General features: G+C 39.8%; 6 protein-coding genes across 9 annotated transcripts; 4 read left to right on the top strand and 2 right to left on the bottom strand.

The window, feature by feature from the left end:
• The first annotated feature begins 43,437 nt into the window (after window positions 1–43,437).
• On the top strand, window positions 43,438–54,308 carry dnajc11b (DnaJ (Hsp40) homolog, subfamily C, member 11b). The gene is made up of 16 exons (XM_088005498.1): window positions 43,438–43,558; window positions 45,921–46,050; window positions 46,184–46,257; window positions 46,343–46,444; window positions 46,642–46,770; window positions 46,847–46,969; window positions 47,054–47,127; window positions 47,211–47,400; window positions 48,616–48,701; window positions 49,870–49,986; window positions 50,110–50,265; window positions 50,554–50,623; window positions 50,837–50,894; window positions 52,015–52,157; window positions 52,239–52,368; window positions 52,490–54,308. Exons 1-16 carry the CDS (start codon window positions 43,484–43,486, stop codon window positions 52,513–52,515), a joined length of 1,683 nt encoding a protein of 560 aa, XP_087861624.1. The 5' UTR covers window positions 43,438–43,483; the 3' UTR covers window positions 52,516–54,308.
• Window positions 54,309–54,937: 629 nt separating this feature from the next.
• On the bottom strand, window positions 54,938–62,124 carry phf13 (PHD finger protein 13). The gene is made up of 5 exons (XM_014968205.2): window positions 61,674–62,124; window positions 60,766–60,867; window positions 58,186–58,365; window positions 57,688–58,108; window positions 54,938–57,599 (listed from the first exon to the last, which is right to left on the bottom strand). Exons 1-5 carry the CDS (start codon window positions 61,716–61,718, stop codon window positions 57,367–57,369), a joined length of 981 nt encoding a protein of 326 aa, XP_014823691.1. The 5' UTR covers window positions 61,719–62,124; the 3' UTR covers window positions 54,938–57,366.
• Window positions 62,125–62,979: 855 nt separating this feature from the next.
• LOC106904076 (uncharacterized) lies at window positions 62,980–66,283 on the top strand. Its single transcript, XM_014968207.2, has 4 exons — window positions 62,980–63,278; window positions 63,829–64,256; window positions 64,581–64,624; window positions 64,718–66,283. The coding sequence occupies exons 1-4, from the start codon at window positions 63,101–63,103 to the stop codon at window positions 65,679–65,681; spliced, it is 1,614 nt and encodes a 537-aa protein (XP_014823693.2). The 5' UTR covers window positions 62,980–63,100; the 3' UTR covers window positions 65,682–66,283.
• A 1,063-nt stretch (window positions 66,284–67,346) lies between these two features.
• Window positions 67,347–71,825, top strand: LOC106933386 (heme transporter hrg1-A-like). Its single transcript, XM_015012599.2, has 3 exons — window positions 67,347–67,877; window positions 69,663–69,830; window positions 70,809–71,825. Exons 1-3 carry the CDS (start codon window positions 67,748–67,750, stop codon window positions 70,943–70,945), a joined length of 435 nt encoding a protein of 144 aa, XP_014868085.1. The 5' UTR covers window positions 67,347–67,747; the 3' UTR covers window positions 70,946–71,825.
• A 13,449-nt stretch (window positions 71,826–85,274) lies between these two features.
• Window positions 85,275–92,379, top strand: LOC106933388 (twist-related protein 2-like). Its single transcript, XM_015012600.2, has 2 exons — window positions 85,275–86,516; window positions 90,768–92,379. The coding sequence occupies exon 1, from the start codon at window positions 85,629–85,631 to the stop codon at window positions 86,199–86,201; it is 573 nt and encodes a 190-aa protein (XP_014868086.1). The 5' UTR covers window positions 85,275–85,628; the 3' UTR covers window positions 86,202–86,516; window positions 90,768–92,379.
• A 556-nt stretch (window positions 92,380–92,935) lies between these two features.
• Window positions 92,936–140,547, bottom strand: LOC106933384 (histone deacetylase 7-like). 4 transcript variants are annotated; one of them, XM_015012596.2, is made up of 26 exons: window positions 140,095–140,547; window positions 125,017–125,207; window positions 118,431–118,611; window positions 117,830–117,914; window positions 117,380–117,494; window positions 116,444–116,523; window positions 115,583–115,696; window positions 114,701–114,798; window positions 114,265–114,363; window positions 113,276–113,411; window positions 112,349–112,593; window positions 111,982–112,188; window positions 111,314–111,521; window positions 111,054–111,187; window positions 110,872–110,959; window positions 109,755–109,795; window positions 108,845–108,952; window positions 108,182–108,237; window positions 107,012–107,099; window positions 106,320–106,439; window positions 103,231–103,328; window positions 98,971–99,089; window positions 98,584–98,717; window positions 98,419–98,503; window positions 96,449–96,596; window positions 92,936–95,746 (listed from the first exon to the last, which is right to left on the bottom strand). In XM_015012596.2, exons 3-26 carry the CDS (start codon window positions 118,560–118,562, stop codon window positions 95,725–95,727), a joined length of 2,760 nt encoding a protein of 919 aa, XP_014868082.2. In that variant the 5' UTR covers window positions 118,563–118,611; window positions 125,017–125,207; window positions 140,095–140,547; the 3' UTR covers window positions 92,936–95,724. The 4 variants fall into 4 exon arrangements, with proteins under 4 accessions (XP_014868082.2, XP_014868081.2, XP_014868083.2 ...); XM_015012595.2 differs by lacking the exon at window positions 140,095–140,547 and adding an exon at window positions 129,781–130,382; XM_015012597.2 differs by lacking the exon at window positions 125,017–125,207.
• Window positions 140,548–144,179: the final 3,632 nt, after the last annotated feature.

Here is a 144,179-nt window from a genome sequence, read left to right as displayed (position 1 = left end):
AACACTTCAGGCTGATGGGGCGGAGGTCGCCCTAAACACACATCCAGAGTGGATTGGCTTAAATCTCACATCCTTCTTCTGAAACTCACAGTTATGTCCGACTTTGTGTAAAATCCCTAAAAAGCACTTGAGTGTTTGCTTGTAATGTTACAACACGTGAAAAAGTTCAGTGGCGAGATTACTTTGGTGAGACTCTGTAGCCATAGGTTGGCATAATGACACACACACACACACACAAGCACACAAAGAGTGCCTCATTCATTTATGCATCTATTCATTAGCTGTGACAGGCAGCCACCTCTCCTCCTCCCAAACCACTCTGCAGCAAGTCAATATCCTATACAGCCTCCACGGCTCTGGCCAGGCACTCGGGCTCCCCTAGTGACTGTCAGCCAGCGGGAGGTGGGAGCAGAGAGGAGAGAGTGGGGAGGAGATGAGGAGCTGGAGGAGGTGGGTTGGACAGAACGATGGGAGGATTAAGACAGAGAGAGGGAAAGAGAGAGACTTACAATTAAAGGCCTGCCCCATAAGAGCCATTAAAAAACCAGAAACAGAGGAGTCAGCTGAAAAAGGCAGCCCGACACACACTGAGCAACACACCCACACACACATGCACAAGCACACACTGCTGCTGCTGCTGCTCTCTCCCCCTGGCAGCGCACACACACACACATGCCCATGTGAAGAGTGACAGAAGTGAGTTGGTGAAGGTCGATCCTCAGGAAGTCACAGTTATTGTCCCAGTGGAAGGAAGTGATGGAGCACTGTGAGCATGCCTGGTGACACGCTGACCCTACAGGAATACTGTGAGTGAAGGTGCGTGTGTGTGCACGCGTGTGCGTGCACGCGTGTGCGTGTGTTGGCTGTGAACCGGCACATGGGCTGGGAAAGACATCCTCCTCCAGGGATCTGCTGGAGAAACCCAGACGTTCTGCATATCTGTGTGCAACAATACATCAGCAATACATTACGACAGGCGCTCAGATGCACACTCGCTTTCCCCACCCAACACACACCCATTTCTGCTGTCTGGCTGCCGTGCATGTGAGAGCGTGAAAGAGAGTTACTTAAGAAATATCTAACAAAGCAGGGAGCATGAGTGGGAAGTTAGATTGGAGCGAGCACTGCAGTTGGGGAAATCAGCCTCCCACTCACGCTTCACTGAGACCATCTCCCTCCGAGAAACTGGTGGCATGTACAGAAAGGAAGCCACACAGACGCGCGTGTGTACATACAAACACACTTACAACGCCTTGGGGAGGTTTCCACTGGGAAAGGGACTTTATAGGTTCACCTACACACCCAACAGTCCCATCCAGGAGCTTCTCCCAGGGATAGTCACTTACCAGGGTCTATATATATATATATATATATATATATATATATATATATATATATATATATATATATATATATATACATACATACATACATATATATAGATGTATGCATGTGAGAGGGAACTGTGTGCACGTTTGAAGTCTAATGATGAGCATCACCCCGACAGAGATCTGGGGAAAACAGAGCTGTCTTCAAACTGGAACTGTCACATCCATTCGAAGTGCCTCAAATGAAAGCTGCCGCTGGCTCACAACAGAAATCATTTGGCATTGAACGGTTTATTTTGGCAGAACAGGAGGTAACAAACTGAAGTGTCCTTTCTAACTACACAATCCATACCTGCCTCTCCTCTTGGGCATGGCAAGTCCCGCATGTATAGATGTGTGTGTGTGTGTGTGTGTGCGCGTGTGCATGCGTGTGTGTGTGCATGTGGGTTTGGGGGTGGGGATGGTGGGGGAAGAACTGCATTAGCATTAAGACCAAGAGAGGTCTGCTGATGCGGTGATGTGCTCCAATAGCACCTTCGCTGGGTTTCTCCTTTCCACAGTGTCCCTGCTGATGTTTCATAATGACAGGCAATGTCTACAACGCTGCCATCCTATATAGCTTTATTGTTGTTATTATTATTCTGTGGATTTCCCTGTGGTGTTTATTCTGATCCAGTCTCACATTTAGACAGATTTTAATCTATTTTTTTAAATGATAGACTGGTGTAAAGTGATGCATAACTGTGAAGTGGAAGGAAAATAACCCAATGTGAAAGGTGTATTTGCATTTAGCCATTTTTACTCTGATGGTAATCCTAAATAACATCCAGAGGAACCAATGACCTTCAGAGATCTCCTAGTTAAAGGCTCACCAGAGACTTTGCACGTCTATGAGATTTGTTGAAGGACATCACTAAACACACAGCCTCATGAAAACCAAAAAAGTAGTCGTTCACTCTACAAATCTGGTCTATATGGAAGAAAGCCATTGTTGAAAGAAAACCATGAGAAGTCCTGTTTAAGGCTTTAAAGGACCAAAGAAAACAAGTGACAGAAGGTGCTCTGGTCAAATGAGACACACATTTTATTATTTGCCCTAACTGCAAAGACTGTACCAGAAAATCCTGAAATCACCATTTCCACTGTGAAACCTGGACATGGCAGCATCATGCTTTTCTTCAGAAAGAACAAGGAAGCAAATCAGAGTTCAACCAAAGGTTGGTGAAGATGAATACAGGACAATTATGGAAAACAACGGCCTGAAGCTGTAAAAAAAACTTCAGCAAAAGCAAAAGCCAGAATTACAATGGAATCATTAACATCAAGCTAGATCAATGTGGTAAAATGGCCCAGTCAAAGTCTAGCCCCAAACTCAGATGAGAGCTGTGATAAAATTCAGATAAGACAAAAGCTTTATTCTGTTACAAGCTGGAAAATCAGCACGGTTTTCCAGCCTGACTACTATCAGCAGTAAAAACTGAAAACAACATATTTCTTTGCGCCTTATGCATTCTAATATTGTGGCAACACATTCGCAAATAGAGCTTGAATTACTGAATTGCAAACTGTCCAAACATTTCATTACTTTTTGGGTTAGTGAAAAACCTCAAACTGTCCAAGTTGCCACTCTATTTTAAGGTCCATTACTCTTAAATGTTTTGAACAGGAAGTCAGACTTTGCCTAAAATGAATATCCTGGCTCAAACAGACTATGTTACACTTTAAAAACCAAGACGTTTTATTGTAAACCAGATCAATACTGAGTTTTGTACTGTGTGTCTTTAACCATACTAATTACGCCGTGCAGCTCTCAACGGAGAGAACAATGAATAATGACGAGATCGTTTTGCTCAGTTAAAGCCGCACAACATTTTATCAAGTCCATTGTAAACTATGGGAAATAAAGTGTAGCTTGTAGTGCTCTCCCAAACCGCCTTGCTCCCTGCTGTGTGACTTTCAAGAGCCCTTACATTACCTCTGCTGCCTAATACAACTGCTTAACGCTGTTTCCATAACAACTGTTGCAAAGCCCCTGATCAGAATTCCTCTCGAGCTCGACTTGTGTTTATCATATCAACACCTCATCACTCTCTAAGCAACATACATGCACTCAAACATGGCCGTAAGAGACTTCTGCACACAAGCACAAATGGATATGTGCGTAGAAAGTTGTCGGTCGCAGTGAAATAAATAACACCATCACTCGTCTGGGTTTTGTCTGTTTCCCCCTGTTTGGTCTGTCAGCAATGGACAAACACAGAGAACAGCTCACAGAGACACACGTGCTAAATGCTGGCCCGTCGGCGGCGGGTAGCTAACGTCTGACCTTCAGCGGTGACGAGTCTCTGTCGCCTAGTTAAGAAAGAGACGAGGATCACATTCATCTTCGTCACACACGATTAGACACACAGGTGCATGACATGACAGGCACAGATGTGACTAAGACGCGTTCATGTACACCACGGTAAAAGTGAACACACCAACTTTGACAACTCAAAGGGTCACTTCAAAATACGCTTACTGATCTACTGTAAGCCACGTTGTAATATGAATGTTTTTATGACTTTGTCAGGCTAATCGACTGAATAATCGCTTGTAGCTGCTGATAACGATGCGAAACATCACAATGTGTTTTATACACGGGAACGTTTATATGCTTGAAACCGTAAATGTGAAAACAAATGAGGGTTACAGAAACAGTTGTGGACATTTCTGGTCTCTGTCTATACAGACAGTGAAAAACACTTGTAATTCAACTGCTTTACTGGCTAAGGGTACATCCATATTCTCTGGTTACCCCAAGTCTGACTCTGATTGGTTAAACAGTCCTCCTTTATTTTCTTTCTTTCTTTCTTTCTTTCTTTCTTTCTTTCTTTCTTTCTTTCTTTCTTTCTTTCTTTCTTTCTTTCTTTCTTTTTTTTTTTTTTTTACAGGAAACACAGATGGCTAAGGAGCATGAATTTGGTCTCATTCAGGGAGAACCAGCAAAAAAAAAATTCTCCAGCTGGGGAGAGAGCTGATCAACCTTGAGATTCTGTTACAATAAATAGTTTTGCATGCATTGTACCCAACCTACATTTTTCTATTTCAAAAAGCACTCTTCTTTCAGAATAGGTCTCTCACAAAGGTTTTTTGTTTGTTTTAATCCTGTGATAGTGCCAGTCGTAAGTGACATATCACTCATGACACCTCAAGCTCGCCTGAAATTTGCTGATCAGCCAACCTGCCATCGCCGAGGAGCTTTAGTAGAAGGTTCGTTTAAGGACCCATCAAACCCATCAAGATGCACTAGCAGACCAGGTCACAAAGGACTGTTTTCCCTTTCAAGATTCATTTATGATCAATATTTTTGTAGCTATGCTGCCAAAGGTCTATTTTAATGCCCTGCTGTGTGAAATTCAATTTTTTTTTCATTCAACTTGTGTACTGGGTCATTTGGTTGCTTCCTTCACACCCAACATATTTCTGAATCCTAAGTAAGGAATCACCAAAACTCCACTGGACCTGAGCCAGAACCAGCATCTGCCACTTGCAGTTATCGTTTGGCCAAAACAACAACTATCTCTGCAGGGTTTTACCCGAGAACCAATCCACTGACAGTACCGAGGGAACTTCATGCACTGCGAGTCCAGTCGGTTTCACGCGGAGGAGAGAGCAGCCCAGTTTTGAAACCAGTAAAGCAGTCTTTTAATTCTTTATAATGGCGGTTCATTTGCTAAAAGCTGACATTTGATCTCTCTGCCCTATTTTGTTCTCTCTTTCAGACTGTTAGGTATTAGGAGTCATGGACTACTTTTTGCACACAGGTCAAGAGAGTCTTAGAGTTTGATTCAGTGTGGAGCCTGGTGCCTCCATGGGTGAATACTTTCCTTAAAAATTAACTCACTTTCACTCGTTCTCCTTATGGTTTGACCTTTTTACTTCCCCTTTTTCGCGCCTCTCGTCTGCTAACTTACACAGGTCCGCACGGCGAAGGTGGCAACACAAAGATACACCCTCAAAGTCCACGGAAAGTAGCACAAACTCTTTCAGTGGAGACTTGAGAGCAAGGAAGCGCTGGCCTCAATTCACCAGGGGGAAACATCAATCGCATTTTTCTAAAGACTTCTTTTTCTTGCGCGCCTGTACCTGTCCTCTTCTTCCTCCTGCCTCGGATTTGCATTTGAGGAGACGGCCCCCCGTCCCTCCTCTCTCTTGGTGGGGGAGGAGGCGGGCGGGGGGCACATCAAAGACGCCAACAGGTGTGTGGTGTCAAACACAATGCTGGGATCCCCCGCTGCGCTAGGGCGTAATGGATGAAACCTGTCAGAGTCCTCAAAAACTCCAGCAAAGTTAACTGGAAGAAGGTGTGTGCCACACACACGTTCAGGTTTGTATTGAAGACTGTGAGTTTCTGCCGGCGGGAGGTGGGAGAAGACAGAGAGAGAGGTAAGGTGGCGAGGGGAAGGTATCTCGGCGAGGGAGTCTCCAGTGGTTGCGTTAACCCCCGCCTCAGCTCACCGTGAGTCATTCCGCCCTCCGAGACTCATCTCTGCTCCGCGATTGTTGATGTTTTTGTGATTGAGGAGGTTTGCATGCTAAGAGACGGAGAGCCGCAGATACGAGACAGAGAGGGGGGAGTGAAAGAAAGTGTGTGCCACCTCTCATTGGCATAAATACTTGTTTACAACGAGACATAAATTGGCACCCTGTCAGTCAGCCTCTCCATTTCTCTTTGCTCTAACTCCTTTGCTCTGTTTCCTCTGCCTCTGTGCGGCTAAGTGTATTATAACACTCCCTGGTTCAGCCCTCTCTCATTACCATATTCTAATTACATTCGTTAAGGGGAGCATTTGGGAGTTTAATGAATAAATTTGAAAGATGGGTCTCTGTGGCGATCTTTAGGTTTGTCTCCTCCTCAGTCACCTAAGAGTGGGAGTCAGTGCTCCTGCACAGCTTTAAATGTAAAACCCCACGCTTTCCAGGACTCACATTTCCAGAGTTTTCACTTCTTTAGGCTAGTTTTAAACTACAAAAGTGCTTCTGCAGTGGTCATGTTTTAAACATGGAGCATGGAAAAGCTAGGAATTAAGGAAGGACGCAAGGAAGGAAGGGAGAAATGTCCCAAAGAGTGACAGAGAGAGAGAGGGAAGGAAAGAAGGAAGAACACAAGGAGGAATCAGAGGTTTGACAGGAAGATAGGAAAGAAATCAATCAAAAATCAATCAAATTTTATTTGTATAGCACATTTCAGCAGCAAGGCATTTCAAATTATGTGAAAGAAATCAAATTATGAGAGGGAGGATACACCAAAGGTAGAAAGCAGGACAGAACAAAAGAAAGGGAGATAGTAAGAACACACAGAATAAAAAATAAAGGATGGACGCATGGGAGGATGCAAAGGCGAAAGGAATGAACAACACAAAAAGGATGGAGGTAAGAACCAAGGAAATATAGATTAAAAAAAGTAGGAAGGAAAAAGGTAAAGACACAAGCGAGGTAGAGAGAAAACACGAGAAAGAAAGAAAGAAAGAAAGAAAGAAAGAAAGAAAGAAAGAAAGAAAGAAAGAAAGAAAGAAAGAAAGAAAGAAAGAAAGAAAGAAAGAAAGAAAGAAAGAAAGAAAGAAAGAAAGAAAGAAAGAAAAGAAAGGAACATTTTGCCTCAGTCTTTCACCACTGTACACTTGTATTAAAAAATAAAATAAAAAGATAGATTTTAACAAGACTTGCTTTAGCTTATGCCGTGTTTGGATCTATTCAATATGTAGGCAGCAGAAGCAGGCGGTTGAGAAATGCTGTTCAGTACGTGTGCTCTCTCTACAAATATCTCACAATAGCTCCATTTCAGTAGAAACAAACAAATCTAGTTAACTCCAGGAGCTTGTGTGGACTCCTGTCTCTTTATAAAAAAAAGAAAATCAATTCAGAATTCTGTTTGCTTCTGCCAAGTAAAGATTTCATGTCATTTGTTTGTTGTTTATGAAAATAAAAAAAAATAAAAAATAAAAAACTTGGAGCCAACCATGCTGAAGTCATGAATATTTAACCCATCTCAAACCTAAAAACAGAAACTGCCAAAGACAAGAGCACCAAATTACAGATGTACAAATCGTATACAATCTCCGATTTAACAGAGACAACAGACCCGGGGCTTTTAAGACAGGAGGTGGGTAAGTAGAGGTGAAACAATCTTAGGCAAGCGTTAGCGTTAAATCAACCCTGCCCCTGTGACAGGCTTCTTCCACTGTTGTGTGGTTTTTGATTTGTCTCTGCCTGGAACGGAGCCCTGGGCGCTAGACCTGCGCTCACTCTTTCAGGGTATTGCAAAAATGTGATATACCCTCCTCACATGGTTTAATAAAATACATTCTCCACTCTGATGATTGCCAGCTTGTGCTTCAAGGAGTTCAGCAGTGAATTTGCAACAATAACCCAAACAGTTTTTTTTTCTTCTTTTCTTTTTTTTTTTTTTCCTTAAAGCTTGGAAAGGGATGTGCTTTTACTTGGCCACTTGCCAATGATTACTGACAATTAAACAATGCCACAAGCAGAGGGACGAAGATGAAGAATTTAATTTAACCTCTTGCCCACAGAATTTAATTTCACCGTGACTGCAATTCACTTAAAATGAAAATATTTTCATCTTACTAAATAGATTGTTTTTTTAAAATCCCAGACCGACGTTTATTCATTTTGTCGCTCACGTAAATGCAAAAAACCCCAGACAAAAAAAAAAAAAAACAAAAAACAAAACCAGGCATTTGGAGGCAGCAGAAATTAGCTAATGCCTGGAATTTTTTTGTGTGTTTGTTTCATTCTCAATTCAAGCATCCTTAAATTTGCCTGGAAGCGGTGCATTAAAAACAGGCTGCACTCATCCATGGCTAACTATATACAACAGGCTCTGCAAGAGACCATTTTGGTTAAAAATGCGCTTGCCTTTAATTGTTTGTAAGTGTGTGGTATCTTCTTCACATAATGTTTGCAGTGATAATTCACTGTGCATGGAAGAGCCCTCTGTCATCACCTTCCCTTCAAGCACTGTGACTCATGCTGTGGGTGCTAGCTTTCATTTTAACCTCTATATAATGTACCATGCATGTATATAAATAAAAAAACAAGAGGATGAGAAACATTTTCACTCTTTAGACCAGACACCAGGCATGTGTGTATCAGGTTGCTTATGGAGGATGCTTTCTTTGCTTTAGTCCGGTTGTTTTCCATCCATTAACTGCATGCAGCACTAATAGAGCTGTTTAATAATTTCTAATTTAATGTGGCTTTATAGATCGAAAAAAAGAGACGGACATCAGTCATTGCCTTTTGGGCTGTTGTGGTAACTTTCCACCTCATAAAAACTGTAATTGACTGTGACTTTTCTGTTCAACATGCAGTGGCATATGCAGGTGGGAAGCGCCAGTAACTTAGAGCCTCACTGGAAAAGAGAAAATAATGCTGTCGTGCTTCACAGAGTGTTCATACCTTTTGAATTTTATCCCATTTTGTCAGGGATTTAGAAGTGTTATCTTATTAAACAATGTCCAAAGCCTTAAGCATGTCATGTACCAACTATACTGGGGCGAATGTTCACAGTCCAGCAGGACCAAATACAGCCTGAGCTGCAGTGGTTTCAGTCTGCAAGCTGCTGGCTTTGGCAAAAAAATAATAAAGAACCAACTAGTGTTTTTTTTTTAAAGAACACGTATAACAAATAAAGGTCTAAGCAATTTATGGAATAACTACATTGAAATTCTACAACTAGCACTAAAAGTGTCAATATTATTATTCTTTAAATCTATTGTTCTTGTCATTAGTTTGGAAAATATGGGTGTTTTTTTACTTAATTTTCCACAAATATAAACATCCCATAAAATAATAAGTATCAACTGTGTTATTAGCAAAAGTTAGGTTGTTTTATTTAGCTTAATGTAAAAAAAAGAAAGTACAAAATTAGTTCTTTAGAAATTACAACAAATTTCCTGAAGTAGATATTTTATCAAAATCATAAGTTGCCAATGCAATATTAGTGGCTTAATTAACTTTATTTAGCTGGAAAGTGGGCAGAAATGTCTCTTTGGATTGTAAAAGCGACCGAACGGGGTCAGTCGCTTTTACAATCCAAAGAGACAGACAGGCTTAGATCAAAGCCTGTCTGTGCGTTAGAAAGGTCCAGTCAAAGTCTGGAGCAAAATCAAGCTGAGAATCTGTGGGAGGACTTGAAGGTGGATGTTCACACATGCCTTTCGCAGTAACCTGACTTTTTGTTTGAGCTTTGAATATTTTCAAAGAGGAGTTGGGGAGGTATTTTCCCTTTAGATGTGCAAAGCTGGAGCACAACCCATCGAACGGTAGTTCTACAAAAAGTTGAAGCAGGGGGTCTAAATCCAAGTGGACGCCACACCTTTTTTTGAGTGAAAGTGATTTAGAAAGCAATAAATCCTTTCTAAACCACTTCAAAATTACAAACTATGTTTTGTTGATGCACCAAATACAGATATAAAACATGCTGAATGCTGTAATGTGACAAAGTGTGTAAATACGTTCTTTTCAAGGCACTGCAGACATTGCAACCTGGCAAGGTTCAGACAAACGTAGCGCCAGAAGATAAATGCTGCCAACAAGATGTAATTGTTTGGCTTAACAGTAATTAATACTCGTTTTAGGACTGGGAAATCCTATTGTTGTCATGTTTTACTGTTTGCTCAAACTGTGAGCAAACACTTCCACAGATTAATAGCCTAACTGCGATTTTGCTCAAAGTCTTTCAAAACCATTAAGACAGACTCTTCAATGATAGCATGAACTTTGAGAGACAAAGATTAAGCATCTTAAAAGGCAACTACTATCAGTTTCTGACACTTGGTAAAGGCACTGGTTGAAAAACGGAGACGTGCTGCGCTTAAGTTTTAATAGTTCCCCCTCCCACTGCTTCAGACTCTACGCAGACACAATTAAGCACACCGTATACTCTCCTGGTATGCAAATGCAGCATCAATATCCCATATATAGTTTCCTCCTCTGAGTCTTTAGATGATGGATGATATATTACAGCTGAGCTGGTCTAAGACTAATGACGCAGCTGCATTACAATACACAACCATGCACACAGCTAATATCGTATGTGCAGGAAGACAGAACACTTTCACACAGACACAGGCACACAAACGCCACCTTGTTTAATCCCCGGGAATCGGGGAAATTTGATTAGCATGACTTTTACAAACACACTCCATATGAGAGTAGACAATCCATGCATCAGGCGAGACGGAAAAGGGAGCGGGAGAAGATAGAGATGGTTGTGGGGGGGGGGGGGGTCGAGGAATGATCCTCTATCCTCAGTGCAGTTTGAACAGAGGAGAAAAAAAAGACCTGTGATGTAGGCTTCTGAATGGAAATGCTCAGTTTTCATAAGACACATAAATAAAGCAGCATCTTTACCAGTAAACCTATATATAATATATATGCCCTGTCCTGCATCTTGTCAATGTGTACATTTCCACAACAATATTTGTGGAAAATGCGCTGCACGGCATCAGGAGGCTCACGTATCTCTGAATTGTTGGGGATGGGATGTTTGCGGGCTTCTAATTTATCCCTGCACTCGCGTTATACCTGCCAATGGTAAAAATGATGTTTGCTAAGGCTTCGAGCATGCCGTCACATTTGATATTCATCACAGTGTGATTATTGCATGAAAATGGAGCCATGCTGAGGTAATTAGTTCAGTTGGAAAAGCTAATCTGCATCTGTGCTTGACTGTGACGAAGAAATGCATCCCTTGTTCCTTATAGCGGATAGCAGTATAATAAACTTAAATAAAAGCTCTTGTCTAAGATCATTTTCTTATGCAAAGTTACCAAATTACATTCACAAACATTGTTTTCAAATGCCAATAAAAACATATGAACACCTTCATACTGCAGAGCGCCCTCCATAACTAGGGGCCCTTAACATAAATGTGTAAGAAGCTTCATAAATACAACCATTACTGTAGCATAGGCTCACACTGAAATACTGAAATACTTACAAAAGTCTAACATTTCATTTTAGTCCGTTTCTTCAGCAAGAAAAAAATAACATAAAACGTACAATGTGAAATAAATATTTTAGATTGCATCTCCAGTGCTGTAAATATTATCATCCCTGCTGGTACGGCTGTGTAAGTGCTGAAAGAAAAGCACTTTTCTTTTTCTTTTCACAAGGCTGAAGCATGTTTTTTATTCCCATCCCATGATGCATTGCACACTAACAAAGACCCCAGGGACTTTGGAAGAGAAACCCGCAGAATCACAGATCATCCCTGATGCATAACTGTGGACATGAGCAGCTTTTCCACATATGTATCCTTCAAATTATGCAAAAAGGTGTGTCTCCACCTGTTTACGTTTGTGATAGTGGGGCAGAGAAAGTTTTTTTCTGGCATCACTCCTAAACTTGTGTCTAATGGTTGATATAGAGATGCTGACAGCAAGGCGCCTTTCTTTACTGTAGTTCTTTAACAGTGAGCTCCCTAAACGTCCTCCTCACTTTATGAAGTGGTAAAATAAATACAAGTCCCTGCTCAGTCCCTGATTGCATCACCCTGATTGAAGGTAAATACAGATTAGTAACAATTTGTCCTTACGCTTCACAACTGTGATGGTTTATCACATAAAATCTCAGTGACATACATTTTGTGGTTGAAATATGGTAAAATGTGGGAATGTTCAAGATATGTGAACTGTAATCTATTCATTTCATAAAGAAAGATTGTTTTTCTTTTGCCTGCTCTACCAAGCTGTTTATGAAAAAATTAAAAGGTTGGTTCCAGCAAAATATCAAATCTATGTGCAACTTCCGACCTGCAGCCTAAACGTTTTTCATAGCTGAAAAAAATCACAAACAAATTTCTGATTGAAATACACAATTTGTGCAGATATTTGATTTTTTTTTAAAGATGAGTGCACACTTGTGGATTTTTTACAGCTTTTTCTTTAGAATATGATTCGCAATATTTACTAGATTTACTCCTCCTGTTAAGAAAAACATACACACAAACATTTTATTTGAGCTCTCAAATCTCGTATGAGAACATGTTTTTATTTAAGTTGTATAAAGCTGCTTTGAGGTCAGATTGTTGGGTTTATTAATGTGAGCTATTGTGTATCTGATTCTATTGGTCTCATAAACTCTAACTCACCAAAGAGCACTTAAAGGCTTTAGCTCCATTTGGTAAGTGTCTTAAATGAAACATTCAGAGCATGATAGATGTTATTCATATCTGGGCAAAAAATAAATAGATAAAAACATGCCACAAAAAAGCTAAATTCCTGTGGTGATGGCTTTGAATTATTACCACTGGTCATGTGTTTGCTCATTCAGTAGTTTCATTTAAAGGTGCAGTATGAAATAACACAGAGCCCCATTTCTTTTAGCCGCCCTTCAAAAAAAGCAAAGACAAGAAAACATGACATTCAAGTCAGCTGGACATGTATTTATCTCTATAAGTACGGAAAATGGTACGAGAAAACCACTAAGTAACTAAATCAGAATGATAACTGAACAATTAAAACAACAGCAACTGAGGAACAACACCTTGCATGTTCGATGGAGCTCACTGTTGAAAAACTCTTGGGGTCACAGGGACTCCACTGCAACATGTTTGGGAGTGATGTCAGAAAAAGACTTTTCTGTCCTACCACTCCAAAAGTAAACATGTGGAGTCTGCTTAACTCTAATCGAGACTTTAACTGGAGACACACGATTTGGTCAGATTGAATTAAGCCTGACCTTTACGGTGTCTTCCTTGGCCTTCAAGATGATTTTACTGATGTTGAGAATAAATAATTCTGTGTTTTCCTTCTATCTCTTTTAGCTAGTTGCTAAGCTAAAGCTAAAGGAAATCATATGTTAGGAAATGCAAATGAGAGCCGAGGAAAGAGATGACATACTAGGTAACGTCCTCTTTGGGGCGCAGCTCCGAGAGACAAAGGGAATGGAAAACTTTTGTTTGATGCCATTTTGTCTGTTAGCTCTTAGAGGTAGCAGGTCATAATGGACCAGCTGTGTTTTGGTAATAATAAATGGAGTTCATGAATTTAACTCATTGACTCTTATTTAGCCTCATACATAAAGAACTAGGCATAGAGAACAGATGATTCTCCTCACTGACTAATCAAGTGACTTTTGAAGGCAGTTGATTGCACCGGTAATATTCCTGTCAGTCACCACGAGGTTAAGATCTGGATTTTATTTAGGGGCATCAGAGTAAGGAGGGTTGAATAGAAATGCACACAGGGCTTTTTAGATGTTTATTTGCAAACCCTTTTAAGAGTACTGTATCGTTTTTCTTTGCACATTTTATCATACTGGTCTGCCTCATAAAACACAATAACATGCATTCACGCTGTTGGTTGTAATGCAACAAAATCCGAAAAGGTTTAAATAATGTGAACACCTTCACGAGGCACAGCAAAATTCTCCATAGCCAGTGAGGAAGTGGTACAAAATGTCTGCATAAAACTTTTAAATGGCTTATGTGGATGTCACACAGATATACTCAGAGCATACTTGTCATTTACAATTACAGTAAACCATCTCTGAATAATAGCGCACACTGAGACTGCCACAGAGTGAGCAAATGAGTAAAAAAGTAGGCATCAGGGTTGTTTATTTTTTGTATTGCATTCATTTCCATTTTATGCATCGCATCCATTTGAATGCAGCATTATTTCTATCAAACCCAAAATTATGTTCGACTGGAACCAACCTTCAAAAACACGAGCATGAAATATGTAGCAGCCTCAGAAATCCTGAACTAGGCATATTACTTACAAGTCCCTCTGCTCCAGTTATTACTGAGTCAGAAAAAAAGAAAACGCTTAAGAAAAACCTCATCAGAAACTGAGGTTTTCAGCCTAAGTTGTGCTTGATTTGCAGTGTGATGTTTTGTTTAAAACTTGCATTTTTATGGGAATGTAAATGCACACAAATTGCCTTGCGGCGCTTTAAGATACTGTATATTTAACTTCTGAAGAAATGGCAAAGCAAAAAGTTATCAAAGTGAGATAGAGCTGTGCTGGTATCAGGACAAAGCTCTACACACTGAGAACAAGTTCTCAAAATAGAAGAACAAGGATTTTCTCTCACACACACATTTCAATGCTTTATCTGTCCCAAATGAATTAAATCTAATTCGCACAAGTCGCAGATATTACAGAGGTTCTATGCGGGGACATTTAGGGAAACAAAAAGTATTGTTTCCACAGAACACACTGGCTCCTTATTACATCGGACTTTGCTGGCCGTTAGCTTCTTTTTCCGGTCGGGCTCCGAATCCAACGGCAAATGAAAAGACAATCACACACATACACACAGGCATACAGAACGGAGCTCAGGCACTTACGCAACACCCCCGCACACTCTCAGTAACACATTTTCACTGTTTAATATATTTCTGTGTCTCCAGTTAACAATATTTTGTGTCAAATTATAGTGGGCAAGATAAATAGTGGGAGAAAATAGAGCAGGAGGAGGATGTGGCGCTTCCAGTTGGGTAGGAGGAATGTAGAGGAAAAGGAGAAGGGGAAGGAGGAAAGCGTCAACGTTAAGTCCTTCCTCAGACACCTGGCTTTCAGAGACTAGACCTGCAAAACCTGCTTAATCCCACCTGCTTGTGAACCTGCACTGACGCTTGAAACTTGCTGAAACCTTGGCATACGCTCAAGTTTCCGTGCAAAATCTTACTTAAAATAAGACTCGAGATGAGACTATTTTAACTCTTCATTAGCGTATTTTGAAATAATTTGGTTCCTTGTGGCTGGATGGTGAGGGAAAACAGTGTCTGTTTGGAATTTGGGTTGAATATTTAAGCCACAGCAGACACTAAAAGATGCCGGGTGCTAACTGGGCTACGCTTCCCTCAAAGAGACGGAGAGAAAGACAAAGAGGAGAATAAAAGATGCAGAGAAAGAGCCTGGAGGACTAATTAGTGATTATAACGCGGCGTTCTCCAAACATGAAATATTTCTCACCCCAAAATGCAGAGGAAAGATTAAAAATAAAAGAATAGGAATCAGACACACGGAGCTGTGAAACACCCCTCTGGTGCCTCGTGTGTGCACTCATGAACTGCTGCATGTATCTGCGTGCGAATGTGTGCGCCAGCTTCTTTGCCCCCTCATTAAACCATGCTTTACTCTGGTAAATGGCAACAGCACAGAGCTCAATGTCAGCTGAAGAGGTTACAGCCAAAGGCAGGCTCTGGGATACACACACATACACGAGCGCGCGCGCGCACACACACACAGGAAACGGATAAACTAAACCTTTTGCCATCATGTTATGTAGAAAATGCTTGAGAAGCACAGCCATGACTTGTCTAAAAGGAAACTTTCAGAGAGTTTCAAGAAAAAGTTTGTTGCTTTTTCACCTCTTGTGACAAGGCTAACCTAATGCAGAGCGCGTGCCTCTCCTGGCCCTGCGCCTGTGTGTGTGCTGGACGCTGAAAACTCACACACATCAGAGTCATAAATCAAGGGCGCCCTTCACCACAGTATAAATGAAACACAGAGGCCTGCAACTGGTTGTCTGCTAACTGCATCACTCTGGATTTCCTCATCGATTCAAAGCATTTTTATCTTTTTTCACACGGTTTAGTAAGTGACGGCTTCCCTCATGCAAAACTTCTTCTCAAGACTCGTAAAATCATAGCAGTATCCAAACTCCTTAAACATTTTAACGTTTAGTTGCGTTACAACCACAAGCACCAATGAAATGCTGCTTGCGGTGTGAAAGAAACATGCTACATTGTCTTCAAATAGTTTGGTACAATGTGGAAAGTCAGTGAACATCACTAATCAGCCCCCTTTACTCTGATACCAGCAACCAAATCCAATTACATCCCACTACCTCAAGAAATCCCCTGATGAGTAAGCAGAGCCTGTCTGTGTATAATTTAATCTTGGATTTGGATTTAATCCAACTATTCTCAGAGGTTTGGCTGAGAAAATTAAACAAACAGAATCGTGAAGGCTAAGGAACACAGCAGAGGTCCAAATCCAGATGAGGTCATAAACAAACAAAGTGCTGTTCAATTCATCATGCAGAACTGGAAAGTGTATGGCACAACTGCAAACGAACCAAAACGTGGCCGTCCACCTAAGCTAACAAGCAAGACAAGGAGAACATTAACCTTTGAAGCAGCCAAGAAGCCCACTGCAGCTGCAGGAGCCACAGAGATGCACGACAGGTGTTGGAGAATCCGTTGACAGGGCATCAAATACGGCCTGGAAATACCTGAAAGAACAGCATTTTTTTCCCCATCTCTCTCCCGCGACTGCTATAAAAGAATGGCATCTTTTACGATCTCCCAGTTTGTTCGCAACACGTAATCTCGGGAGAACATCTTTTTCTTGTGTGGTGATTGGCCAAAAACTTGACAGCGCCATGGTTACGGGGCTGAGACATACTACAGCAGGAGAGCCTTATGATGGCTTCATATGAAAACTACACTGGAGTTTCTGGTGAAGTATGAAATTTCTGGGACAGAGAGAACTTTGCTCTTATCACTTCAGGAAAGCAAACAAATTGTTCTATCCTTAAAGAGTTTCTACAGGTGTTTTATTTCACTCTCCATAAATCTGTCCTATATATAAGAAGAAAAACTTTGTTGAAAGAAAAACATGCTAGTTCTTGGGCAAACATGTAGAAGAAGGCGCTGTGGTCAGATGAGACCAAACTACATTTTTTTGGCCTATTTGTAAAATTACATGAGGTAGAGAAATAAACACTAGACATCACCCACATCAGGCCTCGCAAACTGGGAAACAAGGTGGTGGCAGGATCATACTGTGGGGAAGCTTTTGTTCAGGAAGAAAAGTGACGCTGATGAGAGCTGCTTAAAGATAACCTGGAGCAAAAAAATTTAAGATTGAGCTACGATGGAATGGCTTAGATTAAGACAAATAAAATGGCACTATTACAATTAATGAAAAAAAATAATCCACTTATCCTCTCCACCCAATCTTGTTGTTCTGGAGAATGAGAGAAAAGTTCATATTCCAGATATACAAAGCTGATCGAAATATGCCAAAGATGGATGGCAGTTCTAAAACCTTTGACTCAAGCAGGCTGAACAGAAATGCACACCACACTTTTTAGATTATTGGTAAAAACAAAAACAAAAAAAAAGTCTCATTTACTTTTACTCCACAGCATGGCAGTATTTCATGTTGATTTATCGCTTGAAATCTCCATCAGATACAGGTGAGTTTGTGATTTTAATGTGACAAGATGTGGGAAAGTTGAAGTGCTATAAATATTCCTGCAAAGGATTGTATCTCCAGACTGAAAATGGGACTACTTTGTATTCATATTCAGCTTAATCCATCTGTTTAATAGCTCACAACCAGCAGTATTGACACCGATAATAAATTAAGAGTTTTGTTTAGTGTTGGAATTGCAGCTCCCACAAGACGCGGCAGCACACAGAGCTGATTGTGAGCGCGTTCGTGACATTTTTACTTGTGATGCGGAGCTTTTGTCCTTCGCCGGTTGTTTGTCTCCACTGTCACGCATGATTGGCATCTCAAGCAGGTGCGCCGGTTTGTCAGGTCTCCCTATATTGCCTCCAGCTAACTTGCAAAAAATATATATATATAAATAAAAAATCATGAGTGGGGTTTGTGTCAAATATGTATCATCGATCATACTATCAGCCCAAGAATGCGTGCATATCTCACATAATCTGTTGCCATGGCAACACCGACCCCTCCATGCACACGCACAGACAAGAGTAGCCGCGCTGGTCCCAAAATGTATATGTGATGATTTCTGATCCGCTTCTCGTTCAGTCATGTTGGTGTCATCCATGCAAGCAGAGCCAGACACGAGCGTGTGTGAACTATCAACTAAGCCTGCCGTACAGCAGCCAACGCGGGGAGAACAATCGCTCTGAGGGAGCAGCACATTTTTCACAGCATATCATTACATGTCTCATTATTGCCAAAATAACAGCAGCTCCTTCATTTGTTTCTCGCCGTAGATCTGAGCAACATGTGGCGCGGAGACGGGCGTCTGTCTCCTGCATGTGTGATGTGCTGAAGTCTGTGCGTCGACCCGTTTGAGACTTGGATCATTTGCATCATAGTGGGAGACGCTCCGGAGTCGAAGCCTTTAAAGTGCACATTAGCCCACATGATGATATGCACATTTGTGCAGTGTCTGTTTTCATGTTTCTTCATGTTTCTTAATTTATTCTTTCAAAAAGAAAAAAAAAATCCTATTCATCTGCGTCTGGCTTCTGGAAATCAGGATGTCAAGTAACGCCACGAGGGTAATCACATATTTTCAGTGCCTTGTGTGACAAGAGAAGCGGGGAGAAAAAAAAGTTTATATTTGTGCAACATTTAAAGACGTTTGATTTACTTTTTATTGAAAGACTTGCACAAAAAGAGCAAAAAGAAATTCCAGATGCCTTCAAAGTATAGCGCCTCCATCATCAGTGTATCCACCTGAGTGTGGTTTGTTATCTAAAACTTGTCCGATGTCTATTACCATGGACAGATACACATACACCCCCAATCTATTATTGAACAAAAGGCTCACGCCTCCGCTCAGCCCTTCAGGGAGGAATCCATCCCTCCATCCCAGAATAATTTCACACATCAGTAGATACACAAAAGGCAGAGAGAGAGAGTAAAGGAATGAGAGGAAGGAGCAAAGGAAAGGGATGGAAGAGGGGAGAAGAAGTGGATGGAGAAAAAAGAAAAGAAGAAAAGAAATCTATGGGGTCACAGCTCAGCGCTCATAAGAGACCAAGGTGTCAGGGGGAGCCAAGCGTAACAAAACAGATATCAAAGAACCATATGTAATTGTACACACTTGCATGAAAACAGCAGTGCACACACAAACACATTCACACTGTTTTTTAATTTAAAAAACGGACAAAAATAACAACAAAGACATGCATACAGAGTTTGCCATAATCATTAGCTTTCTCATCTAAAAACAAATTGTTCTTAATATATTACATTCTTTTCTTCATACACACACATGCAGACACACACACACACACATGCACGCACACGCACACACACACAATGCTGTGAAAAAATATTTTCCCTCCTACTGATTTCTTCTATTTTTTTTCTTTTATATCACACTTTAATGTTTAAGATAGTGAAAGATTTTTTTTATTTGACATAGAGATAACCTGAGTAAATAACCTGAGTAAATAAAAATACAGTTTCTTTTTTCAAATGATGATTTTATTTAATAAAGGGAAAAGGTTTTCCAAGCAACCCAGCCCTAAGTGACGAAAGTAATTGCCCCCCAATAACTAGTTGAGCCACTCTTGGCGGCAACAATTGCCATCAATCATTTGCATTGCATGACTATGAGCAGTCATTTATATCACTATAAGGGGATTTTGATCCACTCTGCATTGCAGAATTGCTATAATTTAGCCACAGCAGAGGGTGTGAAACAACCTGCTTAAAGTGACATCATCTCAATCAGAATTAAGTCCAGACTTTGATTATGCCACTCCCAAACCCGTCTTTTGTAAAGAGTCATTCAGAAATGGCTCTGCTAGTGTCTTTGGGATTATTATCCTGCTGCATAAATCCAATATGTTAGCTTTTATAGTAACAAACTAACAACAGGAGATTCGCTCTCATTATTTGTTACTACAGCACCTCAACACCATCACACTAACACCACCATGCTTGTTGATAAGGGGAATTTGTAATACTTCAGCTTACTTCATGTTGTCAGACATGCTCCGTTGAAGGGATTTCCTGATTCTTTAGATCAGGCAGATATAAGGCCTGGGTGTAACTAATGAACCAGAACCAAAGGATTTTGTTATTCATGATTTCTTCTTATATTGGTGTTACTTTAAAAGAACAAAATCACAACAATGAGTTGATGTCCTCCACAATAATCACTTGAAAACTACGACAAACTTTAGAAGGTTTTTATTTTATATTTTTGCTTACTTCTAAGTGTCAGAGAAAAATCAATAAATAAATGTTAAATAGTTTAAATCAATCATAGTTATGTCCTTTTAATTAAAACAGTAGATGAGGTTATGCAGTTTTGTTTTAAATCGTTTGTTAATGCCATTATACTCCGGTATTTTGTATGAGAACTCACACGGCCTGCGCCTGATCTACACACAAAACAAGAATATTTCCACTTCTGTAGGGCACTTTAGGAAGAAAAAAAAACCAGCCTGTTCAAAACAAGATTTATAATTCCAATAATTCTTTAGAAAACCCAGAGGAGCAAACATGCTGGACACACAAACACCTGGAGGTTTCCGTGGACTGAGTAATTACTTGGTATTCTCAACGCGCCATTTGTCGCAGTCGCATTAACACACATGAGCATCATCTGGAGTCTGCACCAGAACTGTATCTTATTCAATCAGATACACACACATATGAAGACCCACAGACACTAACACACATGCGAGCACACACACGCACACACACCCACACACACGCACACACAGAGCGGATGTCACAGCTTAAATAAATTGAAAGCTTCAAATGTGACAGCAGACTTGGCAGCTGACAGCTGATTGGTGTGGACGTCCCACATCGTATGTCTACCATTGCAATTCATTGAGGGAACAAAATAAAAATACAGACTTCTGTAATAAAGATGTGTGATTTTTTTTTCTTTCCATCCCTGCTTAATAAAGTATTTTTATAGCAGGTAAATAACATCTCTGATACTATAAACAAACACAGAACACAAAGGTAACAGATGGAAATGCTATGATCAACAGTTCTACATCGCAGAAAGAGAAAGACTGAACCATATAGGCAAAACAAAAAAAAAAAAAACACACACAGACTGAAATGCATACATGCACTACACGCACAGCATAGATACATAAAACGCCCGCTGAAAAAGTACAGAAAAAAGAGAGGGAGGAAAAGAAAAGACAATTGAGTGTTTAAGTATGCAGGAAACTTTATCCCTGGTTGGAAGAAGAGCTTTGAAGGAATTCGCTCAGGGATCCCCAACCTCCCCCTGAACCGAGTGTGTATCTCCTCATCAGAGACAGAGAGAGAGAGACAGAGGGGTGGGTGGTGATTGTGAACTTGTGGTGGGGGAGGAATGGTTGAGAGACAAAGAGAGAGTTAACTTGGTGAGGAACTAGAGAATGCCAGGTTAAAGGAGAGCTCAAAGCAAGAGCGTTGTTAATTTCCTTGAGCAGCTTTTGCAACTGGACTTAGATGAGCTGCCAAGTGAAGATCTCGAAGCAACTGTGGTCTTGTTGCTCCCTATCATATGCTATCTATCCATGTGAACGCTCTGTTCAAAAGGCTCCATGCTTAACTCCCAGCATGACCTTCATTAAGATGGATAGCATGACAAATGTAATGACTTTTCCTGCAAGAAAAACCACAGGCCAAATAAGCTTTGCATTGCATAATAATGCCAGACCTGGTAATCAATAACACAAACACACATCCGTAACGGAGTGCAAAGCCGGCACATGAAGAAAATGCCTGAGCGGAGGCCGACCAACATCACAGCGCGCGGAGCAAACCACCGGCGGAGAGCGGCGCCACGCATAAACAAGGAGCTGTTGACAATGAATGCTCACATTCATTTCCACCCATCAAACATTTTTTCCTAAGCTAGCAGCTTAAGTCTGCAGAGACGTGCAACTCTTTGAAAGCTTTCAACACCTTGGTAGCTTAGCTCTGTGTCAGATGTGGGCAGTATGAAGGAGCTGTCCCAAGCTAATTTGTCCTTACTGTGTTTTCAGCAACTCAACTGGAGGGAGAACTTCAGTCATCTAATGTAATACTGACCTTGCCCCGGGACAGCCTAATAATAATGAGTGGTAGGCATATGTTTCTGAGAAAAATAAAGCACTACATTTTCGTTAACATTGACTTAACCTTAAATATGCCCTTAAGTTACATAGGCATTACCTAATTCATATGCATATTTCTGAGTAAGTTATGTTTTTAAATCAGATGCGAAAAGCATAACTTTCTCCTATTTTATGGGGATATCCTGTTACACTGCAGTATAAATGTCCTTCCAAATACAAAAAAAAAGGTGCATAAAGCCTTGGAACTAGTTAATTGCAGCTAGACAACCTTATTTATGTTAGATTTGTTACAAAATATCTCCACTTCCACTTCAGTCTGGCATTTCATCCCTTTTTAAGAGTGTATTTCATCAAATTTTAAAGCCAGAAAAACTTCAAAGATGAAGGATAAATAAATCACAATCAGCTTTTCCATTGTTTTTTTTTTTTAAAAGCAAATCAGTACTTTCAAAATTAACTTTCTCTCTGACATAAATAAACTTTTGAACCATGCCCTCGCTACAAATAAAGTCACAAATCGTCACAAACCACAGAACATGTAAGGTCGATACGTTCAGAAAACAGGAAAACAAATATACGTCTTTCTGACTGGAATATGTTGAATGGAAGTGTGGCTGCTTACTGGCAGCACAGAAAACGGATGGAGTGAAAACTCCTACTTTCCCTGAGATTCTATGTGAAGGTCAAGAAGTGAAGAGGGCAAATCCGTTCTTACCGACCATAAAAACTCTCTCTGTGTGAAACATTATAAAGAGATTATAAAAGTACTAAAATCTTGGCTTCAAGGGACGAAAACAACCCAAAGCTGCAGGAATAGGACACAATGCAGTTAATGCGACAGCTGCAATAAATGATTCTTGTGGGGGCTCAGCAGCCGGACCAGTGAGGTGACCCGAGATGTTGGTTGTGAGTATAAGGTTTCCCAGGTAAGAAAATGCATTGTTTTACTTTAGCCATTTGCTTTTCCTTTAACCTACTGTCTGTATGAAACATTTGCTGGAGTCTACGGATAGCAATACTAAACATCAGCTCTCTCCAAACGTTCATCTTTTACCCGTGATAATTAGCAGCAGCAATCACAGGTCATTTTGTGTCTGGCCAAGTGAAATTACAGGTTATAAATATATCAGTATTTTTGACTTCCATTCCCTCCACATTTATGGGCCAAATGGCATGTCGAGAAACTAAATGTCGATGGGATTTTAGAGTTTGCACAGTTCTGACAGCTACACAACTTGTGTAGCGAAATCCTTTATTTTTAAAAAAAAAAAAAAAAATGAGACAAACCGTTATGGAGGAGAAAAGGGAGAATTTCAGCTCCTTCCATTCAGTGGCGGTGTCGTATCCTGAGGGTGTTTGGGTTGTTTTGGTTTGTCTGTGTTTGCATTTTAACTTTCTTGTTTATCTGTGATCAGCCTTAGTTTCTGTTTGTTCTTTAGATCAGTCTTTTCTTTGTTGTCTATGTTAGATCTATTGTTCATTCCTTGTGTTTAGTTATTCTTTGTTAAGGTTAGATTTATGGTTTGCCAGCTCCTGTGCTAGCGCTCCTCCTCCTCTTCTCTTCCTCTGCCATTACTCTTTCTCTCTCCCTCAGCATGCCTGCCTGGTTCCCTCTCTCACCTGCACCCTGTTGCCAATCAGCCACCTGATCTTTGTCAGTAATCAAGCTCCTTTGTTTTTAGCTCCTTTGCTTCACTCACTCACTGCTGGATTTTTCCTGTTATCTGAATGTACCCGGTCCCCGTTCTGCTCCCCGCACTCGCTCCCCGTGTTCTCTTGTTTGTAAGTTCATGTTTTATTTTTTTTTTTCATTAAAACTTTCACTAACTCTCACTCACTGCCTCTGCCTGCAACCTCAATCTACAACCATGACAGGAGGTATGTTTTACATTACCACATCATCCTGATGACAGAGTTACTGCAACATTTCTCCTCCTGACTTTTTCCTCCTCCCTGGACAAGTTATCATTTTATAATCTCAAATTCAAACAGCACATTTTTGCTATCACTGCTTATCTTAGCCGGATACTGTGTTGTGCACTGATGCCCAAGATTAGTGTAGCCACCTAAATTTCTACTACCAGAGATGCAACGATCTAGCAACGTATCACCCTGAAAAGAGCTCTAGGAACAGAGTGCAGCTAAAGTAAGAACAGACCAGCATGTTTTATGATTCATGTATCAAAAACCAAAAAAGTGAGCAGTCCCCACTCGAACGTTAAAGAAAAGACCAGAAATAGCTGGATCATGATATTCGCTAAGCGTGATGCTGTCTGAGTAAAGCCATTTTCTTTTGCAATTCTTGACCTTTTATCAGAAAATGCAGTTTTAATTTTCAAATTAGGCGAATTAGGACAGAGGAAAGTGAACGATAGACTGTCAAAAAGGTTAAATGAAAATATTGAAATGTGGTCAACTTATTATGTAATTATTGAGACAATGTGTGAGATCACTGGAGGAGACTCTGAAAACTCACAGATCTAACATAGCTTTCATTTCACTGATTTAAATAGAGACACCAAACCGAACAATCTGTCAGTCTGAACAGACGGAAAGCGTTTTTAAAAATCTCACTTTCTTTTTTTTTTTTTTTTTACCAAACAACCAAAAACAGTGCACATGTGGATCAACAGGAGGTGCAGACCCAGCAGGGAATGTTAATTTAGGGGGAAAAAAAACACCTGTGCTAGTATGAGCAGAGTCTGACTCTGACTGTATCAAAAGTTCAGAGGCTTTAAACCTTCAGCTGTTCGGATTAACATTTTCAAACTTTATAACACAGGAATCCTCCTCTCCACTTTATTTCGTCTGCCACTGTCCCAGTTTTAGGATCTCGCACTGAAGAGCCACCACTGCGTTTGTTTACCTCCGCTTGGCTTCTTAATGCGCCATCATTTAGAGATGAGTCACCCACAAATAAAAAAAGAACCAGCTCATCTCATTGCCATGTCATGGATATTTTCCCGTTCAAGCGTGCCTCTTTCTCACCTCGTTGGTGTTCCAGCGATGGCGCTCCTTGGGCAGAGAGGAACATTTGGGTAGACACTCGAGCAGCTTCTTGGGAAGGTAGATCTTTAGCTGGCCTGGCTCATCTGGGGTCAAAGGGCGAGTGGGGGAGAAGAAGAATTAGGTGAATTAAATGAGGATATGCAAGAGAAATAAATATTAATCTGTGAGCTGACCGATTAAAATAACTATAAAATATTCATGTGTATTATTAATAACATCTTAACGTGACAATAAGAAGGAGCTTTACTGTTCCAAAAATAAAAAATAAAAAATCTGACTAATAAAGCAACAGTTTTAATGAGTTTTTTTTTTATTTTTTTTTTTTTTTAGCCTTTCTAATTTATTAGAGAATTTTTGGCATAACAGCAAATGAAAATGTCAGGCTAAGAGTTTGAATTCCCCTGAAAGCGTGTTATTACTAATTGTCTGTGTCGATTCTGAGTCATCCAGGTCATGGTAATCCAAGTTCTTGAGCCGGAGGCAGCTTTTCTGCTCTTGAAATCATGCTTCCTCAATAGACCAATGAGCTAAAGAGAAAATGACTCCTGCATGAAAAGATCAAACATAACAAAGAACCAAAAGAGAAGCCCAGCTGCTTTCTATTCATCAATTATGGTTATTTCTAATGCATAACTATTGCTAACACTATCTTAATCGTTATTATGACATCTCTCTGCGTGCCGTGAGTCAGCGCACAAAAACAGTTCATTCTGATCCAACGCTAAGTGTGCAGAGGGAAAGGCAATGCTTTTACTTTTGGACATCAGGTGGAGGTGTGCCATGAATCTACTCTCAAACAGATTTTGGATTAAGGCAGACCCATTAGCATACATTATCTGTGCATTAGGGGTTGGTAAATATAACACCCAGCCAATCACATGGGCATTTCTTATCCACTTTAAAAGCAGTTCTCTCCCCACAGTGTTGCACAGACAGTTTGGTAATGGAGTGGAGAATCCCAAAATAGCTGCTCCTGCGAGGAAACTATTCCTGTGCAAGAGTTGGATAGTCACAGGCTTAGGGCAGGTGATGTGTAATTCTGAGTTCAAATTATGTCTCTGGACACACTCCCAGTCTTCGGGGGCAGTGAAGCACAATCTAGAATAATAGGGATTGGGAACAAAAACACAGCTTGGTAAAATCAGTTTACCTCCACTTGTCTGGCTTAATTTAACCCTGGATGACTGAAAGTAAGACGTATTTGATCAAGAGATGCATAAATTGCTAGACCAATGACTAGGAACAACCAGACTTCAGCTGAACTGGTCTAATCTGTAATCCTACGTTCAAAAGTCTTTTTTTTTTTTTTTTGTTTTCCCTGGCCAAGGTATATAAGGTCATCTGGAAAAAGTAGGACAGTCTACTGAAACATGTGTACTTTCTAACATATTTGGACATATGAGTATTTTATATAACCGATTTAAGAAAAGATGTTGCAAATTTTCTGTTAAATGTAATAGGAATGCTGTTTCTGGTGAGGAATAAACTGGGCCAGCCACACAATTATTCGCAGTTAAAATGTCTAAAATGACATAGAGGTGCATCACACCTGGTAAACCTGATGAGAACATCATAATTCAGTAAGGGAGCGAAATCTAACCTGATGCTCATTTGGAGAAAATGCAACACCTTTTTTATTTTTTTATTTTTTTATTTTTATTACTTTAAACATTTTCTAAATAGAAGGGTACCAGTTTTCATCTCAGCAAGAAATGTATTTTTAATTACTCCCAAAAGTATTCCCAAAATCTGGAATCATAACCAAACTACAAAAACTAAATGACTCTGTACTTTTCTTTGTCTCAGCAAGTCAAGTATTGACAGAGCAAATGACTGATACGCTGTTGTCTTTGTAAATGAACCTTCCAGCACCTGCAGGAATAACAAGTACTGCAAAATCTGTGAGATAACTTCTACTGCGCCAGATTAAGTAAATAAAGGTGATTGTATAAGCGGGTACATCTGCACAAACACCGACCCCCTGGTGTACATGTGTCACCTTGTTTGTGTTCCCAAAAGGTGTGCTGCTCAAAGGGAGTGGGACCTCAAAGGTTTTTGATAAGCGTTTGAGTAGAGGGCATCCATTTATGAGTCTCCTAGGATGATAGGGCTTACAATCTATCTGGAGGGAGATGACAGAGCAAAAGCTGGTGAAGGTGTGGAGGGTCAGGAGAGACGTAGGGATGCTGGGAAGTCATGAGACACGGGGACACAGTCTGCCTACGACAAGAGAAACTTGAAAAGACAAGATGATCCTCAAATTGGGAAAACGACGAAAATGAAGTTTACAAATCGGAACCGGAGTTGTGTGTCGACGCGTGTCTGTGTCTCATGCTATGGGAGGTATCTGAGCACGCGCGCGCACGTGTGTGTGCGTGTGTGCGTGTGCTTGTGTTTGTGTCGGTAAGAAAGAGTGTTCAGGCACGTATGCTCCCCCTAATCAATTATGCATTTATTAATAGAAGGCCTGAGAAGACAGAATTTCAAACAGCTGAACTGTGCAGCAGCTTAGTTAAACAGCTGAATGGTGCAGCTTAGTTAAAGCCTAATTTCTTTTTTAGCAGCACTCCAGCCTCTCTGCTATGAATGCCAATCAGCGTTTAGACCCCACCTCTCCTGGCTGTAGCCCCCCCCCCTCCTCCCTTTACGCTGCTGTTCTGAAGAATTCTCATCACAGCCCTGCCTTTGAAATGTACCAGAACCACCACATCAAACAAGCCCGCTGCACATGCGGCGGCAAACACACGCACACAGAAGTGCATGCTCATACATACAAACAGACATACACATGCAGAAAAGACCGTCGATCAAAGGAAACGCGTCACCGAATTTGTCCCAGAGTGGCGTTTTTGTTTTCTCTCTCTCTCTCTCTCTCTCTCTTTCTTGCTCTCTCTCACTCTCTCTCTCTCTCTCTTTCCCTCCCCAACTAGTGACCTTGCTTCTGTAATCCCTTTCAAAGCAGCACTTTCAAGAATGCTATCATCGTCCTAACCTGTCCTTAAAATTAGTTCTCCCCCGCTGATCGGGACCAGCCTACACACGCGACGTTTGCAGATTTCTTGAATGCTGATGAGGATTTTTGCACCCAGAAGAGTTGCGTCTTGTGTTTCTAACAACCCTGAATCAGAGAATGGGTCCCAGTTTGAAACAAAACTAGCACAAGAGCAATCTTCCTTTCTGTTATGTGAGATGACTCTCTATGGAACTGGTGTGACAAAAGAAAAAAAGAAAAAAAAAAAAAAGCAACAAACTCTGTTGTTCCCTGACTCCTCAGTAAAACTGAACCAGCCGGAGACACAAGTAAAGCAGATCTGAATATTAAAGTGTGTTGTTTTTCATATTTCGATTTGTTTGCTGTAGGACAAATTTCTGCCTATATGCAGATGACTTTCTGAATTGCAAATCAGGTGGAAGGAGTCCAAAAAAGTGCGACAATGCCAGGATTCTGGAGTAAAAAGTGAAACTGCTGAACCAAATTAAACATTACACTGGTAACCTATCAAAAACCACAATTTAGACCGTAATCACACAGAAGAGGCGCCCGCATCTGATGAATATTTTACCTCATAAAACTGTCATCTCCATATTTAACACAGAAACAAGCCAATGCCCTTGTGAGATGGCTGTCAGTTAATTATAAAACTCTACTCAGCAAAGAGAGAGGAAAAAAATTGCTCCAAATGCAACTCTTAACTCTCCCCCCACCGATATTAGGAGGCGTCGGGGGAAATTTTCACATCCCCCCCCCACACACTTTTTTTTCACGATGAAATTAATGTGACAGAAAGAAAGGCTCATTGCACAGCAGCTTGATGGAGGGATGGAAGGGGAGGCAGAAGATACGAGAGAGATGGGGCAGAGGGAAGATTGAGAGAGGGGTGGGGGGGGTGAGAAACGGAGGGAGAGCAAGCAGAGGAGGGAAGGGATAGAAAGATGGGCGTGCATGCTAATTTTATCATTCTGCTGATAAACTTTTCCTCCAGTAATCCTCCGGCTGGGACGTGAGAACAGATAGGAGACGAGCATAGGCTCAGGAAGCCTCAGCTCGTGCCTTTCGGTCATCCCAAAGAGAACCATCTATTCTTTTTTGCTTCATTGTACATTAAATAACGATTTTGTCTTACACTTATTTCTTCCTCCCATCTTAACAAGGTCTAGTAAGGCCATCCGATTCTTTTGAAGGGAACATGACAGCATGGGAAGGTGCGATGGTTAGTTTCCTCTCTCTCTCTGTGTGTGTGTGTGTGTGTGTGAGCATGTGTGTCTCCACATCTGGTCCACGGCTGTTTGGTTCCCAGAACAAAACCTGACCCAGACCCTGTCTAAAAACCATCAAGGACAGTATTCAGTTAATGTCCCCTTTAAATAACCAACTTTTAAAAGTTCAAGCATAAACTAAGCTTAAGTTAGCCCATTTGCAGGTTTGTCAGCACTGACTGGTGACCATAGCAAACACAGAAATCCAGATTTTGGTAGAGGGCTTCCAGACTACGGTGATAACAACACTCTTTGACCCATTACGCGGCCGTCATGAGTTCAAGTCCCAACCCACTGACCTTTACTATATCTCTTCCTCTCACAACTTTCTGTCCTGTCAGTCTACTGTGAAATAAAGGCCGCAGAGCCAAAAAATCCTAAGAAAACAAATAAAAAAAAAAAACACTCTGGCTTGGAAGCTGTTCCTGACTGAAGAACATGCAAAGTAAGTTATTTTGGGGACCAATTAAGTGTCTAAAAATGAACAAAGAACAAATCTCTTTATTAAAAAGTACATTTTTATGGAGATTTCTCAACTGTTGGTTGGGCTGCTGCAACAGAAAGTAAAATGTTCAATGGGAGCTGGTCAATTCATAGCATATATAGTTTTCATCATTTCATTCCAACATTTAAGGAACAAAAATTCACCATTTTCCAAGACCTGTCAATATTTTTTTTCTTTTTTTTTGTACCTTATTTGGAGATGTTGTGTAGAATTGGACAATAGGCAAACTGACCAGGACGTCAATAGATGGATGAAGGTACAGCAGCGATGTTGCTCTTTTATTCTTTTCCTTTACTCTGGTTGGAAATGTTGGCAACCAGAGTTAAGGCAACGGTCCACATTCATTAACAATTACCACCATGAGTGATGTTAGTACTACTAAAAGCATTAACTGTGCTAATAAAATATGCCAGACTATCTTTGTTAAAATTGTTAAATTATCTTTTATACCCATGGCAGGAAGGGCAGAAAATTACTTTGAATGGTTTTACAATTGGTAGCAGGCAGTTCAGAGCTTTACAAAATCTATAAATGAAAAATCCTCCACAAATCTAAAACTTAGCCCAGATTGTTGTTTCTTCTGCACTTTAAGTGACTGTACTCTGTACAGATTATAAATATAAGCTGCACACTGACGCAGTTGTTAGCATCGATACCTTGCAGCAAGAAGGTCCTGGGTTCAAATCCCAGTCGGGGTCTTTCTGCATACAGTTTGCATGTTTACCACAAACCTGCACATGTTTTCCACACAGTCCAAAAACAAAACTGTTGGGTCAATTGTCCCTAGGTGTGAGTGTGTGTGTGTGCATGGTTGTCTGTACAGTGTGTCTGTGTTGATTTGTGATGGACTGGTTGCCTGTCCAGGGTGTACCCTGGACCACTAGATAGACACCATAACAGATGAAATTGTCTTTCTTTCCGTAAGCCAGCTATCAGGAAGCATGCAGAATCAAGTAGGGGAGGGGCTATGCTCCTTCCAGCCAAACAAAATTATGCATCTAATTAAAAGTTCTTAACATTTTGAGGCTATAACTTTTTTTAACCCTCAGTAAGCCTTCAGACCCAGCATGCTCGTCTTTAGCACCACAACCGTGACCAAATCTGGTTTTCTAACATGCAGCTACTGCACTACATGCTCAACCCAGACGTGACGTCAATCCCAGGTCCAAGACCTGCCGGCCGGCTCTGTGTTCTGTGTGTTTGCTCCTCTTTCCATCTCTTTATTTGCCTCCAATTTGTCCCCCCTAACAGACTTACATCTGCCCTGTGTCCTCTGAAATCGATAACCAATCAAAGCAATTATTGCCCTTATAGTCCCACTAACACAACAAGGCAACCGCACGCCACGTGGCCACTGCACCCTCCTGCACACACATGCACGGCCCCGGAGTACACACTCCATCTCACTTCTGGTTTAACAAGGACCATTGAGGATTATAGATACATAATGCCAAGTGTACAGATTAAATACGACAATAAACTACTGATAGCCAGAGTCGGGCCTGTCTGCTGTATCGACGAGTGTGTGCGCACATGCACTAATACTATAACGGCATGCATGAACAAACACGATTTGTGACAGAGCTGAATTAGAATGAAGTCTCAGAAGAGAGACACAGAGATCGTGCGTGTGTCTGTGGGTGTTGGTGTGTGATCTGTTACAGGGCAGATGAGAAGGAGTCCTCGGTTCACCCCACCCTCCCCCCATTCATACCCCAACCCCCCTCCTCCTCTTCACATCATTCTGCCAGAAGGCTTTTATACTTGCTCCCACAGTCACCCTGTGCTGCAGACAAACGCCTGTGTGGCACTTAAACACCCTCGCGCGCAGACGTGCGTGCAGAAGCTGTGTGAAGAGCATTTGTGTGTCTCTTACTGTTGGCGTCTGATTCGTCACTCTTAGGAGGGGTGTGTCCTGTGTAACCAACAGCAATCCTGACCATTCGCTCTGGGTTTCTTATCTTCTTCAGTCCTACAGAAAGAAAATGAAAAGAGGAAGAGAGAAAGAGAGACAGAGAGAGAAAGAGGGAGGGAGAGAGAGAGAGAGAGAGAAAAAGCAGAATACATTTTACAAACAATCAAGATTTCAGTTTCTTTGGCGGTCACTCACATCACTTAGTTCTAACGCCTCTAAACTTTATGAGCCGTGTGCATGGGAGGATCCACTAACTTGGACCTATTGTGTCCCCGGATCGATTGGCCACAGTAGATGCACTGCCTCCATGACTAACTTGTACCCAGGTTTAGTTTCTCCTTTCTCCCATCATTTCTCTGTTTCCCTGACCACTGTTGCTATGATACAAAGTAGTCCAACCAGTGCAGAAGGAGATGGTCTTCCCGGCTATATGGTGGATGCTGTTCTCATGCCCACTCCGGTGTTTGGCGCCACACGCACAAACACACACACACATACACACACACACATACACACACATCTGCCAGGGAATGGAAAAACTGAATGGCTGTCTCCTGGCTCCATGGCAAAGACTCATTTGGCTTTTAGTCAGCATGAGTGAGGCTTGTAAATCATTGCATCTATTCCCCACATCACAGGCCAAAAATGCCTCATACTGCAAATGTTTGAGTCTGCCTGTGTATGTATATAGGTAGCGTCTAGGCTCCAGGGCTTTTGGCTGAACTGCCCCTGGGCCTTCTGTCTCATCTACGTTTCTAGTCTTTACACGCAACGGGACTCTCAACTCACGGCCTTCCCTTTGCCTCTGGCAGCACGCTGCATGCTCGCTTGCATGCATGCACATATGCGCATCTTCTTTGAAGTCTAGAAATCCACAAATAAAACATTAGAAATATACCGTACTCTTTGTTCACGTTAACTTAAAAAAATATATTTTAAAAAATGCCCCCAGAAAATTCCTCTTCATGTTGCTTCCTAGTGGGGAGAGCATCGAAACCTCTCTCTATCTCAAACAGAAGTTCCATAAGTTAAAAAAGGGTCAAGTAACAAATTAGGTTGAAGTGATATGTAACAAGTTTCAGATGAGCTGGGCCACCTTTGGTGTCCATTTTGATGCCATGTTCAATGTCTTTATTTAGCTTTCACGAATCTTCAGTGAAGATACGGATAATATTCTGAACACAACACAAAAAAGCTGTCTGTGTGATATAACAGCACTTTGCTTCCAGACTGCAGGTTTTTTTTTTTTTTGTGCTTACTAGACTTTCTAATATTAACTCTAGAAAGAGTTACTAACAGGAGTTTATTTTCTGTGGAACGAGCGCTCCTATATTCATGCATAATTTATAATTATTGTTGCCATTAACTTTGAGTTTTGTGGCCTCTTTTCTTCCCACAGATGGGTACACCTTGTCCGGTGCTTTTGTGTGTTTTTGTGTCTTTCTTAAATAAATCTAATGAAAGAAATACTGCTGTGACTAATCTTATCTACTCACTTTATGGTTGTAAAGGTATCAGCATGAGCACATCACTTCTCTGTTTAGCTGTGTTTCTTTTCTAGAGAAAGCCACTAACAAAGCTACTGCTGCCATCAACTGTATGTAATTTTTTGTTCCAATAGAAAGTACTCCTTTCTCAGTGCTGCTCTGTTTTTTACTCTGCCTCCTACCTGTCCTTTTAAGACTTAGCCTGATTCTGCTGGAGGTTTATTCCTATTAAACTGTGTTGTTACTTTCCACTGTCGCCCCATGCTTATTTAGGAGGAGAGATTGCTGCAATGTCAGTGACCAGACGAAACTTGCTTGGTTTCTGGAAATCGATAAGTGTGAACTTTGCATTTTATCATCAGCTGAAGTTGTCAGTGTTGGATTCCATTCAAACTGGATTGTACTTATAGCTAATAATATGAAGAATCTGAAGAATTATTACAGTTCTGAAGAAAAAAAAGCTCCAGCCTTGTATAAGCGATTTGTACCTGACAAAGTAGGCATTAAGAACATATTTCAAAATAGCTTTATGTAAGCTGGATCTGAAATTAGTTACAATAACATGCCAAGAGTTTACTAAAGACATTAAAAAATAAATAAATAGAGCTTTTATTGATGACATAAGAATCCGCCAGATGCATAAATAAATGCATAATTGGTTGCATGGGGCCGTAGGTTAACCTGAAGGTCCCAAGTAAAGTAGAAATAAGAGAAGAACTGATGAAAAGCATACAAGATGTAAACATTCAGAATCATTGTTATGTTATCCAAGTTCTAATGAAATGTTGCTGATTAAATAATTGCTACTTTTAGTTTTCAAGCGAGGGACACATTTCATGCAGTAATTACTCCTGCCTGTATCTGAGGCTGCTTCTCTGGATGCTATGGCCTTACAGCATTAGGAGGTCAGAGCAATAACTTTTCACAGTTTTCACATTGTATTATATTGTATTTTAGCAGTTGTATGGAGAGATTTTAAAATATCATTAAAATAATTTTGTATCGCTACAACTGTGTGTGGTGTATCTCAGATGGGTTCTGAGCGACCCACCTAGTCCAATTCAGTCCAGTTTCTAAAATCCAAATCTAGTTTATTTATAAAGCACATTTAAAAAAACTGAAGTTTTCCCAAAGTGTTGCGTAAAACAAGACGAATCAAGAAATAAAAACCAAGACACAAACCAACAGGGCAAAACAGAGACGCACATGACTAACAAATCCCAAAGTGAAAAAATAAGAAAGGATATTAATTATTCTTAGTATGTAAATAATGTGAAGTACCCATTCACTAATTCGTATCCCCATTGCAGCCCTTTCTGCTGTCATTTTCTACCTCTAGACAGACTAAATCTGCTTAGCCATGTATTTAAACTTTGTTTCTTTCTTTCCCCTGCAGTTTGTTATTTTCATGAATTTAGATGATGAAAGGGCATGAAAACGTCCAAATCTCACAAATATCTTAATTTATCTGTATATTGTTTCATAAAAAACTTTTATCTTCATACTTTCTTCAACTTTTCATAATTTCTTTTGGTTTGGTTCGCTGCCTGAGCCAGTTAATTCTCAAGAAATATGACAAATTTTAACTACGGCTCAACCAGCCAACATAACTCTTCAGCAGCCTCTTGCTTCTAGCTATTGTTTATTAGTCCTATAAAAATATTTTCTTACACTATATTATAAGAAGATAATAGAAAATGATTTTAGCATACTGGTTGTCAGTGTTTTTCCCTGGTGAGTAACAAGTCTTGCATGCTAGAGACAAATTGTGATGCAGTAGACACCAATCATTTGGACCAAAACATTTATGGTGCAAACACAAAACTGCACAAGTATATTGTACAAATACTGCTGAACTGCGTAGTGGGAGGTCTTTACTAGTGTACTGGGATTCGTCAGTAATCAATGACTTTAACAATATTAATCAATTTATTTCAACATTTTTTTTAGTCCACCTAAAATTTATGATTCGATTCATTTTTATTTTCTTGAAATTCTTGAAAAGCGTTTTTTTTTTTTTTGTTTTTTTTTTCAAAATGGTTGTGTGCATGGATGGTTCCCCCCCTGCAGTCTGCAGTAGTTTACATGTGCATCTGCCTGCACATCAGCCCAGTTTGACTCCAGTCATTGGCTGGTTGTGTCTGCTCTAATCGTTCAAAACAAACATGGTGAGCAGGGTGTCTAATTGCTCCCTAATGAGTTTAAATATTAAAGTTTTTCATATTCCGAAGCAGTCTAAAGTTTGGTACTATACTTATAGTTTAACTTAGTCAATGATAAATGGGAGTTTTGGACACTGTGAGTTTTCTTGTAAACCACAGAACCACAAGCACCATTCATGAAAAGCTGAAGACCAACCCAGAGGCTGCTGATGAATGCACTGATGTCAGACAATTGCTCATCAGCTAAATTTTCTAATTAACATTTGTCTGTGCCTGCACATGTTAATGTGTAGAATTTTGCAGACGCCCAAACTGATTCTTCTTCATCCAGTTTAATCCTGTTTATATGCATAGATAATGTAAATATTGAAGTTAATTAAATTTGACACTTAAATAAATGCTAGACATGTTAAAGTAAAATACCATATTATTACATTTTAATGAAAAGGTCTCAGATAAGACCTATTTTTATCAATTGCCTACTCAATTTCATTATATTTTAGGTTCTGAATACTCTGGCTTTTGTTTATTTGTGAATAAACAAAACAGTTTTGTCACGCTGACGCTGGCACTTTACACACATGATTCTAGATTTAGCCCACTTATTTCCATCACAATATTTGGCATGCGTCTTGCTGTTAAATATATAAAGTAAGACTGAATAACTATGTGACACTGGCAGTTTCGCTATTAAATCATTTTCATCAAACATTTTATTTTGTCGACCGTCATAAAAGTCCAGACAAATTCACATTAACTTTATATAACTCTTGTGTTAAGCATACCACACTATGCTTACAATATATTTTTGCAGTATGGAACATTGACGGAAAAAAAGAGAAAACTGAATATTTTTTTTTAGGAAAAACACTCATTTAAAATGAAGCTGGGCCCCCTAATTGCATTCTGCTTGGGGCCCCGTACAACCTTGGGCCGGCTCTGCATGACATGACCTAAAGCTGACACACATGCACGCAAACACACCCCCGTGACAACCTAAAAAGCAGCCAGATTCTCACCTTCAGTGCCTTAGCAACCATGTAAGACCACACACAAAAAAAGAATGAAAAAAAAAAAAAAGATCGGACGCAAACATAAACACACACGAACGCACCGGTGTTAGATTGAGGGTAAAGGAGCACATCGCTGGTCTAGGGAATCTGCAATTCAGTGATCTGTTTTATGCTTTAAAAGACAAACACGCACAGAGAGAGAGAGAGAGAGAGAGAGAGAGAGAGAGAGAGAGAGAGAGAGAGAGCATCTGAATTCCTTCAGCGAACACTCTCATCCTTCCTCATTCCGATCCCTTCTTCGATAAACTCGTAAACCTAAAGCTACTCAGATGTGACGCTGTCGATTATATTCAAATAAAATAAAATAGAGTGAAATAAAACAAAATAAAATAAAATAAAATAAAAACTCCCCTATCCCGGTGCGGACCGACGGGACAACTCTCCCTCTGTTTTGGATCCGCTGTCGGTTTACCGTCATCCTCACAGTCGCTGCTTCAGCACCAGCCGCCGTGTTTTCGGGACAGGGGGGCCCGGAGGAGGAGAGAGGGGAAAGCCCCCCGCCGTTATCTCTGCCCCGCTCCGTGTCATTTACCTCCGTCCTCTCCTCGGCTGCTTTGAAAGCTCCCTCCTCTGAATTATCCAGAGCCGAACTCAGAAATAAAAAAGCCCGTTATTTCTTCTTACCTTCCGGCTTGTTTTCGGCAGCCATTTCCCCTCCGCCGCGCGCCTCATCCCTCCTCCTCCTCCTCCTCTTCCTCCTCCTCCTCCTCCTCGCCTCGACCTAGTGATGGGAGGGGTGGCGGTGCTGGTGGTGGAGGGGAGGACCACGCGCGTGCACGGCGAGGTCGGCTCAAGGAGGGGGGCGGGTCTGGGAAGGAGCGGGGGGGAGGCGGATGGGAGGCGAGCCTGCCGCGTTCGGTGATGCTATTCGCCCGAACGGTGAGGAATGGCGGCGGGGGTCCGCTGATGGTGAGCCGCGGTCTTCTCCATCCTCTCCGCTTCTTCCCCGCTGTCCACGCCCCCTGATGTACTCTCTCTCTCTCTCTCTCTCTCTCTCTCTCTCTCTCTCTCTCTCTCTCTCTCTCTCTCTCTCTCACGTCACTGAACAACGTCTGTATTCGAGGACACCTTGACAGCCTCCCACAGCATCATCATCATCATCATCATCATGCTCAGCTCCGTTCTCCCTCCCTTACACATGCACCGTATAAAATAGCTAAAACTATCCGGTGAATGTCATTAAAACAGGAAGTATAAAGGCAAAGCTGAAATTTCATTTTAAAATTAGCTTTTGAACCTCACTCAGATTTGGTGGCGCATTGTTTGATACTTAAAAAAAATTCAGCTATAAGTGTGCAAAAGTGTTTATGCACCTGTTAAAATACCAGTGATAAATCATTCCCATACTTTCACTATTTGTCATGTGTTGTATTGCCAAACTTAACTCACTTTCCTTTGCACACACAAACACTTTAGTAGTATCCCCTTCTTGATACAAAGGTTTCAGTGATATGGTTTCAACTGTCCTGGGAATTTTTCGAAGTATTTGTGGGATTTTCTTTGTGAGGTCACACATTGTTGTTGGACGAGACCAAATTTGTTCCTTCATGCCTCATGCAGACCTTGCTTTGTGCACTAAAAGGCCAATCTCCAAACTGACACCACAAAAGCTGTGGGAAGAAAAATAGCTTGGTGTGCTGCAACATTAAGTGTTTCTATCAATGGAGCGAGGCGCCAAATCTAACCCCATGAAAGAAAAAACATAATCTTTCCTCCAGTTGACAAAATCCACTCAGAAAAGTTTTACTGAAAAGTGCCAATGACTCGCACATTGGATTATCATACAAAGAAGTAGGATTGGTCACTCTAGGAAATTTCACAGAGGCACTTATTGCTCAGGTGGCATCGTAATATGATTACACACTGGGGTTTACTGAGCTCCTGAAAGTGACCTGACAAACTGAACTCCAGGATTTGGAGGAGTGATTCAGTACTGTTGGTTGTATAAATGTGTACACCTTTAAAATGATACATAAATTCTATAAAAACATTTTTGACCCAATTCCATCAATGACCACTTGTCATTATTTTACTCACTGTAGATAGTTTTTAAAACTATCAGATTGTGAGGACATTTCTTATCCACACAATCTTTATCTGTCAAATATTGCTATGACTCTTACTAGACCATTCAACACATTTTGCCATAATATTTGCGAGATCTTAACCAGTCCTGGATGTTTCTTTATACCTTTCTCTGGCTGGTTGCCTTCATATATTTATGTGATGCTGACCTCTTGTAACTTCTCTGCAAACTAGCTTCGGTTAAAAGATGCAAATGGGCAAAAACTTCCAGAAAAAATATTACATTTCTTAATGTGGTTATTTGTACAGTAAAACTGACAATAAAGAAACTTTATAACTCCTTTGTGTTGAAAAAGAAATATATGAGAACATATTTTCCTCTCTATAAGTGTAGATGCAGACTTTATTTACATATATAATTTGGATACAATCAGAAAACAATTCACTGTTATTATGATGCATAAACATAGCAGCACAGTGGTTTACAACTAGGAGCAGCTGGTTAACATCCCAAAAGCTCCAATAATATCTGCACTGCAGCCACAAATCCCAAATGAGTTGAAAAAGAGGTGTGGTAAATCCAGAGCAGGAGTAAAGAGGGGAGAGAAGGAGGAAGTTGGAAAGAGATTGTTGTTGGCAAACAAAGTTGGATGCTGTGGATTAGTCAGCAAATAAGGTTTCTTCATAAAAGCAATCATAAACATTATGGACAAATCTGTTCATCAGAGTGTTATACAGCAACAAAGTGTCTTCAGTCAGAGGCTTCTTCAGGTCTGCACTACAACAGACTGCTACAGGAGAGCATTTATCAGCATACAAAACAAGTCTTTGAAGAAACTTGGATAACAAGACTTTCAACAATATTTAATTTCATTTTGGGATATATAAAGTGAAACTGAATTAAATTGAATTGAATTGAATTGAAAGTAATGTCCAAGCAAAACTAATTGATTTGGAACAACATTGAATCACACTCAAAATATTAGGTAACACTTTATTTGAAGGGGGGGTGAATAAGACTGACATGACACTTTCATAAACATGACATAACATCTGTCATGAACATGAATAAGCCTTCATGAATATTTATGACTGTTGTCATAAAGTGTCATTTGGTAAATTATGACACTTTTAATACAAAGTTGACATTATCCAAAATGTCTTTGTTATGACAACTTGACATTAACCAATAAACCATTACTGTTCAAACTTTACCTTTAATAACATAAAGTTACCTAATTTTTAAAGTGCAACAAATTTATATCAGTAATGATATAAATAGTAATGACCCTAACCCCTTGTTGTTTTTATCGGGTGTGTAGTTTTTTGTTTGTTTGTTTTTGCCGTGGACAGTTTTTTTCTGTATTTTGTTAGGAGGTAGAGTGAAATGACCAACTGGGTTACCAGTTTGTAAATATCCAGAGAAGAGTTTGGGTGACTAAATGCATTTCAATTAGATTTTCAGAGTAAAGTAGTCCCCTTAACTTTTCAGTTAATGAATTGAAAAGTTAAAATAAAATCAAGTTTAAAAGTATTTACAGTAAAATAACAAATAATTCTGTTTTTTTATTTTGTTGTTGTTGTTTTGTTTTGTTTTTTGTTGTGTGTTTTTTTTTAAAGAAAAATACTGCTTAAAAGGTTTATTAGAGGCAATTTTCCACTGGAAGCTGGGCCCCGTAATTACATTCTGCTTGGGGCCCCGTACAACCTTGGGTTGGCTCTGCATGACATGACCTAAAACTGACACACACACACACACACACACACACACACACACACACGCACACACACACACACACACACACACACACACACACACACACACACACACACACACACACACACACGCCCGTGACAACCTCAAAAGCAGCCAGATTCTCACCTTCAGTGACTTAGCAACCATGTAAACACACACACACACACGCACACACACACACACACACACACACACACACAAACAAACAGTGGACGCTAACATAAACTATAAACACAGCGCCAGCGTTAGCACATTACTGATTTGGAGAATCAGCAGTTCAGTGCTCTGTTTGATTGATATAATATATCTAAAGTCATGTTTGTGGAGTATTTTTAGTTGAGCTAGAAACGCAATCTTTCCACATATATTTATTTTTTAATTGACTCAACGTGTCATATTTTACAGTACACAAATACACACGACTTTCCGGCCTACACACACAGACATAAGCACAAACACAAACACACACTTACACGCACGAACAATTTCTTCGCATGCAAACTCAGTGGAGTGTTGAGAAATGCGATGTAAGGTCGCGCCTCGCCATAAATTATGAACTCCCTCTTGAATTTCAATGAACAGACCTGGCTGAAAGACACCTTTTTTTTTTTTTGCCGAAAAAGGCGCGTGGGCTGGCGGGGTGCTGTCACTCGCCCGTGGTGCTGAAGCTCGCGGTGCTGAAAGGACAGCTCCGCACGCGCGCCTACACGAACTGTGTGCACTCTCGATCGGCTTTCTCCGAGTCGTGTTATTAAACTGAAGCGATGATAGGTCAGAAGCAAACTTACAGAAGGAAATGAAAAACATGCCCCCAATGTTCTCTTATTTAGGCTGTGGCAGTAAATCGTTAAAAGCGCTGTTATAATATCCCCACAGAAAGTTTAGATTAGGAGGAGCCAATCACAATGCTCTCACTGAAGGGCTATTTATAATTCACACGCTCTATGCTTGGTTATCCCTTCTAAATAGTGGGGCTTAACTGGGACCATTATGTTGCCGTTTCCAGCCTACACTGCTGTCACTCTGCCGCGGGGTAGAACACCGCTTTTTGCACCAAAGCCCCCAGTTTGACAGAGACAATCCTCTCTCTAGACAGGCGCTCTTTGGAAGACAGAGGTTTTGAATGCTTCTACATTGGCTACCTCTGCTCTGCTTTGTCCTCGACAAAAAGGCACAAAAAGTTCAGAAGAAAAAAGAGCGGTGACTGTGAATACAGCTGAGAGCCATATGGAGTAGAATCTGATAGTCTAATAGTCTGATGTATGTATATATATATAAATAAATAAATATATATATTGTGTGTGTGTGTGTGTGAATAACAAAAGTAAATAAATAAATACATATTTTTAGTTTTGAAGGATTTTATATTTATTTACTCCTATAGTGCTGGAATCCTCTTTTACCGTAGGGAAGAAAAAAACAACAATTACACAATTATTTTCGAAGTGATAAACAAAATTAATAAAATGATTAAAAAGAAATAAAATAAACATTTAATTTATTATGAAGTTAAGTTAGAGAAAACATGCCCACTTTTTTTCCGCTCTCAACCAAATCCTGTCACCATCCCCACATTCCAAAGTTCAGATATCTGCTCCATATGTTATTTTTCATTCAGCTATTGATCGTGGGAGACTTTGAAAGAAAAAAAATGAGGCACATGAAAAGAAACATCGTTTTAAAGCTGACAAGCTTGAACCAGACAGTGTCTGTTACAGCTCTAGATTGTTTGTAGAGCTCGTTCATTCAGTCCCGATGCTCTACATGGTGTCATTGTAAAGACCAGCCTGTAGATTGTATACAACCCCCTGGCAAAGAAGTGCACAGAATACTCTTAGAGGAAGTTCACTGAGATGATTCACAGAAGAATATATAAGACAGGAAATCAGTTTACAGAAATCCACAAAAATTATAGACAAATAGGAGCAGGAGTCGATGTTTTTGGGCAGTTTGCAAGAAATCATCTGAAGGAAAATGAATTCATGTACAGAAAAGGCAAACGTTAGCATCATTAACACCTAAACAGAAGAAAATAAGGTTCCAGTGGGTTGAAGATAAGCAGTCACGGAGTGTGGGTGATTGGCTGGAAGTGGTATTCAGTGGTGAATCCTGGATCTGCCAACATATTGGCCAAGGAGATGATGCTGGAATGATTGCTTAGTGGCAGTCTAAAGGAAAACAAATAGCTCATTTCCAGACTCATTGAAGACAGAACGCGTATCAGACAAAAGAAGAACAGATGGTAACGATACCCTTTACACTCAAACCCACGTGGATATTGAAATTATAGACATTTTTATCAGTCCATGAATCCAAAGAAGGCTTACTGATCAGGAAATCGTTATTCAGGTGGTTAATGCATGAAGCAAAGAAAGCTCCAGGTTTTATGAGGGAAATGGAGAAACACCAGATTAAAAAAAATAATAATTCAAAATTTATTGTGGAATAAAAACAAGGCTGCATGACATGACTCCATGTAAAGCAGATTGAGAATAGTGGAGAATCTCAAGCTGTTGGAGTCTGACTTGTGAAAAATGCTGTTTTCTATGCCTTGGGAAATTCAAGCTGTCAGAAAACTGAGTGGAAAAAGTAGCACATAAGTAATTCTGTTTTTTGACTCTTCGTACCAGTTTTCCCTTGGAAATTAGCAATTCAACAGTTTCTTTCTCTCTACTTGTCCCCCATCAGTAGTAATATCATGAGATTTTTTAAGTATGCCTGTTTAATTAAATTTGATGGCTTCTGAATGGGGCAGTTCCTTGTGATTTTCTCTCAACTTTTACATGCAGCACCAATAGCTCAAAAATATTCTAAGACAAATCCTAAACATTGTGTAGTGTTGGGGAATAAGGAGTTTCCAAATACTTTTTTTATTTGATTTTTGAAAATATAAAGTTCTTCCGCATGTTTGTCGATTGCATACAGCTTTAAGTAGCTATGACAAGACCGAAATAAATAAATATCAACTATAATACCTAAACTTGGTATTATAGTCTCGTAGTTTTGCTCGAATTGAAATTCAACCAGCAGAGGGCGCCATAACAGATCTAAGAACTTGTCACTCCTCAAGCTTCCCATCTCGCTGACCAATGAGCTTGCGGAACGCTAACGCGATGGGCGGGATCAAACGGGACGACACGTAAACATGGCGGCGTCTACAGAAGATGATTTTGAGTTTAATACTCAGGACTACTATTCTCTGCTCAACGTGAGGAAAGAGGTATGGTTTGTTCTTAGTTGTATTGTGAACTCTCTCTTGTTTGCCGTGGCTGTTTGATAGTTTGTCATTGAACCAAAGCGGCCTACAGTCGGTGCATCGTCCTCCAGTTAAGCACCGCTCCTCAGTCAGACTGCACCTCCTCAAAGGAGGAGGAGAGGACGAGTCCGGGTTGATGCTGTGGACACTGATCAGATTCCTCATGAATCTCAGTTTTTATTAAAACTATGGAGAATGACGTTGCTTATGCTTATTTACTGTAGGCAGCTAAAACCCTTACGCTAAAAGCTGAGCCACTATTACATTCTTAGTATCTTAAATAAAGGAGCAAAAGCTGCTTTAATACTACTTGTCCTCCTGTATCAATTGTACCCCTTTAACTTTTTCACATCATGTCATGTTAAAAGCACAAACTTCATTGGATTGTATATACATTTTATGCTGCATACAGTCTTTTAGGGGTTTGTTTTCGTATTGGTTTTGCACATCTGAACATTTTACCCATTCTTCTTTGTAAGATAGTTCCAGTTTAGTTACATTAAATGATGAGCACACATTTTCTTAAAGCTTGCCATGGAATTTAATTTAGATTTCTTTGACTTTGACTTTCTAAAACTTTTATCTAAACCTTTGCAGTATATAGCAGTATATATATATATATATATGTATATATATATATATATATATATATATATATATATATATATATATATATATATATATATATATATATATATATATATGTATAACTGTTGCTATGCTGAAAGGTATCTCCCTTAAAGTGAGGCATCTCCCTCACTTTACCCCCTTCTGGAGGGAAGCAGTTCCGCAGCATGATATTGCCAACACCATTTTTAACTTGAACATTTTTGTCAAGTTAAATTCAACATGACTTCCTGTCCCTACCTTCCAAATACCATACAAAAACTCTTTATTTATTAAGCGCTTTAGAAATAACAACGAGGCTGTCTGAAGTCATCCACAACAGAACTGAACAAGAAGGACAAACACTGGCCAGATAATCAAAGGTACACAGACACACAAGCTTTAGAGTTGACAAAAATAAATAACAAAATGGATAAAAAAATAAAGTCACAGTCAACCACTCACGCTCTGTTGACAGGCAAGGAAAAATGTGTTTTTTTAAATTATATAACAGAAAGCAAAAGTCCTACTACCTCTGATCAACACCATGTCTTTAACATAATTAAACTCAACTGGACTTCTGACCTGTTAGTGTTAAATAGTGCAAATCGGTGCAGCAGTTTAATGAATTGGGCACAACCAGTAAAAAAAACCTGCAAAACAAAAATTTATTAATGAATGAGGCCAGCGAGGGGAAGTCAAAAGTAGAGAAGCATCGTCTCATTCGCTTGCAGCAGTTAAACATCAAGCCGGGATATTTCACTATAAACAAGAGAGAAATGGAAGATTAATTCCAAGAATCTCGAAGTACTATAAACGCATTTTTTTTTTTGTTTTACTGCGGCAGAGTTCATCTTAAATATATTTTTGAGGACCCACTCAACTGCAAAAAAAACAGGATTTTAGTAGTGTCTTTATCTGATTTTTAAGTCCACCAGCAGAATCCATTTCGTAACCCGAATTGGGGGATAATGGCGTTTTCATACGAGGCCAGGACAGAAAAGTCAATACTGGAAAAGATTTAGGGCCATCCATCTCCTGCTGTCAGCAAAGCAGCGAGGAGAGGCTGGACTGAGCGTCCGCCGATTCACCTCAGCTGTAGGTGAATCCAGCAGTCAAACCAATGAAGATGAAAGGAAATGTTATGTTTTTTGGGGGGGTTTTTGTTGTTGTTGTTGTTGAAAATAGCAACAAGATGCCATAATGTGAGATAAAACATTAACCGTGAAACAAAAAGTGTATGTTGTGATCATTTAAATTCCCCTGTTCTAAAGAAAGGTATTGGGTTTGTTTTGATTAAATACGCGATAATTAATTTCACTCAACATTTGAATGTAAATCAGGCTGTAAAGTGCGACAACATAGCAGTTCTATCATTCGATATTGCCATGACAAGATCAGTTATGATTTACCCACATTTTCTTCTGCTCTCTTTTCTTTTAAGTCATTGAAATGTTCCCCAATATTCTGTTTTCTAATCTTAATCAGTAGATACATAAAAGTTGTAGGCAAAAAAAAAAAAAAGCGACCTGAAGTTCACCTTATAATTAGCCAAAAAGCAGAAATAAATGCATCTCTAAAGCCTTCCCAAATACTGCATCCAGCCATTGTCTTGCTTCATTGCAATATCACACACATTGATGTTGCCGTAGCGATTGGGATTTATTGCACCGCTCTGTGCTGAATGTAGGAATCCAACCTTTCCTTTCTCCTCTCGCAGGCTACAGTGGAGGAGCTGAAGGCGTCGTATCGGCGGCTGTGCATGCTGTATCATCCTGACAAACATCGAGACCCTGAACTGAAAAAACAAGCCGAGCAACTTTTCAATCAGGTTCACCAGGCCTACGAAGGTAGGGGGGATTGATTCACAATAAACGCTTTCAGTGAGCTGAATAAGGTATCGATTTGAATTTAATCTGTGCTGAAAGAGAGAGAGAGTATCTTAAAAAAATACTCTCTCCTGAACTAATATTTACTCCTCAGTGCTGAGTGACGCTCACTCCAGAGCCATCTATGACATCTTTGGGAAGAAAGGGCTGGAGGTGGAAGGCTGGGAGGTCCGTTTTATGTACTTTGTCATGCATTCGTTGCTTCAGTGCACGTCGCAAATGCTTCTCTGTACAATACGATGTCATCGCGTAGGTGGTGGAGAGGAAGAGAACACCTGCAGAAATCCGAGAGGAATATGAAAGGCTTCAGAGAGAAAAAGAAGAGAGACGACTGCAGCAAAGAACAAATCCCAAGGTTTAATCTTCTTTTCCTTTCTTGACTCTTTTTACCTTCACTGCTTTCAGTATATTTCTGAAAAAAAAAAACCTCTTTTGTGCCGATGTTAATTAAAAGATCGACCTGCGTAACTCATTTCAACATTTCTCCTGCTACTCTTTGTTGCTGTTTAATCCTCTTTTTATTTTGTTTTGTTTTGCTTTATTGCCTCCCAGGGCACAATCAGCGTCGGTGTGGATGCGACGGACCTGTTCGATCGCTATGACGACGACTTTGAGGAGATGCCTGGCGGAGGCTTTCCTCACATAGAAATTAACAGGATGCACATTTCCCAGTCTATAGAGGTAGATCAAAGCACACGCCGTTAGCGCTCCCTGTCCGCTGTTACGTTCTCACGTGGAAACGCCGTCGTGTCTTCAGGCTCCTCTGACCAACACCGACACGGCAATGCTGTCCGGGTCACTCTCCACGCACAACGGGAGCGGAGGGGGCAACATCAACGTGACTGTACGCAGAGTCACATCAGCTAAAGGCTGGGGAGAGGTACGCACAACTAACACTGCTAATAATAAAACTTTTGAGCTTTGGAAACGTGGAGCCTACTTGCATTTCTGTTCATTTTCAAAGGTGGAGTTTGGCGCTGGAGACACGCTGGGGCCACTCATTGGGTTAAAGGTGTTCCGTAACGTCACGCCGCGGTGGTAAGGCCTGGATTTTTGTGCGGCACGTCGGAGGCAGCGCTGCTCCTCGCTCCGCAGCCAATGTTTGTCGCTTCTCTGTCCAGTTTTCTCACAGCCCAGTGCGGTGTGCAGTTCTCGCCTCGAGGCCTGCGGCCGAGCTGCTCTCTGATGACGGCGCGCCACCTGGACCAGAACACCATGGGCTACCTTCAGTGGCGCTGGGGGCCCAATAGCGCCATGACAACCAGCCTGGTGCGGGACACCAAGAGTAGCCACTTTACTTTAGCTCTGCAGGTAAACACAAGTATAATGCTGTATTTACAGAAGCTATTACATAATTACCGGCATTATTTATCTCATTAGTTTAAGCTGCATCACGATTTGTTTTAATTGTCATTTTTTTGATGATATAAGTTCAGTAATTCATTAAAAACAAGAATCAAAAGCACTAGTTTGCATTGATTACGTCTCTAATACATAATCAATGTGTCCATACAGGCTGACAAATATCTCACGTTACAGAGGAACCTTTCTCTTTGCGTAGCCATCAACAAACTCTTGGCTTAATTCTGACTAGGTATTTCACTACTCACTTTGCTAGAACTGGTTCAATTCATTGAAACTTGCTGGTTTTCTGACTCTTAATCCACAAATAGGACTATACCAGCTTTTAGATTCTGTTTTAATTACCTGTTCAGAATGTCACCTGTCTGAGGAGAAATCTGCAAAAAGAGCCGTTCCTTTACCTGCGAGTAACAGTTTGAGTCAGACGGTTAAAACATCCAAAATAAGAGACCTTGAAGCAAGACAAACATTGACAGCTGTGGACATACACAAGTGAAATGTCTTATGGAATACATGGATTAAAAGTGCGATATTATGTATTTTCTAGGTACGTAGTGCCATTTTGTAACAAAATAAAGTAACTATGTCACCCTCAGTTGTCATAAACCAAACATAACTTGACTTCACAGTTTGACACTTTAAATTTCCCCTCAGTCTCTTTAAGAAGCTCCTACTTTCCTTCAAAAAAACAGATTTTTCAAAATACCTCCAGGCCCTTAATGACATTTGGCCACAGTGACACATGAACCACGTCGCCGTTTGGAGGATGGTTTTGAGGTGAAACCTTCAAAATGGAAAGGCACGGTGGAGGCAGCATCATGCTGTGGGGTTGTTTAACAGACTCATGAAGAAGATTCTTGCTGAAGCAATCAACTAGACGGTTGAAAATTGGACAAAGTTGAGCAGGACAACGAACCCAAACACATGCCAGAACAGAATAACCCCTAACCCTGTTGGACATGTATGGACTACTTCGTTTATGGCGGGAAATCCACTAATTGAATATAATTTTAGTTGTATTTCGTGTTATGATTCCACCCTGGGAGACAAGACTGCAGGAGCGTAATTAGATGCCTAAACCGACTGTGACATTCAGGCCCACGAACTGTGTATGTAAACTTGTGACCAGAACTGTAATGTTTTCTGTTTGGTGTGTGTTTCTAGCTGGGTGTGCCTCATTCCTACCTGATGATGAGCTACCAGTACAAGTTCCAGGACGAGGACCAGACCAAAGTGAAAGGCTCCGTAAAGTATGACTTTTATCACTGACACAGAAAAAAAACAAAACAAACAAAAAACAAAACATCTTTTTAATTTTGATCGAGCTGTTTGCAAGACAGGCTCTCTGAGCAGCGTTTGTTATGAATCGTCGTACCGTTTGTCGGGTTTTTATCATATCAAACAGGCTGATGTTTGGGGGAAAAGGCAGTGCTGTCACTTTAACATATTAGGGCTTTTTTTCTTTTTTCTTTTTCCCCTAAACCCATAGACTGCTTCATTGTGTCCCTGAAGAACATCCAAAGCACAAGATGAAAATAATCCAGTTGTTCTGGTGTGACTCAGTGGAGCAGATTGTTGCTATAAACAGGATGTTTAGCTGCTAATCCTCCTCCCTCTTTTCTTTTTTTATCCCGGCAATAACGTAGTGACATACGCATTAGAAACTTCAAAGAATTTCAAAAAAAGATCTGGATTGCAATTGAGATTTTTATTTATTTTTATTTTTTCACTTGAAAGTAATACTTAAGCTTTGCCTTTTTCATGGGAGTTCTGCAGCAGCCGATTTTTAGGTGCTGCAGTTTCGAGACGAACTAAAGAACCCGAGGTGACGTCTACCACCTTGGAAAGAGCAGTAAATAGAAAATGATCACTTATTTCCCCTCTGAGTCTCGCTGGATTTCCTCTAAAACATTTGTGAACACGTTCCTCCGTCAACTGACCTCAACACAGTCACCTTTTTGTAAAGTGGAGAACAAAAGAGATTTCTGCAGCTAAGAGACAAAAAGTGTCTTTTGCCAACTTGCCGAATGGTTGCTACACGACAATAATGAATAAATGTAGTGCAAAGTGGAATTTTATCTTATTTCTAAAGCAAGTTTTATGTCAGCAGATGTAAAATTTTCTGACTCAATAAAACTGAACGTCCTCTGGCTCAGACTTTAAAGCCGTGAGGTTGTTTTGTTGTTCGCATATATATTTGCATGGAAAAACATCTGATGTCTTATTCACTGAATCTTGTTTGACACGTCGAGAACCCTGACTGCACTGTTTGGGTGCCTGTGCAAAATTTAGATCGGTTCAAGTTCAGAAAAAAAACAGAAAAAAAAAAAAAAAAAAAGCACGCATTTTTAGTTTTACCAAACTTTGCACACTCTTCGGCATCCGTCCGGTCCGATCTCTGTTCACGTTTTTTCGCAGGACAGGCTGGTTTGGCACGGTGGTGGAGTACGGAGCGGAGAGGAAGATCAGCCGTCACAGCGTTTTGTCGGCCACGGTCAGCATCGGGGTCCCGCAGGGAGTCACACTCAAGATAAAGTATGAGCCGCCCCGGAGATGCGATCTCGCACTTTTCTGTGTGTCCTCGTCCGTCTGAATGACGGTCTTGTCTCGTCACCTTGTTCTGCTGCTGATACCTCTTCTTGTGTTTGTTTTAACGAGGCTGTCGCGTGCCAGTCAGACGTACCTGTTTCCCGTCCACCTGACAGACCAGCTGTTGCCAAGCGCCGTCTTCTACGCCACCGTCGGACCTCTCCTGGCCTACGTTGCCGTCCACAGATTAATTATAATCCCGTACACGAAAGCGCAGAAGGAGCAGTGAGTAGTCTAACCGCATCGCCGTTCAAACCTAATTTGATAGCTATCGACCCTTCGTCATCAAATCACCGTAATCACTGAGTGAGTCGCTATTTGTTTCCCTCGCTTTCTGAGTTTTGGATCAGGAACGTCCGCCTGAAGCCCTCGCGCTGGTGAAACATTTAGCATTTCTGTTTACGAGCGTGTCGAGGGGTTTCTTTAATGCTTGTGCTACCATCAGCGAAAGCCTCCACAGTGAATCCCAGCGGGGTGGCTGTTGATGTTTGCTTTTGTGTGTCTCTCTCTCAGAGAGCTGGAGTTGCAGAGGAAGAGCTCCGCCACAGACATCGCCAAGAAGAAGCAGGAGGCTGAGACCGCTGTGAGTACCTCCTTCCAGAAATGCTCTATTTTTCCTCCTTCTTTTTCCCTCCGTTGTGTGGTGGGGTGTAAATGATCTCTGTTCATAAGTCAGGCTCTCCTCGTTATGAACTCATGACCGAATCTCATCTATCCTACACTGTTTTCCTTGGCCCTACCCATCCTCTTCCTCCTCCTCCTCCTCCTCTTCCTCTCTCCCTCGGCTCCCCTGCAGGTTCTGCTGATGCAGGAGTCTGTGAGGAGAATCATAGAAGCAGAAGAATCCAAGATGGGTAAGGCAACACACACACAGAGGACTGCTGTACAGCAGGGGTAACAAACAGAAACTTTTCCAGTTTGGATCCAGTCCAGACTTGGTGTAATTCAGGTACATTTATCTTTGTCGCTTTCGACACTTTATGACGCTCTGCGGCTTCAGGATCCTGGTCGTCTTACTTTTTATTATCTGCTGCTGTGAAGCAACTCATGATGTTGGCATAAACCAACATCTGTGTGATGTATGCCGCCTGGCGTCCGGACTGGTTTGTATCTGAACTACGATTTCAGCTTCTCACGTGTTTCTTTATAAGCCTCTTGCATGATTTTAATCATTTAATGTTCTAATCTCAAAGAGAGTTGCAACATAAAAAAAATAAGCCATGTGCCAAGGGTGTGAGGTTTTTTTTTTTTTTACTTTCTATGTCTACAGTAGGAAAATGAAATATTCAGCCTCTTTCTCAGTGAATTTGTAATATTTCTGTCGTTTCTATTGACAAATTCACAAGTGAAGTTTTGGGTGAAAAGCTGTGTTTTTTTATTTTTGGGTTGTTTTTTTTTGGATGACGGGGTGAGCTTTTTATGTGTTTTTATTTTTTTGTCCTTGTAAAGTCCCTTAAGATGACGTTTGTTGTGAATTGCCACCATAAAGATACACTGAATTGAACTGAAACTGGACTGAAAACACCAGACTACAGCTCAGACATCTGTAGATCTGTGGAAACATTGCAGCTGTCTTATCGTGGTTTATCCTTATAATCCAGCATTTTTGGCTAGATCCGCTCCCGTTCTCTGATGGAAACATAAACCATGCAGATTCTAATAATTTGATTCAACATAGGATCATTGCACCATAGAATCACATTACATGTTTTCGGATTGGTAAACATATCAATTGAAATGTTAAGAGGGTATAAATACTTTTTTTTTTTTTTTTTTTTAAATACTTTTGATTCAGGGCCTATCAAAGGGAGACAAACATAACTCGGTGCTTTTCAGAAAAAAAAAAAAAAAGACCAAATAATGCCGGTTGTTTCAGCGTCCTAAACTCTGCAATAAAAACGCTTCAGTGCCGACGTTTTAACATCACCTGCAGCTGTTCTACGAACCCCAAACACGCTGTGAATTACCCCCCAGGCCTGATCATCCTTAACGGCTGGTACGGGAAGTTTGTGTCGGACACCAGCCAGAAGCAGGAGAAAGCCAAGGTGATTGACGTCACCGTGCCGCTGCAGTGCCTGGTCAAAGACTCCAAGCTCATCCTCACCGAGGCGTCTAAGGTGAAGCAGATGATGATGGCTCCCGGAGCATCTGTAAATCAGCAGGCGTGCTCTTCGTATGAACGCTGTCTCTGCCCGCAGGCGGGGCTGCCGGGCTTTTACGACCCCTGCGTGGGAGAGGAGAAGAGTCTGAAATTACTCTACCAGTTCAGAGGGGTCATGCATCAAGTCATCTCCGCAGACACGGAGCCACTACGGATACCCAAGCAATGTTAGTACTCATCCACTTTCATCCGTGACGCATTGTAGCTGCATGCTTACATACAGTATTACCGAAGCCTGAAAGCTGAGCATTAAATAATGTTTTTGGTTTTTGTTTTTCTTTCCCCCAGCTCACAGAACTGAGTCTGAATCCTAGGAGTCCTCTGCTGTTGACGTCGGAGGATAGAACAGACTATGTACGTGGAAGAACCCAAGAGTAAAAGGGATAGATTTTTTTCTAAAAATCTGTTCGTTTCCCTCCTCTAGCTCTCCTCTGTCATGGTATTAGTGAATCTAATTCACAACTCTGTGCCCCTTCCTTTTTCTAAACTCCAGTTTGTTTGTTTTTGGGTGAAATCAGCACCGGGTTTCCCCTGTTGGCTACACCCGATACACCCAGGATCGCATATCGGTACGCTGCAGGAGAGATGACACCGGCCCAAAGTAGTTTTGTAAGACACAAAAGGACTGATTATTACAGCCAGCCGGACGGCGATTTCCCTCAGTAGCGAATGAAATGTCTGCGGTTTCTCACATCCGTGTTTGTCAGGTGTGAAGGAGCTATAATTTGGTCTCGTATATAAGCTTCACTTGTCGCCACGGCAGCTTTTTGAGTCGTGAAACTGTTTGGGTCAACTATGCAGGACGGTGCCTCGGTAACCTTGAGGCCAACCAGGACTTCGCTCACGTTTTTAGATCACACCCATAAAAAGGTCAGCCTTTCTAATTTAGGAGACATTTTACTCCAGCGTTTGCTGCTCGATGAGATGCTGAGTGTAAACTGGTTCTCAAAACGTGAAGGTTTGGAAAGGAGAGGAAAAGGACTGCCTGTTACTACAGAAAAAGTCAAGACTTTTCCTCGCTGATTTCTAACACTCCACGCTGCAGCTCGAAGGCAGAAATCTTGCTCGGATTTGATTTGCGTCAGTGTTCATCGATCAGCTCTGCAACCGCAGGGATAAACAAACAAAAAAAAAAAAAAAAAAAAAACGCTCTCCAGAAAGCCTGAAGTTAATACTAATTCATGCCCATATTTGGTGTATGTAAACTTCTGACCTGCACTGCAGAATGCTGCACAAAGAGAGACGCAGCTTCTTCACCGCTAAACCAGGCTGCCGCGTCGGAGCGTTGCGGAGGCCACTTTTATTCGTTTATTTTTTTGGACCGTGTACGTGGAGGAGTCGGAGAGGGAGGGGTCTTACTGGAGTCTTTTAGTGGTTAATTCACACACTAATTAACATCTGCTGTAACTAGTTTTCTCAGCAGAGTGGTACACGATACACTGAACCGCTGATGAATGGGCAAACATTGTAACACTTAAATCCCTAAGTTTTTAATTTCCGCAGCACAATAAAGCTCCCGTTTAAGTCCATTAAATTAGATTTTACTCCCTGTCTGATTGGTGCATCTGTTGGTAGATGGATTGTGCAATAACAAAGAGGTTGTTACTTCTTAGGTGTTTTTTTTGTTTTGTTTTTTGGAAGAGGGTGTCCGTGTAATGAACTACGGGGAACCCTAAACTTTATTAAGACCATTAAAATGGAATATAAGCTGAGTTTTATTGAGTATATGGTATATATAAAAGGTTAGATTTTGCACAAAATGTACTATATATCAGGCATTTTGTCCAAATGGTGCTGAAGACCTTAATTGTAGCTGTACACTTTTACTGAAATGCATCAAACAGGTTAAAAACACGTGTTCAGATCAATCTGCAAGCCGTTTTGCACCGTTACCATTGTGTGTTTGTCCCTTTTTGTTGTTTAGGTGTGTAGTAAAAAGGTTTGGTCTGGTCATTTGTTCATTTCTGCCATCGTAAAGGGTGAGCGGAGAGTGCTTTGCTGATTTTACATTCCAGCCTGCGAGCCAAACGGACCGGTGTAAATGTTCTGTATGTTTGAAAGGAAGATATGTGTTCTGTCCTGCAACGTTAATAAACATGGAATAAAAGCTGATGTCTCATTTGACTGGAGGAGGAATTCAAAGGTAAAGCCGAGTCTGCACGTCAACAATCACAGTCCACATTTAAAGCTTTCCAAGACTGTCTTTAGACCACTTTTAAAGTTCAAATAGAAAAGTTCAAGAGAAATTTATGGCAGATATTTCTGCAGGTATCAAAGTTTAGATATGGAACCTGCTAAAACTATAGAATGGATGGATGACGGTTGGATGAACCAAGGAATAGTGAATCCATAGATGGATGAACAACAGGTATGAGTCAAGGATGAGTGTGAATTATGGATGAATAAATAATGAACTAAATGAATGGATGGACGTATTAATAAATGGAGTGGTGGATAAATACTGAATACATTGATAAACAGACGCAGAATGAATAATGGATCAATTAAATGACAGATGGATAGACAAAAATGATCAATGGCTGTCAGGAAAAAGATGAAAAGAGGGACAGACAGATGCTGGACAAACAGTTGAAGGGACAAGTGGACAGTGGGACGTAAACAGGTTTCAGATGACAGGACAGGAAACGTATCCCATTTCATCCAGACATGGAAAATGCATCATTTCCATACTTTTCCAGAACACCCAGAGTGCAACATGACACAAGAGAAGATCCCTCTGGTTAAAATGGTACCTCTTTATTTACAATAGTTTCACAGAAACAGTTTGCACCACAGTACAGACAACGCTTTCTCAGTAAGGGGATGGGATAACCCGGGGATCAGGAAAGGCCAGCGGGATCACAATGAGCAGAATCATGCCTTGAAGACAAGACACTACAATTTGGAATCTGACCCTGAAGACGCCCTTCAGTTTCTCTTTAAAACAAACGCCCCGCGGACCGACGGCGATTCTGGTTTGAAACGTCGCGAAAACAACCCGAGCTCTGCACCCAGCAGTGCAACCAACACCAGAAGACGGGGTGCACAGGTAAAACGCACCCAGTTCAAACTCCGTCTGTTCGCAAACAATCGTTTTGTGGTTGCCAGTCGTTCCCCGGCGAAGTTGCTGATGCTGCATTGTTAAATCTCCCCCCAACCCCAATCCTGGATTTGGATCCTAAAATTCCTGCGTCTAAAAATCTGTCTACAATATGGCTTTTTATATAATCGGAAACAATATGTAGTCTACACATACAGGCCCAAACAGCAGATGGCACATAAATAACAGAGCTTAGAACTTTCATCCGAACTGGACCAAGTTGTAGAAGAAAAAAAAAAAAATTCCCATTAAACTTCTTTTCAAATGAATACTGTAGAAGGCTGAAATCTGCTCTGATTAAAATGCTTAAAAAGGCAACACAAATATTTCTTTGCAAATATCCATTTAAAAACAAATCGAGTACAAAAAGAAGAAAAACCACGGAGCTTTAATGGGAATACATAGCAGCACGTGTGTGGCAAACACGCTCGTTCAACCCGACTCTGACCTGCATATTTCTACCTGCAGACTTCAGAGAGCGTCTCCTGCAGAACTCCTGTTTCTCGTTCATTTACTTCAGAACAGGACGGCCTCGCGCTTCTCTTAATCGAGTGTTTTCCCCCACCCCATCGTGAAACTTTGATGGCGTAAACGAAGGAAAGACACGAACCAAACTGAATCCTGCTACAGAATCCGCCAAAGTTACACTGACCAGAATCAACTGAAGAACATCTGTAGTGAACGCCGCGACTCTTCTGTTATCTGGCTTTTTAACTTGTTCAAATACAGTTTATTGTAAAAGTGATTTTAAAAAAAACAAAACAGTTTAAACACTGAAAAACATAGCTTGACGTTGCTGAATATACAGATGCATCTCAATAAATAAAAAGATAAAAAGAGCTCAGAAGTCCATTTTAAAATTGAAAATAGTTTTATATTTTAGGCTTTTTTTTTTTTTTTTTGCTGTTAACTCAGTGGTTATCTAACCAATCATCTCTAATTCAGTTTTTCATAAAATTTGAGTATTACATAAGAGCAATCAACGACTTGCCAGTACTGAAGCAGAGAGTTGCTAACTCTTTTCATAAAGAGCACAGGGCACCAAGAAGATAGCTGTTTAAAAACTGCTATTTCCAAAGATAATCTAAAGTTGAGCTGAAGGAAGAAATCTGGTATGAAAAATGTGCAGCTTTAAGAGGACAGTTTAGTTTCACTGAGCAGCCTAATGAATTTTAGGTTTTAATTAGCTGCAAGCTATAATATGCTTCAAATCTATTGTGTTTGCAATGAATTTAAATGAAATATTTTCAAATTGAGTTATGGAAAAAAAACATTTTGCTCATATTCCAGTTTGATGCGATGAACCTGTATAGTCAACAAACGTCTAGATTCAGCGGCAGGAAGACGAGCTTGTAAAGAAGCCGCGCTTGGGTTGGATCGTCGCTCCGAGATAGTCTTTAACGAGGTCTTAAATATGGAAAAACGAGGAGTATCAAAACGGATAAAGCAGATGCAGACCTTAGTAGTTGAACCTACATCTTTGTTCTACAGGATTATACCTCAGCTTAATATTATAGCACCATCTCAAGCAAATGACAAGGCTTTTCTTGTTTTTAAAAAAAAATGGTACATGGTGTAACAGCGAAGCCATCCTAGAGAAAACAAATCCAGTTTAATCTGAAAGACGTACATGTTTCTGTGTCTACCTTCTGATAGGTTTAAAAAAAAAAAAAAACAGTGAGGAAAAAGTGCAAACTATTTCTCCCACAAATCCCAGCATGCACCAAGGTGGGTGGCAGTTGTGAAGATATTCTCTACATATGGCAGTTCAAACGTTTCCAGTGTACCAAGTCTCAACATTGATAGCTTGATGCTTTTCTGATGCCCTCTACAGACAGGTATCCATTCAGTGATTGCCTTACGCACAAAGTCTGGAGGAAGCAGAAACGGAGCCCGATAACTCTAAAACAGCAATCAAACCATCTATAGATGGGATAAGGCCTGGGGGAAAGAGTTCCACCAAAGTGTTTTGTTTAGAAAATGTGGGTTCCTGGTTGGCCGTGAGGAGGTCAGGTCCAGCTGGGTAAACCGAGGGGGGTTTTAGAGTTCATGATCTGACCAAGAGTCAGTCTAGCAGATGTTTACGTGAGCCGATGCGCGAGCGGTGGGAGCGCCGGGCATCTGGGGGTCCGTATGTGTCTCGGCAGCTTTGGCATACGTATGTCTCTGGCACGTGGCTCTTGCGGATTTTGGCGCAGGACAGGTGGATCCAGGTGTTGCACTTGTTACATTCGATCATGGCTCGGCCCGCGAAGGGCTTCATGCAGAAGCACGTCACCAAGTCCCACGAGTCGTCGTCTGAAAGACACAACAAGGTCGGAGAGTTTCCTTTTAGTTAAACCGTCAAACGGCGATATTAGCGTTTCATAGCGCAACGGGATCTTACCGGAGTCCACCATTATGTCCTCGTCCTCTCCTGAGCCGTCTTCGTCTCGGAACACCACCTGCTTCCCCTGGCGGAACACGGTTCGGTTTCCTGAAAAGCCCTCCACCTTCTGTACCTTTACGACCCCCTCTTCCAGGTCTCGACCGTCCCAGTGTCGATGTTCCTCCTTTGGCTCCTCCTTGCAGGGCGAAGTGCTGGGCAGGCACGCAGGGATGAGGGGAATGCTGAACTCATCTTCGGGCTCTTCTTTGATTAGTCGGCTGCCGAAGGACAGAGGGGACTGAAACTCCGGTTCTGCTCCGTGGGTCGGCTGGGCCCTCGATTCCTCACCGGAGTGATACTCCCTCTCCTTTCGCCTCTTCTTCTTCTTCAGCTTCTCAGCTTTTCTGTGGTCGTCTGGATGCAGGGTGGAGATTGTACGCTGCAGAGAAAGCAAAGTTCATATAGCAAACTGACTGAACAAAGAAGTCAAATTATGTGTTGACCGTTGAAGCTTACGTCTCGCTTGCTATGAGAGGACAGCAAAGGCGCCGGCTGTGGACGCTTCCTGCTTCTGTCTTGGGGCACCTTGGGCGGCCGCTGGGGGCAGGAGGCTCCGGGTCCGGGGGTCCAGCCATCGCTGTCGGCAGTGCTGCCTGTGCTGTTGGGAGGACTGGAGCTACTGCGAAGTGGAGAGTCCTGGAAAAGGAAACCAGTGATGTTCAGTCAAAACTAGAAACAGCCCAACAAATCGGCTATTGACCGGAAACCGGATGATTTTTAGCTCCACAGAACGGCTGGAAATCCCAGAAATGCTAGATTTTTTTGATTTTTTTTTTTGTCCTGGTTAGTGAATGCAATTTTTCTGCATTGGCGTTGTTACTGAATAAGCCAGTGAAGCTGTTTAAAAATGAAGTCAATTGAAACACAGAGACGTAAGAAGCTGTTTTAAAGTAAACAATTTACTACAACATGTTGAGAGAGTGAGACCTTTAGCAGAAAACAAGAAGACTTGTAAAAAAAAACTGAGGTTACAACACATTGTGTTGCATTTTAATACAACAATCATTTCACTAGAACAAATTACGTAAAGGATGAATGAAGCTCAATAAATGTGAGAACAGTAGTGCTAGTTGAGGTGACCGTTTCAAAACAAGCAAATAAAACAAAGAATGACAGGAAGCAGCGTAGCCATGTGTAAAACCAGTAGCGGTCTACATGTCAAAAACACACTTTTGGGCAGGAAGTGCAAAGGCTGCTCTACACACTTGGACCAAGATAAACTACAGGCCCAAAGGAACCTGTTTGACATGATGCCATTGTGTTTCAGTCTTATGTACCGAAACACAGAATTATGTTAGCCCAGAGGAACTCTGCACTCTTATTCTGTTTTCCATTAAACATAATTCGAGAACAGAAAATTGAAGCAGGTCAAAAATCTTAAAGTTTGAAACAGACTTTTCTGAACAAATAAAACCAAAGGCGGGGTTTCTGCAAGTTTCAGTAACACATTCGGAAGTATTTTGAAGACTTCTATAATTTCAATTTAAGATCTACATTAATTACAAAACAGCATGAGCAACTTACTCGTCTTTCTTCTGTCTACAATGACCCCAATACACCATTGTAGAAATCTGAGATTAAAATCACAATACAGTGACAAAAGTTCCCATGGGAGAGAGTTGGGAGGAAGTTCTCCATGTTCTGAAATACCAGCTCCATTATAGGAGATTTATTGATGGTGCTTTGAGCCAAAAACTGGGTAATACTTTGTAATATTAATGCCAAGGCAGGGCATATTAAGGTTATTGGTATTGAACAGTTTTGGGAGGAATATAATTTGGATGCCCTACATTCCACACTCTTGGAGAAACTAAAAAGGTTTCTTCTAACTTGCCCTACTTTATAGGGCTGACGTACATAAATATTTGCCCACTTGCTTATTTTTTCCAACTTCAACCCCTTTTGCACAACATGCCATTTAGTTATTAACGACATGTTTCAGACAACTAATAAAATTCCTGCATTCTAAAAAAAAAGACACACACATATCACAAGACCAAACATTTCAGGTCTTAAGAAATGTTTGATTTCTTAAGACCTGAAATGTTTGATTTCTAAACATTTTTTAAACCAGCTACAGTAGCTGTTTCAGGGGTTGAATTATTTTGCAGGTTCACATGAAAGACTGAAGAATCAGTCATAAATAACCTTCTCACAGCGTGCCATTAATCATGGGGCTTGTTTTGTCACAGTGTAACCACATCCAAATTCCTCAGCAAACGCTACAACACTCAAAACAAATGAATCCTGCAACTGAACATGCTAGAAAACAAAAATAATGGAAGAAGAGATTAACGGGTAAATGAAGGAGTTTTAAGGACTACATTTTAAATGATTACATTTTCGAGGTGCAGCAAACTATTGCCCAGAGATCAGAATCAAAGAACATTTTTGATTGGCAGATTAAAAACAAAAAGCAATTGCTTAGAAACTAAGAACCGCTATCATTCCTAGTCTATAAATGATACCAAAAATCATATACTTTGATGCACTTTTCAAAGATTAGTAAAATAAGTAAAAGTTTGGAACATGGGTTTTGATTCGTATCTTGTAATTCATTGATTTACTGTTGGATTAAAACCTATTATAGCTATCAAGGAATCTATAGCGTATTTTATGTCTTACAAAAATAAAAACTAAAGTCTAAATCAACATTGCGAGATCTAACATCAGAGAAAAACACCAAATAGTATCAGCTAGAAAAATCCTGACTAATGCAAACAATTACCCATTTTCATCTTTGTGTTCAAACAGATCTACTTTTGTTCTAGTGGAATTCAATCAAGTGTGTATGCATAGATGAACATAAATGATCTTTGAATAATTCAACAGTTTTGTAAATGTACTCTGAGATTAAATAGTTTTGATGTGATACCTAAAAGTATATTCCTCTTATTTAGTGTAATACTTTGTTTTTTGTCTGTTTACATGTAAAAATAAAGAGATATATAATAATAGTAATTAAAAAAAACATTTAAAAAAATACACAAACTATTAAGTTCTGTTTAGGCCACAGTAAGTGTTTTGACCACCTACCTCTTGTGGGTATGGGATGTAACCGGCATAAGCCAACACAAACGTGCAAAACTTGTTAAAATCTTCCACTGTCCTCCTCCTCCTGTACGGCGGGCTGAAACCCTAACAAAGACACAAAACCATGTTGTTGAAACCTGCACATCAACAGCCTCAACATGGCGATGATGACATTAACGAGAAGTGACCGCCTGTGCACCATCCACAGTGTGCAAACTAACAAGAGTTGGCACTGCGCCATGACCAAAGAATGGATGTAATAATATCATCAAAATCTCGACAGTCACGAAGTAAAGTGAAATCGATTACACTCAAATCATTGTGAGGACGTTATCTGGCGACCAACCCCCACCGATAAACCTCAACTACAAACTAACAGCTAGGGCTAGCTGCTGTGGCTAGCTGCTGTGGCTAGTGGTAAACAGCCGTTGCTAAGAGGCTAGCGACAACTCGGATAAGCTGCCGAAAACACACAACGACGCATCAAACTAACTTCACCCTATAAACAGTGCCCGTCTAAGCTATAAAAACATGTATATTTACAAACTGTTAGCTGACGACAAAACTAGGTTGTTTGACAGTTCATGTTAGCCAGCGTTGCTTTTAGCATCCCCCGCTATGATGATGGAATGTGTTCTTTTCGACGAAACTCCGGGTTGGCGAGCATTACCATGTCACAAAGCCCCGCTTGAATTAGCAGAAACGACGTATTAAGCAAATGGAACAACTTCCGAGTACAGACATATAAACATTCCTTAATGTTCAGCGTGTGCAACTTTAAGCACTATGACAACATGAGCATAGCAGGCTAACATCGGCTGTGGCGTGTGGTGACAAACCTAAATCAACTTGAACACTGCTAGCCGTGACAGAAAACTACTCACTGGGATACCGTTACATAAATCACTCACCTCCGGCTGAAATGCATGGGATGTCGATGGGTTTATGTCACCCATCTCTGCAGAGAATCCGACCACTCGACGTGTTATAGGTAAGCTCCACACAAGCTACAAAAGCGGGTACCTCGGTGGGATTGTAAACGCTTATTTAGCTTCTGCTCGCTCGATGCCAACCGCTAACTAACGTTACCTGTGCTAAGACTCGAAGCAACAGTGTTACCTCAGGTTGACATCACAAACATTACTTTTTACTGGCAATAGTTAACTAAATAGTCGGCAAAAACACGGAAAAGTGTGACAATTAAATGAAACCAAACGTTGCTACACTTTTTCCCTCAACGGAGCTATTCAGTGAGGTCGTGGTTTGATCCCGTTTACCGACTCTTCAGCGGTCCACTTCTGCTGTCACTTGCAGCCTCCCTCCCCACTTTCTTCTCTTTCTTCGGCCAAGTGTTAGCGCCCTCTGCTGGGCGCCAGCGTGAGGTGTTCCTGGAGCTAAATGAATCAGAGGTTCGTCTTATTCTGTAAATTTACATTTAAAAAAAGCATTAAATTCAATCTTTGTTTTAGTGCTGAGTCCTGGCCGTGTGCAACTATCATATCCCGTACTTTCTTCTTTACATTTAAGATTGTATTTACAGAACACTTCCTAGTTTTGCTGTCAAAAATAGCACACGAAAAGTTGTGAAAAATCCTACCTTCAGTTTGATCAAATTTATTCTGTGGGTAAAAATCCCAAATAATAATAAAAAGCAGTTTTATTAAGATTATCAGTACCACAACAAAAGGCATCATCTGGAGCTGCTGTAAGGTAAGGTCACTGCTTATATCTAGGGTTATTTATTTATTTATTTATTTATTTATTTATTTATTTATTTATTTATTTATAATAATTTACTTTAAGAGACTGGCTTTATTGGGTCTGAGATTGAAAAATACTGCCTGACAATGGGAAAATGGGAACTACATATTTTTGGCACAACAAGAACTTCATTACCTGTTATTATGAAGAATTTATTAAATAATTTGATGTTTTAAAGTCTTCTTGCGTACATTGTGTTTTTCTGAAATGACATTTTGGTGAAATAAAATGTGTGCAATATTTACGACATAAAACAGTGTGTTCACTTATTCACTCATAGGACAAATATTGTAAAATAATTTGAAAAATTTCTATTATTGTTGTTGAAGAATGAATCATTGTTATGATGCTAATATCATCCTTAATATAAGAAAATTGCATTTATACCTTAAGCTCATTATGGTGTTTCTTCTGAGTGCACAGCGCCGTTTGTCCTGCAGAGGGCGGTAGTGAATCCGATTCAACACCAATCCATTGCAATCCCCATAGCGTCCGACATCTTTCCATTTCCGGTTGATAAGTAGTATTCTTACTAGGCAGCAGTCGTGCTAATGTTTACAAATTAACATCGTTTAAGATGGAGAACGTGAGACTTCAGGGTTTTAGGACGTTTTTGACTGAACACTTCACCGCGCTGGCCGTGGAGGTGTTCGGTGAGGTTGAGAGCATGATGGAGGCTTGCTACGAAGAAAACAAACGACTGAGGAACATGCTGCACATGGTGCTGACCCCTGAAATAAAGTTAACCAGGATAGGTTCGTGCTTTAAAATGTTTGCAATGTCTACTAACCTTGCTTTGTTTCTTCAGTTTAACACCAGTCTTAAATCGATCACAGAAGCTGATTGGCATAACTTTAATAGTGGTGATGGAAATCAGGAAAGTTAGTTCAGAGTTCCTGCCCATATTTAGACGAAGCAATTTTCTGGTTTGGATATGTTTAGAAAACAATATTTGTATTTTCAAGCTTAATTCCACATCCTATTGTGTAAATGTTGTCCCCATATGCATCCATTCAGCCATCTTACTCTTTGTCTTCTGTCTATCCATTCATCCCTCTATCCATCTTTTATTCTAACATTTCCATTTTGCACAGTAATATTTGTTGATTTGTGTGTGTACCTGAAAACAATAATTACGAAGAAATGTTTTTGGGTGTACCATTGGGAAATCACGAAATGGGTTATTTGGTCCAAGAGGGTTATTTGTTTCTGTTGGTTAATGGTCATGGTATTTGATTCTTTAAGTAAGGTACAAGATGTAATGTCAACTAATATGTACGTTTCTTTGTTCTTTCTAAATGATAGATGCCAATTTGTACAGAGAAACACCCCAAATTACTGGAAAGCAACTTTTGGAGCAAAACACAACACTGGGTTTTGAAACTGCAGAGCCGTTGAATAAAAGACCTAAAGAAGAGACGATTGAATATGAAATTAGCTATGAGACGGAACAACAACAATGGCCGGCAGAAGAGGAAAACGCCTTTCTAGTTACCGTAAAAGATGATCCAGAAGATGAAGAGGGAAAAACAACCTGCGTCACAGAGACGCCCAGAGAAGCGGCTGTGCAGCAGCAGGACTCTTCTGCCACCATCTCGGCTTACGACAATTTAAGCGAACAGGAAGGCTGGTCGTCCCCGGGGTCAGATGAAGCTGCACATGCATCATCGCAAGTAAACAAAGACAGAATGAATGTCAACCAGCAAATAAATCCTGAAACTACAAGTAAAAATGTAAGTGTGGCAAACTTCTCCCCTAAATCTAAAGCTTTTTGGTTAGTAAATAACGTTGCACTGGATAGGCGGGCATGCATAACCAAACATATGGTCATATATGCATCATTACTGTTTGTGAAAATTATTGATCATGATTATTTTAATTATTATTACTATTATTATTATTATTATTAGTTATCTGCTTGTGAAATGGACAGACATTAGCGCCACCGATCACACAGAGTGCAATGTCTTGTTAAAGAACTAGTTCAAACCATTTACATTTTCATGGCAATAAAATAATGCTTATTTTTTGTTTTTCTTTTTTTTCTGTATTGAAAGGAGTCAAAGTTCTCCCAACAGAAGACAATACTACAAATGCCAAGGTAAGATTTTATTTCCTGCTTTATGCTTCCATTTTTTAAAATAATTTTTACCTTCAGTATTTCAACAATTTTGCTTGTAACACCTTTTTTCAGGATGATGCTCCACAAGTCTCTTACGCTTTCCCGAGTTGACCAACAGTCCTTTTTAGACAGGCTTTCTGAAGCGTTTAGTGATTTCCCTGACGACCAGAAGCCCCTGATAACCACAGTGGGCCTAAAACTTGATGGGGAATGGACAGAGTGTGCTTTCGGTGAAGTCCCTAAGGGCTCCCCGATTTCCTACCAATGCCCGCTGCCATCCAGTCAGGATTTCAAGCCTCATTACGATGCCCCCTCTCAACCGTTGCTTCCCCTGTCCTGTCACACGCTGGAGCCAGAGACCGTCTTTCCTACGCTCAGTGCTCAAGAGCAGACATTCATAAATGCCATGAATGTCACCTGGGAGGAAGCGCACAGCCTGGAGGAAAGCACCAGAGGAAATATGGAGGCTGCAGATCAGCAACTGAAGATGCGTCTCGCCGGCCGATTTAGAGACATCTGCAACCTGAAGCCAGGACGGAGCCACGCAGAACACCTCCTGTTCAAGATTCAGAAAGGAAAGCCGCGGTGCAAGACTGTGCAGATCGACGTGGAAATGAAGCCGGAAGCTCTTCGGGAATACTGCCGGCATTTGTGCGTCAACTGGTCGCCTTGCGGTTTGGTTGTCCACCCAAATGCGCCGTGGTTGGGAGCGATGCCTGACGGGTTGGTGTACGACCCCAAAGAGACGAGCAGCTTTGGGCTGGTGCACGTCCAGTTCCTCAACGTCAAGAGCTTCATAGAGTGTTCATTTCTGACCTGTAAGAACGGAGCGTTGCTGGTAAAGAGAGCTCACCGCCATTACTGGCACGTGCAAGGAGAGATGCTGGTGACTGGCACGCCATGGTGTGATCTATTGCTGTACGCCAGGGAAGACATGCTGGTCCAGCGGATCTACCGCGATGAGGCTTTCATCAAACTGATGAAAAAGAAGCTGGAAGAATTCTTCTTCTATCATTATCTGCCTAACCTGATTTAAGTTTGATGTGACAAAATGAATCTTATGTTTGCAGCATCTCAGGGCTTTTGTTGGACAGACGTTTTTCACTACAACTTCAAAGTATATCAAATAATCTATCCCCGAATGGCAATGGAAATGTTATTTCAACAAATGTTATATGTGATTAAAAAGCTTTGAGTCTAAAGGGATATTCACAGTAAGCTGTGGTTTGGCCAAATCACAAACAAGATATTTCTATTCAGCAAAGATGATTTAGGAGGAGTAGCTCAATTTTGCCTGTTCTAGTGAATATTTGAAAAGCTGTGGTGAGAAATAAAAATATTGTACACAGTTCTCTGCAGGCCTTTTGTTACCATGTTGCGTATTAATTTCAGGAGCTGTAACTCTAAAACCAGTGTTGTTTCAGGTACTGGTTACTTTGTTTTTGACAGATTAAAAATTGTTGCCTTTTCAAACTGACCTTCCGGGAAGGCGGGGGGAAGTTTGTATTTCTTTTCTTTTTTTTTTTTTACTTTCAAAATTTGCTAAAATTCAGAAGAAAATAAACATTTGTTTCATGATTAATTTTCTCAATTTTTGGAAGTTGGATTGTTCAGAATTAAAGTTGCTTTTAAATCTTGTATTATTTCTCATCAGTCTAATGGCTCATTTTATCAAGTTTCCTTTGCAGTCTATGAAGTAGATATGTTTCTGGTAAACGTGTCCGACAGTTAGCTTGTTTACTAATTCATTGTACCGTCTTAGTGTTGACGGTACGGTTTTTCCTCTGAATGTAATGGTAAACCTTTGCAGTTTTACATTAAAATGAGGGAAATGGATTAAGAAGCGTTCTAGCTCAAGTCTGGAAATATTTGGTCAAGAGTTCAGAGTAAGAACCCAGTGTTATGGTTAAACTTTTAAATCTCAGATTTAATAAACACCTGTTAATGGCGTACTGAGCCTTTCCATTCAGTCAGCTGGAGGTTTAGACCTGGACTAAAACACGAGTTCATTCTTTGACTTTTCATTTTACTTGCCAGGTTAAGCAGCAATTTTTAGATCCTCAAAAGTTTAAAACACTTAAAAACTAAAATATTGGCAAATTCACTTTTTTTTTCTTGCCTTTTGTCGCAGCTTGAGTTCTCACAGTAAATCCCAAATTATCAAGTGAGAATTTAGTTTGAAATTGAAAACTGGCAACACGTTTTCTGATCGATGTGACCACTGACTGAAAAGACAAGGCACCAGGATTAACCAAGCCTGGCTGTTTAAACTGGTCTGGAGCATGCTAGCTGCTCAGAATAAATCACCATGGTAACTCATGTGCTACTGCTTTTGTGAAACTGAATCAAGGCTTAATTCAAATGGGTGTTTTGAGCTAAATCTTGATTAAAGATCTACAAGATTACCATTTTAGAGTGGCGAGCCCAACACATGGACTTAACACCCGTGAGATGACATCAAACATGCCGTATCTTCTGCAAAAACAAAAATAAAAATTGAGTAATTAGTTTTCCAACATCTGTTCACAAACGATGAAATCTGGCTGACTCCGTTAAACACAGATGTGAAGCAAGTCTCAGAAGCTTTCATATTAAACAAGTGTAAGGAGTTTGTGTTTTACTCACTCGCTGTTGTTATTTTAAACACAACCACTTCCTAATATACGAGTGCAACATAATAACAGTCCTGATCTTTAATTTACAGCGGACCTTCTTCCTTTTCACCAATTTTCTGCAGACGCTCCAGGTGCAAAAAAAAGACGGTGAAATATTGCTGTATTTGTCCGGTAGAGGGCGCTGTGCTCAATAATGAAGTAAACACTCGCAGGAATGTTTTTTTTTTTTTTTTTTTTTTTTGTTCCCCCCACTGGAAATGGTGCGTCATGTTTTAGAATCGGCGTTTCTGTGTAGTCACAACTATTAGTCAGCAGATCAGCGAGTTATTTTGTGCTGACGGCTCTGTGTGACTGACTGAGGGAGGGGGGAGTGTGTGCAGGCTGACCGGATGCAGTTGTTTTGAAATCATCAGCTGTGTCCTCCGAGGGACAGCTCGACTCTGCTGCTTGAGTCTGCACCGAGCAGCCGCCTCGGTTAAGTCCCACGATGCCGATCAATAAGACCCGCGTCAGTGTCGCCTACTCTTCGCTCGGTGTGATCCTGGGGGTCTCTGCCTTCCTGGTGTGGAACATCGTGTACAAACAGCAGTGGACCGGGGCCATGGGGGGTCTGTCAGGTGATGTAGCACTTTCCAAATTTACACTCTGGCAACAAGAGAGGCGGTTTGTTTTTACTGTGTCCTGGCTGCTTCTTACTAAGTGTCCCTGCGTATATTAGAGGTCACAGTTCAAATGTCATGAAGGTTAAAACCCTCCCAGTTAAACCCATGAAGGCTGATGCATTTTTGCTTTTACGTTAAAACGAATGTTTGCTCTTTAAAAAGATTAAATGACACTTTATGTTGGGGGTGGGAGTGTTCATGAAGAGGTGCGGGTGTATCTCTCATTTTATAATCAGGGGTTCAAAGTTCACTTTTAGTGTCTGTTAGACCATATCTACAGATTCAGCGTTTTGGAACTGGGTTGTTCTTGCAGCACGGTGCGACATGCAAAAGTGTATTAGATTTAGGCATAAACGACAGAAATCTCAAGTACATGACAGGTAAAAGTAATAAATGGTGCAGCAAGAGTTGAATATAACGTGCTTTAATTTGAAGAACTTAATCCCATTCAATCATGGTCATATGTTTTGAGTTTAAGGTATGCCTTTTTATATTCCTGCATTTATCAGTTTTGTTTCTTGATTAATTATTTTTATTTTTTTATCATTTGGCTTATGATTGTATTTCAGTGCTGTGCATTTATCAAGCTAACATTTACATCCATATGGATCTATTACCATAGATCTGGATATAAAGGACTCTGGTAGTCCTATCTCTACAGGACTAGTTCATATCTATTACCTTTGCACCCATTTAGTCCGGGCATGTCCTGTAACAACTTCAAAAAGGATAAGAAACACCTGACAGTAAAATGACGTTATTGTTGCATTTTTTTTTAAAGATTAAATTGTGGGAAATTACTGCTAAAATGTCCATCTTTACAGGGAGGTCAGAACAGTTCCCGCTCCTGTAGGGCAGACTAAGTGAAATTTGTTGACCCATGAAAAAGTCTATTTTCTTCTTCAAGCGATAATGACTAACCAAACTTAGCTGAACAACTTTGTAATGATTTGCCAAAATCGGATCCCACGTTCTTTTCATGTTAGCATCACTGCCAACATTGGATATTGTAGTCAATATTTGTTGATAACTTGCGTTTTAAATAGATTTTCTTAATTTCTTAACTGCCACTTAATTTAATAGAAACAATAGAGTCAAATTTATAATGTGCTGATTTTTTTTTTTTTTTTTTTTTTTTGGAGGCACAAAAGATATCAGTGACATTGAATACATCCAGCTGTTGTTGAATAAAAGATAATGATGTTTAGGCTGTAGAGTCTCAGTCTGTGTATGAAGTTGGTGTTATTAGGTGAAGGTCATCGGGTGAATTATCTCCCAGTGGGGATCTAAACTAACTATTCAGAGTTTAGCTGTACTTTGGTTTGTACTTAGTCGATTAAAAAGGCACTTATTTCCTTTTGGTGTGTAACGGTTTCAAAAGACAGCTTAAATAATCATAGATTTTAAATTTGAATTTTTCAGTGGATGTAATTCTTGCATCCACTGAAATGTCCCGTTAGTTAGCACAACTTTTTTTTTTTTTTTTTTTTTATTATGTGGACTTCCTCTGCTTGTAGTTTTTGCTTTGTTTTCAGCTGGGAAAAGAATTGCAATACGTGCAAGTCTTACACTGTAGCTTTTGCACAATGCAACAATAACATTGGAGTTTTGGAGCATTGTAATGTGAAAACAATAGCTTACCAGATCTACTAGAAACATACGGGTCAGTTTGTGATGGAAGTGCAAACAAAGCTCGTTTTAATGGATGTATTCATCAGTCCTTCTGCCTCTCCTCTTCAGGTGTTCTGGCCCTGTGGACCCTGATCACTCACGTCATGTACCTGCAGGACTACTGGCGGACGTGGCTAAAGGGGCTCAAGTTCTTCCTTTGCATGGCGATTTTCTTCTCTGTGATCGCCATCGTGGCCTTCGTCACTTTCCTCTCCATTGCCATCAGCAGGAAGGAGTGTAAGCCGTGCCACGTCACTTACCAATGAAGGATTAAAAAATTAAAAAAAATAAGTAGACGGGTTAAACTAAACGGGGCAACGGATGTAGGCGTGACCAAGGCAACAGGGTAAATACAGATGAAACCATCTGCGTACACAAAACCCCCCCCCCCTCTTTTTTTTGTTTGTTTCAGGACTTGTCTCCATGAATTAACTTTGGAGTAATCTTCTTTTCTGATTTGGTCGATTCAAACCTTTTACAGTAAAACATGTAAATCTCTGGGACACAGAGCCCATCTCCTTCCTGAACTGTCTGATGACTGGACATCTTCATGCTGTGCATTCTTGTATATTAGTGTTGTAACAGAGGAATGAGGCACCTTTAGGCATCTTGAAATTGTACCTAACAACTAATCAGACTCATAGAGGTACATGGTACATTTTCTTCCTGATGTCTTGGCTTTTTTTTTTTTTAATGCGTTTAAGATGTTACGTTAGAATAACGTAGGTGTGTTCCCAATTAACTCGCATGTGAATTATCTGAAGCGACTCTCCCAAATTGTTGTAAGGTATAATATTCTTAATTTGGAAAAAAAAAAAAAAAAACTCTAAGAATTCTAGCTTAGTCTGATTTAATGTTGGATAAAGAGATTTGCTAACTTTTGCATCAATATTGTAGCAAATTACAGAGAGTTTAATTTTAAATCTGCATGTTTCAACAAACCTAACAAGTGTTCAAATGTTCCACGAAAACAAAGGTTTGATGCATTATTGATCCTTTAGCGTTAGTCTTGTGAGACTTGCAGTGAGGAGGAGTCAAATTTGGAGACACTAGTTTTGACCGTTGTTTAAGACCAAGATATTTAAATAGCTTTATTTATTTAGTTGTTCATTTTAGCGCTCAGCTTTCATGTAATCTGTGTTGTATGAGTGTGTGCATAGATACTCCTCTGCGGTTTCTCCACAGCTCTGTGTAACGCATGTCTCCCTGCTTCAGCTGTCACTGACCCTCGGAGTCTCTACCTGTCGGCTGTGTGGAGCGCCATGAGCCTGAAGTGGTCCTCCCTGCTCCTCCTGGCTGCCAAACGCTACCGCAAAGAGTTTGCGGACATCAGCATCCTCAGTGACTTCTGAATTCGCTGCCCTGTCCTGCAGCTACTACTCAGAGACTTTGGAGTCCAGTCACTGTGCTGGCTCTACAGCCCGAATGAGCACTGTAGCAAATTTGGAGGAACTGCGGGAAGTTTGAAAACTAATTTCTTCACTTTGTTGCACTTGCATCACCGCCTTATTTTCTTCCCATAGGAAGGACTTCTGTTGAATCCAGCACTCTTCTTTACAGTCCATAATAGATTTACTATTTGGCATCTACAAATGTAATCATTTGCACATTCCTGTCCTTTTTTTTTTTTCTAGAATTTTTCACTAGAATTTCAACACACTCTTGTGGAAAAAAGTTACAGTTTCATACTACTGCCACTAGAGGTCCCTACTCCTCCAACTATAACAAAACTGTTTGGATTTCTGTACGTCAACCTGACTCTGGCTCCCTTATTCTATATCATGGATCATCTGCCCTACAGTATGAATAAAGTCTTTTACAGATAAGTCGCCTTCCTAAACAGTGTAAAAAAACAACAACAACTAAATAACTGAAACATTTTGACTTTCTTTTGCTAATTTTAACTACATATAAAAGGCCTGTGTTGTCTCACTTCAGGGGGATTTTAATGTAAATAAGTTTTGTAGTATTTATAATTGCCTGCAAAAGTTTTGTTGTGTGTGCTGAAGCGTTTGTTATTCTGTCCTGCTCACTCATGCCTACTGCCATTGTTGTTTAGATTAGTTCCCATTTTCACTTTAAGCCTCGTTCTTTGGGATTCATCTCTCCGAGCTAATCTGAAGCTTTATGGCATTACACATCGACATGGATCTGTCAATCTGTGAATGTAGAACTTTGGGGATTTTTTTGTACATGATTGGATCTGTTATTAAAGTGCACTTTTCACATCTACAGGGATTTGTGTGGTGCAGTGTGGACAATAAGTGTTCCTCTTTTTTTAGGGTTTGATAGCACTTTCTGTTCCTCTGAAACTTTTTATATTTGGTATAGTTAAAAAAAAAATTAGGATTTTTTTTTGTTGTTCGTTTTTGCTGTGTCATGGTTGCAGTTTTATTTCAGTTGTCTTTTTATAGATATGCTACACCTTAAATAACAAGGTTAAACCTGTAAATGTTCCAGATTTAGCCAGACTAATTTCCATTTGTAGTCCGAACATTAAGAAGAAGAAATTATATAAATTCTGACAGAAATTGAAGTCAACAACTAAAACATACATATGGACAGAATAAGAAAATAATAAATGAGAAAATAAAATAATTCAGTGGCAAAAAAAAAAAGCTTTTAAGAGTTTTGACAAATTGAATGTTGCTTCAGACGTTCAACCTGTGGAGGCCTGAAGACGGAGCATGACTCTTCAAGTTGGGAATGAAAACTGATCCAACACTTCCTTTGTTTCACAGTATGTTGTGTCCATGCAGCACATCTCCTCTAGTGGTGGCGGCTGAGTCAGCATGACTTTGCTTAAAATGTCCCTAAAAAGAGGTTGGAGCCAAGACCATGCAAAAAATGTATATAAAAACATAAATTTATAAAAATTGATGTATTTCTCAGAGAGGCATCAGCAGATTTGTTTTCTTGCGAAATAATTAAATTTATAGACGATAATGAGAAGCTACATGAATTACTAATACAACAATCCAAGAGGTGGAATTTGGACAATTTGGGATTTAATAATATAAAACAATTAAAGAGCTGAATTCTGTCATTATGTGAGAATCAAAGATATCATTAGGGCATTATTATTTTTTTATGTGGAAACATCACCGAGTCATCTGCATAAATTGGGACACTGACATCTGGTAAATACTTAAATATTTGAAGATGATTGGAGAAATAATGGAAGATTGTAGTTTTTAATTACAGCAATTAAAACATGGTTTATCAAATCATCTGCATGTCATTTTTTTTATATACATAAGGCCTGTATTGTCGTGTATTTAACGTAACTAAGAAGATCTGAAAATGCACACAGTACACACAAAAAAACAAAAAAAAAATTACCAACATTTCGCAACATGCTTGCGAACAGCATGGAACAGAAATGATCCATACTTAAATTAAGTATGTGGTTAATATTGCTGTCTTTACTTTCACCTTAATTAGGGACATGTCTCCAAAAACAAGGTTTTTCTTTGTCCCTGGCCACATTTGCAAACTGTAATCTGTCTTTTTATGTTGCTTTTGGAATAATGACTTCTTCCTCTCTCAGAGGCATTTCAGCCCATGTTGGTACAGGACTGGTTTCTCTGTGGATAATTACAGTGTCTCAGCAGCTTCCATGCTGTTTATACTGCCATAAAGTTGTTAGAGCAGATAAACATGGCACTTTCAAACACCTGGAAATTGTGACCAAGGATGAACCAGACTAGCAAAAGTCCATGTTTTTTTTTTTTTGTTGCCTAATACATTAGTTGCCTCTTCTTTTTTTCTTCCTTTTTTTTTGCTGACGTTGCAATGTGTCCTGATCAGAAAAGCCATGACATCATCTTCTGTGCTTTCCCAAATTGTTAGACTGAAAGTAATCATCTGACTTTGAAGAAAGTAATACGAGTAACAAAAAGATAAGTAATTGCAATTGTAATTGGACAGATACTGATTGATTGATTGATAGGTAGGATTGTTTCTAGCGATTGGATTTGAAAGCAGACGAGCAGCTGCATCAGCACTTTAATCAGCAGCTTAAATAACTGACTGGACATGCAAAGAAATGATTAGAGATGGCAGTCATTGTTTTGCACTTAAGAAGGATCGTTGCTGGCCTTTAGAGTGAGATTTACATCATCTGAGGAATGAAACAAACCTCCCCCCCTCCCTTCATACGAAGAGAAAACACCCCACTGCATTGCAACAGTAAATGCAGCCCAATAACCTGCACTTTGAAGTCAAGCAATTATTCCATCCATCCGCGTTTTTTTTCCACCCCCTTTAAAGGAAAGGTGGGGCGAAGCGTGGTTAGGGGAAGGGGGAGCGGACGTGCAGTTTTTTTGTTTTTTTTTTCCTTGGGTGCCTGATTTGGTTAATACGTGGACTTTGAAGTTGATGTGAAAAATATGTGAGTGACTTATTAAAGCTCTATCAGTGTTTTTGGTGGATTTGAACTTGTTATGTGATTTGTTTATCGCATGTTGGCCGGCAAAAAAAAAAAAATGAAATAAAAATGTGCCTCTTGTATGCGTTTTTGCAGCTGGGAAAGACAAAGTTTAATGATCACTAAGTGTGATGGGAGCAACTGTGATGATTTCACTTTCTCTGTGGCTTTCCTGCCTCCCTCCTGCAGGACATTTTCTTGTGGCGCTCATACCTTAATGGCATTATACTGGTTTATTTGCAAGCCCCAAGAGCCTCGTTGCACCGAGGTAATTGGGATGTTGTGGTTAAATCCCCATGGTAACGTTTTTTAATCCGGCTGTTATAAACTTCGACATTAAGAGTCTGAAAAACAATCTGCCTCACTTTCCACTGAGGAGGCCGGGGGCTTTTGGAACCAAATGCATCTTATTAAGTTTTATACACCAACCTTTAAAACGTATGTGTGTGTGTGTGTTGCATGGAGGAGAAAAAGAGGGGGTAGTGAGTGAGTGTGTGTGTGTGTGGGGGGCTGGGGGGGTCTTGTTTTATTCAATTATAAGTCTCCTTTCTACACAAATCAAGGAAGGAAGCCGCCTTGACTGGCAGTCTGGCCGAGTGCGGTGAGACTGGAAACAATAGTTTACACATTGGAAAGAGCCAAAAATATCCCAAACATCCTGCACAATTAGACACCGGAGCGACAGCAACACAAAAATCATAATCTCCAGCAAATCGTCTGCTGGGAAGGTTCTTCCTCTGATCTGCAATCAAACCCAATAAAAACATCAACATGAAAGAGAGACACATATGTTGCATTTCAGTGAACCTGTCTTGAGGAAATTACGCAGATATGTTTCTTTGGAGCAACTTTTTCTTTTCGCACGTGTGTCGATACGCGATTTAATAGCAGTTCATAAAAAAAAAATAATAATAAAAATGATTCATTCATAACTTTGTGGAAATTACCTCTGCCTGGTGGGAATCGTGAGCTGCTGTGTAAATAAACTACACTGACAGTTTACAGTTATGGTAGAAAACACCTTTAAACCTGGACTATAAAAGATTGGAAGGACTTTTATTGTACAGTATTAGTTAAGTAATGCTGCCCTCCCTGTTTCCTACTGCTGATATAAAAGGCTTTAAATACACACAGGTGATGCACTCTAATTTCTTTTATTACAAAAGAGTATTTCCTTATTCTGTTTTCTGCTTATTTTTGGCGTAATGTTTTCTTATATTGACAATTTTCAAAAGATTTAACTTGAAACGTTACATGTCGCATCACATTTTTAGTCTGAAGGTAGTTTTGTTTTTTTCTTTCAATTTTCTTGAGAGTTATTCTCATGCCAAGGAATAATTGATTTAAAAAACAATGAACATGAGGCTTTGCACCTCATGCTCACCGATAAGTACGGTGGATGATTTGTAATGCTGTGGGCTTGCTTCTCTTCAGATGGCTCTGCGAGCCTCGTCGCATCGCATTAACCCTCAGAAATACCGGAGAATTTTAAATAGAGATGAGGCGGCCTTTTTTGCTAGCTGAGAATGGATCCATCAGCCAGGTCATTCAAAGGGTTAATGTGGCCCGATCAGCTCAGAAACAGCTCACCAGATGCAAAATCACCTGCACTCGTAACAGTCTGAGCTCTCAGACTTAAATCCCACAAGAAGCCTGCAGGGTGAGCGGGAGGAAAACAGAGGATGAGAGAAGATCTAGAACTCTTAAACGATTCAGACAGATTGTGCACAAAGTGGAGAGATGTTACAGGCAAGAAAAGAAGATTATGCCAAAAGGAGGTTTAAGAAGTGTTGGTAAGAAAGAGTGCTAATAATTGTTGCACCTGTGATTTTGTTAGCCAAAACAAAAACAATAGATGTTTTCCAATTCTGGGATTTTGTTCTCACTACATTAACTGTCCTCAAATTAAATGTTGATTTGTTTTTCTGTGTGAAATCATGCTACTGCAATAAGAAAACAACAACAAAAACAAGATTTAAGGCTTCTTTAAGGCTTCCTTACTGTGCATGTTGCACAGTCGTGCAATTGCAGGTGTCCCCTGTATAAAGACTAAGTCGGCTGTCCGAGTTTTGATTCCCAGCCTCTGTCATTTACTGTATGTCTGTCCTCTTTCCTATCTACTGAAACTTTCACACAAGTCCAACTGTGACAAAAAAGAAATCATTGAAAAGAAAACCTAGAAATAAAATAAATAAAAAACAAACAACAACCCAACAATAGAGGTTTTCATAGCTGCATCAGAAGTTGTTTTGAGCAACTTCAACAGTCGAACTGTGATTCATTCATCCCCTAGCTTTTCCACTGCAATATTTCAAGAGCATTACTGATGATACCAAACTAAATCATTTGATCTAAAAAAAGAATGACGAGGAGGAGGGAAAAAAAAAAAAGCAAACATCTTGAATTGGTCGAGAACCAGATGGCCTTTTTTACTTTAAGAAGTTGCTTTGGCATTTTAAAGAAGGCAGCCTCAGAACGGTTACAGAGGAACTTCCGCAAAGCGTGGAACAAGGCCCACAGATATTTGAGCAACATCCAGAGCAATTTACTGTTTTATTTACAAACTAAAACATATGTCCTCAGAGCTTCAGAACCCCCTCCCAGTCCACATCCACCCTGTTTCCACACTAATTTACTGTCACTGACTTTTTTTTTCTCCTCTAATTCATTTGCCTTTTTCCCCACTTGACTTTCCCTCTCTCTGTCTATCACTCAGCAGTCAATCACAACCTTTCTACACCCCACCTGTGTGCCGACTGCACCTTAGATCCCTGTGCTTTAATGTACTTTTAGATCTTATGTTTTTTTTTTGTGTGTGTGTGTGTGTTTTTTTTTTTAATGCTGGTGTTATTTTGTCCGATGCTCTCTGTGCCTGTGGGACCATCTGAAACATCTTACAGAGAGAGACACATATTTGCCGTTTTAGAGCACACAAGGAGATGCCACGGCAGAGGGCGTTTGAAGTGGCTTCACAGGGGGAACCAGAACCAGAGCGATGGATTTGAGAAGCCATGCAGAAATGTTAACGCAATGTAACTCTGCTAGGGCCATCTAATCTAATGGAGGCGGATACTGATTCAATGTGAAGGCAGACGCCTTTGAAGCCGGGTTCTGTTGACGTTTCTCATGCAACAGCTCTGTTGGAGGGAAGCGGCGCTCCTCTCCAACCCCCTCAGGGCAGTGGCTCTCTGTAAACGTCCGACAGAGCTGGATGCGTGATAGCGTCCAACGCTGGAGACCCCAGGTTGACGGTTCCTTTTCCAGGAACATTAGGCGAGCAATTAAGAGTTAGAAGCAGTCGACTCGCAGACAGGGTCCTCTTCCGAGTGAATTAACCTCAACGTGATTTGTGGTGTTTTGGTTTTCCACTTAAGGGCCAAACAGGTGTTTAATTGCCCGGTAACATCCAGGTATTAAGTGTTTGAACGGCCTCGGGGTTTCATCTGTGCTTCCCATGTGGTACAGGGCCATCATCATCATCCCTCTCTGTCTTGTTTCAGCTTCCAGGAGGTTATTTGCTCACCTGTAGCTTGGCAAGCTCTGCACAAGGTTGCACAAGCCGAACGGCCTCCTGGTTAACTTGATCTCTGAGTGACCTTTACCCTCTACAGAGAATTTCTTAAGTATTCATACCTCTTTTTTTATGCTTTGTCACATTACAACCACAAACCTTAATGCACCCCATCACAATTTTATGTAATAGACTAAGTAAAATATAGCTTATAATGTTTTTTCTTCTTCTTCTGATTCACATTTAACTATGTATGTAACTAGTACAAACAATATATATCTTTACATGCAAAACTGTCACCATGCACAGATAATTTGAAAAAAATCTATCTCATTTCCCTCCTTCTGCAGAAACGCACCGCTCCCTGTCAGAAACAACCAATCAGAGCCAAGAGGAAGGTCTTAGCGTTATCTATCATGCTTGTGTGTGCGCTGCTCAGTGTGCCAACCTAGAAGCAACTTACCGTTACAAAAAAAATAAACCCTGTTTATCTGTTGTCGTCCGTGGCTATGCTAACTAGCCTTAGTATTCATGTCAGGCTCTGGTGTGGGGAACTAGCTGTAGCGTATCAGAAAGCAAGTGGAGGGTGTGAGCAGCTCACACTCGGTCAGACTGGATAAATAGTGTGTGTATTCGACACACACAGGTTGAATACAGTGTTTGTATTCAACCTGTTACTGTGTCCTTGAAAATAAGAGCATATTCGTATCACCATACAGTCGGTGTGTTTCTGCCCGGCTGCTTGTAGTGACACTTTAACTGAAACAAGATGAACTTTTTATTTTCTTTGTTTTTTTCCCCTGTCGGTCACACAGCAGATCTGATGGAAATGCAATGTGTTCTGCATTTGCCGGGTCGCCTCTGTGTCACATTATCACTTTCAGAATGAGTTCATGAGTCCTGCTGTTTGCACACATGGACGCGATATGATGTAACGCCGAAGCAACATTTCAGACGCACGTTCTCACAGAAAAATAAATGAATGTTGTTTTCGAAGGAACTGTCTCTTTCACGGGCCTGTTGTCGCTTACATGTAAACGACTCCCATATAGAAAAAAAATTCATTTGCTGCTCAGATGATTTTGTTGTTGTTGGTTGTTTTTTCTGTCATATCTTGTAACAGCTGAGCCTCTCTTATCCCTGCCTGTCCAAAATAATAAGAACTGTACGCGTCATCGTCCGGCCTGACCTGCCGTGCACTGTGCCATATCCCCAGCTCCACTGGGAGCTCCGCTGGGACTCTTCGTAATGTGCCTCAGACGGACCCCTGTACTTGAACGGCGTAATCAGTGCCAGAGCAGGATATTAGCTAAATTGCACATGAAAGAAGGGATATTTAAAGGAAGCTCGAGCGCTAAATATTATGATAAATTATGTTCTCATATGAGAGGATACGTAAGGGTTGAATAAGAATAACAGAGGCTCGCACGCAGCAGGAGATGGGGTGGATTTTTTTTTTTAAAAGCAAGACTGTACCTTTTATTTTGAATAAGACAGGAATGAGAAACCTGAAGGTCACAAGAGTCACTGTGCAACAAAATAGACGTATTTCCGTGTTTAGCTCCGTCTTTTACTGGATGGACTTTGTGTATTTTCTTTGTTTTTCTTTACCATAGAAAGGACATTAGACACAGTGCTTCTAAGTGTAGCTGTTTGTCTTAAGTAGAACTATTGTTGAAATAAACTTTGTTTACTTTTTTGGTTTTTCTTACCACACAAAAGTACTTGTGGCTCACTTCATGAGGTATTTCTGCCATTAAATTTCTGTACTTTCTCTGTTTTTCTTTCAGTAGAAAGTATCCCTGACTCCCTGAGTCTGTGTTTTTACATGTCAATCCCGGCCTGAACTATTAACCATTAATTACTTCTGAAAACTTGATTTTTTCCCCCTCCTAATCAAAAGTAGGAGGAACGTTTATACGTGTGCATTTTCTGTTCCTGACAGAGCGATTGCTGCCATTAACTTTGAGCACTCTACTTGTTTTTCTTTCCAGGAAAAGCATTTCTGGCTCTGTGTTTCTATCTGTAGTTGTGTATTTGTCCTGGGTGCAGTCATTGATAAAACTAGTGCTGGCATTAACTTTGTGTTCCTGCTTTGTTTTTTTCTTTTCATAGAAAGTACTCCATGATTTATGCTTTTGTGTGTAGGCTGGGTTCTATCATTGACTAAGTTATTGCTGTAAGTACCTGTATTGTTTTTATTTCAATGAAAGAAATAAAGTGTCGACCACCACTCAAAGCTTTTTGCTCCACATTTGGTTATAACGCGTTCATGAATTTTGAATAAGAAGCAACTTAATGGTGACGGAGTGAAGTAAAATGAAAATCCAGTTCCGATTGGGTTCGCTATTGTTCTTCTTCGACACTGACAGGATTGTTGTTTCCCCTCAACTTTTTCTTACCATCCAATTTCACATGTTGCGCTCAACGTTTTAGTTCAGCTAATAGGAGGAAGACCATTGCTACTCAAATTATGCAAATAAAATAACTTCAACTCAAACAGCTATTTCTTTCAAAAAGACTAAAACAGTTAACCCTGACCCTATTACAAAACATGTTCATAACATTTTTGGACAAGATTATTCTCGGGTAGTGAGATTTGCTCAGTTCGGCCAGTTTTGAGCTTCTTTCAGAATGAGCCTTTTTATGGCCTCTTGTCACTTTAAATCCGAATAAGCTGCTGCTGGCCACGCCCCCCTGTCTCAAAAATGTACGCAGGTGAAAATGGCGGCAAACAATTATGCAACCATACATGTTTGAAAAACAGAAGTGGAGCCTCTTACACAACCAAAAACATTGCATCAAATAGTTCCTGGATGGTAAGTCAACAACAAAACACCTATATTTATCAGCAATCATTGTACAGCGCATAAAACCAGCTGACCAAACGTCCGGGGGCTCAGCTTGGGTTGCTAGGTGGTTGCTAGGTAACGGCACAGCCTGTGACTTAACAATTGGACGTTTTTAAACGGCTTATTTTATTTATAGACAGGAAAAAAAAAACATTAAATTATTGCCATAAAATGGCAGAGTATCTTTTTTTAACGCTTGGGTTGTTTGTAGAACAGACAGAAGGTATCGAGTGGCCAATAGATACCGCTTTGCATTTTCTTTGCTCGGATGTCCAGGTGTAAATTGTTCCTCCCCCTTGTGAGGAGGGGGGGGGGGAATGTTTTATTTCAGGTTCATCGACATGTGCTAGTTTCAAGAAATAATGTGTAGTTACATTTTATTAATTTTTCTTAAAATAAGTTCATATATCTTGTTCGTATAAGTAGAAAAGGTCTTGTTATAAATTCACTAGTTTTAAGATATGTGTGGGTTCATTTTGGTTAGATATTTTTTTTCTTGTTTTGGAAAATCTTGACCAGATAAATGTTCTTGTTGGAAGATAATTTTTTTCTTATTTTAAGGAATATATACCCTGTTTTTGTACTTTTTTTTCTTGTTTTTGAAAGGGAACTTTTTGCAGTGTTCTTATTCTTTTCCTAGGAATCAAGTCACGTCTCCTTGTAACTCAGTTATCATCCACACCTTTTGCCCAAGTCCATCTCCTCCTTCCCTCTGACTCCCATCACCTCCACCTATAGGCACTCCTCTCTCCCCACCCCACTCCTCCTTTAAAACCTTTCCAAGTGGATACCCCACAGGAAGGGTTTCTCCACAAGGGGAAATGGGTCCCAGATGTTTGTCTTTTGTGTCCCCATAAGCTCCTCCTGGGATGGCGGGCTTGAAGGGTGATTATAGGAGAAGCGGGTGCGAGTGGTGGGGGGGGGGGGCATAGTGTGCTGTGTACAAATGTTAATACCCACAGCCCAGGAGGGTGAAGAAACTCACAGGGCGGAGGTGAAGGTGAGGAGAAACGCAATGACTGGTTCCCTTTGCTGGGCCGGCACAGATATCCAAACACATCAGTTATGATTGGTCACACCGCTGCGCTCCTACCAGCTGAAGACGTCATCGCAGGGCTTTGAGCTTTTGTTCTTTGATGCAAATTGAGTTGACTGCATTACAAATTTTAAGAAACTTTTTTTTTTCCTTTCTTTTTTTTTTTTCTCCCTGTCTTTGGACTTCAAAGTTTAAAGCACGACTTCTCTTCGGCGTTTTATTCCTGTCAGGTCAGAACCATCTGGTGTTGAGACACAAATAGACAATACATCTGCCTGTTTTGATATCCAAGCTATTCCTGCTGCGCATAAAAGCCGGCGTACTGTACAGTGATGTATGTTTTCTCCAGAAAGGGTTAATTACGGACCCTCGTGGAAACGGAGCAGAGATGAGAGCGGGGCCTAAGTGTTTAGTGAAACATTATGTCAAGACTCTGACAAGGAAATGAAATGTGCAACATCAATCAGCCTATGAGGATCGAGATCAAACGAGCCTCCACACTCCTGCATCTGGTTCTGTTTGGACAGCCGCACCATTCCCTCCCCCCCCGACCCCCTTCCCTTTTCTTCTCTTTTTCCTTTCCCCCTTCCTTATTCTTCTCTCCCTCCATTCCTGCTCTTCTATTCTTCTTTGAGCCGCAACATTCCTGTTGTTAGCTCATTTTTTCCATCACGGTGGCACAGAGCCACACTTTTGCTCAAGGTAAGCAGCAACTCCAGAGACTGAAATCAGCAACAGTGTCTCCCTGTGTTAATGCCGTTCAATACTGCCATGGATTTGACCTTTTCCATGAATTAAGCCTCAGATAATTCACTGTCTCTGTGCACGGTCTTGCTTTGATGATTTGATGACTTTTTTTTTTTTGTTCTCTCTCTCTCTCTCTTTAGAGACAATTAAACCCAACAGGCACTGACTTCAGTTTCACAATATGGATGAAATGTGAACCAGTGCAATCACAGGGCTCATCAAAAACGTCCTGCCCTCTGTGGAAATCGCACTCAGGTTTTTGGCTACAAACTCTCAGGCAGCATCTACGGGATGACATGGAAGAAAAAAAAAAAAAAAAAGGCACAACAGAAGTACCACTTGCTTGTGAATAATACCAGTTTCTTACGCAACATCTTGTTCAAAACTAAATTTAAAACAGCGTCGGTCCTGCGGAGACGGATAGATTTTACATAAAAGCCACCACAGATCGTGCTCTCGACGAAAAGTCCAGAATTTCAACAGCAGGAAACTCCCCACACCATGTTCTCCAGCTATCAGGGGATGAGTCACGTTAACTCATGACGCATGTTGGGCATAAATGGTTGCTGCTGGGGGAAACTGACAAGGATGCAAAGGCAGATTCACGGACCATTTAGTAATTAAATCAAATGCAGAGATTGAACAAACAGAACCTGACGTCATTTTCCCAGCAGGGTCTACCTGCTGGGTCACGACTGGCAACGTGAGGGAAAACGTCTTCTAAGTGGCTGCAGACGCTGCGGCGGGTGTGGAAGTGAAACATGTGCTGGCTCCAGCCCCGAGGCGTGGATGGCCCAATTAGATGCTCTCTTACCTCTACTGGCTGAAGTTCTCGAGGGGGGTCACCGAGGTCAGGGGTTGTTTAGGGTCCGACCTGCATTGACTTCCTAACGCGAAACTGATGAGTTGGACAGCCTATATCAGGAGCGTTCGTAGAGACGCTAAATGGTTTTAGCAGAGTTTTTCCCTCACTTGTACGTCTTGAAGCTGTTGCTGTCTAACATCGTGGTTTTCAACCTGTAGCACAAGAATCTGATGGGAATTATTTGCAAAGGTTAAGAGCAAAGAAATAATCTAGGATGTGGAGAAAATATACCAAAGACATAACTTTGAGAATGTTGATGTTTGCATTTGCAGAGACTTCTCAAAACGAAGGTGCAAGAAAAAAAAAGAAAACTGGCAGTTCCCTGAAGCGGATGACAACAAGCCAGGAACAAGTGCCGGTGACTATTTATGCTACATTTCATGTATCCAAATCCAAATTTTGATCTGGGAATTACATCAAGCTCAACCTTAGAGGGATAGTTTGTAAATTATAAAGTGAGGTTCTGTGAAGTAGAAAAATGATCACTGGTTTGTTGAACATGAAATATGGTGTCGTAAAGCTGACAACACAAACATTTTTTTTTATGTCTGTGGGTTATAAAGTTACATTTTTAACACTCTATACTCTGAAGAAGTCAACGACCACTAGTTGGTAACCCTAAAAATGAGAAAAAAGCAGCAAGCAAGCAGCGATCCATGCTAATTCACCTCCACGTATTAAAGGTTTTGAATATTTTCAGATTTTTCTACAAATCATATGCATTTGAGAAAAGAAATGCAGCTTAGGAAGCAGAATACAACACTACTAGACAAGCTATTGGCTGGCATTTGAAAAGAAGCCAGTCCAGAAGTGTCTTTTATTTCGCTTGGCACAGATTGGCTGAAGCCTCTAGAGAGGAAATAAAGAAGACTGTGGATGTTAGCTTCTGCGTTAGTGCTAAGTCAGTTTCCATTGTGTGCCTTAAGGTACATTAAGGTGTTTCAACTATTGAAATGGACAGTTAAAAGCAATTTTCAAGGGTGTCTCAAGTATTTGCAGATTTCAACCATTTGTGTGTGACTTAACAATTTAACCTTTCTTAATTTTTTCTTTTTTTTTTTTTTCTTACCAGAAACTCTATTTGGCAATGGTGCCAAAAAAAGTAACGGGTCATTAATATCTACTAATGTATCTTGAGTATGAACATTTTCAGCTTGATTTTTTTTTTTTTTAAGTGCTCAACTCTGCCGAACGGCATCCATCCGATTAGCTGCTAGCCTTCAGCAGAACCTCGCTTTTCTTAATGATCATTTTAACCATGGAGACGTAACAAAATACATAATAGTGAAATGAAACAGCTCTCTGTTGTGAGGCCACTCTGCCTGCAAGTGTGTTGGTGTCAAAAATTTCAAGAGCTGCAAAATGTCCAAAGTTTTTTTCTTTACTTGGCTCTCGGCAGGTTTCAAATGCACTGTTGCCACATTTACACTTATTTCCTTGAAATCCCAACGTCAGCTGACGTTCCTGTTTATTTGTCAAACATGGAACTTAGAAATTCAACTTCTGAGCAGAAATGTAACACAAAGAGCACAGAATCTGCTGTGTTGTCATTAATACCCGTTAATAAAAGTTTGAGAGAGATTAGTCTAACAGAGTTATGAGAGCATTGGCAGATCTTTATGTAACTGTCATTTATAAACATAAATTTCTGATATATTTCAAAACACGCACTTTCCCCTCTGCAGAGATGTGTTTCAGTCCAAATTTTATGAAACTCTGGAGAAACGTGACGCATCCCAAAGTCATTCAGTGCTGGCTCAGATGATTGCAAGATATGGCAATAAAATACACACAAAAAAAAATTACGTGTCTTTCTCCCTCATACTATAAATCTTCTTCATCCACATAGCTATTATACTGCCTGATCTGTGGTGCATCAGGTTGTTTTCGCAGTCTTTGGTCGCACAAGCATGACCAAAAATAATGACAAATAGTGTGAATTTGCTAAATGTTAAAAAGAAAAAAACAAAAGACATCAACAATGTGTAATTTGTGAATGTTTCTGATCTGCCTGACAATTGAACTGTATAATTATCACCATTAAAGACTAAACCATGCATGTGTCAGGAATATAAGGCCGGTCTGGCCACGAGGATGCCGGCGAACTGAAGGTCCAGCCCCAAATCTGGAACCTATAAACCTCAGACATCCCTGCAACATTAGGCACAGTTCTCCTCATTGGCTGAGAGCGCCACTTACTCCCTTTTCTCCATCACCCGCCCCACTAATGTATACTTCCTGCTTTCCTGGCTGTTCCAGGCCAGGCCACACCCTCCAAAAGTCTGCAAAGCCAATGAGGAGCGACCGCAGGGCCGAGGGTTAGCGTTTGGCTATAAAAAAGGCGGAGGTGGACCTGCCTGTCAGAGGACTTGTTGTTGCTCTGTCTGGTCGGCAAAAGGAGGGAATGTAAAAGTGTGACATTTAACAAGGTGAAGCAGGACACAGGACAGCCAGGGGGGGGGTCCAGTCTCATGGAGCTTCAGCAACTGTGATTTCGTTGGACGAAGGAGAACGCGTGACCTGTTGAGAGTGTCAGCAAACCGTGAAAACGAGCCATACCTAAACCGCTCGGCGAAGCGGAGGTTGGACACCGCAATGAGAGAAGAGGTGTCCTGCACCAACTCCCCCGAAGGAGGGCTGGGGGCCAGCGAAGAGGAGCTGGAGAGGGCATCGAAGAAGACCCTCCAACAGGCAAACCGAAAGCGCTCCCCCTACCCAAAGAAGGACAGCCTCAGTCAGACGGAGGAGAGCAGCACCGGCAGCACCAACAGCCTCCTGCCGTCCGGACCGAAGAGGCTCAAGAAGAGCCCCTCAACCATCGTGTCGTTGGCGCCCACGTCTCTGGGGCCGAGGCCAGAGCCGCCCTTCGAGGAGCTCCACTCCCAGAGGGTAATCGCCAACGTGCGAGAGCGCCAACGCACCCAGTCCCTGAACGACGCCTTTGCCTCCCTACGCAAGATCATCCCGACGCTACCCTCCGACAAGCTGAGCAAGATCCAGATCCTGAAGCTGGCCTCACGCTACATCGACTTCCTGTACCAGGTGCTGCAGAGCGACGAGATGGACGCCAAGCTGGCCAGCTGCAACTACCTGGCCCACGAGAGACTCAGCTACGCCTTCTCCGTTTGGAGGATGGAGGGGGCCTGGGCCATGTCCACCAGCCACTAGGACCCCTCTAAACTCATCTCATACACCCTCTCGTGTCCACACCTCCACCTCCCTCCCTTCCCGAGCCTTCTGTCTGTGTTTGACCTCTGACCCTCTGAACCTCCTTTTTCTGCATGGTCTGATCTTAACCTTTTTACCTAAAACCTTTGCATACATTTTTTTTTCTGTGCTGCATAATGTTTCATTTATCAGCTAAATATATGTTGCTGCAACCACCATCCCTCCACCTCCACCTCACCTCTGCTGCTCCCTCTTCTCTTCGTCTGTCCCTGAGTTTAGTCCAGAGCAGCGAGTCACAACACTGCGGCTTCTCAGGTAAGAGCAATACTCACAGACAGGGTGGGATTTTAAAACGTATGCATACGCAATTGTGCAAGCAGAGTTTACTGAGTACAATTTTCCTTACACACGCCAAAAAGTCGAGTAATTGTTGCAGTTTTTTTATAGGGCCTTTCAGCCTGCTAAATAATTAATAAATGAATAAAATACAATTAAGCAAAAATAAATGAATACAATTATTGATCTGTTGGAACGAAAATGTCTCATTTAAAAGACCAATGGAGCGTACATTCATGCACACTAAACGTTATGCTATGAAAGACACTGCATTTGAAAAAAACAAAGAAAATCTGACTGGTCTGCCTGACTTAAGTTTTCAAACATTTTAATTTCAGTTGCATGTCCAACCCAAAAAAACTAATTGCGTTATATAAAAGTTATCGTTCTCTGAACGTGTAACACAATGACATTTTAAGTTAACCATAAAACTCAGCAATTAAAATTTTTTCGCAAAGTTTTGTCTCCAAAATATTTTCCAAGTGAAATTAACATATAAAATACTTTATTGGGATTTTATTTAGATTTTTTATGGTTTCGTTCAGATAATATTGCAATTCTATATATAAAAAATAGAATTTGCAAATGGAAAAAAAAGGAAACTGTTGTCACTAATTTGTTCTCAATTAAAATTGATCAGATTAATAAAAAAAAACCTGTTTGATAGATTGAATTCAATATTTTGAAAATTTGGTCAAATTTAAAAAAAATTTTAAACGCCGACTAGAATAAGTAAGTATCAGGAAAAATGCAAATGAAAACGTAAATCAAAAATTCCCATTGGAAGTTATTTCCATGCCAGTTATTTCCATGCCAGTGATTTCCAATTTAATAATATATAAACGATAAGTATGTCAGTATGTTTCCATTGCTGCAGAAAAATTCCTCTTTCAAACTAAAAAATATATTTCTAACTGAATGCAAAAAGGACAAATCTCTTTTCTAAAAGTGGTTTTTCCTTTACTGACTAAGTTTATCTCACCCCCACTACAAACAATAATACCTAGTGCAGTAGCAAGACTCAAAGATGGCAGAAAAGCCTTTTTGTTTTCTGTGTTTATGACTTAAAAAAAATTAACGATTATCTTCATCGTAATCTAACCTCTGGGGGCTCCAGTGTTTGACAGAACTCTGATGAATTTAAGACAAATGTTTTCCTTTTTTTTTTTTTTTTTTTTTTTTTTTTCAACCACTTCTAACAGACACCAGATTCCTGTACAGGTACAGCATGAAAGAAGAAAGGGAGAGTGAAATGAAAAAAAAGAAAAGAAAAAGCACAGGCACATCAGTCCCTCTCTCCCCCTGCAGCCTTGCCCTCTTTCCTGAGGATCTTGTATCGTGCAATCAGGCCTCGCCGGGGCCCAGACAAGCAGGAACCTTTAGATTGGAACCAGTTGTGAGGTATTAGGGAAGGTGTGCGCACCAGGGTGAGGGTCAGGCTGTGCATGCTAGCGTGTGTGTGTGTGTGTGTGTGTGTGTGTGTGTGTGTGTGTGTGTGTGTGTGTGTGGCTGTGCTTGGAGGTTTAATTGGCGTTGCAGGAATGATTGTGTGCATGCAGGTAAAAGGAATACACACATGTTTTTGTATCCCTCCTATCTTCGATGTTTCTTTTGTCTTGGAGGAGTTGCAGAAAGGAGAAGCGGTAAAAAAAAAAAATAATAAGAATATTAATAATAATAAAAATACAGGGCAGCATTTCTATGAAATCAGCTTAGAAATCTGTGTTTCTGCTGCTAGGTTGACACCCCAAGGTGACTCTTGTCAAGCAGGTGCACACGCCAACATCAAACGCAACACGCACAAAACGCACTGCATAGCAAGAAGCAGCGAATCGCAACTTCTTCATGCGACGTCTACCTTTAACGCTGTCCAGACGCACACGTGCAGCTGGCGGCCATGTGCTCGCTGCAGGTGTTCCACTCTGAGCTGCGTTATTAGGCCCTCTGCGGCCTCCGCAGCAGACAGACAGGCAGACACACACACACACACACACACACACGCCGGGACTCATTCAACTGAGAGAACACGGCTGAAAGCAAGTGTCCTTGAACGCACCTTCACTATTACTACCAGCTCTGCACGTCATCATCACCACCTCTGTGGAAACTGCTGCAGGTGACCAAGCTTTACCTGCGGCTCTAGAAAGAAAAGGGCTTAAAAGGAGGAAATGGGAAAAAAAAAAAATATATATATATATATATATATATATATATATATATATATATATATATATATATATATATATATATATATATATATATATATATATATATATATATATATATATTAATTGGCCTAAAAAATAGTTTACACTTTTTATGGTTAGGAAAATCTATGAGATTACTGCAATTAACTTTTTTTTTCTGAAATCAGCACCAGTACATTTTTGACAGTATGGAGTAGGTGATTTGATAATCTTTGTTGTATTTATTGCAGCTTTAATAGTTAAAAATAAAAAAATGTAGTCAAACTATAATGGGAACAAATTAGTCACCACCTACAGAGAAAGCTAAATACTGCTCCAAAAATGAAAATTAAACTTGGAATTTCATGTAAGTGAATGTAGTAGAGCAACTGTAAAGCTAAACAGCAATTTTCTGCTTTTGCTTATGTTGCTTGCATGGAGCCAACAGTGGAAAAATATTCAAGGCATTGAACCCTTCCTGTCAGCCAGAGTTTATCATCAGGAGAAATTACAACGTTTCCCCCGATGATGATAAATAATTCGACAGTGACAGCTGCTCCTTTACGGTGTCGACGCAAGCACACATCAGGTTGCTTAACAAGGCACTGACGAGGTGAAGCCGGAAGTCACGTGACGTAGAGCGGGTCAAGATGACGACAACAGCATGCTTTTCTCACTTTGATTGACGTTTTCGCTCGAGATGATCATATCTTCACTTGGAATTTGGGAGAAACAATGCCAGTAGTTTTTAAAGCAACAACAAATTGTACATTTTGCTCAAATTCATGCCTATAAGTAGTAAAATCTGAGAAACTGAACTTGTTTTTTTTATTTCCTACAGGTGTTCATATGTGAACTTAAAGATTAACACCGTAATTTAATTTATGTAAATTTTTAGAGGTGTTTTTGAGGTGGTGTTCTACTTTTTTGTTGTTGTTGTTTTTTACAGCTAAAAACTCCAGATTATTGGTTTACATACACAGCCTTCGGCGTGAGTCACTCTAAATCAAACATGCATTCAGTTCAAGGCTCCAAACCGGCAAAATTATAAAGCCGCTTCCATCCACATCGTGTTTTTGTTTGATTTGATCTGCATATAACACAAACAACGTCCTCCATATTTTACGCAGCAACAGAAGCGTGCACACTTCCAGCCGCAGTTTGCCGTGTTTTAATGAGCACCATTTTAGGACATGTGGATGTTTGGCTCTGCGTGAGACTTCAATTCTGGGAGGATTGTTCTGTCGGAGCAGAAGAAAACAAAACGCTCTCCATTGTTTATACAATAATCACAAAGCTTCTAACTGCTCCTTCCTCTGCTGAGACTCCTGGCTCCGCTGCGCCCATGTGGGTGTGTGTGTGTGTGTGTGTTTTATACGTTTTGGAGTGATCTGCAGTTGGATGCACTTCTGTGCATATCAGATCTCTGGCCTCCGCTCCCGGCCGATCTGGGACCAGATGTAAGGGCCTCTGCGGCTCATCTGCAGTTTCTTTTTTTTAAAAAAAAAAACCCACGTCCAGAAACTCGTGGCTTCTGATAGTCATCTTTATTTTTAGGGATTCAGACTAAGAGCTGGATGCAGGTGGGAGGGTTTTGTGTTGTCTCTCTGTGTGTGTGTGTGTGTGTGTGTGTTGGCCAGAAAGCAGCAAGGACAGAGGACACGTTGGCAACAAAACGCCACAATGACTGAGGCCCCGAATGAATTAGGCTCTGTCAAACACCCCTCAGAATGTAGAACTAAAAGGCACAAATTTATAAAAATAAAAATAATTAAGAAAACTCTCTGTATTGTGTTACAAAAAAAAAAAAATCACATATTTCCACTAAATCTAATTTGTGCTCTCTATTCTCTATGTTGCTTCAAGTCATTCTAGAGACATTAAAAACCACATTTTAACTGGAGGGCGAGCTGCAGATGAGACGTTTTGTTGTTTAAGAGCAATCTCCACAAATCTGGACTGTTTGTGCACATATTTCAGCTATTATCTCTTAACTCTTTAGCGTACGATTCTAACTAACTGTCTGTTTCTCTACTCTCTGCAGAAACCTCCACAACCTGGAATTCCCTAAACTACAAGGAAGATTCACTCGAAACTTTCTAAAAGATTTCTCCTGTTTCTTCCCATCCTTATGTGGTTCCTTCCTCCTCCTCCTCTTTTTTTTTTTTTCCTGGACTTCTTCTCGACTCAACTCGGCGGCGGTCGCTTCGGCAAAGTGCCTCTGAGACGCATTGTGGAGACGTGACAATGAACTGCAGGACATTTGAAATAATTAGAATGAAAGACAGAAAATAATGAAAAGAGAAAAAAAAAAAAAACAGCTGGCCTGAGGTGACAATGAAACAAAATGGCTGCTGGATGGAGCGCCTTCGATAACACCGCAATGATAACCGTCATCCCATTTCCCCTCCAACCCCCTGACTCTTCTCTCTTCGGATGACTCAGCCTGACAGACATTAGGATGACTAATGATAATGGCAAAGTGATGGTTAGAGGGCGGTCACAGCCAATTTATGTTTACAGCTAAAACGCTAATAAGCTAATCGCTCTGGCTCTAAAAGGCGGGAATCTGGTGCAGATTTTTTTTTTTTTTTTTTTTTGCTTTGCTGCAGTGACTGGATCGCTCTCCGGGTTATGTTTTTTTTTTTTAAACGTATCTTGTTTTTGGTGTGCATACGTACACGCTGTTTTACTTAAACCCTGCTTACCGCTTTATTCCGTTTCAAACCACTGATCACAGTTCAGCTAATTGTTTGTTTTACTAGCAGGCTGTCTGTCTTTAGAGAGTGTTGCAGCTTTGAAATATCTCTGCGAAGCTTAATTAAAAAATAATGCACCAGCAAAACCTCTCAGAAAGTGTGCCAAAGTGTTGATGGTGTGATTACACGCAGAGTAAAGCAGATACATTTGTAACTGTGGGCCCAGTTGCTTTTGATCATGTTTCTTTTGTACTGTTTTTTTTTTTTTTTTTTTCCATTTGCTTTTCATCATTTGTCTTGTGAACAATAAAGTTTTACTCAGCGCTGTATCAATGTACTGCATTTGTGTTGCCCGTTACTTTGCGCTGGTAATAAAATAAAATAAAATAAACTGCTGGCACATCTTAGAAATAAGAATATTATCAAAACGTTAGTACACGTCATTGATTCCATTCAAATGTTCCAACTTGTAGGTTATATTTCTGAGAAACGGAAATGTCAACCTAGAACTTGTTTGGGGTTCTTTTTTGCATAAATCTCGACCATCAATGCAACATTGGATGGTCAAGATCAGTCTGTGGGACCACTGAGGTGTTAAAGATGCTCACACTGCTTTATTAATGGCATTCGACTCGTCTGCATTGCCGAGTGCCTCCTTCACGTCACCTGTGTAACTCTTAACATGACATTTCTGTTAAATATAGTTGTGTTATTCACCTTATAGAAAATTCAAATTTTCAAAGAAATGTCATTTTGGTTTTCCACTAATTGTAATGCCTGAAAAAAAAAAAAACATATCACCTTGTTATACGTATACAGGAAATAAAACAATCATTCAAATGTGTATAAGTTATGTTTATTAAAAATAGAAAACAAAATAGAAAAGACAAAAAGCAGAAAAGTGGGGGAGAAGTAAGGCACTATTTACACTGTACAAAAAAAAATAAAATAAAATCATACAGTCAGTTATCAGTCAACTGGACTTGGCCCCCAGTTTTGTTTAAGCTCCACATGGTTAATGTTACCTTCACAGGTTGGTCAGCATCATATAATAATTTGGTCTTAAGGCTTTATCTGAGTTCAAATACAAAATACAAACTTTCTATTCGTTAAGACAAAAGGATAAGACATAAGACATGTCGTGGGTTTTTTTTCCACCCCACTAAAAGCCATTTCGAGACGCAGAAAGATGCCGAACGCGGGGCCGCTCCGTCCCCGTCGTGTGGTTTACAGGTTTTCGCTACATCAACAAGTACTGGACAGGTGCTGAGCTGCATGTTCAATGTCACACACAGGAAAGAGCGAAAGAGGGGGTGGGAGAAAAAAAACAAAAAACAAACACACTGGTTTTTAGCACCGTCTTAACTGCATTGGACACGCAGAGAGCACTTCAAAGATGCCAAATTTGAAAGCATAAATACACGTAATGTCAAATGGATTTGTTTATGTATCTGTGCTTTTGATGCTTTTTGACTGTTTGGAAAGAGAAAAGAAACATTCAGAGGCTTTGAAGTTCTTTTTTTTTTTTTTTTTGGACATGCCAATCTATGGACAGCACATTTTTCTCATAAACTGTGGTTGTGGTTAACCTGTGTCCAATCGCGCTGTACGCACATCATCGACTATATGATCAACTACTTTGGGTTCTGTTGCTCCGTTTTAGCTGTGAAAAGCCTTCGTTTGGTCAACGCCGATAAATGACAGTAAACATAAAACTGCAGATATAAAACACGCATCATATTGTCGGTATTAAAAATATAAAAGAGTCGGGGGGGGGGGGTGAAGACACAGCAGGAATGATCCTCCACAGGAAAAGAAACACTGGTCCACTTTACAAAGTTTACAACATCAAGGCTGAGCTCTGAGGGAGGTGTTAAGTGCACTTTGTCTGTGTGGAGCCGTCTTGAAGGCCTTGAAGGCGTAACAATCATTCAAAATACCAAAATGTGGCTTTTCTTTTTTTTTTTTTGCACACAGTTGAAGCCATATATTTACATATAGTGTGTAAAAAGACAAACTTTTTCTCACTTTTAGACATTTAATCTGACTAAATATTGCCAGTTTGAGGTCAGTTAGAATTACTAAAGTTATTCTATTAGCAACATGGAAGAACGAATAATGAAAAGGATTATTTTTATTACTGTCAAATTCAGAAGTTTACATGCGCTTTCTTAGTATTTGGTAGCATTTCCTGTAAGCATGTAACACGGGTCCAGACATTCTGGGTCTCCTTACACCAGCTTCTCACAGCAGCTTGCTGGGCGTTTGTCCCAGTCACGTTTGTAAACCGACTTGGAAGTATATAAAGTTGTCCATTTGCGCTCCGTGTTGGCTAGTGCAAAACGTTCGTTTTGTTGTCACCAAGCCACCATGAAACTAAATTTTCCGTTCAGAAGATCCATTTGACGCCCAGCTTTTGCTTTCTCTCTCTGATGTCTTGGGCTCTCGCTTCAGTGTTTCAACATGATCATCTCTCTCCACGATTCTGTCTGTTCCATGAAGCGCACCGGTCCCTCCAGCAGCAAAACGGACCCGAGACGTGATGCTGCCGACTCGCTACGTCACAGCAGGAGGAGAAGGTGTTCTCGGGCCCTTAGGCTTCCCCGTTTTCTTTACTCTAAATGGTCACCGAGGCCAAACACTTGAACTCTAGTTTCATCAGACCACATAATTAAAATACGGAGTATGTTTGCTTTGGGAGAAACTGCTTCTTCCTCACTGGGGAACCTTGGGATTTGATGCACACTTTTCACACCAGTCTGATGACTGGATAGTCCACGCTGTTCAAATTCGGCCCTCGATTTTCTACCTGATGATTTCCCCATGAAGTCACACAAAGAAGCGGTGTGTCTGAAGCGTTGCCTTCGAGCACATCCACAGGTCTGCCTCCGTTTCACTCAAATACTGTGACTTAACCAATCAGAAGCTTATAACGCCGTCACCTCGGCTTTCCCAAATTATGTAAAAGCATTTCAGTCTTAGCGTATGTAAACTTCTGAATTTCAAAAAGAAAAAAATACAAGACTCGGTCAAAGTGGACCTCAGTCATTACTCAGGCGAAGAACAAACATGGATAACTTTGGGAACATTAACCAACTTGAAACAGGAAAAGTTAAATGTCAGATATAGAGAGAAAATATGTCTGCGTCTCTTTTTGTACAGGGCGTCTTTGGTTTCGGCTGTATACGATCTTTAGAGAGTGATCGCAACGAACTGGGGCTTTGTTCAAATTCATATCCGTCTTTCATAATATCGACACCCCAGCTGCTTAAGGTATTAGCTCTAAACTGTGACTAATCCCACCAATGCGATGGTATTTCTACGTATTTAAGATGTACTTTATAAAAGAATGATGTGTCTTCTTTTATCTGTCAGAGGGTGATAACAATAACTGCAGCTATTTAAACTCCTGCTGCATGTGCTCGGCTGACAGGCCAAGCAAGAAAGAAAGAAAGAAAGAAAAAAGAGATTTAAGAAAATATGTGGACACAGAAAACAATATGAAACATATGTATCTCAGATTCCACTGTAGCTTCACTCTGGATCTCTTTAAGAAAATCTCATGCTGACATCCACAGAAATGTGTGCCATATGTCAAAAACAAAAAAACAAAAAAAAAGAAAAAGAAATGAATATTCAAATGAAGTAAAAACTTGAACAAACGAAATTGTTTGATTGTCGTCACGCTTCGCGTGCTTCCTGTCCAGTCGCAGAACGATCACAGTGCAAGACGATCAGAATAAACTGATCTTTTTTCCTTCATTCGATGATTGTCAAGTGCAGGAAAAAAAAAAAAAAATCACCATTCACCTGCCGTCCTCCTCCCTGCTGACACATTTGCTAACAAAAAAAAAAAAAAAAAGAAAGTCTCAGTGGTCCGTGCAGGTTTCGCCGCAATCAGTAACAAATTCTCATCTCTGCTCATGCTACATCCTGTTTCACCAGGTCTTCATTATTCAGTCATTGGACATTTTTACATTTTTTTTTTCCTTTTAACTTCAGTGATCAATGTTGCTGTCAGGAAAAGGCAGGAGAGATCTATTGGGGACATGACTGTGGCACGAGATGAAGACTGATCCTTGTGTCTGAGTCCGTGGCCGTGCTGCAGCCAGTAGTAATGCAGGTTTGTATGTTCCAGTGATGATCCAAATGCACATATATATGCGTGTGTGTGTGTGTGTGTGTGTGTGTGTGTGTGTGTGTGTGTGTGTGTGTGTGCGCGCGCGTGCACGCATGTTTCCACTGAGTCTGAGTTGAAAGCTTTAATTGGGTTGCTCTTTCCTCAGATGGGTCTTTTTTTCTTCACATTCTTTCAAGTGGTTTCCTTTAAAAAAGAAAGAGAAAGATGTTGGACATAAAATGCAATACTGTTATGTTGAGGTTGTAGATAATTAGAGATGAATTGATTAGAATTTTGCCAATTCTGATAAAAAAAACAACCAAAAAACATGATACATAGGAACATAGGCTAAAAAGTATATATTGAATGTTTTCTTTCTTTCTGTTACTGTGCAGTGAACAATAATAAATAATTTATAATTCTAGAAAAAAAAAAAAAACATCACACTTTGTGTCAGAGAGTGGACACTGAAACAGAATTTTACTCTTTTAAAAGAAAGAGAACCTGTTTACAGAGCTGACATTTTAAGCTGTCATTAGCATCTTAAACCAGTGATTAGTGTGGTTAGCATTTCTAAAAGGTTGGCCTTTGTGCGGATTCCATCGAGAATTCAAGCTGTGACATTTACAAAACCAACAAGCTTCATTACCCGATAGACATTGAAAGCTCAAAAGAATAAAACAGGGTGTTCAGTCTTCCTGTTACCTGCAGAACGTCTCGTTCTCTCTTGCTGACCCACTGTTCAATAAACCAGACTTACTGCGATATGTTAGAAAGTGCAGCTCGTTTCTATGTTCTTCCTCACAGATTGCTAATAGGATCCAATTCTGAGTTTTGAGTAGGGATAAAACTCAAACGTGGCTAAGCTGATAATAATCGTAATGTGTTTTTTTGTTTTGTTTTTACCTTTCTGATGTGAGGGACCCCATTGACAGCGAAGCGATGGCATTGACCGCCTCGCTGTCCGAGTCTCGCCTGAATCTGTGTCTCTGCGCCTGCAGGTAGGACAGATCCACGGTCGTGGCTGAATCCCTCACACTTTGCCAGAACTCACCTGAGAGGAAAAGGAAAAGATGGAAAAGAGGAAGGATACAAAAAAGGGGAAAAAAAGATTAATGGCTTAAGTCTTGGTTTTATTCCTGTTTTCATCCTGAACTTCTCCTTGAGGGGACACGCCTGAGCTAACCGAAAGTACAGCTTGCTGTTTGATCCGCTAGATGTAGATGTTTGATGTGAATATAAGCAAAGGCTGTGGTATAAACAGCCTCTGGTCCAAATATCCGTTTTGATAATTTCAGAAATGTAAACTCAGACTCAGTCTGCTCTCTCAGGGCTCACGGTCCTTTGTCACACAACGGGGGAAAACAGAAAATAGAAAGAAACCAGCGACTGTAAATTTGCTTCTCTATAAGTGCGTGTGTTCTGGCTGAGCATACAACTTACATATACTTCACCCCGGGCCTGAATTATGGGCTTAACATTCCTGTGGCTATTCAAATATTTTTAATTAATCTAATTTGGTTGGGATAACATTTGTGTGCAATCAGGAGGGGATGTTGCGAAGGTCGTGTGCCAGAGAAGTGTTTGAAGATAATTGGAGCCAGGGTAGCTGTGTGCGTGCGTGTGTGTGTGTGTGTGTGTCTGCTTTGCGGGACGGATGGAGGGATGGGAGACAGGGATGGAAGGGAGGAGAGGTGGTCGGAGAGCAGAAGCAAAGAGGTCAAAACGTGTTAAATAGAGTGAAAAGGGGGATTGTTACGAGTTACTGAGAACAGAAACGCTAAGAAGACAAACTGTTGGGTAAAAACTAGACAGGAAAACAATTAATCGTTAACATAAAACGTTCTGTTGAGGCTTTATTGATCCATATCAACAGTGACTCGAAAGCCTCATTTACATAAGGTATTTATAGGGTTGGTATGTATAAAAAAATAATGTAATCAAATAATATGAGCATACACCTCATTCATCACCAAGGAGTATGAACAATGTGGCCCACATAAATCATCTCCTGAAAAATATTTGTTGATGCAAGCCTGTATATTCCCTTCCAGCCGACTGAGGGAAATTTATCTTCAGCTCCTATTTATTGTGACAGTTGTTGTACAAATTATCTGCAAGGCTTGGAGTTTCTTTGTTAGTGTGCCCTAGACTCATTACAACAGAAATTACTCAATCAGTGCTGCAAAATTCTGCAGGGGAACATAAAGTGTCTCACAAAGTATTCATGACTCGTGAACTTTTTTCACATTTTGTCGCTTTGCAACCAATATCTTCGCTCCGTCTGGTTGGGATTGTATGCGATACCACTAGGTAAAGCAAAATGATACATGGTTTGGACACTTTTTTTGTTGTTGTTGTTTGGGAGCAAAAAAAATAAATTCTGCCCCTCCATATTGATATCAGGTAGAAACACTTTCTGATGCAAAGTCTTGTGGGTATTACCCAACCAACTTTGAACATTCATAGGGTGGAGTTTTGCTGTTTGCTTAGTGTTTTTGTCTTCCTGGAACTTGAACCTCCATCTTTTATAGCCTCTTAAAACCTTTGAATGATGGACTTAAAAAATGTTCCATCAGAATGTCCAGGATGTCCAAATTATATTTGTTTATAACATGTTTAACTCTTCTTTAGTGTCATTCCTTAACTGTCTGATGTATTTCTAGGTCTTTATAATAATGTTTGTTCACCGATGTTCTCAAAATAAATCTCTGAACGGTTGTATTTAGACTGCTAGGAAGGTCAAATTTGCAAAGCTTTACAAGAGACTAACTGAGTACATTTACTCCAAGTACAACTAGTAAGTTTGCTTTATTTGACTGTTTTTCCCTTGTAAATGTTATTCTTCGCAGTAAAGATGACGTTGTCTTTCTCACCCTGGATCTGGACGACTCTCTGCAGAGAGCGCACCGCATTCTCACAGGGCTTTTGGTCCAACAGTGACTGGGACAGAGGCTCCACCTGAGACACGCCACACAGTTAGTGATCTGAGGACGTGACGCGCTGCGTTAATCTGTGGAACGAGACACGACACGTCTCACCTCCATGCCGAGCAAGGCGCTGACACAGGCTTCAGAGGCATCACAGATGGCTTTGAGGTCGTGGCCCCCCTCCAGAGCGAGGATGACCCGGCCTCCTGCCAGCGACATCAGCTGACGAGTCAAGAAGCCAAAAACTAGTAGAGATCAAACCAAAAAAACACAAATTAGTTGAAAAGGAAACAAAAATTCAGTAAAAGCGTCACTTTTAAATAAGTGCTTGCTTTTTTTTAGCTCATTATAATGTCAATATCAAAGATTTGCATCATAAAGGTTTCATAAGGAAAAATGATGTCTGTCAAAAAAAATGTGAGACGCATAACAAATACAGGTATTAAACTGTTTTGAGAAGCTCTGATGAGTGTACACAGTGCGCTGGCTGCTCCTTACGCTTGGCTGTGACGGTGTATCCTCCCAATGAAGGTTGGTGTCCTTCAACAGCATCGAAGCCGGCGGAGACCAAGACCACGTCCGGGGAAAACTCGTGGGCAATAGGCATCACCACAGCCCTGGAGACAAGAGAGGGAAAACGGAGAGCCGTTACAGCCCAATCCTTCACGTTCGACAGGAAACCCGAAAGCCCATTCACCATTTCAACAGGTGATCAGGAGAACTGTTAGGAGTAAATAAAACATAATGACGGGTAAAAAGGAGTAGTCATAATGTGATTGGATTCATTTCAGAGCAGGACGGAGAAAAAAAAAAAAAAAAAAAAAGATTTCCGATGCCAACACAACAAAATTAAAACAGGGTCGTTGAAGTGATTTCTACTAGAACGTCCGTCCAGTGAAGGCCTTATATCTGGAGATGGTAACTACAAGCATTTACTGGGCTGAACACACTCTTCCATTTTAAAATGATGAAAAGAAAAAAAATTATCAAAGGCAAAGCGCCAAGTGCTTGATCTCAGTTCTTGATCCACGGCTGGAAGACAGCCAACCCTAAGAGGTGGTGCACCTCCCAGGTGTAAATGTGTGCAACTGTTTGAATGTGAAGCAGAACCCTGATGATAAAAGAAGAAATGTCTCTTTGTTGTAATTGCAGAAAAAAAAAAAAAACAACCCAGCAAGGATCTGACGGTAGATAGGTGTCAAACACCAAACATGTTTTCCTAAGTGAAAAATACTTTCAACTTTTTATATGAAAGGTCCTCATATTGTGCACTTTACTGAGCAGAGACCACTTTCCAAGCCTCTCTACTCTCCGTCTTCCTTCCTCTTCTCTCCTGCTGCCAGTTATTTAGCAAGAGCGCATGGCCCATGCCGCGTTTGATTCCCTCTTACTCGCTCTTTTTCTCTCAGCGGCAGTTCAAAGGCATTTGTGCGCGTCTGGTTCCTATTAGGAGCTCGTCCCTCTTCTCACGTCACTGACAGCCAGCCATCTGGGATCCATTGGGCCTAATTACGCCGCCTTTGGATTCCCTAACAATGCACCCCCCACTTCTTCTCTCTTCAGCTGTATTCTCCTTCCCTCCATAAGTTCATTGTTTGTCAGTAACCGGTTGGAAATGAACAGGCGTCAGCACTGCTACCTGTGATTAGACGCACAGGTAGCAGTTTTGGCCATTTTAATATCACGTATAACGTCACGGTTCTTGATCTCGGTGATGATGAGCCCTCTGTTGATTGTAATGGAGTCCCAACCACCACGATCAACCACAGGATCTCTTCTGCCACTAATACACACCCCAAAACAGACTCACATCATCGACAACAAACTTCTTTTCCATTTGTAAGAGACACACACAGCCTAAAACACCCTGTCATCCAAATTACATATTCATATTGAGTCACAGAACTGGCACAAGTTTAAACAGGCTTAACTGCATTAAGGTGAAATTATGATGCATTCTCTTTTTTTTTAACCGTACAGCGTGACACCCTGACAGTCGACTTTAATTACTCAAACACAATGCTTCTACTTTTTTCTGACATCCAGCAATTCTAATTGTTATTCACAAAATACGCTTGAACCCAAAATCATATGTGACAAAGGTCCTGCACCAGCAGAATGCTCCTCCTTTAGACAACCCTTATATGATGTAAGCTTCATGGCAAAAGTTTAATACAGTACTACACTGTGGTTAGTTGAGGAAGTTTTACACATGAAAGCACTTGCAATTTCCTAAACTGGGTGAAAAATACTAAAGCCAGACGCCTGCTCAGGAAAGGATCAGTTGTTTCTTAATCGGGATCCAGAACTCCAGCAAACACTGGGCATAGTGTTTCAAGACAGCCTATTGGGTCGATGGGATTTTACCAGTATGGGTTAGCTCATTAGCATCTTTCCTGTGATGAGGGGCCCACCCACTGTGTCTGAAGCAAGCACCATGAAGAGCTCACATAGCGTTTTATTCATCTGGTGGCGAGCCAGTGCTGCTGACAGATGCATTCTGTGTTCATTGCAGTGTAGCGCACCACCAAACCACATTCATTCAAGACTAACAGCTTGAATGAAGTGAAGAATAGGTGTGCTCTGGTAGCTCCTAGCTGTAGATCTCTGCATTTAACTCACCAAAAAGTACTTTTTCCACAATTCTCGCCTTTTTCTGGATATTTTCAATCTGTGTACAAGTGATAATGTGATTTAAAGAAGTTCTGCATTGCCTTTCAGTGATGCTAAATGATAAAAGTATTGAGATCCACCTTTAGCTACATGCTCAGTGTTGCAGGTTTAGGGAGCACCTCCAAAAAGATTGAGCGTTTTGCATTTAAAACTTGTTCAGCATTATAGATGCGTGTTTCCCACCAGAACTTCAACTCGTTAATCCAAACAATAGTAAACCATGTGGAAATAGTGTACATTGTTTTGCAAAAGTAATCAAAAGTCATGTGTATTTTCACATTTTTCCATATTGCAACCACACACCTCAATATATTTTGCAAGGATTTTATGCAGAAAGTTGCACAAAATTGTGAAGTGGAAGGAAAAGGAAGCGTAGTTAATTTTTTTTATACAGAAAAATATAAAAAAAAAATTGAACAGAGCATTTATGCTCAGCCTTCTGGAGAAGAGAAACTCTCATTGCTTCTTTTGCAAAATCTCCCAACTCTGATTGAAGTGAGAGCAGTTCTAAACATTGATTTTAACCTTTGCTGAATAATTTTAATTGGATTTATTTCTAGACTTTTACTGTTTTGTTTTGCTTTTTTTTTTTTTTTAATTTGTGAATTAGCCAGAGCTAAACATAGCTCTAGCTATACTTAGGGTTATTGTCCTGTTGGAGAGAGAGCCTCCACCCCAGTTTCCAGTCTTTTGTAGCATATTAAAATGGTTTTGTTTCAGGATTGTCCTGTAATTAGCTCCATCCATCTGCTCATAAACTGTGACCATCTTCTTTGTTTCTACTGAAAAGAGGCATCCACTCAATTGTATGCTTCAACTGTAGTCTCATATGACCAGATCACCTTCTTCCACATGTTTGCTGTATATGGCTTACAGGATGGCTGTTTTGATAGGTTTGCAGTTGTGTCACACTTTTTTACAATTTTAGATGATAAATTATACAGTGCTCTATGAGGTGATTGCTCTGTAAAGCTCATTGTTTTGTAATCCAATAGTGCTTCAATCCTCTATAACTTTCTCCTGATGCTTTAGTCTTTATGAAGCAGCTTGTTCATTAATATTCTCCAACAAACTTTTGAGGTCTTCAGAGAACGTTTATAGTTTTACACACACATTTGGACTGTTAGGTGAAACTTTAAAGGCAATTGCTCTCATTGGATTTTATTGTTTATTCAGATTAAAGGGACTAAATAGACATGCACAACACTTTTTGAGTAACTATTTAGCAACTAAGTATTCTTTTGGGCTTTAAAACTGCAGAAACAAAACGTCAGAATTTCAATATTCTGGTTGTACACAGTAGCAGAGGGTCAGTAATGTCATTTGCTTAAGATATTTAGTGTTAACGACAATGCAGTCATACATATACCACGTATTAGAAAAAAATATAAAAGTAAAATAACTTCTATCCATACTCCTGCTCTAGCAAAGCCTCATTTTCTGTATTAGCACCATTCAGTAATCAAACAGGACTTGCTTTACAACTTAAATATGAATAAACAGTTCAATGAAGAAAAAAGTTCAAAATGTGAGAAGGAAATAGCAAAGAAATGTGTACTTACTGTACCCATTCAACTTCTTAATTTTGACTAAAATCACAGTATATTTAATATCTTAATCAATGCATTCCTGTCTGAGTCATCCTTATTCAAACAACACTAGGTCTGATTTAACTCTACAAAAGCTCAGTTAGATAAGATGGATGTGGAAAAAACATAGCTGTAAATTTCAGTGACATTAGAAGTCATCATGAGTTGATCAATGTCTATAAAAGAATAACAGATGAACAACTTCTTTACACAAATTAACAAAAGCCTCAATGTTGATTTAAAACAGATTGAGATTGATATAATAGATGTCATAATAAGCTAAGAAATATATAAAAAAAAAAAAACAAAACAAAAAAAAAACCAGAATGCTTATCCTGAACTACCTCCTGGTTGTAAAAGAATATTTTGCATTTGTATGTAATCAATGGGTTCAGTTGTGAAATACTGAACTGAGAGAAAGTTTTGAGGTGTACACCTTTATGTAAATGGACCAGAAATGAGACACTCTACAGCTAACAGAGAAAACTTTATTTACCTGAATGCAGCCAGGTACTCTGCATCACCCATTGGAGGGTCCAGACCACCAGTCCATCCCACATTGACATTGAAGCCTTTACCCGCTCCTACACCCACCTGGATAAAAGCAGACCAGGAAAAACAGGGGGACTGTGAGAAAGAAACAATCACTGAGAATGTCAAAAAAAAAAAGAAAAGTAAATAACTCTGAGGGGAAGTTGAGAAACTCCACGACGATGACAGATTTGCACCAAATGCTCGCAAAGTTAGCATTGCTGTTGCAAAACTTTGTGTTGCAGCAACAGAGGGAATGTCGCTGCATCTCTTAAGGCAACATCAGGGAGTGATTATGATTCCCAAATGAAATACGGATGGCTGTTAATTCAACACCCCTGTCCCTCCATTTTGATTTCTATACAGTTTGTCAACTGGCCTTTGTAAATTGCTGAGCCAGAGCAGAGCTACAGCCATTTATAGTTCCCGAGCTTTAATGTACAACTTAAATGGGCTGAATACTGACTGGTCTACAAAAAACCCCCCAGTGTATTAATAATGTACTATATACTATAAACTATGATATAAACGTATATAAACGTACGTATATAAACGTAAAGTATAACGACTGTCAATTATGAGTTCTGTTCTCCACAACTCCTTCTTCATGTTTTGAATGAGACGGATGCCAGGCAGAGTTGATGAAGCTTCCCTCAGGTTGACCTCGTTTACTCGGGGCAGAAAGTGAACAGAGGTCTGGATCTTGGAAAGAAGTTGAGGATTCCCGTCTTTCGCTCTTTGTAGTCCTGCAAGAAGCCATTTAGCTGTTCCCCAAACCCTTCACCATCAGTCAATGTGTCAGTTTGGGAAGAAATGGTGGAGGTTGATTGACAGCCACTTGGCAACAATGTATGGTAATTTCCTTTGTGTGTGTGAGAGAGAAAGAGAGAGCGCAAGTGAGTGTATGGGTGTGAGAGGATGCTTGAAAGAGAAAGAATGCTGATGAGCATCACAGAGAGTCTGTCTCCATTCTTCTCAGTGGACGGGATGTTCGCAGGGCAAACGAAAAACACATGAGGCCTCCTGTCTTCTGCCAACTGTTAATGTACCAGCATGCATGCGCCTGTGCACACAGTCAGATACACAAGCACACGCACATTAACCAAACATACCATTTCTGCTATAGCTCCGAGTGCATTGCGCTGTTCTTTGTTTTCTGTCTCGCTTTCATGTTTCAGGACTTACTGGACTGAATTATACCATCACTGGTATTTGTGAGCTACTCCGCGCTCTGTGTTATGATGATGACATCACAACCCTTACCCCATGGAGAGATATATACCTACACAGGGGACAGAGAGACTCCAGAGGTTTACCACACTGCTCCTCAGAGGTTGCGAGTCCACTTCAGGCAAAGCCACATCCAAGCCCAGAAAAGTGTTTTTATGTGTGCTCCTCGTGAGATTTTATGGGAGAGCACCGAGTATAATCGTGGGGGAGGGTGGCAGCGTGAGAGGAGGGAATGCGGAGGATTGAATGAGTGGCAAATGTCAGCATGGGATGGGGTCAATTGAACTGACCGGGGTAGTCATTACACTTGGTTTTGGGTAAGACCACAGGAAGGAAACATAAGCATCTCAATTTCTTGGATTCAGACAGGCACACAACTCAGCTTCATACATCCTGCTGAGAGGGCCTGACCTCCAAGGCCTCAAAGTTTCTCACCCAGAAGTATGAAAGTAAACATATACACAGTGGTTACTAAAACATACAGTAAAACGTCTCCATGGTGCTTTCACTGGATAAACACGTTTGAAAAGTGTCCCAGATATATTGCTCACACAAGGATGAGTGAAGACCATATTTTAAACTTGCTTTATAAAGCATTTGTACTGAGGGGTTATGAGAGAAAACATAATTGGACAGTAACAATCTGAAGTGACAGATACTTGCTCAAGGATAAAATGCTGGATTTAGAAATAAACAAATTTAGTCTAAAACTGACAAATGATTCATCTGTCAAAGCTTGAAATGTTTTGTCAGGGAGTTAACTAATTAAAGGCCTCCATTATCTCATAAGTTAATTTTTAACTTTGGTTTAGCGTTATGTAGATTATTCCCTGATATAGTACGTAATTTTATTTGTCTTCACAGGCACACTCCGAGCTCTTGGGGTCCTTACTGGTTCACTGAACTCAAACAGATACTAGAAACACTTCTGAGTTAAAGCATTCATACCCCTTGAATCGTTCCACATTTTGTTTCATCACAATCATAAACCAGCTTGTATATAAAAACATGAAAAATAAGTGTGAATTTGTTCAGCTCTTTTGCTCTGTTATTTGCCCAAAAATCCAGTGTTTTTAGTAGGTGCCTATGTGGTAAATGGAGTACACCTGTGTTTAATTTAATCTCAGTACTAATACAGCTGTGCTGTGAAGGTCATTCTGGAATACATCTGTGAAGAAACAGAGCCAAGAAAACTTTTCATAAATAAGCTTTGTTTAGTCCGGGTCTGCTGTTCGCAGACTCATGCTATGGATATGCGTTTCTTTAACAGAGACAGTGAAGCTTGTCAGACGTGAATGTGAGGATAAATTAAGCTAAAGACAAAAAAAGAAAAACATGAAAGGAAACCTGCTAAAAATATGTTTAGAGACAGTCCTTGTCTAATGTAACTGAGTGGTTTGTTTTTATAATTAAAAAAAATCAGGCTGTAGATGTGTAAAACTGGCAGACATACCCCACTGAAGTGGCAATGAAAGGTGGTTGTACAAAGTATTGGTTCAAGAGTTGTGAGGTGCTGGCAGGCTGAATACAAATGTATGTCAAACTTTTCAGATTTTTACTTATCACTTTTTGAAAAGCACTTCTCCTTTTCTTTCACAGTTATGCTATATTTTGTTTGCGTCCACTAGATACATTTTTCATACAATAGATAAAAGGGTTTTGTGGCAGCATTACAAAATAAGAACAAGTTCAAAAGGTATTATTACTTTTGATAATATCTGCCGAATCAAGGTCATAAATAATCTACATAATAAAGAGTTTTATTTTTGTGGGGTACTATTAGCACAATGTAAATAAAACCACACAGAGATACTTTGTAAGTACCTCATTTGGATGTCCACTACCAGGAAAGAAGTTCCCATCATCGTAGCGATGCAGAGAGATATACAGAACGCTTGGGTCATCATAGAAGGCCTCTTGGGTGCCGTTGCCATGGTGCACATCCTGGACAAGATTTGAGTACATTAAGAGTATAAATATAAGTGTGTGTATATATATATATATATATATATATATATATATAATTTGCACAGTAAGGGTAACCACAAATACATAAAAAAAATCTCACATAAACTGATACGAAATGAACACAGTTTGTAAGACTTGCATAATTTTTCACATCAGTGGCAAAAGTACTTACTCTTTTTTGTTTGATGTAATAATAACTGTAGTTTCATAAAATAATATACTATATTGTGTGTCCTTCGTAAAGATATTGTGCAGACTCAAATACACACATGTTCAGCAGAGACAGCGGCTGGCTCTGGATCGGCATATGTATGCCTCGGTGAACTTTTATGTGCCTGTGTGTGATTTTGAATTTACTCTAAAGCACATGTGACAGTTCGACTCACACGTGGATAACAGAAATAACTGTTATCTAAATTGTGATTGGGATTGCTACTGTAAGTCTGGGTCTTTGTTTTTTGCACCTAGAAAACATCTACTTTCACTCTGTATGTTTGTAATGTCTCCATGAAGAGAAGGGTGACGCTGATCGATGTTCTGGTCCTTACCCAGTCTACTATGAGGATCTTGCTGACACTGAGTTTGTGTTGGAGCTGCTTGGCTGCGATGGCCACAGAGTTGAAGTAACAGAAGCCCCTGTGGACAAACAAACAGGAAGAGTGGCAGCCACATGTGTTTATCACTGTGCATCTTTTGCAAATTAATTTCACAAAATCCACATGTGGCCCCGTAGGAACCTGTAAGACAGTTCTTTGGCTGTGTGTGGTGCCTTCTCAAGCCATGACAGCCCCAGTGCTGACTCCTGCCACGTTAACGTCTATTGCAAGTCATTTAGGAATATTATTGTGTTTTCGGTTCTTCATTGTTCGACTTTTCTCAGCGGACAAACAAAAATGGTTTCCATTAATAGAATGTTATGCTGACTCTAAAGTGTCTCACTCCTGAGCAGTGCAGAAGCCACGCATTTCATGACAAACCGAAGCTTATCATAAAATTTAAGACACATTTGAAATGGTAATTCTGCCAGAAAGCTGACGGGACGCGAGGGATGATTTCTGAGAAATGAACTCACAGAACTCACTAATGCTGGCTGTCTACTACAGAAGTATGCAAAGAAAATGTTGATGCATGAAAAACAATGGAGGAATTTTGGAAAAGGCAGTGTCAGCATTGGGGTGTAAAGTGTGATTGCCTACGTGCATGCATGCGTGTGTGTGTGTGTGCGTGAACAATGTACATCATAAGCTGTCCAAACTTAGCTCATCAAGAAAAATCATTATCACGCCATAAATAACCAGTGACAAGCACTGCTGAGCTCACACACACAGCCCCAGCTGAATGTGGTTATTTGGCTAATGCCTGCTATCAAAGGGTGACACAAATCAATGCACACAGATATGCACATCCACACGTATCCACACACAGCACATCTGCAGGGTGTGTGGATACACAGCTCCTGCACGTCTCTTTTGAGGTGCTTTGCTTTGTGTCTCGAAAGCTGTAAAGAAACAGTAGAGGAGGTAGATTGCCTCTGGCACTGGGCAGATAGTGCACACCACTCATACCTTAACATAGACACACTACGGCACCCTCTCTCTCTTTTTCTTCTTCACAAGTATACTATAGCTGATTTATCCAAAAAAAACAAACAAACTTTCCAGCCCCCTTAGCTCCCGGTATGCATTTGTGAGTATGTGTGTGCATGCTTCTGTACTTACAGAGGAGAAGAACGAGTAGCATGGTGTCCAGGAGGTCTCACCACTGCAAATCCATTCTGTAAGAAAACAGAAAACAGTCTTAACACCTCACTGTTATAACAACTTATTCTGAAACATAAAGGTATTAAAACATTAACATGAAATTGTTTTAGATATAAATAAAGGATAACAAAAGAGGAGCTGCAAACACCTTCATTTACTGTGAAACAGCTGTCCATTACACTGCACAGTAAACACTGTCTATAACATACTTAATTCAAGCAGTATAAACAAGAACTCTTATTTTGTTTTTGTTTTAATGTAATCATATTGAGCTACTCCAGTTGAGGTCAGTTTGAATTATGAAAATCCTTTTTTTGCTAATTGTAATTAAAAATATTGTTTTTAATTCCAGCCACATGCATTCCCCAAGTAGTTGATAGATTTCACACCTAAGCAGTTTACTTTTTTTCTAAAGTTGACTGGAATTTTGGCAAAATTTAATCAGTTGTATGTATTGAATTTGGAGTTATGGCTTCATCATCACTGAGTGACCTGTCAGTCTCTGTCAGTACATAACTAGTTTCACTGCTACGTAATAGTTAAGTATGAAAAATGTAGCCCAAAACATCCACATATCCATCCATCCATCCATCCATCCATCCATCCATCCATCCATCCCACCTTCAGCTCTCTCTGTGCCACTTTAAGGGCCAGGTCTATGACGCATCCTGCTGCTACTTGGGAAGCAGCTGCTGTGTGTTGCTCATTCCAAACTGTATCAATGTCCACCTGTTTATAAAACAATGGAAAGCACATCACAATTAGATTTTATTCATAAAAATGTTAGTGTTCCTGTTACATATTATTACAGGATTAGCTGATCAGAGCATGGAGACCGTCGGAGAGGGTCAAATAGTTTGTCATTACAATGGCAAAGTCTATTTACTTTTGAAAACATCTCAGACAAAGTATTTCATTGTTTAACGACAAAAGTGTGTATGCGTATGTATGTGACCCGACTCTTCAAAAAGTTATCTCTGCTGGCGGTCTACTGTGCTGTTAGGGGAACGCTGAAATTACAGGAATTTCTTTTTTCACGAGGTTTACCATCTTGTTTCAATCACCCCTCTTCACTCTAGCAGCTAAAGGCCGGAAATCCAGGCATATCGGTGCTCTTATCAGCTGCCACCCATCCCCCTTCAGGGTTTTCTTTCTTTACTATAAACATAATATCATTTTATTTATCCTACATCCCTTTTTAGGGTTCCATAGGAAAATATATATATACATTTTCAGCACTTTACTTGTATGCTTTCCCTTGTTGTTTCTTCCCCCTCTGACTATAGTACAGACTTTGATTTTTTTTGAGGTTTCAAAGTTATCTCAGCCAAAAACAATAGCATGAGCAATTGGTAGTATCATTATCTAAATTGTGTAATAAGGCATAATAAGCCATGTAATGTTTGCTGTTCAGTAATGCAATTAGATGAGTGGAAATATTCCCACATGACTAGAGTTTTAAAACAGATCTGTATTGTGTGTAATTGTGTGTTGTTGTGCGCGTGTGTGCGTGTGCCTGTGCAGGACTCACCCCCACACCTCCACATGGTAGGTCCACAAAAGTACGTGAACCTGCATGGAAATATTTGTAGTATTTAAGAGTTATAAATATATCACATTTACATATGTACAGAATGTGCACAAACATGCCATCAACTTTAATTACTTCATTGAGATTTTATTGGACAGAGGAAAGGTTTGTTTGAGAACAGTAGTGAACAAACAGGATCACAAAAACTAAGTTTTGTACTTCTCCAGGTATAAAACTATGGAGAAGTTTAAAGGTGATTGAATGTTTGACAGAGCACTCTTCAGTTCTTCATCTGGGGAAACTTTGCCCAACTGCAAACCTACAAAGGAACAGCCACCCACTTAAGTTGACCAGTCAGACAAGCAAAACATTAAACAGAGAAGAAGCCAAGAGGCCCGTGTTAACTCCTGAGGATTAGCATAGATCCGCAACTCAGGTGGAAGAATCTGTTCATACGCAGACTCAACAAGTCTGGTCTTTATGAAAAAGTGGCAAGTAGAAAGCCACTGATGAAAGAAATACATAACATGTTCAGTTTATAGTTTTCCAGAAGCAATGTAGGGAACACAGCGAACATGTTTGAAGGTGTTGTAGTTAGACAGAACCAAAACTACACTTTACGGCCTATAGGTGAAACGGAGTGTAAGGGCAGGAAGCTAATACTGCACATTACCCTGAACACACCACCTTCACTGTGAACCATGAAACATGGTGGTGGAAGCCTCATACTTTAGCAAGGACATGGAAGTCCATCAGAGTTGATGAGGAGAAGAAATGGAGCTATGAACAGGGAAAACCTCAAAGAAAACTTGAGACTGCGATGGAAATTCATCTTCTGGGACAACAGCGCCAATTATGGAGCCGGATTTACAAGAGAATGGTTTAGATCCAGCATAAGATGAAATTGGAATGATTGTTAAACTCAAGTCTAATCTTTATTTCATATAGTTAAGCTTAGCAACATATAAACAATAAAATTCCCACATTGAAATTTGTGGTTGCAATGGAAAAAAATACAAAAAAACATTCAAGAGCTATGAATACTTTTGGATAGTATAGTGAAGTAGTGTCATAGCGATATTGTGAATGTAATCTCCAGTATTATTATTGATCTTACCAGTGCGCCTCTGATTGTCCATTAACACGTGGTTTTCTGAATGGACGGAAAGCAGCTCTGCACGGGTGGCTTTTCTACTGAGGATGCACTTTAACACAGAAATAAGGTTTTTGTTGTGAACTGCTAGCATGTTTGACAGCAAATTCTTTTTCTCATAGTATATCTGTGTGCAAAGTCCCTACCTCACATTGGCTCTTAAGCCCTCTTTCTTGCAGTCTAGACCAGATGCTCTGGATTCTCCCAGCATGCTCAGCATGGCGGCTGTTGTCTCCACAGATGCACTGGTGCTTCTGCATCTGGGTATCATAAACCAAACCTGCATACACACACACATAAAAACGTGACTTATAACCCAATATTTTTTGCTCTGAAGTCACATTACCATCCTTCAAAATATACAGTCAATGAAATCCTCCACTACTTAAGTCAGTGTTTGACTCACCAGTTGTAAAACTCAGTTTGGCATCTTTGGCAGGGCTGGACAGTGACATAGAGGGTACTATGGTGGGTACATGTGAAGTAGGCGCCAGGGAGGTGGAAGGTGGTAGAGAGCGGCTCCGAATCACAGGCGGATGAGACTGATGAGGCCAAATTAAGGTAGGAACTCCCAGCGCATCTGGCTGTAAAGTTGATCTGAGGATTACCTGCCTCTGTGTTTTGCACAAATGAGTTTAAAAGGGAAGACAAGGAAGTAATTAACATTTATTATAAGTCAGAGGGAGGTAAAAGTACTTTGAGTAAAGTATGGTCCTCCAATGCCTCCAGCTGGTAAAATTACACATAATGTGGACAATTTAATTCTACTTGTGTTGAACAACAACTTGATAAGCAAAAATACCTTGCTGCTGGAATATATAAAGCAACAGTGCCCCCTAATGGTAAGGCAAGTTCATTCAGGTAAAAATTAAAAAGGCACATTGATTTTATAGTGTTGGACATCAGTCAGTGTTTTCTATATATAATACATTTCTGAAGTGAATAATTTAGAATAACGTAGAATTCTAAATAACTTTCCACAATCTTCAGAAGCTTTAACCAGTTAGTTTTGAAGAAAAGTTCATGAGATTTTTTTCTGTACTATTTTGTTTGCATATGAACAGACATTAGTACCTGACTGAGAGGGTGTGATGTCTCAATCAAGCTCTCCCGAGAGGAAGTGATGGACTCCGTGTCATAAACTGAGTCGGTGCTGGCATTGCTTTCTCTCCTGCGGTGGCCGTCTTCGGACAGCGAGCCCAATTCAGAGCCACACAAAGACCCTGTTCCAGAACCTGATGCTGATCCGCTCTCATCCACGTCCATGTCCTCAGACGGGATCTGTGTCAGATGACATTCTCAGTAAAATTGCACAGGCTTTACACCCTTCAACTCTTTTAAATTTTCTGACAGAATGAATCCTCTTTTTTTAGTCACTCTGTTAATCGTGAGTAATTGTTTTCTATTTGGCATGCTAATGTTTACACCTGCCTCCTCTTACCTTGCTCAGCTGTGTGCTCAGCTTAAACCTTTCCAATCCAGCCTTGTGGTACAGCTGGGAGAGCTGTTGGTGGGTGTGTGGGTGATGGCCAGCATGCAGGGGCAGGACTGAGTGGCTGTAAGGCAGAGGCTCTGAATGCGCTCGCTCCACAGGTCGATGTGAGCCCAAGGCAACTAAGCCTTCTCTTCTGGACGAGGAGGATATGTGAGGATGCTGTTGCTGAGGAATGGTACTCAAACTATGAACTGAAAACAAGAAATGAAAAAAAAAAAAAACAGTGACAACAAGGAATAAGGTGAAGGACAGGTTGCAGAAAGGAATTGAAAAAGACAACAAGCGACAATAAGAGCAATAGTAATAATGAATACTGGACAGAAAAAAAGAAGAAGAAAACTGAAGCATGCTGACAGACTGTAAGGGAAACTAACAAAACTTGACAGTTTGGTTCAGGCTGAATGACATTTTTTTTGTTGTAAGTGAGACTGCATCACTGTAATCTGCCCAGCAGAGGGTGCTCTTGTATCAAGACATGCAGGATGACACATATGTGATACAACAGTCTCTGATTTAAAATAAAAGATATTTTTTCACTGCAGATCATTTTATTTGTTTGCAAATAAGCAGGACATTTATTACTAAAAGTCATATTGTCAACTTGCAATAAAAGCTGTAAACACAAATTAAATAAATATATATTGGAATTTTTTGTTTTCGCCAATTCATAAAAACGTCAGATGAAATCCACCTCCTCAGGAAATAAAACTACAACTTGTACATACTAAGCATGTAAGATGAGGTCAAAGCATCAACTCTGAGCACTGACAGCATAATTTAAGTCAAACGTGCATATGTGACTGACAGTTATCAGAGCCACATATGACGTATGTGCCATACATGCAGATAAGCTTCGCAGACAATGCCACTCACGAGGAACAAGCTGCTGGTGCATCAGCCCCATGTGTGGTTCAAATATGAACACTGGCTGCAAGCGTTGAGACATAGGGGAGACGAAGACAGACTGCAAAGTCGATGCTGCCACTGGCTTTGTCACACGCAAGTCAGCCTGCAGAGAAAGAGAATGACAAATTTAGAGATGCTACAGAAGTAGAAACACATTCATTATGGGTGTGGCTTAAACATTAACAAACTGGGTGATTCGAGGAAAAGCTAAGAGTTTAATTGCCTTGTTGACTACTTGATGTATGCATTTATACTGTCACCAAAAAGGTCAGAGCGGAAGTGGAAGTCATGTGGTGTACATATATTAACCTTAGAGAAACTAATAAAAGGAACTTAATAATATTTTTATCTATACAGCATTACAGCAAACAACACACAAAAGCATCAATTCTCCATTTTGTTATGCTTCAACTATGAAGCACAACAAAATGCTTCATAGTTGCATGCTTGTTGTAATTTTACATGACAGAAATTACCTGGCTATTAACTTTTTTTTTTTTTTTTTTTTTTTTACAAAAGAGTTTCACATCTAAAGATTTAAATCCATTCTACCGATTTTCCCTTACAAAAACAGTTAAAGCTACATTTAACAGCTGGTGGATACTAGCCCTCTTCAGTCCACTGGAGCTTCCTCCACATGCGTTTTATTGACTCATTTTGAAGTCTGAATCAAATACTACTTAGCAATTTGGTAATTTTGGAAAGGAACTGGTTGTACTTTGTTTAATTCAGAGGCATCAAAGTAAAAGATTTTTTTAACAACAAAACAACCACTTACACTTTTTTTTGTGTTGTTGTGGCTATTGCACATCACAAAGTAAGTAATTTTGTTCAGTTGTGGACTGTAACTTTTACACTGACGTACAAATCAAGAAATTATCGGTGGTTTCGTCATGAGAGGGAAATACAAAAACGACAAAATTCTGACTGAAACTCAATTCAAATTTCTTGCTCACCTGAGCAGGAAGTCCAGCAGTGATGTTGTGCATTGCAGTGTGGTTGGCAGGCAGAGCGAAGTGGGCTACATTACCATTGTTCATCAGCACCCTCTTTGACTGGAAAAGCACAAGCCTAAATTATTGTGGCACATTCCAGAACGTGCACAATTTACCAAAACTCGTCACATTCAAACTGTTGTGAAACAAACATTCTTAGCATCACTGAAAAAACCAAGACTACACTATGAAGAAATAGTCCCTAAACTGTACACATATTTCATTTAGACTGTTTCTCACTGGTTGAGAATGTATTTGTGTTGAAAGCTTGGGCAGCTGAAATTTACTAGCATTCCATTAAAGACGCAAGCAAGAAATGCATATGGAAACCCTTAACTATGTCACACTTTTAAGCAAAAGACGTGACTGTGACTGACATGCTGAGAAAGGGTCTCACCTCAGGAGCCCGTGAAAGAGACCCGTTGTCTGACATGAGGGTGTCGTTTGGTGAGCTGCAGCCTGATGCTGAAGTGCTGCTTCTGCTTGGGGAAGAGTCTGAATGACAGGATGGAAGGAAAAACCAAAAGCACATTAAAACATAAACATGTAATGAAACAAAATACAAATTAAAGCAATCATATTTCTGCTAAAATTACAAGATTCTTTTGCGAAATATTCATTTTTACAGTGCAGAAACAGAACTCTATACTAAAGAAATACTGAAAAGCCAACATTTAATTTCCTCTGTACTAAACAGGAAGTCCTAGATTAATAATTAGAAACTGTAAAATCTCTGTTTAATTTAAAATATTAATAAAGACAAAATTGAAATATGCTTCAGTTACATTTTTGTAAACTAAAATTTTAGGAACAACAACAGACTCCTGACTTGATGAAATTTGATGGGTTTCTTTAGGCAGAACATTTTTTAATCAATTTGACTGAACTTGACTGTATTGTTTGAAAACTAGGATGTATATATGTCTGCATTCCTTGTTCATGTGTGTGATTTTATACTTCAATCATGTTCAAAATAAATAAAGAAAAATAAAAGTATGATTGGACTGAATTGAATTGAACTGTGCCACCTGTCATTTTGTAAAAGAAAAAAAAATCCTAATACTGGAGTTTTCTTTTCCACTTAAAAATATAATTCAAATAAAGTTTGGATTTTTGAAAGAAAAAATTGTGTGATATTTTGCTGATGTAATACATTTATTTTAAGGATTTTTGGCAAGGGTGCCAAGTGTGTGCCTCTGCAGATGAACATAAAGATACAATAACCTTAAAACGATGCCATAATAAAAGCAAACAGAAGACTGAGCATTAATGTTCATACCCATATTTTCTGTCCTATGTTTGACATCAGGAGGGGCACTGATCTTCCGTTGCAGCGGGTTAGGCCTTGTCGAGATGAGTTTCTTCAACTTCCACTTCAGTGTGGGCTCGGATACTGCTCAAATACATACACACATGTAAAATAACAGCGACAGAATCGAGTTAAAGTGAACTGTGCAAATACTTCAGTGCTAATGAATACTTAAAATCATCCCCGTTTACATTGGGCATTCTCCAATAAACCTAAACAAAGTAATCAATCACTGGCAGGCTTAGTTCAGATAAAAGCTGTTTGTGTTGTCGCCATGCCAACTAAAGCACCCTTGTGTGTGTGTAGATGTGTGTCTGTGTTAAAGGTTTTAGGGCAAAGTAATGGATGGTGTACTTGCAGAAATGTACCAAAAAAAATAAAAGGAACCACTCCCACTCCGATTCATACAGTGAGGAAGTAGTACTCAGGATTCTCATGCAGTTCATTTTACACATACCTTAGTTAAGGTTATATAACTTCTCTTTGCCTCATTGTTGCTGCACTGATTATATGGCTGTCCTGCAGCTCTGACCCTGCAGATCTGATGCTTAGAGCTCAATTCATTCTAACCCAATGACCACATCAAGATGTGTCGAATCTCTTAGATTTTCTATCCTTCTTATGCCCAAAACATGATAAAAAACTTTTAGAGAGTAGTTTACAGTATCATGTTAAGCTACGGACTACAGTAATTTTTACTTGGAGGTATAACTCAGATTTCACTGTAATTGTCACATCAGAAAGTAAATGAAATGGAAAATCACCAGCATCTTAAAAAAAAAATAAATTTGACCTGAGGGTGGCAACCCTGGTCACAAACAGGAGTCTCACCTGTTCTTCGCAGGGCGAGGTCCTTTCGCTGGTCACAGGGTGTAGGTTGAGGCTTGAGGGACATGTCAGGCACGGGTGGCCTAGGTAACCAAAACAACATCAGATGCACTGGCTTAGTCACGGGAAAATATGGGGAGAGTTGTGAACATCAGTTCTTAAGTTTTGTCACTCATTCTCAGCCACGAGTTTAGGCCTGGGTAATTCCAACAAATGAATAGGCTTTGATTTTTAGTGCAGTTGTATGTTTAGTGTCACTGTCCAGCAGAAAGTCTTACAGTCTCAAGTCTTTTGCGTACCTCTAAGAGTTTCAGAGTTTCCCTGCATATTTCTGGCCCCATAAACGCTGATCAACTTTACTATCCCCATTTTAAAAAAAAAATATCACCACACCACTATGTTGCCACCACCATAAGTCCCCATAGTGATTTCATGTTTAGGATCATTCATTTTTTTCGTACATAGCATTTTGCAAGGAGGCCAGAATGTTCTGTTTCAGTCTCACCTGACCAGAGTATTTTCTTCCAAATATTCTGAGGTCAGCCTCAATGGCTTCAGGGTTTCTCTCCATGATGTTTTACTTTTGCCACTCTCCCATAAAGATCAGGTTTGTGGAAGTCATTATATTTTTACCTAATAGTTCTCAATGAGATGTTGAAAGCAAGGAGTATTGTTTTATAATATATCCTTTTCACAACACCCCCAACCCACCTGGTGTCCATACTCAGGGGCTCTAATTACCCCTGAGTATGTGGACTCAGGGGTAATTAGAAGGCAACTTTCTACAATTAAGTTTGTGGATGCAACATTACGAAAAAGATCAGATTCAGTAAGAAGCACAATTGATTCCATCTTGACAAAAAAAAAAACATTTTAACATTCTTGTAAAATAGAACTTTAAACAACAATGATTTAAACAGACATCAGTGCCAGTCTCACCTGTATCCCGGAGAGCTACTGCAGTGACTGCCAGGAACCCTATCATGAGGAGGCTGATTCTTCATGATTATATGATCACGCAGAATCTGCTTTACGTGTTTGCTAGCTACAGCACCTGCCACACATTAAAATAGGACAATGAAGTGCACAGGGAAGTTATTTTTATTGTAACATAATAAATAGTTATTCCTTTCAAGCAAATTTAAGTACAAACTAATATTAAATAGCAGTACAGGGTTTCCCAAAACAAAATATTGGACACTTCTGTTACTTTCTTTGTTGGACTCTGTTATTTTGAGAATTTCCTTGGAATACAATAATACATGGCAGTAAAGGAAATCCCCTTCATTTACACTGAAAACTGTTACGCTGCGATGACTCAGACAGGCAGCCTGTCTGTACTCTGACAACCTCTCAGAAAAATGTCTGAAAACAACACATTCATCTCACTCTGTTCATTTTTATTCTTTGGCAACAGCTGCTGTGGGTCTTCTCTTTTCTCCTCCATCTTTCTGTGTCTTTGTTCAGTGTTATACTGTGAAGAAAAATGAGACATTAAACATTAGACCCAGTCCAGTCTTCTTTGCACCGTACACATGAGATGAATTTAAAGGGAGTGACACTTAGCTGCTGCCAACATTGGTTAAAAACATTTTTGTACACCATTACTGGAACAAAATGTAAATATTGTTTACAGCTCAGTGGTAAATGAGGAGGAAATGATCTGCTAACATTCTGACCTGGTTGCTACCTATGTCTGCTGAGTTGTATGCTTGTGTACAGCTTGTGGGGAAAGCAGCTGCTTTCCTCCTGTGGTTAATGTGGTAGGAGGTCTTTCTACATTAAACTGGCATGTTTTGTACAAATAAAATGTTGATACTGTGGAATGTGACAATACATAAAGAACAACCTCAGTTTGTTGATTTTGTACGGTATATCTGAACTAACTAAAATAACTGATTCCTTCTTACTGCATCTGATCACTCGTCTCATTCATGCTTATAAATGCTGGGACGTTTATTTGAACACATCTTTATCTGTATCACATCACCTGCAAGTGGTGCTGGGAAAACTGAGAGCAATGTTGAGCAGTGAGATGTTCCAGATAGAATGAAGGCTGTGGAGCCAGCATGGCCGAATCTGGACGTGGATGTAACAACCTGTGAGTTACAGTCAGATCCATGGGCTTGACCCTTCGAATGGCCAACTCTGACTGCTGAGGATCACATCCACTGTACAAAGGAACAGAAAAAATAAAGACAGATGATCAGTCGAGCTGTGACACTGGGTGAGAGTTACCTTTAGATTAGGGCTGAAACTAACAAATATTTCCCTATTGGTAATGTCAGATTATCAATAATGATCTCCCAAGGAGAATGTATGTCTCTTGAGACTGCTTATAATTTTTCAAAGGTAAATATGCATCTTTGCTCTTTGTTTTACTCATTTCACCAGAAGAAAACAAAACAGAGACCTCCAGTAAAGAGAACAAAACACATACTTTTTTTCCACAATTGCGTGCCAAGACAAGTTTTAGTTCACTGAATTTAAAACCCTAAAAATATCAGGGGTTATTTTTAAGTACAAGAAGTCCAACTGCAGCATTGTGAAACAAACTTGCTCTCATGGTATAACTTACAAAAGAAAGAGCTTACCAGAGGGCTAAAAAAGACACCTAGAAAAAGTGAACCTGGCATAATCTTGCAAACAATGTGCAAATATAGAGGTAATCTAACACCGACACCTGAAACTAATAAATGTGCAAAGCCATGTTTCAGTACTGATGCAAAAGTATAGATACAGAATGTATGGAAGGATACATCTTGCTGCCCTGGGGGTTCAGTGACAGTGAAAAAGATGGAGTTATGGAAACTGTTACCGTAACACAGCAACTATTCTGTCATGGCAACAGTCACATAACATTACAGCAGCTGGGATAGTGCCTTATATTTTTTAGCTAAATGTTTCAGTTACTTCTAAAATTATTCCGATAACATCCGACCTGATGTCGTCCAACTATAATAACAACCAACTCTCATTTCTTACAGTAAGCCAGAGTGGGAAAGAAAATAAAGAAATGTGCTTGACGTAGATAGAGTTCCCCTGAAAAAGAAAACACTCCCACACACTTAACTTACCGTGTATAACATGAGACTGAAACTCAAAAACAGGTTGTGACTTTATGACGGCAGATTAATTTAAAAATCTAAAACACATGTTGTATAATTTAAGATGAACGTTTGTTATTAGATTTGTTTGTGTGACAAACAGCAAAAACAGTGCAGAATTTCTGGCACATCTCTTTACAGAAGCGAGATAGTCACACTTTAAAAAATGTGAACAATGTGCAATTTTTTCTGCATTTCAACAACCACACAATACCAGTTAACTTTAGGCTGGCCTGTGAGACTTGACAGTATGCAACAATGCTTTTTCTTTTTCCTTTTAGCTTGATATGTTCTCTTTTTCATTCCAACACACAAAAAAATTAAGGTACAGCTTGAAGAACCAGTCAGAGTGAGTATTACCAAAAGAATGTCTGTGTTTTTAAAGGAAATTAAACAATCACCAGGCGAGTGGTGGTGGAGGGGACTCAGATAGTCTGCAAACACTTCACATACACAAAAACACACAAGAGCACCAAACAAGTCAACTCCCCTGAGAGAAAGGAAATAATCAGGAAGTCAGAAAAGGAACACCTGCGGTATATTTTTACACAGAAAAAACTGCATGGGGCCTTTTTCTGCCATAAATGTTGAAAATGTGTGTAAACCTTGAATACCAGGACAAAAGTCAATGTTAACTTTATGGCATTTTGTATAAAAGTTGTGGGATTTTTTTGCAAAAATGAATGGTCTGCAAATTGTTCACAATCAACTGGGAAAGGTGACAAAAGCAGAGCAAACAAACTTGAAAGGTTGTGGAAATCTCTGGAACCATTTTCTAAAGCTACATCGCTAACATACCAGAGCACGAGGCAATCATTTAGACAGTCAAAGAAACAATTTGCATTTTAAAACTAATGCTATTCTGTTTGTGACTTTCTGACATGCAGGCATTGAAAACGGACATATTTCTGTTGTGGCGATTGGTAAAAGTTGTAAAAGGAACTGAAAATCCATCTCATGCAACAAAAAGTGCAGCTTAAAACTGTTAGAGGCAATTTAAAAAAGAATACATCTGAGTGAGATCAAGTCATCCTGTGGGGATTCGGTCTAAAATGCTTTCCAAACACCTGCGTTTGGAGTTTATGCACTAATGATCTATCTTAAGGCAGAGTTTCAGCGTGATTCATGACATCTGACTTGACACAAAACCAGCTTGGTCACTGCACTCTGCATTCAAAGAGTCAACTAGAGAGATAAGATTTCATCTGCATTCACCCTGAGGGATTAGAGGCACCCATGATTACTTCCTATCATATTACCAGTGTTCTTCACAACAATTAAAACTATTATATACACTTCTTTTTAACTCTGCTTTACAGTGATTAATATGTTTGTAGCGAACATTATTTAGGTGTAGTGTTAATTTACCAACTGTGCTTCACAAATACAATTACAGGATAAAATCTGGTGGGAATAAGAAGAAGTTTAAGTCGATAAGATCTGTAGGTTTGCTTCTCTGTCTCTCTTTAAAGTGTTGTCGTGCTAAAAATAGCAGCAGGCAAACTTCTGGTTTCTGTAATAGCATATTCGTTTCACACGATCATCCTCTTTTTGTGGGCCGGTGCAGCAGCACACTAACACAAACACACATTCACGCACGTATAACAAACACACACGCTTAGACTTTGCTGGCGTGCATGCACACCCATGCACAGACAGAGACTCACACAGAAACAGTGACTTCCTGTTTCTAAAGTTAGTCTGCACCATAACATCCTCTAGGTTCATTTAGGCAAGCAGAAGCTGCTATTTTCGTTGAATGGCTTCGCTGCAGCTCGAGAGATTCACAGATATTCTGTCAGCAGTAATTCTATTTATGCTGCAAATTAAATATTATGCTGACTTTGCTTTCTGACTAGACTAAATTTCAAGTTAAGTTAAAGTATATATGTACTTCACAATTTTTAGTCTCCATATGCTCAAGCATTTCACACCCTGCAGTTTGCGTATGCCGTGCACTGAGCTCCTCAATACTGGACCAGCTCCTGAGGTCCATAACATGACAGCTACTTCACCATGCTTGGCACCTTCTAGCGGGAGTACCCACCCCTCCTCCCCGCACCCACCCCTCTTACGTTTATAGGAATCCACAGCTGCTGGGCACATTCTGTCCCCCTGCTTCCGAGCAGCTGGAGTATCAATCTCCAAATGTGTTCATCCTCCTGTGTGCGTCCATCCTATGCACCCCGAGATATTAATAGCTTGCAGTTGTTTCTTTTGAGAGTACACAGCAGGCCTTTGTGTTTGCATAACCAGGGTCTGTTTGTGTGACAGTTGATGGTGCATTCACATGCATTAGTGCATCAGTGCTGGTGCAAGTGTATTAATAGTCACCATTTGTTCCTTTTGAAGGAGCACTGAGGCTCTTTGTGCAAGTTTCAGTGCATGCGAGCAAACCGATGTATTTTTAGCATCACCTGTTGACAAACACCAGCGTTATTGAGCGCAATTATGCATGCACATGTGTTTCAGAACAGTGAGTTTGCTGCTTCCCAACATATTAATAGCAACACACCACTTGTCTGGCAGGAGTGTGTGTTAGAGCTTTGAATATATTATTAGTATTACGAGAGCTAACAAATGCTTCTGTATTTGTCTTCTTGTTGAAGTGGCATTCAGAAACTTAAGTACAACAAGTTACATGAAAAAGGAAACATGTTCATGACAGTGAAGTCTCTCATAAATAGATTGCATTGAATGATAATGCCTCTTTCGAGTAAAAACCATACAGTTTTTATGCCATGAACTTAAAAACATCCTAAGATTGTAGAGATTGGAGTTGTGTAACTAAAAGTTTATATTTTATTACTTAATCTAGATCTTCATATTTTTTGTGTGTTCAAGCAGCCTGTGGTCAAAGTGATTTGTAGATGTCATGGTGTGCATGTAGCCCAAACTCGATTTACTAATTAGGTGATGACTGAACACAACTGATTGTTCTGGATTTTATTTAAAGTACATCAGAGTACAGGAGGTTTAACAGAAACATGTCATGTACTTCCCAGATTATTATTTTTTTTTGGAAAACATTGTGAAAGCCACTTGAGCTCAAATGTTGGGAATATGCAGTAATGACATTCTTAAATTGAAGAGAAACACTTAAGATTCAGACAAGCAATTTAGAATATTTTTAGAATTTCTGGGTTATTTTTTCATATATCTACCAAAATAATTAAGCATAATCCTTCAGAATTTATGTACAATACAACATTGTATCTTACCACAGTAAATTTGAGGTTTGAGTTATTTAAAGTAACAAGTAATTCTACTGCTTTTTGAATAGCTGTTCAAATTCAGAGCCTTCTGGTAATGTTTCTGTAGCTGGTATAAAACTGATCACCACTGCTCTTCTTTTCTTCTCGAAAATGTTTGCACAAATTTTCCACAGTGCCACAACAATTTCTGAATACATACCTTAACATGACCTACGACAACAGAATGTTTCCCAAAATCAAGATATTTGTGAAAGTTCTCTTAATCCACCAGATTGCACATAATGTAATTTTATGTGACTTGTTAGTTTTTAGTAAGTATACGAGAGTGTAGTCAGAATAAGATGTGAGAGCTACGTTCTTCATATGATCAGGCCTCCAGTAATTATAGCATAGTCCTGTAAGCTTTGTATTGTCCCTGGGAACATCTGTCTTCAGAAACTGCAACAGGACACCTGGATGTTTCAACAAGGAGCTAAAGGCAGTCTGCATCCACACTGAATACAATCATTCAGTTCAAGGAGAAAACATGTTACCAGCATTTCCACGTTTACCAACTTTCAGGTGCCTCAAAAAAGCCAAACTAAATTTAGGACAAGTGAAATGAAAGTTCTCAGCCACACCTCAAAGACAAACCAGTTCATTGGGACAAAGTTAATACAATTTTTTTTCCTCGTAGCTTCAATAACAATGGTAAATCCACAACATACATTCCACCTGTTGGAAACCGGTTTGTATAGAACTAAAATTAACCTGGAAGTTCAGCAGGAACTGGTTCATTTAGTCATTTGTTGAATTTATTTTTATGGTTTGATCAGTAATTTAATTTAAAAAGGAAATCTCTTTTATAGAGCCATTACATCTACTGAGAAATGTTTATTTCTGTGAATTTGCATTATAATGGCATACAGCTATTATAATGCTGTCAGAAAATAAAAAAAAATATGAACCTTCTAAGAAATATGCCCATGTACTGCGTTATATGCACTTAATACTTGAATTGTTTTAATGATTGTATCACCGCAGTTTGTCATGGAGATGAATAGCCTGTAGCACTGTTGATGTTTTGGGGAAGCCCAATTTACTTTAATATCACCCTTCAGCTGTTCTACATTGTTGTCTCAGTTGTCTCTCATCTTGCACTGGACAATACTCCATAGACTGTAAACAGATTTTAGTTACAAAATGAAAAAATAATAAACTAAAGCTTGGAATGTATCCCTATGTGTTTAAATAAATTAACTAATCTATTACCTTCCAATTTCTCACAGTGCAATCCGCATTTAAAATTTTAGAAAATTATTTTAAATATGAGCAAAATCAATATGTTAGGTAGATCCAGGGCTCTATGGAAGGACACTAATAGTTTTCATTACAGTGGGTCAATGCTTCCATTCTGACCTGTAGCACTTCCATGCATGTTACTCTCTCCATCTCGTTACGTTCAACACTTCTGTAGAAGATAATAAAGCTGAAAATATCTCAAAAACAGGAAAACAAAAATAGTGTCCTAAATTTTAATCTCTATAATATCTACACAACATTCTATATAAAGTATGCTTTCTTTAAAGACTGCTTTTGAGCATACACTTGTTATGATGCCAGTGACGTCTTAACTGCTCTTATTTAGCTCTGCTGATTTGCATTTCAGCTCTTATAAGCAATTGGTATGAACTCCTCCTGCTGCAGTGGATTTTTAGCAACCTTCTGAGGACTACATATGCAATCAACGCAGTGCGCTGGTATCAAAGCTTTCATGATGTTGGACACAGTGGGCAGGCTGAGAATTGGTATGCAGAAGCAAAAACTCGTCCGACGAGATTCAAACACACAGGCCAACAAGTTGTTAAAATAACTTCATCTATTATAGGGGCTGAACAGTGTAATTATTATCGGAAGGTTATATAACATTGTTAGTTATGTCCAAGAGTGCAGTCATGAGAACGGCATCTTCTTCGAAGATATGTAGACAAAGTATGTGACACTGTGAATAAAATAACTGATGTTTTAACACCCCGGATGACACTGATTACTCATGATGCAGATTTGGGACAAAGTAAATAACAGTTTTTCTCAGTTTCACTTCGGTGCATTTCTCAGATCAGAATAGAAATTCTCAAAACTACTTATTCAAGCTTCAAATCCTTGTGTCACTTGTGCACATCAAGCAAGCTCTTTCTCATTTCTTTGAACAAGTTGCAAATGCCTTTGTACATCCATGCAAGTGATTGTGTACAATTCTCTGCTAAAAATTTACCTTTGCACAGACGTATCAGGCAGACGCCCACTTTGAGTCTGCTTGAAGTACGCGTGCACCTCTGTGGAGTGAAGTACACCCGAGTATGTGGGAGCCTTTAGACTTCTGTTCCTCAATCTGTCCTGAATTGGTAAGTTGCTCCCAGATGAATCCTAACTTTCTCCAACATAGGTATGTGTGAAGTCAACAGCCTAAGGGAAGAGGAAGAGAAGTGAGGCTGTGAAGGAGGCGTTAGGAGGCAAAACAGAGGAGAAGGCAGAAAAGGCCGTGGATATGTGTCAGTTTCCATGACTCCCAACATCATCAGGATATGGTTTGTGACCCACAACAAGATCATGATGGAGTTTAGTTTAGTCTCATTTCAGAACCCCACTGAAGATTTTTTTTCTCAGCCTGGATATGGAAAATATATACTTGCACACATTACTCTTCTGGGTGCCATGGATGCAGCACGTGATGACGCCACAACAGATGCCAGATATGTTTTTGATGTGGACAAGAATTGGTGGCCCAACAATCAGAAATTTCAGGAGGTGTAAGTAACCTTTATATTGACAAGATGACAATAAATTTGGTTTATCTGCACAAAATGACACAAGGACTGTCATTACTATGGGACTGTTATGTTCATTGACAGAGACGAACTAAGGATTGTAAGAAACAGATTGGTTTTTGCAGGTAATCCATGGCATTTTCCTGTTTGTATTTCTGAAAAATTGTTTTCAGAAATGCACTTACTGTTTCGCAAAGGATGTCGAGGATGATTCGAGAACTGTGCCAAAATGAGTCAGAAAAACTGTAATACTAATTGCACATCCCCCATTCAAACACACTGTGTGAGCAGTATCATAGTAATATTACCATGAATTATTCAAGCTAGGCCCGGACTTAACCTGATGGGAGCTAGCAGTTTATTTCTTTCATGCAAAATATACTTAGAGACTGGTCATTTTTAACACTGACTTAATCTGATCAGTGGCCTCTACATCTCATCTTTACACGCCATCTTCCAACACTCTGTGAGTCTGATATTACCTAATGTTACGTGAAGGAATTCCTTAACACACCCACACAGAAACATTAGTGCACGTACTGTACCTTATTTTGTTTTTAACTCACCTGCCGTAGGGGTGATTTGACTAAGAACTCAGGTTCCCATGTTGACTTCTAATAATAGGTTTGGCAATAACTGTGAATCCCTATTACTGCACAAAAGGTAAAGTGATTATACACAGAGAAGGGCTTCTTTGTTTTAAATTCACCCTGAAGTCAGTAGGAATGATATGACTACCTTCCCGTGCTAGCATTTGATAAAGTTACTGATAGTTAACTTCCACTCTTACCCTTTACTTTTTTCCCCTCTCTATCATGCTATCTTCTTATCAATTTCTAGTTTTCTCCTTCTCTCTTTCTCATTCTCGCTCTCTCACTCTCACATACACACGCACATACACACACAGAAATAATAAACAGCAAAGTGATGGTCCCTTTGCTGTGTTGTTGAGAAGCAGACTGTATCAGTAGTCAGCTGAGTTGATCTTAAATCAGGAACAGGAAATGTGATCTGGGCCTCTGGTCGATCCAGAACACTATCCCTATTGTCAGAGCGCTGCTGTGGCTCACACGGGGAAAACATTGCTGACTTTTAAAGGTTATCTCTTCTGGGAAAAAGGTTGGCATTACCTCTTACAATTGTGGAGCATAATTATGTGTACTGGATAAAAAGTATAGTCTTAAGCATGTTGATTTAAAAAAAAACAACAGCAGATGTGTGTCCACTGCCAGTGAAAGTACCATGAAATTGTATTTTTTGCAAATTATACAACCTAAGAGTTGAATCACCAATGCTGAAAATAAATGACTTAACCTTGACGTGGAAGATCCCTTTTCAGTGTGACTAGTCATCCTTATAGAAAAGAGGAAAAACAGTCCTCAGACTAAAAAAAAAAAAAAAAAAAAAAAAAAATCTTTATCTGAACAGTGTTTGAGTAACACTGTCCAGCTACAGTTAAAGTAACTACAAATAACACCCATTTGGATGCATTGCGTTGAAATCTACAATAACCGGACTTCAGCTGTGGATGGTTTGTTATGAAGTCTCAATGCTTCTGAGTAGTTTTGACATCTGATCAAAACAGATCAGTGGCTGCTTCTCCTTGGAATGCAGGAGACAGCTGCAGGTTGTTTAATTGAAAGTAACAACCATATTTTTGACTAGCGTATAAGTTGGCCTTTACACTACTCATGCTGATAAAAGGTTATAAGGTTATATTTTTTGCTTAAGAGACATGTTTTGACACATCACAATAGCCTGAACCTTTAGGACACGCATGCATTCACAATAACCAGATGTTTTGCTTATGCTTTGGCAAACAGTTTAGTGAACTCCCTAATGTCTTCTGTCTTGACCAATAAGATAGGCTCTGTTTGCAAAAGAAGGCCCCTGATCAAATTTGACAGATTAGCTATATGAAGCTCTGAATATATGCCAATTAGCTGCAAAACACAATGACACTTATTGAAATAAACGAATTTATTATAAAATTTAGGCCTTTTGATTCACCCCACTCTGTAAATCATCACACCAGTCCTTCAGTTTAGCTGTTAAATGTAAAGAAAATGTACCAAAGAAACATGACCATCCTGTTTGTTTAAAAATAACTCAAACCATATGAAATGAAACTCAGCTTCATACCTCAAGACAAGTCAAAAGGATGCTCACTGCACAGAAACTTGTGATAAGAAAGATATAAATAGAACACCATAGTTACAACTAGTTAAGCTAAGATGTGGCCAGCTGCTGACACTAACTGTATAAAATGGCTAATTATGTTCACCACGGGCAGAACATTATTTCTTTATAAAGTTATCTTTAGAAAAAGAAACATAGGTAGATCACACAAATTGAGTTCAAAATATGTGATTTACAACACCGTGGTATAATATAAATGTGAATAGGGGTGCAGGTGGTCTTTATTCCTCTGGCATGGTGCTGATGAAACTAATGTAACTCTATCTCTGCTATGACCTCATCTGTGCCGAGAGAGAGCTATCCTGGTCAAATGGGAAACTTACAATGTGTGTGTTTGGACTTGACTGTCCACAGGCAAAAGAAAAAACAAGAAAGCTTTCAAAGAGTTGGGACAGATGATTTCCTCTGATTATTGTGGGGCAGCACACCAAAACTAAAAAGCGCAGACGTTTCAGGAGTTTTAATATTGCTTTTTTCCACAAACAACAGGGTTAACTGGTTTCTAAATCTTTCGTGCTAGAAAGGACACACAAACCTTATATAATCTGTTTGTACCTCACAGTTTTCTCCCTTCCTACTAACATTTTGTACCAGTATACAAACCATGATATTTGTGCTCACTTAACCCACAACATATATGTGTTTTTCTTCTTACTTAATAACTTATGTAAATTATGAACCAAATTGTTCAAACCATTTGTATCTTATTTTCATCTGTGCTCTTGTTGCATGAAGTACTGCATCAGTAGGCTGTGACATGGAAACAATCAGCCTGAGGCACCACTGAATTGTGCTTCTATCGCTTTTATAGTGATCTGTAGCTAGTTTGCATGGTTCTGGTGTCTCAAATCTTTCTCATGACAATATCCAATAGGTTCTCTATTGCATGTTAGTCCAGGCATGCTTATCAATCACTTTAGCACAGTGATACCAGTGGTCATTAAACCAGGTACTGGTTTAACAAACTTTTCACAATGTGGACAGGTGGAAGGTCATGTTGGAAAATGAAATTAGCATCATCATGAAAATTGTCATTAGGGGGAAACAGCTACCTCTCTCTGAACTTAATGTAACACAGTAGTAGACAACATGGCTCCCTAAATCATGACTCAAAATCTTTGACCATGATTTGCAAATGAAATGAGCAACAATCCAATCATTTTCTCTTTACAGTGGGTAAAATGTTTCAGAGGTCATCCCTGGTTCTAGAAGGGATCAACAAGAGAAATATGCACATCCAAACTTCTTCCTTCCACTTAACTTTATATTATTACAATTGGATACAGCACCCTGAAACCTCAGTTTCTTAATCAATGACCTTTTGTGGTTCACACACCTGGAGGAGCATGTCAGTGACAGTCTGTTGAGTAACCATTAAGACAGCTGTCTTACCCATGATTGATTGGGCTATAGCACAAAACATTGTTTTTTAAAAATGATTTTATAGGAATTATATAATACTTTCTGAGAAACTGTTAAACATAGCTATCAAATTATCAAAAATAAACACCTGTATTTAACAAACCTATATCTATGGCTTTCAATTCAAATAATGTCCGAAAAGAACTTTTCAGTGATATTCTGAAACACTGGTTGACTATGACTGAGGAAACAGTACTATTCAAAATTACATCCTCTGATTGCGCTTACAATTACCATTAATGCACAATAGACACACCACATCACCATAAAAACTTCATAATCTATGTCAAATAGGAACAACTATTGGTAAGCCATTCTTAAAGTTGTTAAGTCAGTTGTGACATACGCTACAAATGTAAAGCCTGTCTGTACATGTCCCCTTTACAAGACAAACAAATAGTACAAAATTACTCCAGCTGATTTAGAGCTCAGCTTACATTTAAATTCCCATTTCCCACTCTTCACTTGAAGCCGGTAATGTAGTTGACACGCTGATGACAGCAAAGCAGCCCACTTATAGTCGGCTTTTTTTTCACAGGAAGTCTTATAAAGTTGTTTACCGGGCATGTTAGCATGTAAACAATGCCTACCTTTTCAGGCTGTGAAGTTCAGAAGCGACACATGTTAAAATGTAAGGTCGACTCGAAGCCGGAGGAAATCAGACAGCAGCTGTAAACGTCGTCTGTGAATGTGTCCTTGTCATCCTCGACGACGTTGTTCTTAGTAAACTGGTCGTTATAGTAACAGTTAGCGGACGGTTTACTGTAATATCAGCAAAAGTGGTGTTCCAACCGCCAAAGCGCGCGCCGCTGTTACTGTAGGCTAGCCGCTGCAGCGCGAGGAGCTCCTGCTCTGAAATAGAAACAATTACTATCCACCGTCAGAGAGTGCTGCTCTGCATTTATGTGCCTCTTCCTCACTCACTCTGACAGCATGTCGGCGGTGAAACTGCTCATAAACCCGCTGTTAGTCTCACTTTCATCTGCGAGAGCTGCTGGTGTTAGGGCTCCATCTGCTGCTGAGCTTATCTGGGTGAGGATGCTTGTCGCGCGCGCGTGAGTAGGGGTGTGTTCACCTTTATCTTACATCTGGCTGAGAAGTGGATGCAATGAATCCTACCTAACAAGATATCCTAGCTCTAATTATAAATTGCTATTTATAGTACTGATATCTTTCCACCTGTGGAAATGTACAGCAAAAGCTAAAACGCAGAGTGTATATATTCTATGTTGACGTATTACAGTTCCAAATAAAAAAATCGACAAATTAAAACTTTTTATGTAGTGTAATATGAAGTCAACTGTCCCTTAAGTGATTTTTTGTGTGTGTGCGATTAAACTAAACCTTTTTTTTCCAGTCTACATTAAACTCACCGCATTGATAGAATTAATCGGATACTGATGGATTGAATTGACAAAATATTGCGGGAAATTGTGTACTTTTCCAAGTTGCATAATATTTGTTGCACTCTACTGAAAAATATATTCATGTCAAACCACAATTTCAATGTATGCATTTCTGTTGTAACTGTCACCAGTAAGTACAATTTGTTATTATGAAAATATGATCTTGACGAATTTATTGTGTTGTGTTACAGTAACTTATAAAGAAAAAAAACAATGAAGGGTTATATTCATAAATATTTAAACTCCAAAGAGCTGCTTTGAGTGAAAACAGATCTGTAAGTTTGTAGTCCTCATTGAAAACCAAATAGTAAATATTTGTAAACAAGGAAGATATTCAAAATGCATCTTATTATCTAAAAAAAACAATCCCTGTTTGGATTCAGAAGACAATTTTAAAGTAGTTTGAGTCAATTCTGGAGTGGAGAAAGATGGCATTAAGAGAAGAGAGAGTAGGGATGTACTTAGAACAATGTCTGCAATGATTATAAGAAGAAAAATTAGATTATTAAACATTTAGAGACATTTGACACAGTGTGAAAAAACTAGATGTCTTCTATAAGTGAGAACACAGAGCAAATGTAAAGATAAAACAAATGCAAATAACATATTGTAATAAATTAAAAAATAAAATAGTTGTCCAAATAAGATGAAGCATAAGATGAAGCACAAAAACACATATATGTGTTACAGGCGTGAGTCAGTTTTGTAATTTATATTTGGTATAATAGTGCAAAACTACATATAAATTAATTAGGAACTTTGACCAAGTATTTTATTCACATTTTTTAAAATCTGGGGTGATACACTTGTAGCACTTTATTGTAAAAAAAAAAAAAAAAAAAAAAATAGCTCTAAAAATGAGATTGCTAACAAAACAGACTGTTGCTATTGCTGAGAATGGAAATCTAAAAGTTAACCTGCAAATTTAGCACTTAGTAGAGACGTATCATAAAAACCTGCCATCCTTTTTTTATCCAAAGAAAACATTTAGGTGTTCAAGTACAAAAAAAAAGCAACAAAGAGGATAAACCAATAATTAAACAAAAACATTCAGAACTTTTCTTGGCACTTTTGTCTGTTTTACTTGTAGCAAAATGGGGTTTTTTCAGTTTATTATCTGTTTAGTTATTTGCAAGTCCTGGCAAGTCCTGTTCAGTTTTCGCAATGAAAACATGAATGCTATAATTAGATATCACTGGTAGTCGTGCTAAATAAACAGGAAAACACATTTGCATGCACCTACTCAGTCACCCTCCCAGCATGCAAAAATACCGGTTCTGGGAGTGAAAATCTGAAAATGAAACAGTGAGTCACTTGTGACAACCCACAGATCTTGACAAAAATAACTCTGACTTTCAATGATTGAAGTAAACCCAATTACTAACTTTAGACTTTGATTATTGAGCAAATTAAGTGTCTTAGTCTCTCAACTCACCATAACAACAGTAACACTTGGACAATACTTGGATTGTACTTATGCAAAACTGCTTTGAAATAAAAGGTGTTTTGTAACCCTGTTTAAATCTAACGTGTTATTATTATTATTATTATTATTATTATTATTATTATTATTATTATTATTAGCATGCATTCATTTAAACAGGAAGTCTCACTGATATCTGTAATCTCTTTTACAAGGAAATTTAGCAAAGTCTACAGCCACACGAATTAGGACTATGTTAAACAGCAACACATTGTCACTTATTATGATCAATAGATTTAAATACATAAAAAGACAAATTAACACGACAGAATAGGTGACTATGTGAAGGGATTGGGTTTTAGTTGGGGTATTAAAGTAAACACAAATACACGCCACACTTTGAAGATTTCTGTCGATTAAGAATTTGCACATTAAATACATTAAAATTTGTGGTTGTAATGCATGTTAACATGTTCAGCGTGGCAGCCCTTGTGTTTAGTAATGAAACCTATGGGAAATGGGGAAAACACTGTGGCACCAGATGGAATAACATTACAGAGAGTGATGAGAAGACAGCAACAAACTGCCCAAAAATGTAAATATGGCCATTAAAATAATTTGGTAAACCACAGGGGCCTATGTGAAATTAGTCAAGCCAAGAGGACAGCCTCAAATTCTAAACGATTCGTAAGATCCATCCAAGCTTTTTATTTGTCTTTTATCCTCCACTAACTTCAATAAATCGCATTTTAATTTGAAGATCTGACCATCATGTGAACCCTTTGGACAAGAAGGTTCTGTTTTCAATCACATGCGCTTATAAAGTCGGGCACACTCGTCCAAGAAAATCTATTTCCACGCGGTTTTCCGTTCTCACATGTTCTCCTCCAAATTGAGATTTTATTAGGTCTCAAAGTCACCACCCTGCTTGTGGCCAAATCCAAACCGTGCCAAGTAAAGTCAGCATCTTCAGATCCACAAAGATAAGCCGATCTCTGTGAATGCCGCTTTTAAAAGCCAACAAAGTAGACATTTTTTTCATGTGACCCAAACTTGGTCCTGGCCTACTGAGGCAGTCAGTAAGGTTTTTATTGCTGCCGAGATAAAATGTTTACCTAATTATGGTGGGATGGGTTAAAAAAAAAAAAAAAAAAAAAAAGTAAGAAGAAGCTACCATCAACAACAGAGTATCTTTTCCCCTGTACTCTTGGCAGGCCATCTCACAGTCACAGGGCTGATTGTGGCCTGAACAATTTGAGATACGTTCAAGCAAATTGAATTTCATAACATTCCACTTTAAACTCCACATTCTTGACACAGTGCTTCTCCCAGCAGCAGATGCAGAGAGTGCCTGGAAACGATTGCCTCTGAAATTATGGCGCGCTTCCCCGAAATTAGACAATTCATCATCGTTACTTGGAAAATTAAACAGCACAACTAAAAATTAATGTGCTTATTTATTGTGATTTCATGAGCCATAACTAACATATTATTCATGTGAATCATGTCAAAACAAGACCATGCATTTACAACATAATTAGCAGCAATATCCAAAAATATTATGCATAATTATATTAAATGATTATCGGTCAGCGTGGAAGTGAGTCTGAAGGACTTATTAAGCGGGCTTGCAGTGCCTTAGGAAAATATTAACATCAAATATTTCAGATTACATTACAATCAATAGTGCATTTTGTTGTAAAAGCAACTGTGAAGTGGAAGAAAAATTATACTGAAAGCTGAAAAGTGTGGCATGCATTTGCAATAAGCCACAACACTAGAGATCCACACTTTGTTGTAATATCAGCAGGAGTATTTTGTTGTTTGCCATGTCCTTCGCATGGTTTGTAGCAAATTTCAGATTTATTTAAACAATGGTTTTCTTCTTGTCGCTCTTCCAGTAAGCTTAAATTTGTGGAGCGCAGAACTGAAAGTTGTCCTGTCCACAGATTCTCCCACCTGAGCTGTGCATCTCTGCAGCTTTTCCAGAGTCGCCAGGGGCTTCTTGGCTGTTTCTCTGTCTATTGCTCTCTTTGTCTGACCTGATCAGTTTACTCGGATGATCGCGTCATGACGGATGTACAAAATTCATATTTCCATCCACCGGTAAAACACAACTATGAACAGATTTCCCCCTGTTCGCTCCATTTTACAGAAAAAAAAAAATGCTGTTTCTGCACATTGACTTTGTTTCTGCAATATCGCAACTGAAAAAATAATCAAGACAAACCATTCATACTGAATCGAACAAAGCTTTCTTTGTGTTTCAGTTTGGCCTGTTAAATTCTTCCAGGTTTTAGAAACTTCTAATTTGCACATGGTCTAAATGTAGACAAAAGTTTTATAATTTAGAGGCACATTGACTCATGTTTAAATGACGTTTGATGTTCAAATCAAGTCTGTTCTTCAGTGGGTGAGCTGTATTTATTCATTACTGCCAGGGAAAATTGTTAGTCATGCTTTTTTTTATAGAATTTTTAGATTTTCATCTGTGCAAAAGTTTGAATCTATGCATCACTTTCCTTCAATTTATGAACTAATTTCCTTTGTAAATGACATTCGAGTTTGCGGCTGTGATGTGATTAAATATAAAAAGGACCCGGGATGTGTGTCATCTGGTATGTCATGATCAGATGTCAATGACAAATACCCTAGAAAAAGTTTAAATTAAGCGGCTTCAACACATACATCTCTTCACCTTGCATTGATGAGAATTTAATTGGCAGGTTGTTGGGGGGGAAAAAAATTATTTCGCTGGACTCTCAAAGCAGTTTGATTCCCAGAAAAATATCCGAAAGCAGAGAAATGACAGATGTTCCCTAATGTGGGTAGATCTCCAAGGTGGAGGCTTGTGGCCAGTGGGGCTCACTGCTCTTCCAGTCACAGGAAGCCGGTAGGAATGAGAAGAATGCAGGCAGGCAATACGGTGATGGAGGGAGCAGCAGTTGCAGGGCAGATTGCCAGAAAAACGAAAAACACTCAAGGAAACGATATGGTGAGAATGAAAATGATTAAAGAATGGGGGCAGAGGGCGGGGAAACATTTACCAAATTATATAAGACAATAAGATTCAAAATCAGGTAGACAAAAACTCTCACCTACATGAAGTGCATATGCTGAGTTTGGATGTCGTGGGTGGAAACGGCAAAACTCTACTTCTTGATAGCAGCTGTTCTGGGCGGATAACTCGCGTTATATCGGAGGGGTCAGTGAGTGAAATGACACAGCAGATCAGTGGGACGTGTGTGGAATGTGTGGAGTTATCAGTCGGACAGATTTCCTGGCAACCGGTGGAAGCCAGAGACCTATAAACAAGAATGTGCTTTTTTAGCGTCCAGGGGGTCATCCTATCGCGCAGACACTCATATGCACTCTGGAAAGTGGAAATAACATGGACATTTACAGCAGGTACAAACATCGTGGAACTGAAAAGCTCTGATGTGTCTGTTTTTACTTTTTCCCTTCTCTGTTCTGATCGTTTTATTTTCAAGTTAAAAGGTTATTCCACTCAAATTGACCTAATTTAAAAAAAAAAAACACTGGCAATTTTAGCAGCATCTTGAAGCATTTTAGCCTGATTTCTGTTGTTGAGATCATCGAGGCATTGTTGGTTGTCAGACACAGTATTAAGTAAACTTAGGGCTTGGTGAATCAACTCCTGGGGATATTCACTGACTTTAGCGACAGAACCCTTTGGGTCCTCTGGATGTCAGGGTGGAGTTTTGGTAAATTGGATTTGCTTCTTTCAAATTCTATCAGAACTTATTAGATTTGTGTCATGGGAAGTTTGAAATTGGGTAGCATGGCTCTGACTCTATTATATTCTTTGAGCTATTGGAAAGCCTTGTTTTTGTGAGCAGCTGCTGTTGTACTTTTGGTGACTTGGGTGGGAACTATAACGGTAAAGAATGTTTTGAATGTCAGTGCAGGCGAGGTTTCCCAGCAGGACCATCAAGTTAAATGAGAGCTGTTTTAAGTCAAGTGGCAAGGTGAAGGTGACGGATTTAAAGGCAAAACAGTAGTCAAAAGACTGCAGACATGGGGTAATTATATGCAGTATTGACCCAACTGAATGAGCAAAGAAACAAACAGCACTGCTGGAGAAAGGAAGGCCAAATAAATCATTTGAACACAGACTAATCTGAAACTTGGCAGATAGGAGTCAGGAAAAGAGGCAGACACGAAGGTCTGGCAGTGAGCAAAGGAAACCTGGCAGAATGTAAGCTGAGGAAACTAGAGCCATATAAACAACAGGTGAGTGGAAGTCAGTAAACAAAGGTCAGGCGTGCTAACAGCGAGGGTATAAAAGGGACTCAAGTAACTCGGAAAAAGTTCACAATGTAAAACAGGAAGCAACGAAAATCAAAATAAACTGAAGCAGGAAAATACTATCTGAACGCAGAGAAGCAGAAAACAAAAGGTATGATTGTAATAAGACTTGTAACAATAAGTAGCATATATTAACAGACTTCAAAGAGGTTAAAGAGCGAACTTAAAGCAGCTTATTTTACCTGCCAGATTTTCTAATTATTGTGTTGGTTATGTTTAAGTCACTGCCAATTCAAAAAAAAAAGCCCTGACATAACATTTCATTTTATTTTATTTTTTGTATCATTTTCTTATCATAAGCTAATTTTTGTCAAGTAACTTCACATCTCTGCTGGTCCAATAACAAAGTACATGTTAAGCTCCAAATACCTACAAAGATATGGTAGGTTACTTTAATAAGCTTTCCTAAAGTGTGAGATAAAACATTTTTCAAGAAAGTACTTCTGTTCAGAATGTGAATGTTCAGATAACTCTGAAGGAATATTCTTTTTCTTAAAGCATATTCCTTAAGATGCTGTTATTATGGTGAAAATGGTGAGGTGAAATTAACTAGAAGAGCATTCTAGTTATTTTAGGGTTTATGTTGTGAAATTAGTTGAAGTTTAATAAAGAGACCAGTTTGAGAGAAATGCTACAGCTAACATGATCAAATTACTGTAAGCCGCTCTGTCCAGACTCTGTCCATGTCTCAGGCTCATATATTGCACATACTCCTTCACAGTAGATTATGCTCAGCAGTGACTGAGTTTTAAACTGTGGACAAATTTGCCAGATTACTTTCACCAAAGCTCAGATGAGATAGAAATTTCTCAATTCCCATGGCGAGCTTTAAGTCTTTGGAACATGAGTGCAAGTCATAAACCTCTAAAACAGGAGTCAAAGTTTTTAAATGCAAACTTCAAATAAGTCTTGAGTCTTAAAAGTAAAGTCACGAGTATATAAAGCTCAAATTCACTTCTGGACATATGACTTCAGAGCACAACTTGAAGTTAAGTGATTGGTTGTTAGAGTGCATTTACAAATCAATTCTTGAGTCTGTAAATGTGAGTAAAATCTTTAGGGTTTGAGTCAAATCCCAAATCTTTTAGAGTTCACATCAAGTCTGGATTCTTGAATTTTTTAAGATGAATTGAGGTTTTGTTTCTAAAGTTTGTCCATATCAAGTCTTCAGTCTTCACAGTTCAAGTTCATGTCAAGTCTTGAGTCTTCAAGAGGTAGTTCAGGTCTGAGACTGAAGTCTTTAGAAAGTCAGTCTATGATTTAGAATGCAAATCAAAGCGAAGTCACTGCTAGAGCCTCTGAATGCAAACTTAAGTCAAGTGAAGTGAAGTACAGAGCAGTTAGAAATTTAGTCTTTTGAGCAGCATTTCAAGTCACTTTAGTAATGCTTGAAAGCATCAATTAACACATCTGTTTGTGGAACTGTGACTCACATCAAAGTCTCAGACATCTCTGTCAGAAAACACAGGAAGTTTTCATTTTCACTGTGGGATAAAACTTATGGCACAGAAATAGTTAAAAACTGAAAGACCCTTGCCTTGCCTAAATGCATGAAGCAGAAATGTTTATTTATTTCTTTCATCACAAGAACTCTGCATGGCAAAAAAAAAAGAAAAAGAAAGAAAGACCCAAACAAACCAAGAAATCTAGAGTATGTTTAGGTAGGTCTCACTAAGCTCAACGTAACAGCTGCATGCTGACTTTAAACCTCGAAAGGTGCTGGAGGTTGTGAATAGCAGTGGGAGACCTCTTCAGGCTTTCTGCTCCTGGCACTAAAGCAAAGATTAACCACAGAGAGGAGTGATAGAGCTTAAAGCGCCCGCCTGGTTTCTCTGGAAAGTGACTGTGATGTTGGAAAGTGCTGCTGCTTTACGACGCCTTCACACTCCAGTGACAGCACGTGTGGAAAAAGTATACGAAGCGCATGAGCACAGAACAATGTGTGCAGATATGAAAGGTTTAAGATGTGGTATGTAATACATCAGCGGCGCAAAAGTCTCAACAGTGTGAGATTTCACTCAGGCTGCTATAAATGTAGCATTCACGTTAGGGATGGTGAAATATCCTCGTATCCATCAGGGGTCAAAGTGAAGGGAAAAGTAAAGGAAATCAAATATCTTTCTACATGCTTCAATGCTTTAATCCACATCATACTGATGACCAAGTTATTGAAACCAAAGATTTACAAGTTACAACCTGATAAAATGTCATTTTTTTAGAGGGTCTTTTATATTATGACTTTCCTTCAGTGTTTACATTGTGGTGTGTTTTCAGCCTCTTTTGTCATGTTGTATCTCCTGTTACCCCTAAATAAAATCCAGTAATGTAATGTTGAACAGTTTTGGCTGTATGGATGGTGGAACTTTGGTCTGAGAATGAAACAAAGCACGAGTTGCTCCCTCAACTTCAGCATTTAGCAGTCAAACAAACATGAGCTCCGGTGAGTTGTCTTACTGACAGAAATACAAAACCCTCGAGGTTGTAATGTTTCCCATTCAGTTTGCCTGCCCGGACTGATCTTAAATTTTCCCTGACTTCCCTGAAAATGGTTCAAACTTTTATGAAGTGGGATCTCCTAAAAGCTGCAACTATCAATTACTTATATTACCAGCTAAAATGGCAGAAATGCCAAAGATAAATTCTGCAAATATTTTTTCTTCATACAACCCCAGTAAAAACAGAAAATGTACGACCGCACAAAACAGCACGTTTTACGAGTTTCAAAATATGTCAAAGCACAAACTTCCCAAACTAAACAAAACATGCTATTATTACTAGTCCCTGATTTTTGAACACAGAACATAAGTTTGATTTATGGGCTATGAAACCTCATAAACTTGCCTAAAATTAGAGCAACATAGGAGAACAAAAATAAAGCCAAAAAAAAAAAGAAAGTTTGATGTAATGGGACAAATCGTTGGCAGCAGAGGTTTTGAGCAGGAACCTTTATGTAGCGTGCAGACAAACAAGGAAGAGGAGATGAAGAGCAAAACGTAACGTACAGCAAACCCACTTTTATAGTGTTTTTTTTTTCTTATTACGTACCCTTGGACAAAATGCATTTAATATTTGAGAAACCAGTGCTTAATAAGTGTCAGCTGATGCATTTAAAATACAACTCGAGAGGTCAACACTGTCAACACAACTTCTTCCCACTTCATCTCTACCTCACTGCCTATCTAACGCCTTGTTTCAGTATAGACTCAAGTTTTGTTCCTTGTTTTCCTTGACTCTCTTAATACTTTTTGTGGACATACTTGCTCTCCAGGGTGAGTGTTTCTGCTTCCAATTTTCTACTCTTACCCATCCTGGGAAACGGCACTTACAAAATCCAAAGAAATGAACCCAGAAAAAAAGAGAAGCATGTGTGTCTATTACTCACCGCAATCTTTGCTTCTCTTTTTTTCTTTCTTTCTTTCTTTCCCCACTTAGCATATCTGTGTAATTTCTATGGCATTTGCATTAGCCGCAAAACTGAGTCCAGAGTAAACCAGCGCTTCTCCCAAGATGAACAGAACCATAGCTGACTGCTTCCCAGGAGGATAAGTGAAGATGAGTCTTAAAACAACAATCTCACCAGCAATACAAAATCTGAAAAGAGAAAACAAAAACTGCCCATATTTGTGAAATCTTCACAAAACACATTGCGCCCACTGAAACTCTGCTTGGCTTTCACACTGTGTGCACCTTTCCGTCCTTCAGCAAATAAAAACATTAGACTGAGAAAACTGAAATCAAAATCCTACCGGTTCTGGGAGAGTTTCCTCTGTTGTCCCACAGCAGTCCAGTCAGTCAGAGAGGCAGCAGCAGGACGTCCTGGTGTGCGCTTGGGGAGAAGATATCTCTGCTTTGACAGGGGAGTGGTGCTGCAGAGCTGGAGCCTGGCCGTGCACCGACAAAAGGAGTCACACAGACAAGCTGCTTGACACTACGAGCGCCCTCTAACTTTTCAGTGTCTTGTACTTTCAACTCATTTGCTCTCTCTCTCTCTCTTTCTCTCTCTCTGTCCCTCTCTCTCTTTCTCAAGCACACATGTTCATCCCCCTTTATTTTCTCTTTCACAGAGGACACTCTGCCCTATCATCCGCCCGTCAAACTTTCTGCCGGTGCTCTCCTTGCGGTGGACGCTCTGTGAAAGGGAGAGAGGGAGGGAGGCGGTGGGGAGGGCGGAGGGTTACAGGGCTGGGATGACTGTGTGTGCGTGCCGTAGAGAAAGAGAGCGCGACTGGCTGTGCAGTCACTTGTGTGTCTGCTGAAAGACAATTGCAGGAAGTGTTGTTTCAGGATGAACAAAGTACAGAAGACATGCAAAAAACACGCATCGAGATAAAAAGGGTTTGATTAAGTACTTCAACAATATTTAGTGCTTCGATTTATTGGATTTAAATGGTTGAAAGTATAGAAATGCAAAACTTTTATTGATGTATCTTATTATTCTGACACTTCATCAAAATTTACATTAGTTTTTTTTTTTCTTTTTGGTGACAGACGTCTTTATTTTTCCAGTTTTTCGACTTCAATTAACAAAACGTCACATTTCATTGTGCTTGCGATGCACATTTTCTTCATATTGCTAATCAGACTCCGTCAAGAGATTTCAAAAGCATATATGAGAAAGCAGGGCTACACAGTGGCGCAATTGGTAGCCCTGCTGCCTGGTGTGTTCTACATTTATGGTTTTTCTCTGTGCATAATTGGTCTCTCTAAATTGTTCTTAAGTGTTGCAATGTTGCCCTGCAACCCTAACCCTGATTTTAAGTGATGGACTAAATGAAAGTGTCACATAGTTGAGAAGTAAGATTCCAGAGATAATTGTGGACAATTTTAAAAACTTTCTTTAAAAGAAAGAGTACTTACCAAGACTCGGGCATACCTGCCCGGAAAATCAGACAAGTATTTTCAGAGAAGCAGCCAAGAAGCCTAAGTAAGAAGCTGGAAAAGCTACAGAATGGCCTAATAAAAGTCCAGACTTAAATATAAAGCTTAAAAATGTATATTTGTAGACACTCTCCATCAAATCTCACTGAACTTTAAGCTTATTACCAAAGAACAACATGGAACATTTACATCTCTGTTACACTAAGTGGGCAAAGATGTACCCCAAAATGTTTGCAGCTTTAAGCATGTTGGTCTTTATTGAGGCTGAATATAAATGTTATACTACAATTTTCATAATTTCTATTAGTTAAAGAAAGAAATCAATCATTTCCTCCCACTCCGAAGGCATGGTCTGCTTTATGTTTTCTCTTCTCACAAAATCCCAATAAGATTTATTGAACTTTGTGGTTTTAGTGAGACGAAATAGGAAAAAGTTCAAGGGGTTTTAATACTTTTCCAAGGCCCTGTAGACCTTGGATTGAAAAAAAAAAAAAGGAAATCACATGGTCCTGTTACTTCTGTGTAAACACACAAACGGAGCATTGAGTTTGATTACTTACACGAGGCAACCCCAACAATCACATTTCAGCTTGAGTAGAAGTCAGGAAGCCGGTCATTAAGGAGAAAACAGTCCCACTGTGCCACAAATTTTGACCTGTTAAAGTTTCAGTCTGATTCCATCCCTGCAAAAAGATGTTAAGAGTGGCAGGTTTCTCATGTAGGACTGATTTTTAATTTGAGGGATGAATGTTGGAGCAAGAGATTTTCTGCTTGGACTTCACATCTTCTCTCAGTAAAATTGAGATTTCAATAAAACTGGGATTTAATTTGCACGAAGGACTTTAAGTTTACCATGCAACTTTGCTAACTAGTGATTTAGTGAGCCTCTACCCCCTGGCAAAATATAATTGAAAAATACAAAGCCTATCACGTCTCCTTTCATCTGAGCAATGCTAAAATGTGACTAAAATTTTCAAGGGTTAATTAAACTGCATTTTTGTCTCCCTTTTCATGCTGGTGTAGCTAAAAACATTTTTGTGAGGCTTAAAATGTAAAGAACTAAAGTGGATTTAGTGAACCACCAAATCCTGTCATGTTTTGCAGAGTGGTTATGTGTTAGGATGAATTCAACACTCTGCTACAGACTCAGAATGCTGTGCACTGTTTGGCATTACAACACCGTCTCATTTGTTAATGACTATATTATCATGAAATTACAATACTCTATACACAGTCCATACTTTTTGGGTTAAATATTTTCTAGTTGAGGTAAATCAGAAAATAGATCAGATTACCTGGCTGCTCCTGGAGCCACTTTGAGCATTTGGAAGGTCGAGGTGAGTCAATCTTCAGCAAACAGAGCAATTCCATAGAGTAATAGTCACTGTGGCATTTGACAGGCTCTTGTATGTATTGTGTAGTGGCGTGAACATATATGGTTCTGGGAATTAAGTTTAATGGGAAAATATGTTGCGTGTGCTACTTTATCAGAAGCACAGAAATGTGATTCTGGGATGGGCAGTCATGGTTCTACGTGCTACAAAACAATTTCTAAATTAAGAAGTGATTACTATTTTGAATAGATCAGATATAGTAGACATAATAAATGTATTTTGGAAAGTAGGCATAGCTGGATAAACTCAGAATATTAGGTGGAACCAAAAGGCTCTTAATGATACATTCCTTGGCATCTGTGGAATATGCATCGATAGTTTGTCGAGGTTTTCTCAACTGAGTAATGTCCAAGTTGTTACGTAGTTATTCTAGACGAGGTGCCTGCTACAACTCAGACTGATCAGCTGATTGTGACTTTTCCACAAAGTTATAGTAATGTGACATCTTACTTCTAGATAAAAGGGTAGCAACTACATAAAATTTAACTTAAAAAAAAAATCTAAACTCTCCCTTATAAGTTAAATTTTGTAGGAAGCATGGAGTTTTAAAATATAATTTACAAGGTGTCTTTCTGGGCCAAATAACTTCATGACTTACATGGAGAGGGTCTAAAAACGGTCAATTAGTGTCTAACCATATTTCTGTGAATATGCAACATGTCCAGAATGTTCTCGCAACTTTCGCCGCAACTATTCATTCAGATTTACCTCAAGACTAAACTAAACCAATCCAGAACCCTCACTTTTATTGCTAGGGCCATATAAATGTGACCCTGCTGATGTGCTTAGGGTCGTTGTCTTGTTGTATAACCCAATTGTGCAAGATCTTAACATCATGCAATGCTGGCCTGACATTCACCTTCAGGATGTTCTGGTGCTGAGTTCATGGCTCCATCAGTTACAGAAAGTCGTCCAGATCCTGAAGCAGTCAAACATCACGCTATCGTCTCTGACTGTTTGTGTGGCGTTCCCTTTCTAAAATACTGAGTTAGTCTTCAGGTTAGACTGTGTTAGTTTATCTCAGGTTCCACTTTTTTCTTGCCAGCCAGCAGAATATTTTTTCAAAAGAGTTGAGGATCGTCTTCGTGTTTTCTGGGAAATGTGAGATGGGCCGCTGTGTTCTTTACAGTCAGCAGGGGGTTTTTGCCTTGCAACTCCTCTAGGAAATATGTTTGCCCAACCTCTTCTTTATTGTTGAATCATAAACACTGACCCTGGCTGAGGTAATTGATCGTTGACACACTCTTGCAATTATTTTGGTAGGCTGGTCACTCTTGGGAGGGTTTATGTTTTGTCCCCGTTTTTTCACTTTGTGAATAATGACTGCAGGTTGCTGTAGCCCCAAAGTCTTAGAAATGGCTTTACAAAACTTTTCATACTCTTAAATGTCACTGACTTTGTTTCTTAGCTTACTACTTTTGAGATCATTCAGCCTACCTCATGTTGCTTCACAGGTTCTGTTTATGGGATTTTTTAAAAATTTTTTTTATTTTTTTGCAAGCCTGGCAGAATTCAAGCTTAGGTGTGGCTTTGTTAAAATTAACCAAAAACGTTTTCTC

The sequence above is a fragment of the Poecilia mexicana genome, unplaced genomic scaffold (genome assembly GCF_051168715.1).
Source record: "Poecilia mexicana isolate PSO_F unplaced genomic scaffold, ASM5116871v1 scaffold_5, whole genome shotgun sequence".
NCBI classification, from domain to species: domain Eukaryota; kingdom Metazoa; phylum Chordata; class Actinopteri; order Cyprinodontiformes; family Poeciliidae; genus Poecilia; species Poecilia mexicana.
The sequence above is the reverse complement of the archived record's forward strand: the minus strand, read 5'-3'. Positions and strand labels throughout refer to the sequence as shown.

Coding starts and splice junctions, on each gene's coding strand:
- dnajc11b (XM_088005498.1), top strand. CDS start 43,484: ATGGCGGCGTCTACAGAAGATGATTTTGAGTTTAATACTCAGGACTAC. Junction 46,258..46,342: donor TGGAGGTGGAAGGCTGGGAG/GTCCGTTTTATG, acceptor GTCATCGCGTAG/GTGGTGGAGAGGAAGAGAAC. Junction 47,128..47,210: donor CGTAACGTCACGCCGCGGTG/GTAAGGCCTGGA, acceptor TTCTCTGTCCAG/TTTTCTCACAGCCCAGTGCG.
- phf13 (XM_014968205.2), bottom strand. CDS start 61,718: ATGGGTGACATAAACCCATCGACATCCCATGCATTTCAGCCGGAG. Junction 60,868..61,673: donor CCCATGCATTTCAGCCGGAG/GTGAGTGATTTA, acceptor TGTCTTTGTTAG/GGTTTCAGCCCGCCGTACAG. Junction 58,109..58,185: donor CCTCTCATAGCAAGCGAGAC/GTAAGCTTCAAC, acceptor CTTTCTCTGCAG/CGTACAATCTCCACCCTGCA.
- LOC106904076 (XM_014968207.2), top strand. CDS start 63,101: ATGGAGAACGTGAGACTTCAGGGTTTTAGGACGTTTTTGACTGAACAC. Junction 63,279..63,828: donor AATAAAGTTAACCAGGATAG/GTTCGTGCTTTA, acceptor TCTAAATGATAG/ATGCCAATTTGTACAGAGAA. Junction 64,625..64,717: donor ACAATACTACAAATGCCAAG/GTAAGATTTTAT, acceptor ACCTTTTTTCAG/GATGATGCTCCACAAGTCTC.
- LOC106933386 (XM_015012599.2), top strand. CDS start 67,748: ATGCCGATCAATAAGACCCGCGTCAGTGTCGCCTACTCTTCGCTCGGT. Junction 67,878..69,662: donor GGCCATGGGGGGTCTGTCAG/GTGATGTAGCAC, acceptor TCTCCTCTTCAG/GTGTTCTGGCCCTGTGGACC. Junction 69,831..70,808: donor TGCCATCAGCAGGAAGGAGT/GTAAGCCGTGCC, acceptor TCCCTGCTTCAG/CTGTCACTGACCCTCGGAGT.
- LOC106933388 (XM_015012600.2), top strand. CDS start 85,629: ATGAGAGAAGAGGTGTCCTGCACCAACTCCCCCGAAGGAGGGCTGGGG.
- LOC106933384 (XM_015012596.2), bottom strand. CDS start 118,562: ATGGATCTGACTGTAACTCACAGGTTGTTACATCCACGTCCAGATTCG. Junction 114,799..115,582: donor ACATAGGACAGAAAATATGG/GTATGAACATTA, acceptor CCTGTCATTCAG/ACTCTTCCCCAAGCAGAAGC. Junction 108,238..108,844: donor TGGCACAGAGAGAGCTGAAG/GTGGGATGGATG, acceptor GTTTTCTTACAG/AATGGATTTGCAGTGGTGAG.